Below are 102,263 nucleotides of genomic sequence, written 5' to 3'. Positions count from 1 at the left end.
TGTAGCTACTACTATTCCATATGGAACATCAAGTCTTACATGAAAATAATTGTATATGTGTATATATGGTGAGGTGAGGGCGAGAATCTGTTCTGCATTAGATTTTTCCCTACAGGGTATTTTACAAAATCTTGTATTTTCTCAATTAATAAGCAAATTATTATAAATACCATCTGCTATTTCACCTGCAGCCACTTTTAACTAACCATTAACATTCATACATTTTTAATTCTATGTGAAAAGTAATTTTAAAAAAAACAGCTCACAGGTGCAGGCTTTCTAATTGTAAGAACACTTCGCAATTAATACATTCATCTACCATATACTTGGCAACATCCTCTGTGGAACGTTATTTTAGTTTTATGGAAATAATACAGTGTAGCATAATGGCTGAGATTTTCTAGTAGGTGAAATTTATTTATTGAACCCAGTTGATCTTCAAGCAATTAGAATAAACAGTTGGGTCACAACTCTATGAGAAGAGTGGGGAACCTTTTCGAACCCAGAGTGGACATATTATATTGAGTAAGGAAAAGAAGAAAACTAATTGGCACTCTTTAAGCTATTTTTTTTTCAAAAGAAACAACTATTTACTTTCCTGTTTCTTACAAGTATTTTCTTAATGATGTGATCTGTGGTGCAGAACATAGCTTTCTGTCTACGTTATAATTCTCATCTTGTATGAGAGTACAAGGCAGCCACATGAGATATAGCAAAAGGCAGCATTTGAACCACTTGGCATTCCTTCCCTGCCATTTAATGAGGCCCCATAACTATAAAAGTAACTTGAAAGTTACAGTGGCACCACAAAAAGAGTGAAAATATTCATCACATTACTATTGTAATGCAAAACCTAGTTATACCTTTGTCGTTTCTAAGGAAATACTTGGAAACGACTATAGTCCTCCCTTCACATTTGTGGTTTTGACTTTTGATTATTTGATGTTAGGCTGGCATTTTCTTTTCATGGTATATTAATTGCTGAGTGACTGAAGGAAATAGTGGTAGACTCAAAAACTGGATGTTTTCTACAAGCAATTGTACAGTAATCTAGCCAATGAGGACATCCCGTTGTTCACTGAATCTAAGGATCCATCGAATGTAAGGTGGATCCTATTTTTGAAGTTTTGATTTTAGGAAAAAATAATTTTCTTAAGAGTATCTTTTAGCATTTTCTCTGCATGCACGATATCTCTTTTTGTTGCTGTTTCAATGTGGTTTGTATGCAATCTTTCCTGTGGAGTGAGGTTTGGAGGGAGTGTGAAGAAAACCACAAGCTATCTGTCTGCATGAGTCTAAAATCCCTTCTACGCTGCCATATAAAATCAAGATTATCTGCTATGAACTGGATTTTATGGCAGTGTAGACTCATATAATCTAGTTCAAAGCAGATAATGTGGATTATTTGCTTTGATAACCTGGATTACAGGGCAGTGTAAAAGAGGCCCAACAGTATTAAGTCTATCAGACTGTTGGGGAGACAGCAGAAACAGCAAAAATATTAGTTAACAGCTGACTGGTAGAGGACAAAATGGTGGGACTGGCAGAGCTGTTGAGCCTGGAACAGAAGTCAGACAACAGTCAAATCTAAGATGTTGTTACATCAAATGTAATGCACACCCCATTTTAAAGCCTCTTAAATGGGAAAAAGAGTATATCTTGTAATCGATGAAAGACGGTGTATCACTGCTGTTATATGACACACTTCCTTCAAATAAATGTAGCCTTTGATGCCAAAAAATATGCTTAATCCTGCCAACTTTTTAATTTGCTGTGGGTTTCTTTTATAAACCTTCTTTGGTGTATGTTCATATGGTCTGTTTTTCTTCTTCTGCCTAATTTTAATGTAATTTGTTGCAGTTGTATGTCTGTAATGCTGCATATACCATATGCAGAAAAGAATGTTATTTTTCAAAAATTTAGAATTTCTAAGGATGAATTTTAAGAAAAATTAAATGCTAAAATATATCTAACAAATATTGTAATTATAATAGAATTCAATTCACTAAAAATCATAATAAGGAAGCACATTGTACACAAGTGGAAAAGGTATGGTATTTTATTCATCTCTTGCTTCAGAATCCATATTGCAGTCTAGTGGATCTGATTCTGGTTCATCAGTCTTATTTTTTCTGAGCTGTCTTTATCTTCCTTATCCCATAGGATGCCATCCCCTGAACCAACAAGAGCATTTGTTGCAACATTTTTTTTAAAGGAGTGCTGTATCATTCTTTCTGGGATTAGTTTCTAGGCCAGGGATCCCCAAACTAAGGCTGGATGCGGCCCTCCAAAGTCATTTCCCTGCCCCTGCTCACAACTTTATACCTAGGGTCGCTCTAAGTCTGAAACGACTTGGAAGGCACACAACAACAATCCTAATTAACTTGACTATCTCATCAGCTAAAAACAGGTCTACACTTCCCATTGAAACACTGGTAAGTTTATGTTGGTTAAACTTGTTCATACTTTTATATATTGTATTGTTTCATTTTTGTATTACAAATAAGATGTGTGAAATGTGCATAGGAATTAATATTTTTTTCCAAACTATGGTCCCCCCCCCCAGACAGTCTGAGGGACAGTGAACTGGCCCTCTGCTTAAAAAGTTTGAAGACCCCTGATCTAGGCTGCTGATACCTATTCTGCCAGTTTTGATGCCAGTGCTCTCTTTATATTTCCAGAGGGTGTCGGGAAAGGTTGTCAGTTGACAGACAGGATTCATATTCCTTTTTCAAGAAACCCTTAAATGGTTTCATGACTGAAACATCAAGTGGTTCCAACTAAGTCACCACCTTTTTACCTGATTCTGTTTTTTTAACCTGGTCTGACAAATGTCCATGAAAGGCATCAAGGACTAGCATGCTAGTGAGTTACGAACACTTCTAGGACATCTATCCCACACAACACTTAGCCAGTCCTCCATAAGCTCTGCTGTCATCATCAGTGTTTCTGTGCACAGACAATGACATTGTAGGGGAAAATGTTATTCTTTGGTATGTTTTTCCCAATTTACAATTAAATACAGTGGCAACTTTTGACTATCAGCAGTGATACATAGCATCGCAGTGATACACTGCTTATCACATAAAATGGTGATGACTCCTTTAGCGCTTTTAGCATTGAGAGTGTAATTTCAAGAGCTATCAAGGACCGGAGTTTCATCAGCATTTCCAATTTGACTGAATTCATATTTCTCTTTTCTCCTTAATTTGATCACGTTTCGCTGAAAGTTAATCAGCTTCTCTTGAAAGTCTGCAGGAATTTTTTTGACAAATAAACATTTAACGCCTTTACGATAACTCCCCATGATGCATGAGCCTGTCACACCAGCCCTGACTGCCTTTAAAATTGTTTTATCTTTTCCGAGGGACTTGGTAATTTCTATGGCTTTCAACTGCATGGATTGTGTAGTCATGGGTAACGCCTTTATGCGTGCCTGCAATACAAAACTTAACACATCTTCCTTTCTATAAAGCACTTGGTTGAAACTTTGCACAAAAAAATGGAATTGTGAGCGTTTCTCCGACGACTAACATTTACAGTAGAGTCTCACTTATCCAACATAAACGGGCCGGCAGAACGTTGGATAAGCAAATATGTTGGATAATAAGGAGGAATTAAGGAAAAGACTATTAAACATCAAATTACATTATGATTTTACAAATTAATCGCCAAAACGTCATATTTTACAACAAATTTGACAGAAAAACCAGTTCAATACGTGGTAAAGCTATGTAGTAATTACGGTATTTACGAATTTAGCACCAAAATATTGCAATGTATTGAAAACATTGACTACAAAAACATTGACTACAAAAAGGCAGACTGCGTTGGATAATCCAGAATGTTGGATAAATGAATGTTGGATAAGTGAGACTCTACTGTACCTCGATGTTAAAATATCGATCCACAGCTCCATTGCCATGTTCTTCTGCACTTTACATTTGAATGTGGCTTCGTAGTGCTATATTTTTGTTATTTTGAGGTGTAATAAGGGATCATAGCGAATTAAATATAGCCCCAGTAATTCAAGGTTGTTTCAAAGATACAACAAACCTTGCTCCGCAATAGTGGCTACACACTTGCAAAGTGTGCCACTTTTGTTCAAAAATAGACAGAGTGAAGGTGGGTTTCCCACCAAAACTAAAATGTGCCATGCCATTGGCAAAGCATGGGGAAATTTTAAAAATAGTGAAGCACCCCTCCATTTTTAACCCCCTTTAACAGGAAAGAATGCCTTGGAATCAATAAAATATGGTATATTTCTACATGAGTTTAAAAGTAATTGCTTGCCCTACAATTGCATAGATTTTGGCTTCTTGTTTTCATTTTAATTTCCTCATTCCCTAGAAAAGATTTTTTTTAAGATAGTGCCTGATCTTGTACTTTCACCTCACACAGATTGCTAGACTAGTCTACCCAGTTTCATTTTTACATCTACATTTCAGAAGTGGAGAGGAATCATTCTTGGCAGTTGTTCAAAAGCTTTTTAGTATTCCTTGAGTCAGGTGTATTTCTGTACTTTTACATATAACTTGGAAAGGTATGACCTAGTTTCAATATATAAGTATGCCACTAGACTGTGGAATGACCTGCTGGAAGAGATTTGACAGCCAAATGAGCTGTCAAAATTTAAAATTCAATTAAAGACCTATCTCTTCTGGCAGGCCTACCCAGTCAATTTAAATTTACATTTCATTAGCATGAATTATTTTAGTGTATTTTAATCTTATGTCGGTCTTTTAACATTTGTTCTTCAATGTCTTATTTTTACCTATGTATTTTAACTTTGCTGTATCTTTCGAGCCTTGATTAAATAAAAATAATCAATATATTCACCCCAAGTCCCATGCCAGTTTTGTGTGAGGAATGAAGGCCCCTTTGGCCCTGAAAGTGTTTGGGACTGCAACACCCATGAAAGACAACCTGCACCCACATTGACAAACCCATTTGGACTATGCAATCAGCAGAGGGGACCCTCCTCTTGGTCCCACCCCCATCTGAAGCGGAGCTGGTGGGACGAGAGAGAGAGGGCCTTCTCCGTGGTTGCCCCTTCCCTCTGGAACTCCCTCGCTAAACAAATTAGAGCAGCCCCCCTCACTCCTCTTCTTCAAGAAAGAATTAAAAACCTATACCTGTTCGATGGCTTATGGAGTAGAGGATGATTAGTTACCACTGATTTCATTTTGGTGCACAAGGCTGACATTGACTATTTTAATTTCGAAGAGCCATATTTTTATATTGTTAGATAGTACAATTACACAGTTAAAATCTATATATGATACCGGACTGACTGGTTTATTTGATTTAGCCAAAGTTGCTTAACTTGTTTTAATTGTATATTTAAAAGTTAGTATTTTATTGCATTGAATGTTTGCCACTTTTGTTTATGGAAGCCGCCTTGAATCCCTTTGCAGAGAGAGGGCAAGTTAAAAATAGTTATTTATTTTATTATTTATTTAAAGACAGCCAAGTGCCCAGTACTGTGGGAGTTGTAGTCCTGTGTGAGTGAGTGCAAAAGTCCCTCCTCTTCTGAGGGAAAAGATTAAAGAACTTTAGGCAGAAAAAATGAAATGTAAAGGTACAGAATGGGGGACACCTGGCTCGACAGCAGTACCTGTGAAAAAGATCTTAGAGTCCTCGTGGACAACAAGTTACACGTGAGGAAACAATGTGATGCAGCAGCAAAAAAAGTGAATGGGAATGGGAAACTTTTGCCAGTTGTGGAAACTATTGTCCTTTGTGGCCGACAAGAACTAGCTTTAAGAGGGAGGAATGATTCAGGGAATATTTACCTGTGAAGAACCTTTGCACAATGGTGGTAATTTCAGGGCCTTGTTGAGGTCTCGGTGCCAGATCAGGAGACACTGACCTCAAAAGTAATCTTGGGGGAAAGGTTTCAACTCTTCCCAAATTCTGGCTATCAGTATTAAAAAAACTTTAAAACCAGGAAAGTAAATAAAGAACAACATTCAAAAACAGAAAAATTCCAGACAAGAAACAACCAGGGCCAAACAAACAAAGAACAGGAAGGAGATTTTGAAGCTGCAAGGCCATTCAATGCTAATCAAGGTGGTCAATTGAAACATTAACACCTGCCTCAAATAGACAAGAGTTCTTTCTCCCACCCTGGACTTTCAACAGATCTATAAATTTATTTATTTATTTTCCATACTTGTATCCCGCCCTTCTCACCCCGAAGGGGACTCAGGGCAGCCTCACAACTGGCAAGAATTCGATGCCCAACATACAACTCCAAAAGTAACAATTACAATTAAAGCCAAACATAAAAACATAAGTTAATTAAAACAACAATTAAAATCATGCAAGTTCCAAATCGTAGTCTAGGATAGGCCCATTAGTCTATCACTTTAAAAAGTTCTCAATTATTGCACTGCTATAGTTACTGCTCAAATGCTTGGTCCCATAACCATGTCTTAAGTTTTTTTTCTAAAAGACAGGATGGAGGGGGCTGTTCAGATTTCATTGGGGAGGGAGTTCCACAGGAAAGGAGCCACCACTGAGAAGGCCCTGTCTCTTGTCCCCACCAATCATGCTTGTGAGAGTGGTGGAATCGAGAGCAGGGCCTCACCCCTTGCCTAGCTCCCAACAGACCTCACAACCTCTAAGGAAGCCTGCCAGAATTGATGTGGACAAAATGTCAGGAGATAATTCTTCTGGAATATGGCCATACAGTCCGGAAAACTCACAGCAACCCAGTGATTCCAGCCATGAAAGACTTCGACAACACATTTATGTAATTATGATTTATAGTGGCGGTGGTCTCAGTCGGGTGTGGATGGTGGGGCGGAGAAGAAGCCCAAACAGTACTGGGAGGAGAAGGAGGCGGCACCATGTTCCCCTGCCTCTTTCTTCCTCCCTTTCTCCTTCCCTCCCTCTTTCTACTTCCTTCCTAAGGAGAAGCCTAATAAATATAGCATCCCTACCTCACGGATTTTCACTTTTCGCGGGTGGTCCTGGAACGTAACCCACGCGATAAGTGAGGGAACACTGTACATACAATATATTATATTATTAGCATAGCACAATATTAGCATTATATACAGTAGAGTCTCACTTATCCAACATAAATGGGCTGGCAGAACGTTGGATAAGCAAAAATGTTCGATAATAAGGAGGGATTAAGGAAAAGCCTATTAAACATCAAATTATATTATGATTTTACAAATTAAGCACCAAAAACATAATGTCTTACAACAAGTCTGCCACTTGTCTGGGAGTGTGGCTGCACTTGTGTTATTGTTGGGCGTGTTGGCCCGCTGCGCGTTGCTGCCTAGAGAAACAGCTGTGGATCCAGGCAGGAAGCAGACTGCGTTGGATAATACAGAATGCTGAATAAGGGAAGTTTGGATAAGTGAGACTACTGTATTACTATATTGCACGATACCACTGTACTATAATATTATTAGCAATATTACATGTAATATATATAATTAATATTATTATATTGTATTATTATTAGCATATTGTATTACATTACAGTAGTGTCTTACTTATCCAAGCTAAACGGACCGGGAGAATCTTGGATAAGCGAATATCTTGGATAATAAGGAGGGAATAACGAAAAGCCTATTAAACATCAAATTAGGTTATGATTTTACAAATTAAGCACCAAAACATGTTATACAACAAATTTGACAGAAAAAGTAGTTCAATATGCAGTAATGTTATGTTGTAATTACTGTATTTACGAATTTAGCACCAAAATATCATGATATATTGAAAACATTGACTACAAAAATGCATTGGATTTTTTTTTCATGTCAGGAGCAACTTGAGTCACTTCTGGAGTGAGAGAATTGGCCGTCTGCAAGGACATTGCCCAGGGGACGCCCAGATGTTTTTGATGTTTTTACCATCCTTGTGGGAAGCTTCTCTCATGTCCCCGCATTGAGCTGGAGCTGATAGAGGGAGCTCATCCGCACTATCCCTGGGTGGGATTCGAACCTTGCAGCTTTCAGGTCAGCAACCCAACCTTCAAGTCACGAGGCTTTAGTCCACTACGCCACAGGAGGCTCCTTGGATAATCCAGAACCTTGGATAAGCGAGTCTTGGATAAGTGAGACTCTACTGTATCAATATTATATGTATACAGTGTTCCCTCACTACTTCACGGTTCACTTTTCGCAGATTCGCTGTTTCACGGTTTTTCAATAAACTCTAAAAGAGTTTTAATAAATAATAAAAAATTACAATTTACAGCCTAAGGAAGGGAGGAAGGAGAAGCCAAAGGGAGAGAAAAGGAGCCCAAGTGGCAAGGGGAGGAGAAGGAGGTGATTTATCAAAACACGATTGGTTGATAAAGACTTAAAATAGTGTATAAATATTAAAATAAATATAGTGTCCCTACTTTGTGGATTTTCACTTATTGTGGGTGGTCCTGGAACCTAACCCCAGCGATAAGTGTGGGCACACTGTATACAATATATCAATAAATATATACAAGTATTACTTCCACTTCTTTGGTGCCCTGCTGTGTGGTCCTGGAAGTTGGAGTTTAGGTGGGCCCCAGGGCTCTTGGGGGGAGGGCGGGGAGGAGGCCTGGAGGGACCACAACTCCCAGCTGGCACCGCACGGCATGTGTGTTTTCCTTGGCGCTTTCCCGCCGGAGGGGGCAGCAGAGGGCCACGTCACGTGGGGCGAATGAGCCCGGCCTCTCCGTGGGAAGGAGCAGCAGCAGCAGAGGCCGGGCTGGAGCCTCCGTCGCTGCCGCCTCTGCCGCCGCCACGCCTAAGGAAGCCAGCAGAGCCCGAGGGAAAGGAGCAGAGGCGATGGCGGCTGCGTGAGGGAAGGCGAGAGGAGGAGGCGGCTGGCTGACTGAGTGACTGACGGAGGAGGAGCCGCCGCCTATCGCCCCCGTCCTCCTCCTCCTCGGCAACAGCGGCCCCCTTTGCTCTCTCTTTCCTGTCTCTTCTTTCCTTCTCTCTCCCTCTCAGGATGTCGCGCTCGGTGCTGCAGCCCAGTCAGCAGAAGCTGGCCGAGAAGCTCACCATCCTCAACGACCGAGGCGTCGGCATGCTCACGCGCCTCTACAACATCAAGAAGGTGCGCGCGCTGCGTCGCGAGAAGGGAGGGGGGGGGAGAGAGAGACTGGGGAAAGAGCTATATATCTACCTATCTATATTACGTATATATACTAGTGTGGAGAAACGGCGCTATATTATGTGTTACTCTTCTCCCTGTTACGTCCCCCTCTTCCGTTTCCTCGCGCCGCCATTAGCGTAACCTGCGCGGCTCGGCTCTCCTTTGGCTCGCGCCCACTCTTTCCCCCCTCCTATCCCTGTCGGCGCGCGAGCCTCGCTGTGGTCCAGCGTTTGTTTCCGAACCGTTTTATATATGTGCATGCATACACACAGATAGATATGGGGAAGGGGGCTCGCGCGGAGGGGCGGGGCTTAGCCTTGGAATCTCTAGGAGGGAAGGTTTTCTCTCCATCACCCCCCCCTTTCCTCCATTAGTCAGCGAGGCTGTGTTTGGCTCTGAGTGAGGCGGAGGCCCTGTGTTTCTTCTGCCTCTGGCATTAGCCTATCTGGAAGGGCCCTGAAATAATACAATCCAGTTCAAAACAGATAATGTGGATTATAATCCCCTTCCCCATAGCTGAATAAAATCCCACAATATCTTCTTTGGACTGGAATGTATGGCAGTCTGGACTATGGGCCCTTCCACACAGCCCTGTATCCCAGAATATCAAGGCATGAAATCCCACAATATCTGCTTTGAACTGGAATATATGGCAGTGTGGACTCAGATAACCCAGTTCAAGGCAGATATTGTGGGATTTCCTGCCTTGATATTCTGGGTTACATGGCTGTATGGAAGGGCCCTCAGATAAGACAGCTCCAAGATGATATTGTGGGATTTTCCGCCTTGATATTCTGTGTGGAAGGTGTCCCTCTTCTCCCCTCCTTCACCTCATCTTTTTCTCAGGCCTCTTTCACACAGCTGTGTAAAATCCACATTGAACTGGATTATATGTCACTGTGGACTCAAGGCCCTTCCACACAGCTATATAACACAGAATATCGAGGCAGAAAATCCCACAGTATCTGCTTTGAACTGAGTTATCGAAGGGCCCTTTCCAGACAGGCCCTATATCCCAGGATCTGATCCCGCACTGACAGATAATCTGGGATAAACAGAAAACCTAAGATCAGTTCCTGTCTGGAAGGCCCTGAGTCTACAATGCTATATATTCCAGTTCAAAGCAGAAAATATGCAATTTTAGATGCCTTTAATTAATATATGTGTACTTTACATGACTGAGATTGACTGTTGTTTTATACCTGCAGCTATTGCTGCATTTTACTGATTTTAACCAGGGAGTTAAAATCAGAGAGATATTTATGTTGACTGTTATTGTTTTATGTTAATTGTTTCTGCAGTTTTTGTATTTTGTGTGTTTGCACCTTTGTAAGCCACCCGGAGTCCCTCTGGGAGATGGTGACAGGGTATAAATAAAGTTGTTTATTATTATTATTATTATTATTTATTCAGATGTGGGAAGGGACCTCAGATAATCCAGTTCAAAGTAGATACTGTGGATTCTGTGCCTGGATATTCTGGGTTATATGGCAGTGTGGAAGGGCCTTCAGTTGTTTCTACCAATCCCCCTTTTCCCCAAGCGGATGAGGACAGGGGTGGGGGTTTGCATACATAAGGCCTGGGCCGGATGTAGCCTTTAGTTCACACCATCTGGTTGCCCCCCTGGAAAAAGGAGGCGACCAGGATGTGTTGTCAACCAGGATGTGTTGTCGTGAGGGAGAACCATTTCCTCCTTTTCCCTATTCTAAAAATCAAGACCCTGTTTCTTTTGTTTTTTTAAAGAAATGGGTTGTCGGGATGGCTGCCTCCACATCTAACATGTAATTAAAAATGTCTTCCCTGTACATGGAAATAAGGAAGATCCCCTACAGCGTATAGGAAGCCTACACTTTTCTCATTCCCATCTCACCTTGTGAGTCATGCAGCTGACTTGAGGGAGAAAATGACATGCTCTTACTATAGTTCTCCGAATAGACACGCGTCCTATTTTTCAGTTTGAAGGGAAAAAAGCTTCCTGGGAATGTTTTCAGATGTTTCACTATGTGAATATTTGCACTAAGGATTAGTTAGCGGCTGTGCTTCATCTAGCCCAGGGGAAGGAGATATTTTCATGAAGGAAAAGGAAAGATTTGTGATCAGTTAAAGTTTGAAACCTGATTGACGAATGCCATAACCCACACTGTTCATGCATTATAATAATCAGCATGCCACTTTTCCATTCTCACTAGAAATATTTCCTTCCCAATGGAATATATTTGTAAGATGTCTGTTGAGATTCAGTTGAACTGGAATACCAAAAACAACAGCCAATGAGATCAATTCTTTTCATATTTTCACCCGTTGTATTGTACTGTATGAACACATTCTATATAAAACTTTTTTGTGTCTTGGGTGCAGTTCAGTAAGTAGTGGACATTTTTATAGCTGAGTCTATCAAACTTGTATTCAAGTATTTAGCATTTTTATCTGAATGTATTCATTTTAAAAGCATTGTCCTATACATGGATATTTCCTTACACTTAGGAACCACAGTAGAGTTTTCTTGATGTTTTATTCAATTCCTGCATAGTTCTGATTTTTGTGCTTGTGACTTTTGATTGCTGCTGTACTTTCCAGCAATGCCTGATTAGGTGGCGGTAATGAAGTCATACAGGGCACATTCATGTTCATATTTACATATATACAGGCGGTCCCCGAGTTACAAACATCCGACTGATAAATGATTCAGTTGAAGACCTAGGTGAGACAACAGCAAGTGAGATTATCTTACCCCCCCCCCCCCCCAGGGAAATTCATTCCTGAAAGAGTTATAATGGGGAAAAGGGGTCATGACTGAAGCTTTATCTCCCATCCTTGTTTCCACAACAAGCCAACGTTTTCAAAATCCAATTCTCACAGTGACAGAAAGTGAGGTGAAATCTTCTGAATAGGGCCACGGACAGCAAAACAAACACCACAGGGGTGTTAACCCTTCCCTCTGCTATGCAAAACTAAACTATATATATTTCTGGCTGGTACACTTGTATCTGTTCTTAATGACAAACAAATTCAACTTAAGAACAAACTTATAGAATCTATCTTTTGCGTAACTTGGGGACTAGAACAGAAGTTCATTTGAGCTTTTTTTCTTAGAGAAATAGGCACATGTTCTGAAGCATGAAAAAATATCAAAGCTTCCTTTATATAAAATAAATTTCAATTATTAAGACACTGGGCAGACACTATTTGTAATTCAAAATATAGTTCATGGACTCTCAATAAAAGGAGAAGATATAAATTGGACATATAAGGTTGAAAGCCCATTTTTCAATCAGAAGTGTATTGAATAAATTTATTTGACTTTTACAGAGTTAAAACTGCTCTACTGAAAATGTGTCTGGCACTAAAGCTTCATTAGTATGCTATACAGTACATCTCATATACCTGCAGTTTAACTTGCAAGCATATGACAAAATATGTTCTCCCTAGGAATTTTCTTGGCCCTCCGGGTGATTCTATGGTATACTTCTGCCAGAAGTTGTCAGAAGAGTTGTATTGAAATATCTAGTAAATTCCGTAAGAGCATACCTCCCTAGTTCTATGTCTTCTATAGTGACTCTTTGATAACAGAAGGCCCTCATTTCAATAGGGTTTGCTATTATTCACGGTTTCCTGGTTCCACAGTAAGTTCAGGAACATATCGCCTGCAGTAACTGCTGGTATATACGGTAATCGTTTTCTAACTCACCTGTGGCAAGTAAGAGCTATTTCTGGGAGATCAAATATGCAAACTTGAGAAAAGCTTTTTTTAAACCAGCCATCTTGTTACAAATTGCTAACTTAATTGGATATGGTGTGGGTTAGTTAGCCTAACCAATAAGGCTGTTTCTAAATATCAACAGCAGAGATCTTTTAAAATAGCTTATTCTTGTCAAAACAGTTTTTTGTTTCATCACTTGCATTCCAAACCGATGAAAGATGTCAGGTTTTATCTGTGCTGCTTCACAATTTCAACTGGTCTGTAGATTCAAGCCTACATATTTTCTTTTCTGACCCTTCTCTCATCAACTTCACATTATATTTGGTTAGCACATTCATTATAACTTCCAGCAGACTCCCATTTTCATCTGTAAAGAAATAATACACAAAATGTTGAGTAGACATCTTAAACAGTTTGACAAAATTCATTTCTGCCAGTTGGAAATTAATTTTCCAACTAATTGTGTGAGCAGTATTATTACTAATAATGGTGCGAGCAGTATTCATCACTATGGTAACTGGGGTCTGTTATTTAAATCAGTGGCTTTTTAGTGGCTCTTGCTGCTGTGGTCTGGTAGATAGAGCAGAAAGGATGGCATTCATAGAGTTCTGAATAGTACAGTCTGCTATTTATCATGATTTTGCAAAGTCCTTCTGGAGAGTAGGGAAAAATTTGAAACCAAGAGGCGGCTTGTAGTTTTCCCAAAAATTCTCCTTCTCATATAGCAAACTTCCCGAAAAGCATTTATCTCTAGCACTATTGAGCATATGCTTGTTTTTGGTAGGGCCTTTGCATTAACATCAGATGACTACAAGGCAATATGTGGTTTTGTGGCTAGATGAATCCGCTAATGTGATTTTGTGTATGTGTGTCTTTAAAGAAAAGAGGAAGTAATAGTTTGTCAGAATTAGCAGTTCTCACATTGTTGATGAAGTTATGCACTTTGAAGTCTTTGTTATGTAAGTTTTTAACTCAGCTTCTGAAGGTAACTTTTTACCAGTTAAAACAAACTCTGGAATTAGCTATGTCCAATACTTTAGATATACAGTCAGTCCCCAAGTTAAGAACAAGCACTCAGAAGCAGATATACTGACATTCCCCCGGTTATCAACTTGACAGGTTCTGTAGGCATGCTCTTAAGTTGAATTTGTATGTAAGTCAAAACAGGTACTTTAATTCTTTTTTTAACTCTAGCCATATGTGTGTGTGTGTGTGTGTGTATGTATGTATGTATGTATGTGTGTGTATGTATGTATGTATGTGTATATATATATATATATATATATATATATATATATAAAGCTTTCGATAGCATAGGGAAGGGTTAACACCCCTGTTCGGAAGATGCTGTTTTTTGTCTGTGCCTCTGTTCAGATTTCACCTCACTTTTCGTCCCTGTGATCGTTGGATTGTGGAAAAAATTGCTTTTTGTGGAAATAAGGATTGGTGATAAAACTTCAGTTGAGATACCTTTTCCCCAAGATAACTCTTTGAGTAGTGAATTTCCCTTCTGAGAGATAGATTTCTATCACGTCCTGTTGTATCAACTCTGTTCCTAACTATGAGTTCTTTGTAAGTCATACGTTTGTAACTTGGGGAATGCCTGTACAGGGTTCTTTTTTCCCCCCCTTCCCCTATGGTACTCTCTTAGTATTTTCAGTAACAGTGTAATGCAGTGTTACTTACTCTGGTCAATGGAACAACACTGGTCCAGGAACCATTGACTCCCGGTCCACAGCAGATTTCCAGGAAAAAAACCCCCAGTTATAACTAATGGACACAAATGCAGTGCAGGTATATTGGGTGGAAGAAGCCTGTCCCCTACCAGCAGATAATTAAAGATTAATACATTATTTCATATTTTATTCTATACTTGCTTGGGTACGCGGCATTGCCTGGGTTATTTGAAAAAGTCATTTTTTATTTTACAAAATGCATAAGGTTGTGGCTGAACTACAACTCACATCATGCCAGGTTAACTCCCTAAAACTCCATCAGTAGTTAAGAGTTTGTTATGTTTGGCAAGTTTGTATTAGATGCATCATTGGTGGGGTTCAGTGTGCTCTCTGTCTGCAGGATGAACTATAGCTCCCACCATGGTGGGTCAGTCCCCCTCAGTTCCCTCCATTAAGTTCAGTTGGTCATGGGGGTTGTGTGTGCCAAGTTTCGTCCAGATCTATCACCTGTCACAGTGTCTCTGGATGTCAGTGAACTACAATTCCCATAAATGAAATTCAGTTTCCCCCAAACCCCTCCAGTATATTCAGTTGCTCATGGTGGTTCTATGTGCCAGGTTTGATCCAGGTCCATCATTGGTGATGGTCACAGTTTCTCTGGATGTAGGTGAACTACAACTCCTAGAAATTGAGGTCTATCCCTCCAGTATTCAAATTTGGGCGTATCAGGCATGTGTGCATCGTCATTTGAGTTCACGGTGCTCTCTTGATGTAGGTGAACTACAACTCCCTGAATCAAGGTGAATTCCCCCCAAAAGCCCTCCAGTATTTTTTGTTGGTTATGGGAGTTCTATGTGCAAAGTTAGGTCCAGGTCCATCTTTGGTGAGGTTCAGAGTGCTCTTTGATTGCAGGTGAATTTTAAATCCCAGTACCTACAATTCTCAAATGCCAGGGTTAATTCCCTCCAAACCCACCAGTATTTAAATTTGGGCATATCGGGTATACATCCCAAGTTTGGTCCAAATCCATTATTCTTTGGGTTCACAGTGCTATCTGGATGTGAGCTACAACTCCTATAAATCAAGGTCAATTCCCCCCAAATCCCTCCATGGGGGTTCTGTGTCCACGTCCATTGCTGGTGGGGGTCACAGTACTCTGTCTTGATGCAGGGTGAACTACATCATGTTGAGTTAGTCCCTCAAACCCTTCCAGTATGTTCAGTTGCTGATCAATTCTGCTCTGTTTGCTATGTACCATAGAAAAGAGTAGGAAAGGGCTAAGGGAGAGGCAGTGGGCGGGATCATGCAAATTCCACACCAGTGGAGAGACTAAGAAACACTGGCATGTATGTGGTAGAGGAAACATAAAATCTAGGATGAAATTGTCCCCGTATGAAAGTTTTCACTTTGGTGGTGGGCAGTCGTGTGTTTGTGGAGGACACTGGCAGGGGTTGCACATAACCTGCAATGCCATTGGTATCTCTTGCATAGTGGGAGCTATACCTATTTGTGCACGTGGACACCCCAGCCACATACACACATACATATTTTCATTTTTATTATGTGTATAGATTAATACTCTTAACATGGAGAGAAGTAGAGTAGAAGTACTTGGGCAAGCCTGTAATGAGGCAGCATTTATGGAATTTATTGCTGAAACCTTTCTCGTTTTCTAGAAGTGAAGGTTTGTAAGGTTTATATTAACCTTATTTGAAGGAGATAGATGGATGTGACTATATTTGAGTGATTATCCACAGCTTCATAAACCAAGGCTCATAAATCAAGGTTTATGAAGCAGCAGACTTATGCTTCTCCTCCCATTCCCTCAACTGCATTTTCGCTCCAACATAAAGATCTTGGCTTGCACTAAACTGCACTGTCTAAACTGAGAAGGTTTGTGTTCATGTTTGTTAACCAAGAAGATAAACCAGGATCCCATTCCTCATATCTTGTAAGTAGTTGTCCAATGAAGCAAGTATTCTATATAACTGGGAGCTTTATACATACCTCATTCTTCAACTTCATTGGTAGTGGATGAGTTTTGACGAAGTAACATAATTATATATGAAGTAGGATTTATCACATTTCAACTGAAATAAGCCTCTGTATTTGAAATGGACAGTACAGTCAGGTCTTTTATAATGAAAAATATAATTTCTTACGGGATTTTATTCTTAACAAAATTAGATTTTTTAGTGGTTATCTTTCAATCTCAGCAGTGTTTCATGTCATTCAGTGTTGGGACTTTGGCCTTGTTGAATGTGGTTGAGTTAGTGATATAATGGCATTTTAAGAGTTTAGAAAGTTACTTTTCTGGCATAATCTGTTCTGTTTCTCATAATATAGTTTAAAGAACTTCATAACTATTACTGCTAATGAAAAACATCAACCCATCACATTACATAATCCATATTGGGAGATGTGTCACACATAAATTAAATTTAAAAAATGGATGAATGAATTGTTGCATTGTTTGTCATGTTTCCATTTTGGTTACTTTTTTTGAAAGGAAGATATTTAAAAGAATTGCATAAAACATGAAAACTTCCTGTTCAAATGCCTTTTTATTATAGAATATCTTCTTGATTGATATGCTTTAAATACTCTAAGATGGGGATCTAAAGTATGACTGAGAAACCACAAGTGATGTCATCGTGGGCATCCATGACAGTTTAACCACAAGTAAATTGAATAATTTTTAAAACTCCACAAGATGCTTTCATTTTTTTTCTATATTTGTCCAGTGTTTGAGGAAATTACCATTGCCAATTTCACAACTTGTCCAAATCTGCAGCAACAGTTAAAATTGGGATATGGAGTAGCCACACCCATTCTTTTTGATAAGTAGGATTTGTTGCTGCTGTGGTAGAAGTTGAAAAATGCCCTTCTGTCACTCTGTTATAGAGGCAGGGATTTCTTCTATTGAATCCAGTAAATCTTTTGTAGTGGCCGGTGGTTTGTGAAGGGGAACTGATAAAGGCAATGTCATGGAGAATAGCTAGCTGAATCTTTCCCTTATTTGAAACAGAATAGTGTCCCAAATTAAGAAGCACTCGTAATAAATTTTGCTAATGGTATAAAGCTATTCATACAGTTTCCTGGGACACAATGTATGTAAGAAAAATAGCTGGGAGCACATATGAGGTTGTTGTGCTGTTTATTCTTGTATTAACCTGGTATGGACCAGAAAGAAAATGAAGGCATGATCCTTTGAATAAGGAAAGGACTGTTAGGTTTGTTAGAAGTAAAGAATAAAGTACAGACGGTCCCTGAGTTACAAACATCTGATTTACAAACAACTCATAATTAAGAATGGGGGTGAGACAACAGGAATTGAGATAAATCTATTCCTCAGAAGAGAAATTCACTCCTGAAAGAATTGTCATGGGGAAAGAGTGCCTCCACTGAAGCTTTATCACCAATCCTTGTTTCCACAACAAGTCATTTTTTTTTCAAATCCTATTATCACAGGGACAGAAAATGAGGTAAAATCTTCTGAACAGGGGCACAGGCAGCAAAATAAACACAGGTGTGTTAACTCTTCCCCATGCTGTCCAAAGCACTAGCGTTGCTGTGGCGTCGTCCTAAATGGGGTTTTGTTTGTGGAGGCAAGTATGAATGTTGTAATTAGTCACCTTGATTAGCATTGAATGGGCTTACAGCTTCAAAGCATAGTTGTTTCCTCCCTAGGGGAATCCTTTGTTGGGAAGTGTTAGCTGGCTCTAGTTGTTTCCTGTGTGGAATACCCTTATTTTCAGAGTATTGTTCTTTATTTACTGTCCAGATTGTAGAGTTTTTTAATACTGGCTGCCAGGTTTTGTTCATTTTCATGGTTTCCAGGAACCTAATAATAATAATAATAATAATAATAATAATAATAATAATAATGACGACTCTGAGGGGGAATCCTTGTTCTAAGGTGTTAGCTGGCTCTGGCTGTTTCCTGTCTGGAGTATGTCTAGCTGTGCTGGGCCACACATTGGTGTGGTGTAGTCTGTTGTTATGGAAAATAATGTAATGGGAAGCAGCCTTTGTTTGAAGCTGCAAAGCTGTTCAGTGCTATTCAAGGTGGGCAACGGAAGGATCCCCGAGGTAGGAAGGAGCAATGCAAGTGTGGTTTATGTAGCTGTGGAATAATGCCCAGGGTGAGAGAAAGAACTCTCTGAATGTTGCAGTTGCCCAGCGTGATTAGCATGTAAAAGCCTTATAGTTTTAAAGCCTTGCTGTTTCCTCTTTGGGGGTATCCTTTGTTGGAAGGTGTTAGCTGGCTCTGGTTGTTTCCTGTCTGGTATTCCTCTGTTTTCAGAGTGTTCTTTATTTACTGTCCTGGTTGTAGAGTTTTGTAATGCTGGGAGCCTGGTTTTGTTCATTTTCAAGGTTCACAGCAACCCAATAATAATAGTAGTAATAACAATAGTAGTAGTAATAATAATGACTCTGAGGTGGGAGGTAAGATAGTAACTAAAAGGATGAATAATCTTTCTGAGGAATGTTGGGTCTGTTTACCTGCCAAAGAGAAGTTTGAAAAGAGACATGAGAGCCATGCATAAATACTATCCCCTGCTCTCCAGGACGAGGTGAGGTCTTTGAGCCTGTGTGGCTCCCGATTAGGTTGTGGGTTGTTTGAGGAGCCTTTTGTCTCCATCCCCCCCCCCCCCCGGCTCCCTTCTCAAGTTTGGGGGGAAGCCAGTTAGGCTCCATTCTCCCCTCTGCCTCCCATCGGTGCCTTCCTGGTTGGGGAGAGGTCCTTTGAGGCGTCAAGTTGTATGTGTTGCGTCTTGGAGCCATTTGGGGCTCCATTACCCTTTTTCACCGGTTATCTGCCGCCTTCCCATGCTGGGGAGGCCTTCCGAGGCCTCTGGCTCTCTTCGTCTCACTGCGGGTGCTGTCTCCTGAGAGGGAAAGTGGGCGGGGAAAGGGAAGGGTGCCTTGCCATCGGCACGCAGTGGCAGTTGAAGAACTGCCTACCTGGCTAATGTCACCAAGTTTCCCGGGGGGCCTCTGTGCATACGTGGTTAGTAATTTTTGGTTTTGGGGAGTTTTCTGTAATTTGAACCTAATTTAATAGGGTTTTTTGATGGAAAGACATAGATTGGATGACTATGTCTTTTTGTGGCCAAATTTGGTGTGATTTGGTCCAGTGGTTTTGTTGTTTACTCCATGGGAATTACGCACATTACATTTATGTATGTATGTATGTGGCTGGAGTTACACTTTAAAAATGTACCTGTTCTTCTATCTTTTTATCTTCTTTTGGAAAATGTTTACTTAATTAAAAAAATTTTTTTAAAATGTACTTGTTCCAACTTACATACAAATTCAGCCTAAGAATAAACTGTCAGACCTATCTTGTTTGTAACTTGGGGACTGCCTGTATATCTGCTTCAGAGTGCCAGAAGATTCATAATTATTAGGAAAGACAGTTTGCCTATGTATCAAGAATTACTTTTTAAGATAATATCCTGAATTCTTTATTGACAAATGTTCTTTCACACCCATTTAACAAGATGTTTATAAAACTGCAAGTTCTACATTAAATTTTAAATGGAAGAGAATAAGGTCCTTGTTACCCTTAATTTCATATAATGTGGTCAAATAGTTTAAATTGTCAGTCTGATTCAGAATATTTTTTATCACTGACCTAAATCTGCCAAGAAATGCTTAAAGTTTGGCTGTGGGGGATAATGTGTTAGGACTCTGTTTTGAGTTATTTTTAACAGTAGCACTATTGACCCCAGCTCTATTGCTGAAATCGGTTGTTTTTTCTTTTGAATTTGTTAAGTGGCTGCCTCTTCATGTTTTGGTTACACAAGTGACTTTCAGTGGATGCACATATCTAGATATGTGGTCCTCTAGATTATGGCCATGGTACAAAGATAACTATTAAACTATATCAAAAGCAGATATTTCTTTTTTCTGTTATTTATTGAGCAACTAAAAATAATATATATATTTTTCTATGCCAGATACATTTTTCAGGCAAACATTAAATTAACAGTTACTAATGTTTCTTCCACCTAGTGAATATGGGTGAAATTGTGCAATATTTGTGCCCCTTGGATTGTTCTACGCCTTTTTTTTGGGGGGGGGGGGGCTACATAGAAGTGGAGTATTTGAAACATGTCTAGGGAAGGTCAAAAACATGACAGAATTGCTGCATCCAGTTTTGCTTCCTCAGTTCTCCTTGTACTTTTGTGGAAAAACATACGTATACCAGGACGGCAGGAGTGACAGGATTTTTTAGGTCAATGGGACTCAAAGTTAAAATACGGATATTCGAGATAACATCTCCTCACAAACAGAAGTATCTATCCAAAAAGTTTTCCTTTCACCAGTCCATGCCACACAGAGATTGTCCATATCAGTGCAGAGAAGGATGTTTTATATGTGAAACATTCTCTCCCTCTGCATAATGATGGAAGGCCAATCCATTCATGTTCACTTGGTTTTGTTCAGTAAGAACAAAAGTGGAGATACTGATGAAATGAGAGGCAAAGAACTAGTGCACACATCTACTGGCAGTTCATTGCAAAGCAGCCAGAAATATTGTTAAGAATCAAGGGAAAATAAAGAAGGTATGCTAGAGACCTTAGAGCTGCTTCTCACAGAGCATATTCTTGAGCTACTGCTGTTTGCTGCAATGTATCACAGACATTTTGAAGCCTTAAGAGGAATTGTAACCTGTGGTTTTATGCCATAGATAAGGCTTCTCCCTTTCAGGACATGTGGACTGTGTTTTTGGGCAGCTTCAGATGCAGAGTACACTACAGTTTGTTCTGTTAATATGTGTCAAGTAAACTAGGAAAAGATGGCATAATTATGCGCTGTTGCTATGATGTAGGCCAGTATACATCAAGAGCACTTGCTTGGTTACAGTTGAACAAAAAAGGACATCTTTTTCATCAGCTTACAATAGCAAAAGTTTTGCTAATCAACAACCCAAGGTATAGGACAGCATTCTACAGAATAAGCACCCCCTCTCCAAAACAGTTGACTCAGCAGTTGGGGAAGCAGGAAAAAATACTAGGTAATTTACCATACATGGATCACTAGCATCCAAATAATTTTTCAGGTCACTTGGATGCTGACTGCTTTAGAATGACATGTCAATCAAGACATCTGCCTGAGAGCTAACTGTTGTTAGTGCATAGAATCTTCACAAAACCAAGAATACTAAGTCTTCCTGTATATTAAAGCAGAGTGTATGCCTATTTTCAAATTCTGGGATTCATAAGATTTTTTTTTCATTTGTAAGTAACATAAATATTTTTTTACAACTTCATACATTATGTTGACTATTATTAGGGTCTCCTTCCTATCCTCTTTTATGAGAATCTCACAACAGATGTTGGCATTATAGAAATACTCTGTTCTACACCAAGAAACCCTTCTGGGGGCATGGGGCATTATTATTCCCTGAAAGAATTTGGAATTTGTGGATTCAAAAAATACTCCAGGAATCATTTGAGGCAAGGTTTTTTGGGTTTTTGTTGTTGTTTATGTTTTTGTTTTTAGTCCATGTGGATTAGGGTTCCACATTCCTGCCTGGTTGCAACTTATTTGTTACAGACGTCTATGAGCAGACCTTTGCTTTAGAAACTATTACCCGTTTCATTAATTTGGCATAATCTTAGAACAGTGCCACTCAGAAGTGGTGATTCCCAGAAGCCATTGTGTGCTAGTCTTCAGTGAACTTTCAGGAAACTATGTGTAATAACACAGCAGAAAGCACTAAATTTGAGAACCAAATTTAATCCATTTAATCTATTCATTTTAAAAACGGATCTGTTCTCATTTTGTGAAATTCTTTTGAATTCTTATAGCTCGGGGAAAATTGGGGAGGGGGGGGGAAGGTAATTCAGATCAATCCTATTGATCAAATGTCTGTCTGAGGGCAACTAATAGTTCCCCACAGATCAAAGTCTCCAGTCTCAGTTTGACTTAGGGAGTCATTATTGTGAGCAAAGCTGTACATGTTTTCCTTATAGGTCATAGTACATTTGTCGATTTTATCATGTCTCCAGCTTTCTTAAACTGTTGCTGATCACTTCCCTTAAATTCAGTGCTATTACTTAATCACACTCAGTTTTTAAGTAATTCATCTTTCTGGTTACTTCAAAGGATAGCTAGTATCATGCTATAAAAACATATTTAAACAGTTCAGGCAATCTCAAATGATTTCACATGAGAAAATATCTCATGGCATCCTTTATTCTTAGTAGTTTATGGGTTGGCCTTGAGTATGTCATACTCTCTCAGCCTCAGGTAAAGGTAAATCCTATCAGAACAGATTTTGCCAGGAAAATCCCATGATACAGTCACCACAAATCAAAAACAACTTGAAGGCACATAGCAACAACTAGATCCATATCATGTCACCTTATAAGATCTGATTGTTGACTTTTAATATAACTAAACTGCAAGAGGAACAACTCCAGTTTATACCATGTCTACATTATTATTATTATTATTATTATTATTATTATTATTATTATTACATATATCTAAGGAAAATTGATTTATTCTAGATTTCAATATGCAACTTTCCTCCTCTATTTATTAAACAACCTTTTCCATTTTTGTATATGGATCCTTTAAGAATGTATACACTAAGATATCAACTAAACATACCTGAGTCATGATTTCTGGATGAATAGATATCATTAGCTCTGCATATAATCCACTAATATTCCAAAGGTGCCAGATCTCACCTGATCTTGGAATATAAGCAGTCAATTCTAGTTAGTACTTGGATTATAGAGATGCCCAACAAATATCAGGTGATGTAGGCTATTGCCGGTATTGGAGAGGAAGGAACTGACTAACTCTTAAAGTATTTCTTGCCTAAGAAAACTCTATGAAATTAATGGGGCCATCATAAGTCAACAGAGTAACTTGAAAGAGCATCCACATTTTCTAGAAATGCAATAAATGCTTGTTTAAATATCACGGCTTCAATCCAGCATCCCCTTAGCATAGTGTAAGTATCAACATGTGGACATAGGTCACTGCAGAACTATATAGCCCCCATGCTGAATAGTAAAATTGTGTAACACATGCCAATGACTGTCTGCCATTACATAATACATGGTATATACTGATATACATATGAGACACAATCACAGTGTGTAACACAATGTGAAATATGTGGTACATAACCCAGATACAAGTTGCATGGTACACAACTATGTTGGCTAGGGTGCACAATTACAATGCACAGCTTGCAAAAACATGACAAAGATGAACTTGTTGTCTGTGCAGTAGTGATTTTTTGGTCCCACATGCATAATGTGACTTATGTGTGTCAATTCTGGCTAAAATATGGTCACACAATATTTCATTTCTACACATTCCTGGATCTTTCTTCTAGAAAGTTTGGGCAACCATTCAGGGCAGGATAGTCACTCCTCACACACACACACACACACACACACACACACACACACACACAAAGATAAGATTACAGGAATCACATTTTGTATGAGAAGCCACAGAAAATGTTTAGCTTACCCTCCATCGTTTTAGCAAATGCATATTCATCTCCAATCCAATAGAATTATATGGAAAATACCTGTTCTTGAAATTCATGATAATTGTGCTGAATAAAATAATTGTTTCCTCCTAATCATGTCCACATCAGTATCTAAATCCAGTGTAAAAATCATGCTCCTCCAAATGGTGCTAGACTGCAATGCCCAGCATTCCTCACCAGTAGCCATCTTGATTAAGGCTGCTGGCAGTTGTTCAACAATCTCAGGAAAGCCACCTAATTCCTATATCTGATAAATAGAGCCATGCCTCAGTTAACAAAAACCTTTGACAAAGAAGCTTCTTTTTAGAAAGTCTTTTTATACTGCCCAGGCCCCTTTCGGTCTCATCCTCTAGTAGTTTTTATGCTTCGATCAGCATTAGGAAAAGGATGGATAAGCTTTGAGTATCAGAATACAGCAGCACGTGTGCCGCAAACAGTGCAATAAAGATCAAACTGGGAAATAATTGTATTCTCCTCTCCTTGAGCTTATTTTAACTATGAGTGCCTTTCTGTAACAGACAAGCAATACAGCAGCTGCCTCTAAAATAAATCTTTGGGTGTATTTTGGAAAATGCTTTCAAGTGTTATTTAGAAGGTGTGAAATGTTTTTGCTGACTTATCCGAGGTTTGCTTGACATTTTACCTGTGCTTTAAAAAAAAATTACTGAAACACGTTGAAATATTTTATCTCTGTCTCTCCATTATATTTCTACCTCTGGTACCAAAGTTTCTGTTTGCGAAGTCATGCCTCGGAACACATCAATTTTGTTAACTGAGGTATACCTTATAGATAGTAGGGGGAAGGTGTCTAACTGAAGCTATTCCAATAAATTGTATAGCTTTGGAATTACCCTATAATTACTGTTTGTTTTTCATTCTTGGCTACCATTTCTGTTTCAGGTATGTAACATTTCACTGATAGTTGCTCTGCTGTCCTGGAAGTTGTATGTGCTCTCTGCTATTAATTCTCTTTCTTTACTAACCATCTTCTGACTCAGAATTATTGTTGTAGAATCTGATGTGATACAACATAAGTTGAACTGAAAATTCTTGTAAAGATCTTTAAAGCATCATATGTGTAATGAAGATAGTGTTTATTAGAATGTTGACTGCAGTAGAATTATACAGCTATGTTAGCATTTAGTGTTACATTTATTTATAATTATTGGTGGAATTTTAAAAAATGTTTATGTGTAATCTTCTCTTTTTTCATTACAATGCTTACCCAGCAAGGACAAGTATGGAAGGTTTGCAAAGCTTTTTCACCTTCCCTCTGCCCACTTTCAGATCAGTCTCATATTCCATTACTTCTGTCTCTATCTACAACACAACTGTAGAAAAAATAATAAGCTGCCATGTTGACTTCTCACTATGTTGTGTAGAATTACATAGCATGCTATAGTTTGCATGAGCTGCAGTTCTCTATTAGATTAGATGCTTGTGCCAAAGGAGAATCATTAGCATAGAAATAAAAATGTTCCACAGTGTTTATGTTAACTGGTGTAAAAATCAAACCACTGACATTATTTAGTTTTAAACCATTGTTCTGTTCTCTGTTCAAGCTTACCTTCACTATAGGTTTGTACCTTGTGCTTTTAAGAAAAGTCTGGCTTGCATCTTAGGCATCACAACTTTATTATGTTGTTACAGAGTCTTGTAACAGCTAATCCAGACAATTCCTGCTTAACAGATTTATTGTTTTTCATTTGAGATAATTGAAAGAGAAGATAAAATGAAGGTTTTCAAATTAGTGCTGTTTGACATTCATGCTTGGGCTAGGTGTATTTTGGAGAGTCCTTTCCTTTTGGCAAAAGCCACATTAATGTATTCTTCCACAACAAAGACAGTGGCACAGCAGCCATGTTTACAGGCCAAATTCATGCTCTAGCAACTGATTTGAGATGAACAGAGCATATAGTAGTATGGCTGTTTACTTCTAACATGGCTACTGTGTATGCCATTCAGTGCCAGATTGGGAACCAAACTCTCCTATAAAACACTTCACAGAGTTCATAAAATTGCAGAGAGATATTACTGACTTTAAATCCATTAAACTGCTTGATTTTTGTGATTCAGATAATACTCTATGAGGCTGTTATGCTTGATTTGTTGTTTATTAAATATGGCTCTGCTTAAGTAATTTTGTCTAAATAATACTGTATGTACTTGAGTATAAACTGATCTTTGCAGCCCTTGTTAAGGCCTGAAAAAGCTCCTCTCGGCTTATATTCGAGTGAAGGTCCTGACCGGCTTATATTCGGATCGGCTTATACTCTAGTACATAGGTAATCAGAGTTAGACAGTCTTATCTTCAATTACAATTTTATGTAAATATTCAAAAACATTTAGCCTACTGATACCTCAATTAATGTAATTTCATTGGTATCTATGTTTATTTTTATTTTTGAAATTTACCAGTAGCTGCTGCATTTCCCACACTTGTCTTATATTCAAGTCAGTAAGTTTTCCCAGGTTTTTTTGGTGGTAAAATTATGTGCCTTGGCTTATATTCAGGTTGGCTTATACTCAAAAATATACAGTACCTTGTGAAAAGTAGCATTTATATAATTCTATCCCTTTGGTTTTCATATCGAAGCAGACATAATGGTTTTTGTGTTTTTAGAAATAACACAGTGAAACCAGTCATAACTTCAGGTCACTTGTTTCTTTCCTTCAGAAACAATAGCTCAACAGTGTTTCTTGCTTGATTAGCTTCAGTTAAGTACAGCGGCAAATAAATATGAACCTTACACTTTTAAGACTTAAAGTATGGACTGCTTCTTTTATGATTTCTTTCACTGTTGTTTTGAACTAACTGCTTTGAAATTTACATACATTTTTCCAGTAGAAGAGCATCTCTGTACTGTTTCCCATGGCATAATTCAGCTATGACAGTCACCACTCATTTTTTCACCTCACCAAAGAGCAAAAGAAGTCTTGCAGATTTGCTAAAGCTATGTTTGGTGAAAATAATATTATGTATTTTAGCTTCTTTTTTTCTTTCATTTTCACCCATAGGCCTGTGGAGATCCAAAAGCAAAACCATCATATCTTATTGACAAAAATCTTGAATCAGCTGTCAAATTCATTGTCAGAAAGTTTCCAGCTGTTGAAACACGAAACAACAATGTAAGTAATAAAGCAATTCTCTAAATATTTAGATCTGTTCAAAGACTGCTACCTCTTGTTTGTTCTGTTAAAGCATCTTGTGTTATTTCCATATCTGGGTAGTACAGTATGGTCTACTCTTGAAAATGGTTGAATCCCAGAGATAGGCTGAAGCATCAGAATGAATAGGAGCATATAAAAGGCAGAACGTTCATACTTGCTGTCTTCTTCTTTGATGAAATGGTGGGAAAACTATCTCTTCTGAATGTTGGTATGCTTTAGAATTGTTAAAAAGGAATTAAGTATTTTGTAATGTGATCACACTAAGCATTGCATGGCAGCATTTCTGAAAGCATGGTTTTGGTTATGAGCATTTTGAAAATGTTGAGTTTGAGATGAAATATGGTTACAGTTTGAAAATTAATGTAAAATGTTCTGTTAGAGGCATGAACCAAATTGTAAACTGTATATTAGCAGATATTTTAGGATCCATAAATTTCCATGGAAACTTTTTAAGTGAGGTTTAGCAGAACACCTTATAAAATTACAGTGTTTATAAGTAGGTTGGTAGCTAGACTAGTCATGTAAAACAAATGCAAGTAGAATAGTGCATTCCCTAGCGTGAATTTTAGTAGTCCGTACTACATACTATGCAGGGATTGCAATCACTAGAAATACAGTTCATTATATTACATACCTAATTTTTAAATTAAAGCTTCAGGATCTGTGTTTTCACAGGAAGTGGACATTTCTTGTGTTTGTTATATTTATTTTGTTTTTATGATCATAAGTTTTGTGCTCAGTGAGGGCAGTTTACAGTGAAAAGCAGGTTAGAAACACTTCAAATTAAAAAAAGAAAAGGACATACTGATGGAAAACAAATGACATCCAGCCTAGATTATGCAAACTGAAAATATTCCTGAGGCGGATTGGAAACTGGGTATTTCAAAAAGTTTGGAACAAAGGGAGAATTTATTTTAAACCGATTCCTTAAGCAGTTTCTTTCCTGTCTCTAGGATATTTTAACTATTATTGCCAATTTGGAAGCCGCTCAGAGTCCACTTCGGGCAAAAATACAGCAAATAAATAAATAAATAAATAACACGCCTAGTATCTTCCTGAATAAAATTGATCCATAGTCCTGTTGTTTATAAAGTTTGGATGGAAAAACAGAAGATCTGCATTAGCTACCTTATATACTTATGTATAAGTCTAGAAATTTTAGTCAAAAATTCAATTCAAAAACGCTGGGTTGACCATCAATCCATAAGTCAGTGTCAGTGGCGTAGCTTAACTCTTATTAAAAAAAGAACCACCCACTTTTCTTAGTAGTGGTGAAAGGCAAGAGCCTAGTTGGTCCCAGAAGAACCTAAAAAAAATGAGTCCCCTCTACTTTCTCCACCATGGGCCACTTTTGGCCTTTTTAAAATGCTGGGCCAAAGAAATAGTGGTGTTTTGTCTTCCCCACAGAATCACCATTGATATATTCATGGGTCATGTCAAAATCCATACTTTTGGCGCCCAAATCTGCCTTCGACTTACACATGAGGTTGACTTATATATGAGTATATGCGGCAGTTATTTTAAACAGAAGTCATAAGGAATATGCTGTCACGTGTTTATTTTTGTTCTCAGAGGAGGAGAGGGGAGGCAGGTAATGAGTTTGCATGTTCTCTGCTTGTAGCAGTTTGCATGAATGCTTGAAATGGAATTTCTAATACAGTTATCAAGCTGTGATAATACTGAGTTGCGCTTCTATTTTTTTGCAGCCCCTTATGTGGAAACATTAACATCCCTTTTACTTTGTATACTGGCTGCTCTCTATATGTTGGAGCACAGTTAAGAGTATATGCATTGAAATTAATGGTACTTAAGTTAGTTGTGATTGATGTAAGCAGCAGTAAATGTTATTGGGTTTATTTCAAGTATATCTAAGTTTGGATCCAGTACTGTGAACAGATAGATATATAACCTCTGTAAATAATCAGTGACATTTTCCAACCCAGAAATGTACAATTTATGAGAACCTATATCTTTATGTTCACTGACTGAATGTTCTTCCTCAGAAAGCCTCATCTGCTCATTGATGTGTCTAACCTAGAAGAAACAACACTTTATTTTTAAAAATAAGTCCAATTTGAGGCAGGTTCTTCCTTTTCGTGTATACTTTTATGCAATACTTTGAGAAAGGTCTTTATGAAAATCACCTTAAACTTCACTAAAGTTTTATTCTGTGGTGAGCCATTTCCTTGTTCATGCTGGAATGCAAATCTCTAGTTACTGTGATTTTGTACTGTGAGAAGTCTGGCATAAGAGCTCACAGAATGGCAGTAATCCTTTGACTTTCTGCTTTTACACCTTTAGAAAGCTAGTATAGTTTCAGAGAAATATAGTATTTTAGAAATCTGAGTAATTTAATTTTCTGAAGTTTCAATTTTTCAAGAAATAGGCATTATTTACAATGTTGCTTTTGTCTTTACTCTTCAGTACAACTTTGTAAAAGAAGAAATGAAGCAACTGAGTGAGAAATATTACTCATCAGAGTCTAAAAAATTAAACTATTTTAACATACTTCAGAATTTATTTTCAGGTTATATTAGATAAATTGTACCTTCTTAATAGTATGAACAAGGTAAAAATATAACAGTAGCAACAATGTCATCACAAATTGTTAGTATTTTGCTGAGGCAGGTTTTTATTCGATACTTAGACCATAGGTCTTTCACATATAAGGCAAACAAATAAATAAATACATGAAAACCAGATTATTAAATACAATATAAAATATACCATTAAAATCCTTTATAAATCATTAAAATGCTACATATATAAGTGGCGAGATATGCCCTTAAAATACTACATAAGGTACTGTATGGACTAGCACCTGCATAATTAAAAACCAGGTAAAACCAAGTAAAAGCAGCATTATTGAAACTTAAAGCATCCCCAGCACGTTTGACTGCAGTATCAGAAATTAATCTTGCCCAGATTTTCTGTGCTCCCAGGGCAAAAAGAGACACCTTCTGAGTAACCACAGGGCTAGTGGTAGTGCCAGCCAAAAGGTAAAAAAAACTTTTTTGACACAGTCTTGATTTGAAGGAGATCAAGAATTGTTAGTATGCATAGATTGCAGATTGGGATATCATGTAAAACAATTTCAGAGGAAAACTGAATTGTTAAGTGTTAAAAGTTAGGATAATAGCTGATTTTCTAAGTTAATATTCATTTTGTTTTGAATATATACTGTTGTGTAAGTTTAAAACACGTTAACACACACACACACATAGAGGTACATGTCCAGATTGGGCTAACAAAATTATGTGTCAAGAATTTGGATGTGAGTGCTTTTTTCTTTGGATTATGTGGTGAAAGCTGATAATAAAAACTTATTTTATTTTCCTACGCTCTAGTATCTTACCTCCCTTTTGAAATACTGAGTGTCTTCTCCACTGGTTTGAGCTGTGGAATAAACAATTCCTGTAATGGATATCAGAATCTATAGTTCAGTTGTAATTTTGAAATACAAACATCTTTTCAAATAGCTTCAGGGCTCACAGAACTATATGCATTTCTCTTCTAAGAACAGTATTGCTCTCAGTGACCACAAGTTTTGATCTTTTCAAAATATAATGATTTCTGCTGTATTTAGAAAATGTATTGATAGAAAGGATTTGGGAGAACTGTTATTCTCTTTGACTTTACAGAAAGCAGATCCATATCTGTTAAAAAAGTTTTGCCAGAGTTTTGTTTTCGCTAATAATGGAACTAAACATTGATAGGTATCATCTACAAATGTAGTACTAGAGAGGAAGGGGTTTTCTTTGCTTCTTTCATTAGAATTTTTGTAGCTATTGTTTTTCAGCATATTGCAAAGCTTCTTGTATGGAGGATAAAATGATCCATGATTGACAGTAGTCTACTTGTTTGACCAAAATGGAGGGATGGGGGTTGTACCTTAGCCACTGAGCATAAGGAAAGCTATAACATATAGCATAGTGCCCAAACAAAAAATGTTATGATTTATACCATATATTGCTATATCTTAACATCCTCCATGCATATAATTGAACTGTGTTGGGTCACCATAAAACCCAATTATTTGGATTGGATTCTTTTTATTCACATGCTTCATTATTCTAATAACATCAGTGTGATTTAATAGTGTTTGCTCCGTTTGTCTATGTCTTAAAAATTGTTTAAGTGATTCATAGCATGGTCTCCAGAATTCAAATGTCAGGTAAAATATAGGTTGTTTCAAAGGGAAAAGATTTGAATTTATAGCCTAAAACTGCTTCACACTACATGTCCTCACCTTAGAGATTAATACCAATATTCACTAAGAATGCTGATTACATAGCTTTCTGAATGCTATCTGGTATGCAGCCCAGTTTCATAATTGACAATTGAAGATAGTGGAAGCTAAAAGATTTTTTATATGTAGTTGCTAATCCTATGTATTATATATAGGAGAGAAAGCGAGAAAGAAAATGATAATTTCAGCTTTCTTGCTTTTTGAGCATTCACAGAACTTGCTATCTATTGGGACTTGGTTACAAAATTCATGGTGCAGTAAGATGGCACCCCTTATAAAAATGGCAAAATCTTCATTTACTTTTTTGGTTGAAGATGATGTCAATTATTGGAATATTTTCAAGCCATGGTTCTTTAAATCCATGGATTTATTAAGTAAATGCAAAGGGTTGACTGTATGATATACATAGGGATACCTATTATTTCAGGGCCATCTAGTATAGCAGGGGTTCTCAAACTTTAAAAGCTAAAGAACCCTTTTTGAAAAAAAGTTTCTCGTGGAGTCCCAAGAAGCTTTTGGTCACAGGAGGCACTCTGAATTTTAAAATTTGACAGATAGGCCAGGCCAGTGGCTGGAGAATGTTTGTGTGAACTAATTGGGGGGAAAAAACATGAACAAATTCCTACAGTGGGGGAAAAAGTATTTAGTCAGATACCAATTGTATAAGTTCTTCCAATTAAAAAGGTGAGAGAGTCCTGTAATTGACATCATAGGTAGACCTCAACTATGAGAGACAACATGAGAAAACACATCCAGAAAATCCCATTGTCTGATTTTTCATGAATTTATTTGAAAATTATGGTGGAAAAATAAGTATTTGGTCACCTACAAACAAGCAAGATTTCTGGGTCTCACAGACCTGTAATTTCTTCTTTAAGAGAGTCCTCTACTCATTACCTGTAGCAATGGCACCTATTTGAACTTGTTATCAGTATAAAAGACATCTGTCCACAACTTCAAGCAGGCCTCTCTCATCTTTTTAAGTGGGATAATTTGTACAATTGATATCTGACTAAATATTTCCCCCCTGCTGTATGCACATTGCACATATCTCGTTTGCAGTGCAGAAAGAAAGAACAATATGATATTTAAAATGAAGAACTGGTTTAATCCAACATAAACTTAACAGTATTTCAGTGGAAGATCCCAGGGCCATCCAGTACAACTTCCTTCTTCTATGCAGATGGAGAAGATGGCCACCCCAGATGGCCACCCTTCCAATTTCTGTTTTTGTAGTTTTTAAAATTGTTGTTAACAGAGGTGCTGTCATACTGCAAAGTGAATTCCCAGCTTCCATAATTGTATTATCATCATGTTCAAGAATACCTGTTGAACACAGGCAAATTCTTAGAAAATAGAATTGAAAAGTGGTTTAGCCTGTAACTTTAGCCAGCCCTTCATAAAAAAAGAACTATGTAAGCTGATAGAGGATTTGTTTTCATATATGTTTCTGTATGCTGGATTAGGTGTGTGTATTTGTCTGAGTTGTTTTTTTAAAAAATGGGCGTGAAAATGTTACTCCTGGATGTGTTTGCACAGGTTTTCCTGAGCATTATATTTTGCCTTTTGTAAATTTTGGTGTCTTGTTGTTTTCAGGACATCAAATGTAATTTGGAAGAGCATGTGAGATTCAGATCCCATCTCTGCTTTTTCTTTCGTTTCTTAGCAAAGTCTGCTACTCTGAACTTCACCAATTTACCACTTGCCAAAAGGAGTGCTTAGGTAGAAAACTGGGTTCAACTGTTTTATGTCTTAGATCCCAGCTTTATCCCTGACATGTGTTTTCTGAGGTTACAAGAAAAACAACTCACCCAAAACATGTTTGTCTTCTAGAACAGTGTTTCTCAGGCTCTCCGCTGTGATACACAATCATTAATCTTTCTTCTCTAGTGTTTCGGTGACCCATTGGGAAGATTTTTTTCCTTTCCTGGAAATGTGCCAGGAGCCAGTATCCATGAATCGGATTGTCATTGGCAATCATCCAGGGGCAATCACGTTTGATTAGTGCTGTTCTAGGATACAGGACGTTTGTGACCAGCTATAATGGCAGCACTTTTAGGAATGGCCAAGCTCCTTTTTTGTCAGCACCTGCATTGTGAGAATGCCTGTGAAAAAATTCCTAAAGCATCAATAAGTACCTAAATCTTTTTTAGGACCTTATAGAATCAAAAACACTACAGATTTGTTGTTCATGTTGTGTGCCTTCAAGTTGTTTTCAACTTATGGCCCACCTGTCATGGAGTTTTCTAGGCAAGATTTGTTCAGAAGGAGTTTGCCCTTGGTTTACTTCGAGGCTAAGAGCATTCGATTTGCCCAATAGGTTTCCATGGCTGAGCATGAATTCAGATCCAGGTAATAGTACTTTGTTTTGGGGGGCGCAAGGGCATTTTTCATGCAACACAGCTAGGGACTATAAGTGACACACTAGTGTGTCCCATCACACAGTTTGGAAAGCTCTAGTCTATTGGTTGGATTCTTCCATTCTTATTTATGGGATTTGTGTCATATCCCCAAAATGATACTGCTGCTATTTTCAAGATGTGTTTGTCAATGTGATTGATATACAGTTAGCCCTCCCTATCTACAGATTCTACATCCACAGCTTAAAAACTCTGATAACTCTGATGAGCCAGGGTTCCACAAATCTTTGGTTTATTGTGTCAGATTTAAATTGCCATTATATAAGGTCTAACATTGTTGTGAAGTGTTTTAAGAGTTAGTTTTTAATTATGTAGATCAGGATTCAATTCTTCGCTTGACCAGTGCAAACATGGAAACTCACTGGGTAACTTTGGTCATGTCATGCTCTCTCAGCATCAGAGAATAGCAAAGGCAAACCCTCTCTGATCAATTCGTGCCAAGAAAACACCATGATAAATTTGTTTTAGGATTGCCATAAGACAGAAACCATATAGCAATGATAATGTTGTGAACATACATGTAATGTTCTGAGCCACAGTGTTGTACTGTAAGAATAACTTATGAAAATAGCTTATTATGAAAAGCTCAAATAGGCCATTCTAATTCTTCAGTTTTTCCTCACTTATCTGTGAATAACCTTCTATTTTCACTTTCTGTTGATTAATTTGCATTTTGCAGGAATAACATAAACACTGCTGAAAAATATTGTGTGAAAAAATATTATGTACACTGAATATTCTTCTACTCATATCCTTCTCTTCCATTTCCTCGCCAGTGTCTAACATGCTAGCCTCTTGCTTCTTTTTCATCTTTATTTCTTTTGTTGCTTGTGTTTTAATGTATATTGTGTTATATGGAACTGGTTAAAGAACCGTTACTGTATTTTATGTTTGTATCTATATTTTATTTTGCATGCTTAACGTGGCTTTTCCTGGATATTCTTTTTGGTAAGTTCTGAATTTAAAAAGCGTATTGTTTTTCTGTAGTAAAATCTGTAAACTCTGCTGTCACCTCTTTTCCCACCTCCAGAAATCTGTCCTTATTTTCATCATGCTGAATTGTGCTCATAAATGGCTTTCCTTTGGCTGAATACCTCTATAACCAACACCGTCTTTTAACATTTTCTGATTTTGTCTTTAGCACTTCTCTAATATCTACTAACTTCTTTGTAGCTAGTGCTTATTACAGGGAATGTTGTATTTGCTACGGTCTTGCTTGCAATGCACAAGGGGGATTGCACAGTCTTAGTAGTACCTCTTTTCTTTCTCCCACTCCTTGGCTTATGTAGACAGATAGATAGACATGCATACACTCATTGCAGTAACTTTCTCATTGTCTTGAATGGAAGGCTGATTTGCTTCATACTTCCTCACCTATTCCCCTCTCTCTAAATCAGATCCTGGTTTAGAGAGGGAGGTCTAGGAAGGAAAATGCACCAATCTATTATTTCCCTGATGATTCCCTGCAATGTGGTAGGCATACACAGGCATACCTCTATTAATGAAGTGTCAAAGGTGAAAGCTTTTGTTAAAAAACTAAACGGTTATGAGCACATGTGACTACTGATGAGACAGGAGATTCAACTTTTTAGATTATTTATAAAATGTCCACTGGAATTAAAACATACGTATTTACAGCATTGAAAATTAAACTCTTGCTGAGAGAGAAGGAAAAAAAGAAGAGGTCATAAATGTAGGTAATTTTCCAAGGCATTTCCCAAGTCAGTAGGATAAACCTTTGCATTGAGTGTTTTAGGGACTCCACTCAAATTCTTTAACAAAAACCTGGGAGATCTACACTCATTTAGTTTGCTACAGTGAGATACTACATAATAAAAGAATAAAAAGCAAGGCCAACAACCTTAAATTTTGGAAGAAGTCGAGAAGTACTCTGTATTAGATTCAAAATTAGTTCATTTACTTATGGAGGGCTTGCCTGACCTGGTTGTTTCATTTCACAAATTCATATTGTCAGTTTTCAAATAAAGAGTTTGTCAAAATATTTATTCTGCCCCCCTTTTTTTGGTGGCACACAAATCCTCTTTATACTATGTTTTTTCTGCCTCTGGTACCAAATTTACTGTAAAAGAAATAATTTGGCAGATGGCATCTATTTCATTAACTGAGGTACACCTGTAAATAGGAAGGATGGAAGAAGATTTAGTTAAACCTAAGGCAGAAAGGACTGTGAGTGAGAATTTTTTTTAAATAAAGCGATAACATGCAAACATGGAGACCTTGATATCAGAAAAATATAACAAATACAAAATTTGTATGTAGAATCTGCTTTTTTGCATTGCTTTGATTTATTAAAATTACCTAAAGTATCTATATCTATTGGTTCCAAGAACTGTGTATGTATGTTTTTCATTTACAGCAACAGCTTGCTCAGCTGCAGAAAGAGAAATCAGAAATTCTGAAGAATCTGGCTTTATATTACTTCACCTTTGTTGATGTTATGGAATTTAAGGTAAGGTGGTAATAATAATAATAATAATAATAATAATAATAATAATAATAATAGTACCCTGCCCTATCTCCCTGAGGGGACTCGAGGAATGGCAAACAATCAGTGCCAAAAACAAAGAATAATAAATCAAATCAAAAAAGTGGATAAAACAATCTCAAAATAAACTTGTAAAACGAAATAAAAAATAATACATAATTGAATTTAAATAAACATAATAATATCATGTACTGTAATATTAGCTGTTATCTTAAAAATGTTTTTAGTGAGTCGTAAATAATCATATTAAGCCTAACCTTGAGCTTTTTACTGTGAATTATATTCTATTTAAAATGCAGTGGTTTCTAACCTAAATTAATTGATAATATGTATAGGTTGAATCTCCCTTGTTCAGAAATCCAAATTCTGAAATGCTGCAAAAATTGGAAATTGAAAGTATGGATATTCCAAAAAGCCAAACCAAATTCTAGTCCAAACATTTTGAATAAGGGAGACTCAACCCTTATATTATTTTGTAAAATTTGTATTGATCTTGCTGTTGTATTTCAGATATAGGAAGAAGTATCTGGTATTCATACTGATTCGTTTTCCTATTTTGTTTCAAAGGATCATGTATGTGAACTGCTGAACACTATTGATGTTTGCCAAGTCTTCTTTGATATCGTAAGTCTGTGATGTTTTTGAAAAACTCTTGAGCAATCTAGCGATCAAAAATGTGGTTGAAAGTGATTATACATGGACATAATATCAATATCCTGTTTTCCAATAAGGAGTGGTGTATGAAATAAAAATAATAACAAATCAAATAGCAACATAATGAAATAAAGTCAGATTTAACAAAGAATGTTAAAAGTATGGAAGAATAAAGAATACATTCTGCTGATGTCAAAAAGTCAGTAGAATTGATGTCATGAAAGGGCACCAGGAGCAACAAAATGTGCTTGAATGCATTAAAATAAACCCTGTATGCCCATGTATTGCACTATTTCCAATATTGGTCTCTCCAAATGTTTTAGATTATAGCTTCCTGTTGTCCTGAGCTGCAGCAACCCATTTTCTTGGCTGGGAGAGGCTAATTGAAAACTTTATTAATTGACATCATTTTGCATTGTGTCTGGTAGTAACTGGTGGTTGGTATTGGTCCTAGTCTGTTCTCTATTTGCAATAAAGGTGAAAAGAGAGCAAATTATTCCTGTTGCTCATTTTTCATTTTGTGGTTGTTATTGACAGATTAGATCCATTGAGCAGTCACCATGGCCTAAAATAACAGATAGAAATATTTGAAAAGACAGGTCGGACACTACTCTATCCATTAGCTGAGTATAAGTCCATTGACTTCTGTGTGATTTTGGAATAGGCATTGAAGTGTGCCATTTTTAGACTAAAGTGCTTCATGAATAATGTTAAATGCTTCCATACATTTAAAAATGTGCCAGTAGATGTTTTTATTTACATAGGATCTTTTGAATACACTAAATGTGTGAAGGGTTGGATTTTAAAAATAGCATAAATAATTTGGTAGTATGCATTTCTTTAATCTAGTAGCTGACATTATCATAAACATGGATAAAAAGCATCCAGAGTACAGCCTTTCTATCTCTTTCTCTCTTAGACTGTAAACTTTGATTTAACAAAGAACTACCTAGATTTAATAATAACCTACACAACACTAATGATATTGCTGTCTCGAATTGAAGAACGGAAGGCCATTATTGGGTTGTACAATTATGCTCATGAGATGACACATGGAGCAAGGTAAATACATTCTCCATTGGTAGCACTTTGTGAATTGGCTTACAGATGAGTCTTGATTTACATGAAGGTTCTGTGATGTTTGTGATGTAAATTGGGGAACGGGGACATTTCTATAGGGAGATCTGGGGGGGGGGGTTACACTGCACAGTTAATAGTGTTATGATTTGACTTTTATGGTTCTATCCAACTTTTCTTGTTGTTCAAAACTCTGTGCCAAAATCCCCATAGCCTCACTTCACCTTCCTCTTTATCGAATTTCATAGGTGTGCTGGGAGAGCTGTGAATTATGAACGAGACTTTCATTTACTTAGCTATTTCTGGAGAAACATAAATCTGAAATGTTGTAAATTGGGAGAGCACAAATTGTGAATTGCTTTTATGTAGTAGAACGTGCTTTTCTTAATCTCATTTATTGCCTTTTTACAGTGATAGGGAATACCCCCGTCTTGGCCAGATGATTGTGGATTATGAGAATCCTTTGAAGAAAATGATGGAGGAATTTGTACCGCACAGTAAAGTATGTCTTAACTATCATACCGTGTAAACATTTGTAGCTTATAGTTAAATAGACCAAGTAGCTCATAGATAAAACATTCCAATTTTTTATCTTCTGTGTGGATTTTAAAGATTTAATTTGCTTATGAATTTGCTTATGAATTTTAGGAAACAAACCCATCTTGTACATAATTGGCAATATTATAAAGCAAAATGCATTGAACTGCATCTTTTAAATACCTCTTTATTTATTTATTTTGTAGACAAGTAAACTTTTCCCTTTCTTTCTTGATCAGTTAGCAGCAAGTAGTATGGCATATTTTACCATCGTTTTCATAGACTATTTAGAATCAGCGTGGCTACTCTTGGTTCTTAAAATGCATAAAGTATAAATGTTTAGGTTGATGTCTAACCTGGTTGGAAGCTGACTCCAGTCCTATCCTATGGACAGAATGTTCTTGTGAATGGCAAAAAAATTCCTTATAAAGCCCCTGATATTTTTTACACATAGTTATTGGTTCTAGCATACAGGTTGACTATCCCTTATCCAAAATGCTTGGGACTAGAAGTGTTCTGTATTTCAGATTATTATTATTTTTAGATTTTAAATACAGTAGATTTTGGAATAATATTGCATCTCATTCATTTAGTACTTACATTGTACAAGAGGCTGGAGAGAGACTGAGGATCTGTAAAACAGTGATTCTCAACCTGTGGGTCCCCAGGTGTTTTGGCTTGCAACTCCCAGAAATCCCAGCCAGTTTACCAGCTGTTGGGATTTCTGGGAGTTGAAGACCAAAACATGTCACAGATTGAGAAGCACTGCTGTAAAATGACAAGAAACTCAAATGTTTTGCCACCAGCTTCCTGCTTCTGCAGTTTGTCTCTCAGCTTCTCGTTTTCTCTTCATCCTCACATCTCATACACAACACTAAGTAGTAAATGATTTGAATCCAGCCGCCACCAGGTTTTGGAAGTTTTTTAATTTTCTGGATAAGGGATTGTTAATTTGTACTTGTTAATAGGATATTTAGTAATCTTCATAACAAATATATGAAATGGACCCTTTAGTTCTATAAATTATTTGCCATTCAAGTAGATGTACAGCCTTGTAGGCATCGTCTTCTGCTAGGCATATGTGAGATAAGAAAAACTGAAATGTGTATATAGGGGAATTGTAGCTGCATAAATACTCAATATTAATGTGTATATACAAGAAAAGTAGCTGCATAAATACATGTTTTATTTTGAATATCTGGAATGTGACCATTAGATACTTGAGAGTACTGTGATAATTGGATTAGAAAAATGTGTTTTTAATCCTTAGCAGTAAATTGTTTGAAACACTTTTTCTATATTTTCAATTTGTGTATCTTCTAGGCTCTTTCAGATGCCCTAATATCACTCCAAATGGTCTATCCTCGACGAAACCTTTCCGCTGACCAGTGGAGAAACGCACAGCTCTTGAGCCTCATCAGTGCTCCTAGCACCATGCTCAATCCTGCACAGTCAGACACTGTATGCTAGCTGTCTTTGTTTTTTATCATGTTATACTTAATATATTAGATTCAGAGATCTATCTGCATAATAATGCTAGTGGAAATTCTGTTTCTGCATCAGTAGCATCGCTCCTTTAAAAAAAAAGCATAACAGCTAGAATTTTATCTAAGACTGGACAATATAACACATAACTGCAAATCTGGCTCTCCCATTTCCATTTCTCACTTCTTTCCTGAGTGTTTTAATATCTGTTTGGCACTCTGGAGCACTACAAACAATTTTCTTTTTAGTTTTGCTAATGTTCATGATTTCTTTTGTTTTTACTGTTTTGTTTTGCCCGCTTCTTATAAGATGATCCTTGCAATTTTGCTATTAATTTGTTTGTAGCTGCTGTTGTAACAAAAATGTAAAAACCCTCTAATACGTAAATTCCATTTGTAATTATTTTCTGAATAAATGGTACATTTGCTATTCCAAACATGATAATTTTGTATCAGACTAAATTAATATATTCAGTGTTTCTTAAGGAGCAAACTACCTTTCAGTCCCTAAAAGGTAGAGGTGCTGTATCCTCCTCCCTGTTTCTAAAAATTTCAGTTTTTGAACTTCTCTATGACCCAGAATGGGGGGGGGGGTCCCTTCCCCTTCCCCTTCCCTCATGGCTCCCAGACTTCACACTAAGGATCAGCAGTATTTGATATATATTCAAAACAGATATGGGGAAATTTAGAATATATGTTCTAATCCCCCCTTTTTTGCAGCTCTATTTTAACTGCATATTGATCTCTAAAATAACTAACCATTTCACTTTTTGGTACTGCAAGCTGTAGAAACCCATTTTAGATTATTTAATCATCTGTGTGTAAGATACTGCATACATCATCACATACATTAACTATGCCAGTGTTACTAGTCCATATACTCTCAACTACTGGTTCCTCATCAGTTTTCATAAAAGAAAGAAACTATTTTAGCTGATGAGCATAAATATGATACTGGTCCCTGACAAAATGAGGGACGACTGGTCCCCACATCAAATAGCTGAAGATGCACTGAACTAGGCTGCTATGTGTCCTTTTTCTTTTGTTTAAATGAGGTGCTTTTACTTACAGATGCCATGTGAATACCTCTCTCTGGATGCAATGGAGAAATGGATAATCTGTAAGTTTAAATCTTCTGTTGAAACTCCGTTTCTCCCCAGTTGTTTCAAGTGTGAGTGGAGTCAGAGAGTGAGTTAGTGCTTAATTCAGTGGTTCTCAACCTGTGGGTCCCCAGGTGTTTTGGCCTACAACTCCCAGAAATCCCAGCCAATTTACCAGCTGTTAGGATTTCTGCGAGTTGAAGGCCAAAACGTTTGGGGGACCCACAGGTTGAGAACCACTGGCTTAATCCTTTCCTTAGCTGTTTGTTAATGAAAGAAAAAAATTCATTCTCAGCTCCCCGGGAGTAGTATTCTTGTGAAAGCTTCCCTCATGGCCTTCACCCATAATATGAGGATAAACTTCTCTGTCTTGCTTGTGTATTAATCTAAGTGAAAAAAAGCAATGCTTGTTAAGCATTAACAAAGAGAGAGTGGAGAAGCCAAAGCTGGGACATAGAATTTATTATTTCCATTGCCTAAGTACAGTTGTGTCAATTACAGATGCAGCTATTATAGAGAGGATCCAAGCTTAAACATTTCAGAATCCCATACATATCACTCAGAAATCTAAGCTCAATCTTAAGTTTCACTTGGTTTTTGTCTGTCATTAACATCAATGAAAATTTAAAATGTTTATCCTTGACTGGCTCAAGTCTAATATATTTTTTGGAATGGATGACTTATGCATGTGTTTCTTCTCTAGTAATTAAACATTCTGGAAGGAATAGAAGCTGATATGCTAGAAATGAATGTGAAGCTGTCATTTGCAATATGGTGGGACTTGGAACATAACCTTTAGAAATGTATCTGACGTCAGTGCTATGGAGGTTTATCATCAGGGTTTTCGCACTGTATTCCAGACGTATGTTAAAAGAACTATATAAAGCAGAAACTGCTTGAAGGTTCAAATGTTGCCTTCAATAAAATAAATATCTTGTTTGTTATGGGATTAATCAAACTAATTGCTGAATAGAATACAATCTAACTTTATATATTTTACATTTCTATTTATCAGCTATTTCCTCTCTTCAAATTCTTTTTTTCTCTTTTCAAAGTTGGATTTATTTTGTGCCATGGAATCCTGAATAGTGATGCAACAGCTTTGACCCTATGGAAGCTTGCCCTTCAAAGCAGCTCTTGTTTGGCTCTGTTTCGGGATGAAGTTTTCCATATTCACAAAGCTGCAGAGGACCTGTTTGTAAACATAAGAGGGTATGTTGTTGTTGGGTTTTTTTGTTTTTTGTTTTTTTTTTTTTTAACAGACTAAATTTCCTGGCACTCAACTCTTACTGGTTAAATATTATGTGACATAACAACAATCTTGGATATTTCCAGGAATAAGGATTTAAGAGATTTAGAGTTTAAGAAGATTGGGTGTGAGTTCCATTTTAGAAATTATCCTGCTTTCTTGTTAAGTCTAATGAAAATGAAACCAAGAACACCCCTAAACTCATTTCAGTTATGTAGGTTTCCATCATTGTTCTGAAGCTGGAATGTTCTTGTATCTATTTTCATCACGATTATTAACTTTTCAAAAACATTGATGAAATCCTTACATGTGGGGTTGGATAATGAATAGAAGTAATGAAGTGGGTGATTTCTTGGCCTTATACCTAAGTTCCAGATCGTTTTATATCAGTACGAGGTCTTAAAAGCTATTTTAATGGAAATGGATCTTTTATAGTGAATTTCAACCTAGAATGTATGAAACTTTCCTGAACTGATACATTGTAGTACTAATATGTAACCTAACTCCTGTACAGCTTTAGGTTACATAGTTTTACTGGGCATATCCAGGGAACTGTTAGTTAAATTGAGTCCTTGTGGGATTAATTTCCACTTTAACTGATAATCTAGAGAGCCTTCATTTGTCAGTAGATAAGTTTAGGAAGATTTGTTTTTTTATCTGTTGTCTACAGTTGTATAAAAAGGATGTTTTAAAAAAACAACATGCTTATAGTTTTTATTTACACTTGCAGCTATAACAAACGTATTAACGACATAAGGGAGTGCAAGGAAGCTGCTGTATCACATGCGTAAGTGTCCTGTAAAATGACTTCGATAAAATACTACCCATCACATTTTTCAGTCAGATGTTGTAACTGTGTCAGCTGTGTTTTAAGAGTCTGTGGTTTAAAATAAAAAAATGTGTCGTGCTTCATTTCCCTTTTGTAATTGTCACCTGTAGAATTCAAAGATACGGACAATATGAAGTATTAAAATAAAAACTTACAGTGTTTGGTTTTTGTTTGTTTGCTTGTTTAGGTTTTCATTAGCAACATAATAACAGGCGACTTTATAGTTTTATTAATAATTGGTCCTAAGGAATAACATGTGTAAACTGCATTTGTCTAGTACTTCAACTGTTTTGATATGACTGCCAGAGACCTCATGATCTTTAAAATACAATATTGCTGCACTGAAGCACTTTTTTTCTCAAAACAGTGGCTCAATGCACCGAGAAAGGCGCAAGTTTTTACGGTCTGCATTGAAAGAACTCGCCACAGTCTTGTCAGATCAGCCAGGATTGTTGGGTCCAAAGGTAAATATGTTACACTTAATTGATAATATTCATCTCCAAAACTTATTTCTTGCATGTACTGCAGTTCCATGTGCTGCATAGCTGCACATATCTTTTGTGTGTGAAGAAACATTTTAATGCTTTTCCTCTTCCCTAGGCACTTTTTGTATTTATGGCATTATCCTTTGCTCGTGATGAAATTATTTGGCTTCTTCGACATGCAGACAACATGCCTAAGAAGAGTGCAGATGATTTTATAGATAAGTACGTTAATACTTAGTGTGTTTTTTTAGTCACGCTGTTTGCCCTGTATAGTGTTATGTTACATGTCATGCAGGATACCTAAAACGAAGTAGTAATTTGATTCTGTTATGGCAGCTAGTGGACTGGAATGTCTCTATCTGTATAGGAATCCCCTTTACTGTCTAAGTGTAGACTCTATTGGCTCTTTGAAAATGTTGGTGGGCCCATGAGGTGAACAGTGCTCTCTGGGTGCAGGTGAATTACAACTCTCAGATTCCAAGGTCAGTCACCTCAAAACCCCACCAGTATTCAAAGTTGGTCATGTTGGGTATGTGTGCCAAGTTTGGTCCAGATCCGCCGTCAGTTGGGTTCAGTGCTCTCTGAATGCAAGTGAACTACAATTCCCAGAATCCAAGATCAATCACCCTAAACCCTGGCAGTATTCAAAGTTGGCCATTTTGGATCTATGTGCCATGTTTTGTCCAGATGCATGGCCAGTGCAAGCCACAGGACTCTCTGGATGTGATGGTGAACCATAACTCCTGGGACAAGGATTAAAATTGCCCTTCACCTACAGCCCACTACTTTTCCCCTTAAAATGTAAGCAACTAGAAAGTTGCTTTGAAATGGAAAAGGCATTCCTTTCATGAAGAAAGACCCTGTTTAGAGGAACCTCCCTTTTATTTCCTGGCAACATTAGTTGAGAGCATGGAGTCATGCAGGCAAGGCCTGTAGGTCATATAATGGGATTATTTGTATCATGTCAGAAGTGAGTTGAGAACATACTGCAAATCACTTCTGGTGTGAGAAAATTGACTGTCTACAGAGATGTTGACCAGGGGACGCCCAGATGTGTTACCATCCTGCTGGGAGGCTTCTTTCATTTCCGTCTTGCAAATTCCGACTAGCCACCTTTAGGTCAACAGTTCAGTCGGCACAAGTGTTTAATCAATTGTGCCACATCAGTTCTATATAATGGGATGATGGTTCTATATAGCCCATTAAGTATGTGGTGTCCACCTCTGTATTTAACTCTCTCAGGCAGCTACCAGGAGATGAAAGACCTTTATGAAAATAAAAGTCATCAAGGGTATATTTTTCATATATATTTTTCATTAATTTAAGTCATAGAGCTCGGAATAATTTTTCAGGATTCACGCAGCCATGGTTTAACTGTCTGCAATACACTTTTATATAAAGTAAAACAATGCTAGTGTAGATGTTCAGTTTTATTTGTTTAAATTATTTCTATACCACTGTTCACTGAAGTTTACAGTTAATAATAATAAAAGCAGCAATGTAGTTGAAAAACCTGATTGAAATAAGAAAACATTTAAAGTAAGTGTGGAAAGCAACACAAAGGTTGTTCTGATTCCCTAAAGGAAAAAAAAACTCCATTAATTTGGTGCTCAAATAGAGTGCAGAATTGCTTTTTTGTATCAGTTTAATACAAGAAAATACAGACCTGTTCCACAGATTTTGTTTTCGAAAATGTTTTATCGAGCCTTTAAAGCAAGCATCCTCAAACTTCAGCTTTCCGGCTCTTTGAGCTTCCAACTCTCAGAATTTCCAACCATTGAATAAGCTGGCTAGGGCTTTTGGAAGTTGGAGATCCAAAACGTCTGAAAGGCCACAATTTGAGGATGCCTGCTTTAACATACCTTCCTTGATATCTCTCACATACAAATGTGCACCTTTTACATTTTTTGTATTCTGCTTTGTTTTGTTCCTAAGGCACATAGCAGAGCTGATTTTCTACATGGAAGAACTCAGAGCGCATGTACGAAAATATGGCCCAGTTATGCAAAGATATTACGTGCAATACCTGTCAGGCTTTGATGCAGTTGTCTTAAATGAACTTGTGCAGGTGAGCAATGAGAATTTTGCATTAGGCTAACTCAAGATTAAAACAGACAATACAAAAGACACACCACAAGGGATGCATCTACACTGCAGAATTGATGCAGTTAATTCACTTTAACTGCCTAGGTTCAGTGCTAGGGAACCATGGGACTTGTAGTTTTAGAAGATCTTCAGCCTTCTTTGCCCAAGAGTTCTGGTGCCTCACCAACTACTGATTCCATGGTATTGAGCCATAACAGTTAAAGTGGTGTCAATCTACATTTATTCTGCAGTGTAGATCAATGGTTCCCAACTTTTTTTAACCAGGGATCACTCCAATATTGGTACCAAAAGTGTTACAAATCAGTTTTTGGTCAACGATTAGGTTTGGTTATTTGGGGTGCTGATTCAGAAAATTGCATTTGATAGACCACATCAGCTCTAGTTTCTGAAACAGAACATATGCCATCCAGTAGTCGCCATCTGCTTGCCCACAGAAAACCATATTTAATAAACCTCAGCACTAAAAGAGGGTTTCACGAGACTAGTTGATCTCTTTGCAATAGTGTAGTAATGGTGAGGCCATGGACCATATTTGGTTGGGAACCACTGGTGTAGATGCAACCGCAGACAAATTAAGGATTACCTGTTTTAGTTTGAGAGTAGTCAAAACTTAATTACTGAAGTACATGTCTGTATTTTCAGTAGCCACTAGATGGAGCCCAGATATTGTATTTAGTGAATCCTTACATGTTCAAAATTGAAACTTGCTATTAATCCATTTTCAGAGATTTGCAATTGATTGCATATGAAAGCATATTTATAATAACATGATGATAAAAGGTATTATGTATCCAGTAGAATGTAGGGGCAAAATATTTCAAGTAAATTCAATAGAATGTGAGCAAGAAATGTTAAGCACGTACATGTTGCTTTTTTTCTCTATTAAATTTGTTCTTAATCAGAAAAATTATTGCTATAACATGTCATTTTCTTGTTTTAATTTAGAATCTTTCAGTTTGCCCTGAAGATGAATCCATCATTATGTCTTCTTTTGTAAACACTATGACCTCCTTAAGTGTGAAACAAGGTAAATATGAATTAACCATCAGCCTGAACTATGTCTAGTGAAACTAACTTCAGAGTTATCAGCACTCAAAGACTTTGGAAAAAATGTGATTTACAAAAGTGGTTTCTATCTCTGTTCCCTGTTAGAAGCTACTTTTTGCTCACTCTTCCAGTCACAGTGACCCCAGGCTCTGAACGCTGCATACACCGTCACACATTTTAAAATTCCTTATATCTGTTATTGACCCAGAGTATGGTTACATATCGATGTATCCATAAACAATCACACTATTTGTCTCCATGAAACAAGAGTGATCCGTCAATATCTGGGAGGTGCCTCCGCTGCTGTTGCTTATGGTGGTAAAGAGATGAAGAGGGGGGAATTGAGTCAGGCCATTGAGAAGCAATTGATCTCAGTTTAATCAGGGGGGAAATGAAAGTGTTTTTTAAAAATTATATATTTATTATTTTTTCAACAGCATGGTACTATATGCCATTTTTAAATACAACAGTCCCCCCCCCATATGACATATCACTATATGCATCCATTTAAACTATTCAATCTTATTATAATCAATATGTCGTCAAAGGCTTTCATGGCTGGAATCACTGCGTTGCTGTGAGGTTTCCGGGCTGTGTGGCCATGTTCCAGAAGCATTCTCTCCTGACATTTCACCCACATCCATGGCAGGCATCCTCAGAGGTTGTGAGGTCTGTTGGAAACTAGGCAGGTGGGATTTATATATCTATGGAAGGTCCAGGATGGGAGGTTTGAGGCAGGTATGAATGTTTCAGTTGGCCACCTTGATTACTATTGAATGGCCTTTCATATTCAAAGCCTGGCTGCTTCCTGCCTAGGGAAATCCTTTGTTGGGAGGTGTTAGCTGGCCCTGATTGTTTCATGCCTGGAAGTCCTCTGTTTTCAGAGTGTTGTTCTTTATTTACTGTCCTGATTTTAGAGTATTTTTAATACAGGTAGCCAGATTTTGTTCATTTTCATGGTTTCCTCCTTTCTGTTGAAATTGTCCACATGCTCGTGGATTTCAGTGGCTTCTCTGTTTAGTCTGACTTGGTGGTTATTAGAGTGGTCCAGCATTTCTGTGTTCTCAAATAATATGCTGTTTCCAGGTTGGTTCATCCAGTGCTCTGCTATGGCTGACTTCTTCGGTTGGATTAGTCTGCAGTGCCTTTCATGTTTCTTGATTCATACCTGGGTACTGCATTTGTCGGTCCCTATGTAGACTTGTTCACAACTGCATGATATATGCTAGACTCCTGCAGAGGTGAGAGGATACCTCTCGTCCTTTGATGAATATAGCATTTGTTGGATCTGTAGATAGTTTGTAAGTTGTGTTTCTTCATCAGTTTCCCTATGCAGTCAGTGGTTCCCTTGATCTGTGGTAAGAACACTTTTCCTCTGGGTTGATCTTTGTCCTTACTTTCGTGTGTTGTTCTTAGCAAAACATTTGATGAACCAAACTGGATACAGTATATTATTTGAGAACACAAAAATGCTGGACCACTCTTAATACAGCCTGGAAAACTCACATCAACCGAATAATCAATATAGTAATAAAATATTAAAATGAACTTCCCATCTCAAAGACGCACAAGTGTGTATTAATGATGTTGTTTTTTTTATATATGTGTTGTTTAGGTTTGTCTGTCAAAAACACATAATCCTTTTCCTTCTTATGATTTTGTTGTTATATCTTTCATTACAATCACTTTCATCTTTTGGTTGTATACAAGCAAATAAAGACAATACAAGAGTGTGTTCTCCAATGCAGTATGCCTGTGTTTTCCTTCCTGTGGTAGCTCATAGCCGCCAAATTTTCATGGTCTGAATCGCCTTCCTGCCTTTCCAATAAGCAACAGCAGCAACAATCCCTCATGGGGCTTGATAACTGCTTCAAGGTGGTAAACTTTTGGACAGAGCACAAGGGCAAGAAAACAGCCTTCTTTGCCCCATCCAGCCAAGAATGTATATATAGTAGAGTCTCACTTATCCAGCACTCGCTTATCCAACGTTTTGGATAATCCAACGCATTTTTGTAGTCAATGTTTTCAATACATTGTGATATTTTGGTGCTAAATTTGTAAATACAGTAATTACTACATAGCATTACTGTGTATTGAACTACTTTTTCTGTCAAATTTGTTGTATAGCATGATGTTTTGATGCTTAATTTGTAAAATCATAACCTAATTGATGTTTAATAGTCTTTTCCTTAATTCCTCCTTATTATCCAACATATTCGCTTATCCAACGTTCTGCCGGCCCATTTATGTTGGATATGTGAGACTCTACTGTACATGTAAGTGCAGAATGCCAGACACAATGTGTTATGAACTAGCCTTCGTGTATGCTTTAAAAGCGTGCATTAATAATGTTGATGGTTTATTTTTATCTATGATGCAGTTGAAGATGGAGAGGTTTTTGATTTCAGAGGCATGAGGCTCGATTGGTTTAGATTACAGGTGAGAATTGCCTTTCAATTCTTCTATGACAAATATATCAATTTCCTTTTAAAAAGTAATGTTTATTTTTAAATTGTTTAATATTTTAATTTCATTGTGTATGGATTACAAGCAAAAAGCAAAAATCAAGTACAAATAATACAGTAACTAACAAAAAACAGTACAATTACATTATCTTATCAAGCCCTTTCCCTCCTGCCCCGCATCCCACCTATGACCCCCAACACTACTCAGTGTAAATCTTACACCTATTAAAACGTACCCTTATGAATATATCCATTTTCAACCAAGGTGATTTAAAATAATTGATTAAAAAAATCGATTCCACATATTTCTGGAGCAAGCACTCAAAACAGTAATCAAATTTGCAGTCTTTTGCGTACAAACCTCTGAACACACTATTGGTTTTTTTAATATAAAGGATGGGTTACATTAACAGAAATTAGTATAAAGTCATCTAGATCACAGCTTAAACATTTTCCACTAGGGACCTCTTTTGGCTTGAGAAATTTTTACATGGTCCCAGATAGATTGGTATATAAAATGAGTATAAAAATCAAACATTTACTGATAATAAATATGCATTTTCAAGGCTTGCTAAACAGGCTAATTTTCCTTTTTATGAAATAACAGCTGACACATTTTCCTCAGAATCCCACTGTAAAAACTGCACAACAGATTCATGTTAAATGTCTTTAACAACCACTATAGGTGGCATTCAGATTTTATTCTGGACCCCAACATTGGGCTAAAGGGGCCCCATTTCGGGTCAGGACCCACAGTTTACGAAGCAGTAATCTAGATAGTCAACCCCATCATATAGAGATGCTTTATTGTAAGTGTGAAAGTTTAGTGCAGTTCCAAACCCATCCACCTCACCCCCCAGGCTGTCGTACAGGAGGAGAGTGGAGCGTATTGTTATGATCATAGCATAGACAGGAAGAGAGTGAACTGAGCAGAACAGACTGTCTCTCCTCACTGCTGTCGTTTTCAAAAGGAAAGAGAAATGAGATTATTGTTTCTCTTCCTCACTCTCTGAAGAACAGCAGAAGGGGTGGAAGGCAATCCTGCACTATTTGGTCACCTTCCCTCTGCTTTCACGGCCAAAAACCCTCCTTGAGATGAGTTTACAGCTGTTGAGATGGGCAGATATTGAGAGGAGTGCAAGAGGCCCGTGAGTAGACCCTTGCACACCATCCAAAAACGAGACCTATGTGTGTGTAACCTTAAGCCATATTTCACTACATGATTCTTCTGTGTGGATTTCACAATTTTTAAAAAGAGTATGCACGAAATTTATATAACCCTTGAGTCCCCAGAAAACTAGTCCCAGCATATATATATTTTTTAAAATTGTGGGGCAATTTTAGGGGCACCTTTTGCCCCCAAAGGGCCAAAACTGCCTAAAAATGCAGCATTTTTCTTCCCCTAACCATACGAAGCCTCTAAACACCAAATGCCTCATCACACTAGAGCATGAATCCACTTTAAATCCAATTTCTGCCGCCTGCAGAATTCTGGGGTTTGTAGTTTGGTGAGGCCCAGGACCTGTCTGGCTGAGCTGTTTAAAGCCCCCTCTCTAAAGTGGATTTAAAGTGGATCCAAGCTCTAGTATGATGAGGTCCCAAGAAAGGCAAAATCAGCCAAGAATTGGTCAGAATGGAAGACAGGAGTGACATCACGCCACCTCAGGCATGACATTTGCTGATGTAGACTGCCAAATGGAATTAGGTAGAAAAAATTCTCAGTTCTCAATGCAGTTGGCCATTTCTGTTTTAAAACAAAAAGGAAAATGACTTTCCTTAAGAAGAAATCATATTAAAATGGTTACGGTTAAATGTTCCTTAGTAGAGTATTATTGTTATAAATATTTGTTGTATGAACAATCCAAACCCTTTACCTAAGTTTAAAGCCTATTTCAAAACAAAAAAGGTAAAACAAATTCTATCCTTGATACTAGTAGCCACTTTCATACACCTTTCCCTAAAGGCTAGCATTTTGAATAAATATAAATAGATGGGAGTTTACATACAGTGGGTAGAATCAAAACGTAATCATGGTTTAAGCACCTCTGTTGAGATAAATGTGACTTGAGATTTGATCATAGCTGAATGAAACTTCTTTGTTTTTACTTGATGTACTAGTGATAAAATCACACCACAAGTTTGGAAACATAGGGATTTCTGACAGCACATTGAGTTCTGCACTGGGGTGCCAGGTCCGAATTAGGTGATACGGTATTAAAATACAAATACAACAAATTTCTCATCTGTCCCTAATAATGACTAAGCCTATTCCCAACAGTAATACATAACCTGAAATACTTAGCAGACTTAATGTAAACTGTAAGGTTTTCCATAAAATAAACAGCACCCATTGCTTAAATGTGGCCATTGTTTAAAACAGGAGTGCAAGATAGTATCAGATCATTCTAGGAAGTGCAGAATAAAGTGATAAGGACAGAAGTCTGTAATAACAGAGCAGTGCAGCCAAATCAGAGTTGAGAAGGTTATGCCCTGTGTTTCAACATTTTACTACCCGATCTCAAAGAGAACCTTTGTAGGAGGGTCACATTGTCAGACACTAAGCCAGTCATTTTTCTTGGTAGTTGTTTTTGAGATAATATAAAAGGCCTGCTTTTCTTCAGTTGTTCAAAGAAATTGTAAAGGCAAAGCAGGGTTGGAAAAACATGTAATGCTGGCTTTAGAATTTTGTTTCCTTTCAAAAATAAGACAAAATATGCTTAAAGCTCTATTTTTACATTTGGGCCCAGGAAGTCTTTGGATACGAAATGAGATTTTATGAGCAGACTCTTTTTCAAGTAACATCTGCAACAGTAGCAAAATGTTCCATGACTTTGATCCCTGTGGGATGTCTCCCTGAAAATATTTAAACAAGAGGGAAAGCATTCTTCAGAAAGAATATAAATAGTTTTTGTAAATGCAAAGTGGACTATTAGTAATGCAGTAGACAAATAAGGATTGGTTCAAACAACCTTCAAATAATCTTGACACTGTAAATCTATTCTTTAAAATAATGTATACATTTTCAGTAGTACACACACGCTCATGCTCAAAATACTTACAGGGGATGATTAGAGAAATTTAAAATCTGTCCAAAATATTTAGTTGAAAGTAAAATGGAAGTTCAGTTGCTTCTTCATTGTCTCTGGTTTCTACATGTGAGTAGCAAGTGGGCAGGGCCCTTCACATTACCTTTTAGAGTCCAGTAGCTTTGAATAGTAATCCTGCCCAGTGATTTCATGGCCACACATACAGTCAGCTCCCCACATTCACTGGGGCTTGAGCACAGGACTCCTGCAAAGATGAAAAACCATAAATAAACAATTCCTTTTTTTACTTGAACACCTTTTTAAGGCCCCTTCCACACAACTATATAAAATCCCACATTATCTGCTTTAAACTGGGTTATATGGCAGTGTGGATTCAGATAACGCAGTTCAAAGCAGGTATTGTGGATTATCTGCCTTGATATTCTGGTTTATATGGCTGTTTGGAAGAGCCCTATTAATCTTAATCCTCCAATAGGACTCTGTGGTCAACGTCAGGTGGACATAGAAATTCCTAGATGTATTCTCTCAAAGAATTAATCGATTCTCTAGCATTACTTTGTCTGCAGAAGTTGTCTAGATTCGCACTGAAGGACTTAAGAGTTTCCTAGAGGAAACATTTTTATCAAATTGCAAAAAGTCAGCATTGAGATAACCTATTATGAGAGAAAAGTAGCACCGTCTCTTGTCTAGGAAATGGTCATAATGTTTTACACTTACTATACTTGCCGATATACTTTCTCAGTATTTATGGAAGTGGATTCTCAGGATGGTATGAGGAGCAATCCATCCTGGATGAGTTTTTCCATGAGCTTTATTACGTATAGTTTAGCTTCTCTGTCAGTCCCATCATAATTACAAGGATTCTGGCTGTGTGGCAATAAGTTGTGGTGTGTTGTTGATGGATTTATGCTGTGTTTCTGAGCCATACATCTTTATAACACATTATTGGGTCAATGCCAGAGAGACAGGAGAGGTGTTCATTTGTACAGATTGAGTTGACTTCATTTGTGACATCTTGATTCCCACCACCAGTGACTCAGTTAATCAGCCATTTGTGGAATAATAAATAAACATAATAACAAGTCAGAAAACAATAAAAATAAAAGGTTGGCTATCTGTATAGTGATCATTTGTGATCTCACACAACCCACATTTTTCCCTCTTCATGCCTCACCAGATTTTGTTCTTGTAAGGAATTTGACATTCCTAGGCATATATGTAGAAGCAGGGTTATTGCCAAAAGCTCTTCAGCTCTCAAAGGTATTAGACCGATTTTATTTAATCAGCCATTTCTACTCTTTTCGGTATCAAGAGATCTCAGCATGGCTTACATAAATAACCACCTGAAGAACTGCAGTTATTGTGAACGACTTTTTTTTACCTATCCTTTTTTATTGACCATTTTTATTAAAGTGTGTGTGAAATACAAATAGTGGTAAGAATTAAAACTCTAGTACTATGAAATGTGACTTGCTATATATTGTGAATTACCTTTTACCTACAGGCCTACACTAGTGTCTCTAAGGCGTCCCTTGGTCTTGCAGACCACAGAGAACTTGGAAAGATGATGAATACAATCATTTTTCACACAAAAATGGTAGATTCTTTGGTGGAGATGTTGGTGGAAACATCTGATCTTTCCATATTTTGGTAAGTCATTTCATTTAATGCTAAAACTTTTTTGTGTTTTGTTTTATAATGGAAAATCAGTGTAGCACTGTAGTCTAATAGTGTGGGAATTAATCATCTGCACCTACTCTGGACCTAACAGATTAGCCAGAAAATACAAAACCAGCACATTTTACAGCAAATGCTCATTTGATTCATTTTGCTGAACAATTAGGTAGATAATAGGTAGATAAAAGTAGTATGTTCCTTTTCTTCTTGCCTCAATTACTTATGCCCTGGCTACTTTCAGGCGAGATTACTGTAACATGCTGTGTGTGTGGTGCTGCCCTTAAAGATGTTTCAAAAATTTCAGCCAATATAGCACATATGTGCCTGCTTGTTTCTTTGAACTAAGCATGGTATACGATACAACATTTACATCAGCCAAATTGACTCCCTGCTTCTAGTACAGAACAAGATTGCTTAAATAATACTTCCCTGTCTGGGCATTGCTTAAGGTCAACCCCAAACCTTTAGAAATTATGGTACAGACAGTTCCCAAGTTATTAACAAGATAGGGTCTGTAGGTTTGTTCTTAAGTTGAATTTGTATGCAAGTCGGAACAGATACATTTTTAAGTGTAACACCAGCCATGTGTATGTATGTGTATGCATATGCATATGCTTTGGATAGCATAGGGAAGATTTAACATCCACGTAGTGTTTGTTTTTCTGTCTGTACCCCTGTTCAAAAGGTTCTTCACTTTCTCTTCCTGTAATAATTAGATTTTGAAAAAAATGGTTTGTTGTGGAAACAAGGATTGACAAGAAAGCTTCAGTGGAGTTGAAAGAATTGTGTTGGCTCCCTATCTGCTATCTTGCATATTCACCAATACACTGAATTAAGTTAATGAGGGTAGAAGAGCGGGAGGGTTCCTCCATGGTGCCCTTTTGATTCTGCAGATAATAGGACAGAAAATCCTTCCCTTTTTTCTGTTAGACATGTTCCCAAATAGTGCTTTAAATTTTAAACATCCTATTGTATCCAATTTGGATGGTTTAGTAGAACAACTTTTATTTTAATTGCTTCTAAATCTTTTGTTATATTATGATTATGCATTATGTTGGTCTTTTGATTTAAACATATTTTCTTTGTTTTAAGATTGAAGCATTGTTTGCTATATCATGTTGTGGAAAAATTCCTGTTGTACATTGTTTCTGGAAAACATCATTTTGAAAAGTAACATGAAATTAAATTTACTCATTTCTCTTCAGCTAGTTCACTAAAGGTGTTAGGAACTTCAAGCCTTTTGTTAATGGAATCTGTACAAGTTCATGGATTTAGTTATTATATGATCAGTATATGAAATCTGCCTTCCATGTTTATAGTATACTTGGTCACACTTGCTGTATTTCTTGATTTGTAATTATTTTGTCTCTTACATGAAAACATAATTTTTTGTTTCCGTGAACAGCTTTTATAGCCGTGCTTTTGAGAAGATGTTTCAGCAATGTTTGGAACTACCCTCTCAATCCAGATACTCAATTGCATTCCCGCTGCTTTGCACTCACTTCATGAGCTGCACCCATGAGCTGTGCCCAGAGGAGGTAATATAATTTAAATTAATACTTGCACAGTTATTAAAAGAATCAAAGTGACACTATTTTATGTATTTATGCAGTATAGAATTGTAACAGCTGATATTCAGTTTTCCAAATCTATTAGAATAAGCACTTTTCTTCATGTTTAAGGAAAGACAAACATAGTACACCTGACACCATGCTGACGTATGTTGTTTACAAATCAGTAGTTTGAAACTCAGCTGCATTACCAAATGAAATAGTCTTTAAACTATGCAAATTCTATTAATAAACTATTTATTTTCCTTCTTTCCATAGCAACTCCAAAGGCAGCACAGAATTTTTTAAAAAATCAGAATTTTAAAACGACAGCATACCAGCTGTATAATGGTGAAGCAGGCCTGTACACTTTCCCCCTTTCTCTGTGAAGATGATGAAGGAGATGAAGATTTCAGTGCTAGATTGCAGCAGTATGTCCCTTCATCATATTCACAGTGCTGGTAGTACGAAAACACTTGCAGCTAAACAAGAAAGGAGGAAGAGGAAAGGGAGGCAGGACATAATAAAAAGACTTGTAAAAAAGTGCTTCTTTGTCAGAGGCTTTGTTAACTGAAAATATCCCAGTGCTGTGATAAAGTATTTGCCTTATGATAATGTGGGATTTGACAAACAAATCACATGTTTAGCCAGTCTACAAATTGAAGAGGAACTTATATTTTAGAGAGAATTTGTTCAAGCTTACAGCTAATGAAAACCTCTTTCTTAACACTTTCTTCCTTGGGAAGCCACAATAAGAATTTCTTCTCAGACAGGTTTTTTGTATTTATAGTATGAATCCTATGAAATAGTAAAATTGTGAATGCTGTTGCTGTTCCAATGTGAGGGGTACTTTTCTTTCATGGCTTAATTGAGTAAAAGCTGAGATTTTCCAGCTAAGAACATAGGCTCAGACAAGTTTCAGTGACTTAGGCTCCTTCCACACAACTGAATAAAATCCCACTTTATCTGCTTTGAACTGGAATATATGGCAGTGTGGACTCAAATAACCCAGTTCAAAGCAGATATTGTGGAATTTTCTGCCTTGACATTCTGAGATATATGGCTGTGTGGAAAGGCCCTAAGATTTTATCCCACTTGGTCATTATGAAGTGACATGATTGCTCTTTGTTTAAATGGACTTTGTGCAGGTATGTTTGAAATATTATATAGTTGTTCGTTATCAATGGAAACAATTTCTGAAGAAGATGTTTGCGCCTTTATCTTCACAGAGGCATCACATTGGTGACCGTAGCCTCTCCCTCTGTAACATGTTTTTGGATGAAATGGCAAAGCAGGCTCGGAATCTCATCACAGACATTTGCACAGAGCAGTGTACTCTAAGTGACCAGGTAGGAATTTCATCACTAAGCCAAAGCCTGAGGACATATCCTTACTTGTTTTTCAGTTTTGAATGCTTGAGATGGAAATCGTGCTCTCGCCATTTAAAAGTTTGCATTCTGTGAATAGTATTCCTTTATTCACTAATGGCATTATTATCAATTCACATTATAAAAACACACATTATAACAGAACTTATTGCCTTGTTGACTTTCCATAAAGCATTTCCTGTTCTGCACTTTACCTAAATAGCCACAGAATTGAAATTAGACATTAATTTCTGGCCAGATAATATTGTCAGTACTGATTGTGTAGTATATTGAAAACAAAAAGAGATTTTAGGTAATGGATATGTTAGTATCTCTTAATTAGATTTGGATTGTTTATATAGAAATACATAAACTTTATGTAATGTGTAAAAAGGGAAGACAGTATGATCGTGAAATATAGTAAAGAGTTTCCTACACAATACTAATTTATCAACAGATTAAATTAAATGGTTGGATTTGCTAGATAATAACCAAAATTAGATAAAAGATTTAAAACAAACAATCTATTAAGAATAATAAAGATGTACTTTTAATGGTGAAGAGCTATGGGAGAAGATAAAAGGAACACAGGATAATACAAGAAGATACGAAGACCAGACTTATAGTTGGGACAACATTTCTCCGCACTTTGCTATAGAGGATATATAAATTTTAATACTTTAGGTAATATGTGTGTAATTGTTACTGATATGAAGAAATAGATGTACCCATTTTAATTTTGTATAATGTTTCCTCCCCTCTCCTCTCTCTCCCTCCCTCTGCGCTACACTAGATATTAGTAACAACTTAACTCACTATCAATAAAAAACAAAAAAAATAGAAAAGGTTTTCAAATAATAAAATGGAATTTTAGGCTTACAGGACATGAAATGATCAAGTTTTTGTGTGTTTAAACTCTGTTTTGAAACTGAAGGTTGGTTATATCTTTTTTAAAGTTACTGCCAAAGCATTGTGCCAAAACCATCAGCCAAGCAGTCAACAAAAAGTCGAAAAAGCAGACGGGTAAGAAAGGAGAGCCAGAAAGAGAAAAGCCGGGTGTTGAAAGCATGAGAAAAAACAGGCTGGTGGTGACCAAGTGAGTATCTTTTAAATAGATAAATCCTTACCAGTACTTATCCTTAGCGTCTCTTTGTTTTTTATATAAGTATTGAATTTCACCTCATTGACATTCTACAATCCAGAGTTAGTTTAAGGCAGTGGCATATTTTTTTTTTAAAAAGAAACTCCTTCTCTTGGGTTAGGGACACAGGATGACCATGAAAGTGATACACCACAAATAAAGTAATTAGTTCTTTTTTAACTTGAGAGAACATTTATTTAGGAATTTCTCAGTCTTCCAGCATGACTCTGTGGTTACCTTCCACTGGAAGCTGATCATAGAATTGCACCGGAGGATATAGAGATACAGAAATCTCTAGGTCCTCAAGCATGACCGGAATTGATTCATCAGGCTCAAACTGTATGACCTATAGATTAACAGAGAGAACATTTTAATCAAATTTGCAAAAGTCAAAACTACAAAAGTAGATGGACAATTGTATTATCATTCCAGTTCTACATAGCAAACTTATCTTCAATGCTTTTCCATTCAACAATTTAACAAGACAAAAACATCCATCATATTTTCTATATGAGCAATGCTCTTCTTATTTGGGGCCAGGATACTATATGACTTTATTAAGCTAAGCTGTCCATTTTCATCTGATCTCTTTTTAAGAAATGGATGTATCTGTAACATTTTTTATCTTGTTTATGAGATTTATGCAATTTTCTGAATATGTTTGTTTTCCCTTTCCTTCCCCTGTCAAGTCTGGACAAACTGCACACAGCACTTTCCGAACTCTGCTTCTCAATTAATTACGTTCCAAATATGATTGTTTGGGAACATACCTTTACCCCAAGGGAGTACTTAACGTCTCATCTGGAAATCCGCTTTACCAAGTAAGAGTGATAAGCAGATTTATATCTTTATCTCTACTCATGGCACTCTCAATGCTTTTTTTTACCTTAAATATTCATAAAATGTCTTTTAAAGGAATGTGAAGCATGTTTTTTAAAGCACTTAGTATATTTCAGCAAGAAATTGGTCTGTAAAACAATTTTTTTCACTTAATTCACATCTTTCCAAGAATATATTACCCTTGATTTTGGCTAATTTCAGGCTTTCTTTGTTTTAACCGCAAACTTGTATCAGGTGTCTAAAATCAGTTTCTGAGAGATGTTAAAATACATAAAAATACTGTATTTCTTCCATTCACACTTTCCCCCTATAGCAACATCTCTAAAATGTGGTACTTAGAATTGCAGGTTTATCCTAGGTATTTTTGTTGGTGGTAGTGGTAGGGTATCTTACAATTGATGACTCTTACAGTTAAAAATACGATATGTGAAAAAGAAACTTCCATATTTGTCAGTTGCTTAAAGGCTGTGTTTATCACCAATCTTTACTTATGGCAACTCTCAATGGATTTACAGCTGGATTGAAGTATTGTTTATTATTTATTTACTTTATTTCTACCCTGATGTTCTCACTCCAAGGGGGACTCGGAGCAGCTTCAAATTTTGGCAAATATTCAATGCCACAATTATACAAAAATCAAACAATAATTAACACAATGACCATTAAAATCAATATAAGCTACAATTAAAACCAATTAAAACATGTAAAGCATAGCACCACTTTGAAAGTAAATCAGATTGTTAGGTCAATTATCCAGTGCCCAAGAGATGTGGATGTTTTAACAGTCATACCAGTAAGGTGGCTTAGGAGATCTGCATTACAACAGGACTGTGAAACCTATGGTTCTTTGGCATTCACTATGCCTGTGCAAGGAATTGGGATTTGTAGTTCATGAACATCAAGAGACCCATAAATGGCCTGTTCCATGTGCAAAACCACCCATATGTCAGATAATGTGAAGAATTAGATGTAGCAGGGACCTGCCGTGGCTCCAGATCCTTGGGGTGTCCCTTAAGCTGGAGTCCTGGCATTGTTCCTGACTAAAGGAGAGTATCTGGGCACATTACCACTGATGCCTATGTTTTCTGATGCATAGCCATGTGGTTGGGGTAGGGGGTTTGTCCACCCTACAAGGCAGGTTGGTGGGCATTTGGCCATTGTGTGGCCAGAAGAGAATTTTGATCTTTGTAACAGCCAACAAAATGAGCTGCCATGATGCACGTTGGACATATATCATTGTAAATCACTAAGGATCCCAGCCCTATGCTTTTTATGTGTTGGGGGAGCATAGAAGGCAGGTAGTCCCTCCTTCTTTCTTTTTGGTATTCATGCATCTTAATTTGGGAGTCAGGAAGCCGCTACTGTTTACTTTGCTTGTTGTCACCAGGCACAGCTAGAATAAAATCCTGTTCTCCACCAGCTCAAGCTCTACTTGCTGCAGACCCTCCAGTTCAAGACCAACACTCTTTTATGGTCTAAGAATCCATCCTTATTCTTTCTGTACCTTTTTTCTCCTGGTATCATTTTTTTTTGTTAAAGAAGCAATCCCCAGGACTGCATCAGCATTGTTAATTTAGGTATGCCAGTCTCCAGAAAGTTTTTTCCAAGTTTTTAAAAAACAATTATTAACCAGAGAGTAAAGATATTTGACTACCAAGGAACAGTTCATTCTATTATTAAAAATATGGTTGGCTTCATGATCCCTGTGAACATATTCTGCTATTTATATCATAAATATTTCTCACCGTGGGTGTTATGATTGAGCCTCATGGCTCTGTTACTGACAGACGTGGGCGTAAGACTCCTCGAGAGTCAGATACTCTCGAGGAGCGAGAGAGAAAAAGACTGCGAGACATATTTGCAGCACCTTCTGACGAGGAGTCTTTCGAAGGGTTTACGGAGAGAATGGAGGAGGGGCTGGTTAGCTCAGAGGAGGATGAGATGGATTGGACTCGGGTAAGGGAGGAAGTGGGTGCCACTGGCCATGATGGGACAGAAGATGAATGGGGACCTTCAGGATTAGACCCATGGTTTAGCTGGAGGGATGGGACGGGATCCACAGCTGGAGATGCTGTTGGGCGTAGTCAGAGGTGTTCCAGCTCTGACGAGGAAAGTGATGAGGAAACGCCCGGGTTAAGGAGGACAGCTGACAGTGATGAAGATTTGTAACTGGCATAAAATGGGGCTTGGGAGCAATTGCAAATTGCGTTGGGCAAGGTAATCTGGGCAAACGCTTGGGATCCGTGTGTGTGTGGGACGCTTCCCTGAAGACTTGTGTGCTTTCCTGTGCTGTGACGTAAGTTGATTGGAATCCAGGGTCAGACGGCGGGAGGGATTGTGTGGGCATTTGTTTGTGCAAACCTGTGCTTACTCTTATTAGCTTGACCCTCCGTCGTCTTCTTGACGGACGCCATCTCCTGCTTTGAGAACTCGGACTGACCTGACCACGGCTTGTCTTTCCCCCTTCTTGGACTTGGAAAAACTACAAACGTCTGCTTCTGGCTTTGATCTACGGAACGGAACTGGTCTACTCAACTGCTACAATCCTTGGCTGTTTTACTCGTGTTGGAGATCCTGTCTGCTGTGTGTGTGGGGGAGCGACGCAAGTTACTCTAAGCACAGTGTTGGCAGCAGAGAGGAATCTGCTGCCAATTAGTTGCATTCTTTGTATCTTTTGTTCCTTGGCTTTCGTTTCGTTTATACCCAGGCTGACGCAAGCAGTTTGTTTTTACCCGGATTAAACTCCGGTTTAATCCGGTTTATCTTTTGAACATTTACTTTTGCCCCTTTTTGCTCCTAAAGGCAAAAACTGCCTGGCCCTTGTGTTTTACGGGCATTTTTGAGTTCTGTAATCTAATAAACTCTGTTACTTTGAATCTTGTGGCGTTCTGTCCTTGACAGATTGCCCAACGCCCATAAAAAGTTTATTGCAGCAATAAACCCGTCAGGAAGACGATGGATGAGTTACGGGCCAAAGTAGACCAATTGCAAACGGCTTTTACCGTTAGCCAAACAGCTCAGGCTGTGAAAGGACATGTTTTGACTCCTGAACGCTTTGACGGAACCAGGTGCAAGTTGCCAACCTTTTTGGCACAAGTGGAGCTTTATTTTTCTCAGCTCAGTGCTCATGCTTTTCCTACAGACACTAGCAAGGTGGCCTTTATTTTGAGTTTGTTGACCGGTCCCGCAGGACAATGGGCCACTAATTTAATTTTGGGAAATGACCCAGTCAAGGACAATTTGAATAATTTCAAAAAGTTGTTAACTGATACTTTTGGGGATCCTCTCCGCACGGAGAACGCTGGGTGGGCTCTGTATCGGTTGAAACAGGGAAAGGGGACTGTTTTGGATTACTTAAATAAGTTTAACCTGTATCGCCACCAGCTGGATTGGGGGGAAAATGCATTCATGCTTTTATTTACTGCCGGGTTAAGTGATATGCTCCAGGATGAATTAGCACGCTTGGAGCCGGCTGAAAGCTGGGACGCCTTAGTAGCTAAGGTGCTGCGTTTAGACGCAAGGTTCGAGGCTCGTAAACACTCAAAAGCAATGTGTGCGCCACCCATGCATGTAACCAGGGCACCTGTGGTGATGGGGGAAGAGCCCATGGAGCTTGGGGTCTTTAAAAAGCTGTCTACAGAGGAAAAGAGCCGTAGGAGGCAGCTGGGCTTGTGTTTGTACTGTGGGAATGCTGGGCATTTTGCCAAAAATTGTAATGTGAAACCTTCCCAGCTTTCGGGAAAAGGCCAGCCCTAGTGCGACGTGAGTCCAACGCACTAGGGCTCCTCAAGCAGTCAACTGAGGGGAGGAAGCATGTTTTCGTACCCATTACATTATCTGTTGGGGGAAGGGAACTTGTTTCTACTTTGGCACTGCTGGACTCAGGAGCTACGGTCTCCTATGTAGATATTGAGTTTGCTAAGAAGCATGGCATTCCTAGAGTGCGCAAGGCATGCGACGTGTGGGTGGAAGGAGCAGATGGGAGACTGCTGGAGACTGGGGTGGTTAACCATGAAACCTCAGCAGTAACGTGGGAGGTGCAGGGAGTAACGGGAACGTTTGTGTGGGATATTACGAGCTTGCCTAGATATGACGTGATCCTGGGGATGGATTGGCTAGCTGTAGTAAACCCACAAGTAGATTGGGCAACACGTAAAGTGATCTTAAAGAGGCAGGATTGTTGCACTCTAAATGTTACTCATTCTGATATGGAGGGAGTGCCTGCTGAGTATGGGGAGTTCTCGGATGTATTTTGTAAAAGAGAAGCGGACAAATTACCACCGCACAGGCCATATGATTGCGCCATCAAGTTGGCAGAAGGTGCGAAACTGCCAGCAGGGAGGCTGTATGCCTTGACTGTACCGGAAAGGCAAGCTTTGCGGGAGTTTCTAGATGAAAATTTAGCCAAGGGGTTTATTCGCCCATCTAGTTCTCCAACTGCGGCACCAGTATTCTTTGTAGCCAAAAAGACTGGGGAACTTAGGCTGGTCTGTGACTATCGGATCCTAAACAAATACACCATTCGGGATAGGTACCCGCTCCCTTTAATCTCGGAACTGTTATCAAGGGTGCAAGGGGCTAAGGTCTTTACCAAGCTTGACCTGCGGGGGGCCTATAACTTAATCCGTATACGGGAAGGGGATGAATGGAAGACGGCATTTAACACGTGTTTCGGATGCCACGAGTTCCGAGTCATGCCTTTTGGGCTTTGTAATGCTCCTGCGGTATTCCAGAGGTTCATGAACGATGTGTTCAGGGACCTAATTGACCAATTTTTAGTGATTTATTTGGATGATATCTTGATTTTTTCTAAGGACGAGAAAGAACATCGTCAACATGTCAAGCAGGTTCTGCACCGACTGCGGGCTAATGGGCTTTTCGCCAAGGCTTCCAAGTGCGTCTTTCATGTGCCTGAAGTGGAGTTCCTAGGTCATGTAGTGTCAGGTAGGGAACTTAAAATGGACCCACATAAGGTTGACGCCGTCAACTCATGGCAGGAGCTGAAGACTAAGAAGGATGTACAAAGGTTCTTGGGTTTCGCTAATTACTACCGGGAGTTTATTCCGAATTTTGCAAAGCTCACGGTACCTTTGACGCAGCTTCTGCGCAAGAAACAGCCATTTGTGTGGGGGCGGGAAGCTCACGAGGCGTTTCTACAACTAAAGTCTAGTTTTCAATCGGACAACATACTAACCCATCCTGATGTTGACAGACCGTTCGTGGTAGAAGCGGACGCTTCTAGCTACGCGTTGGGGGCTGTATTGTCTCAGAAGGATTCCTCAGGGACCTTGCGTCCCTGTGGATTTTACTCGCGGCAACTAACACCCTTCGAGCAGAACTATACCATATGGGAGAAGGAGTTGTTGGCGATTAAGGTGGCGTTTGAGGTGTGGCGGCACTGGCTTGAAGGGGCACGGCACCAGATCGTGGTCAGATCTGATCACAAGAACTTAGAGCACTTGCAAACAGCAAAGAAGTTAAACCAGCGTCAAATCCGCTGGGCTTTGTTTTTCTCCAGGTTTAACTTCAAGGTGCAGTTCGTGGAGGGGAAGGCAAACTTGCGGGCCGATGCTTTATCCCGCAAGCCGGAATTTAAGACCAATGAGCAGGTAGTATGTCAGACCATCTTGCCTACTGCCTCTCTGTGTGTTGTAGATAATGAGCTTGGGTTACATGACCAGATCCTTGAGGCTCAGAAGGATGATGTGTGGACTCAGGAGCAACTGATGCTGCTCTCTGCAGGTAACCGTACCATACTGCCGCATCTCCAGGATCAAGACGGGGTATTGGTGCGTAGGGGGCAGGTTTACGTACCAGTAGGGACCCTCAGGTTGGAGGTGATTAGAGCCCACCATGACGAACCCATGGCTGGGCACTTTGGCAGGTTCAAGACCGTACAGCTTATCACCAGGAGCTACTGGTGGCCAAAGATGCGGCAAGACATTCTGCGCTTTTGTGACAGCTGCGCCGTTTGTCAGCAGAGTAAGACGCCTGTTGGGCGCCCTAGAGGGTTGTTATCGTCTTTACCTGTTCCGGAGAGGCCATGGCAAATCATTTCCATGGATTTTATTTCAGATTTGCCTAAGTCTGGGGGTTATACTTGTATTTGGGTGGTGGTGGATTTATTTAGTAAACTGGCTCATTTTATTCCTTGTTCAACCATTCCGGCGGCCCCTACGTTGGCCTTACTATTTACAAAGCACATCTATCGTTTGCACGGAGCACCCGAGGTGATTATTTCAGATAGGGCTCCGCAATTTGTGTCACGCTTTTGGAAACATTTCCATGAGTGTTTGGGGACTAAGTTAAACGTGTCTTCAGCTTTCCATCCGCAAACGGATGGACAGTCGGAACGGGTTAATGGGCTCTTAGAGCAGTATCTGCGTTGTTTTTGTTTAGATCAACCCACGGCTTGGGTAAAGTGGTTACCGGTGGCGGAATTTGCTTACAACAATGCGGTGCACACGTCTAGTCAGCATACGCCATTTGAGCTAACTTATGGTTTTCACCCACGGGGAGGTGTGGCGCCGTCGACCAATGTGGTCTCTTCGGACCCTGTGTACCGCTCTTCGGAAATGGCTGCATTGCATGATGTTGCTCGTCGCTTACTGTTGGAAGCTAAGGCAACGCAGAAGACTCAGGCTGACCGCCACAGGCAGGCAGGGGAGGAGTTGGAAGAAGGGGATTTGGTGTGGTTATCTTCCAAACATATTAAACAGGCTGGGGGAAAGTTTGCGCCTCGGTATTTGGGTCCCTTTCCTATCGTTAAAAAGATTTCTTCTGTTGCGTTTCGTTTGCGTTTACCGTCTAGTTTAAAGGTCCATCCAGTCTTTCATCGTTCGCTGTTGAAACTTGATACCTCTAGTCGTCGTGGTGCTATAGCGGAGGGTATCACTGCCACTTCTCCGCCATCGGGGGAGGAGGCCTTTGTGAGAGGGGATAGTGTTATGATTGAGCCTCATGGCTCTGTTACTGACAGACGTGGGCGTAAGACTCCTCGAGAGTCAGATACTCTCGAGGAGCGAGAGAGAAAAAGACTGCGAGACATATTTGCAGCACCTTCTGACGAGGAGTCTTTCGAAGGGTTTACGGAGAGAATGGAGGAGGGGCTGGTTAGCTCAGAGGAGGATGAGATGGATTGGACTCGGGTAAGGGAGGAAGTGGGTGCCACTGGCCATGATGGGACAGAAGATGAATGGGGACCTTCAGGATTAGACCCATGGTTTAGCTGGAGGGATGGGACGGGATCCACAGCTGGAGATGCTGTTGGGCGTAGTCAGAGGTGTTCCAGCTCTGACGAGGAAAGTGATGAGGAAACGCCCGGGTTAAGGAGGACAGCTGACAGTGATGAAGATTTGTAACTGGCATAAAATGGGGCTTGGGAGCAATTGCAAATTGCGTTGGGCAAGGTAATCTGGGCAAACGCTTGGGATCCGTGTGTGTGTGGGACGCTTCCCTGAAGACTTGTGTGCTTTCCTGTGCTGTGACGTAAGTTGATTGGAATCCAGGGTCAGACGGCGGGAGGGATTGTGTGGGCATTTGTTTGTGCAAACCTGTGCTTACTCTTATTAGCTTGACCCTCCGTCGTCTTCTTGACGGACGCCATCTCCTGCTTTGAGAACTCGGACTGAACTGACCACGGCTTGTCTTTCCCCCTTCTTGGACTTGGAAAAACTACAAACGTCTGCTTCTGGCTTTGATCTACGGAACGGAACTGGTCTACTCAACTGCTACAATCCTTGGCTGTTTTACTCGTGTTGGAGATCCTGTCTGCTGTGTGTGTGGGGGAGCGACGCAAGTTACTCTAAGCACAGTGTTGGCAGCAGAGAGGAATCTGCTGCCAATTAGTTGCATTCTTTGTATCTTTTGTTCCTTGGCTTTCGTTTCGTTTATACCCAGGCTGACGCAAGCAGTTTGTTTTTACCCGGATTAAACTCCGGTTTAATCCGGTTTATCTTTTGAACATTTACTTTTGCCCCTTTTTGCTCCTAAAGGCAAAAACTGCCTGGCCCTTGTGTTTTACGGGCATTTTTGAGTTCTGTAATCTAATAAACTCTGTTACTTTGAATCTTGTGGCGTTCTGTCCTTGACAGTGGGTGGGTTGTTACTGTGCCATTTGTTATGTGCCAGTTTCTGATACAAACCTCTGAAAGCATGCCTGTGGACAAGGTAAACTTGTAAAAAAATAACCAACAAAGCTCTTTCAGTTCTGGGTCTTGTTTGCTAGAACTTAATAAAGGAGCCAGTTTTTAAATTGCATTCTCATCCAGTATAAACAAATAATTAATCTTGAACTGACATTTCCCATTTCGGATTGTGAGATGTTTTCTGCCACCTTCCAACAAGCTTAACAGTTCATTATGCATCTTACTTTTACATGTTAATTTAAAAATAACTGAGATTTGATTATAAGAGCCAGTTCTGTTCACACATAGTAAAAAATATGTACAGTAAATGTAAAGTTTCTGAGATGGTAGATGTGAGATAGAAGATGTGCAGTGCTGTTGCTTTAATATCTGGGAGCTTGTAGAATCAGTTTGAATTAGTCTTATGATAGTAGCCCCCGGTGGCACAGTGGATTAAACCCTTGTGCCAGCAGGACTGCTGACCGACAGGTCAGAGATTCGAATCCTAGGAAAGCAGGGTGAGCTCCCTGACAGCCCCAACTCCCCATGTGGAAACATGAGAGAATTCTCCAACAAGGATGGTAAAACATCAAACAACTGGGCGTCCCCTGGGCAACATCCTTGCAGACGGCCAATTCTCTCACACCAGAAACGACCTGCAGTTTCTCAAGTCATTCCTGACACAAAAAGGTCTTATGATTATCTTGTCTAATAAGTATACAGTAGAATCCTACCTTTAAAGGAACATGAAGAAAAGTTATTAAGACAAGAATTAAGAACACATTTATTTTGCCAATGTTTCATGACTTTTACTAATATGTTCTTAAATCACATTCATATTTCAAAATATGTTTTTAAGTCACTTTTTAATACTGGCAAATATATTTTTAAGTCACTTTTGAATGTACTCATAAATACTTTCTCTTACACTGAAATAAAGGGCCCTGAGACCCCTTTGGAGTGAGAAAGGCGGGGTACAAGTGTGGTAAATAAATGAAAATAAATGGCCAGCTACAATTCATTTTTAGATCTTCTAGAGTTTTAATGCATCTTTCTCAACTTGACAGTGGGAAAATTATTTTCTTTTATTCCTATTTTAAGCTGTTGAAAATCTGGACACATTGCTATTGCATTAGCATTCTATGTGCTCTCATCGCTGATGTCAGCAACTTTTAGGATAATAATAAGCTGTAGATGCCTGATTTCTTAATAGACATGATCCAAGTATAAGAGACAAGGCCTTAAATTTGGCACAGACTTTCCATTCACATAATTCTGTATTAGAATTATCCAAGAAATAGAATTATTGACTCTCTTTATGACAATGAAAATAACTTTTTCTCTCTCAAAGGTCGATTGTTGGCATGACAATGTATAATCAAGCAACACAAGAGATTGCAAAACCTTCTGAATTGTTAACAAGTGTAAGAGCTTACATGACAGTGCTCCAGTCAATAGAAAACTATGTACAGATTGACATCACAAGAGTGTTTAATAATGTTCTCCTTCAACAAACACAGCATTTAGACAGTCACGGGGAGCCAACCATCACCAGTCTATACACAAATTGGTAAGAATTTGACTTACATCTTCGTCAATAACCTTTTTTTTGGGGGGGGGGGGAAATGATGGGTTTTTATATGAAAAAAATCTGGGAGGGAAAGTACTGTAAGATGAAAAAGACATCAACAGATCACAGCTAGTAATTGTAAATGTTAAGCTAATTAAAACAGTTTAAAGTTAATTTGCAGTATGAAGGCTTTGCTTCTCTGCACAACTTGAAACTAAGTCCTGTTTATTTAGAATTATTGAATTATTTACTGTTTGAATAACAGATTTCAGCCAATATAACCTTGCTGTCACCTACCCATGTTTCCTGAGTGAATAATAATTTATTAAAATTAAAATAATTAGCTATTCACAGAATATAGTTAGGACTTTTAGAATATTTTGCCATACTAAATATATGTGAGTTGGTGTAGCTTAATAATGGTTTTCAAAAGCAAAATTTGCATTTGTGTAATTACTGTCGAACTTCAATTTGGATTTTCTTTAAGGTATCTGGAAACCTTGCTAAGGCAAGTCAGTAATGGACATATAGCATATTTCCCAGCAATGAAAGCATTTGTGAACTTGCCTACTGAAAATGAACTGACATTTAATGCAGAGGAATATTCAGACATTTCAGGTAAGTTTTCAATAGTTTGAACTAGCAATTTATTTGGAAAACATTATTGCTTAACATTCTTTTTGTTTTAAATTAAGTTTTTTTCCGTACTGAAAGATTCTGAATATTATCAGAAAGAGATTGATAGGCAGATGTTTGTTTGTACAATGGAGTTTTCTTGGCTCTTCCCTTCAACTGTATCATATTCTCCACATGTCTTTGTGAAGATTGAAGGAAAGAGCTATGATGAAACAGGGAGGACTGAGAAAACCACTGAATCTGAGGCTGCCTTGCTCAAGTGGAAGTGTTTTTCCATTCATGGGAAGGGGAAAGCAGTCTAGTGAACAAATCTTTGGAGGTGTGGCTCAAGTGGGAGTGAGTTGTGTACCCATATACCCATGTATAAGTTTAGAATTTTTAGTCAAAAAATTAACCAAAAAACTTGGATTGGCTTATCTACTGGTCAGTTTAAGTACTGCCCCTTAACTCTTACAAAAAAGGAGCTGTTCCTTCTCTAGAGTGGTGAAAGGCAAGAGTTTAGTCCATCCCAGGAGAACCTAAAAGAAGGACCAAATTCCTTTTCACTTTACAGTGGCACTGCCTCTGAGCTTTTTTGAATGCCTGAACAGGGAAATGGTAGTAGCGTCCAGGGTTGGCTAGCTAGTCAGTAGGTCATATCAAAATCCATAATTTTGGCTCATAAACTTCTACATAAGGTTCCTTTATATGTGTGTATAAACAGTACTAATTGTGCATTGTCATCAGCTTTTGAGGTAGTGCATGCTGCAAACTAAAATAGCCTTGATAGAGTGAGGTAACTAAGTTAAAGATGGTATAATCAGTGTGTCTTCCCTAGAAATGAGGGCCCTGTCAGAACTCCTTGGTCCATATGGCATGAAGTTTTTGAGTGAAAGTCTTATGTGGCACATTTCCTCGCAAGTTGCTGAACTCAAGGTAATGTCCTTTGGTGTCTTATGATGATTACTTTTATAATTGAAAGTAGAATGCAAAAATCTATGACCTGGATCCAGATAACTATTTTAGAGTTCCACTTTTGCTTTGAACTGAAAACTCTTCAAAAGCAAATTTTATATTACTTGTCCTGGTATTGGTCAGGGCAACTGTTAAGGCTGAACATGTCCAGAACTCTCGTAGTATTAATTGGGCAGGTCTTTGGATCTTCTCACATCCAAGATCAATGTGAGCTTCTATGGAACGGCATTTGCCTTATTTCTGTTTGTTATGATTCTGATAGTTATTTGGTTATTACTTGCGCTTGTAACTATCTTGCAACAGTATTCACCCACTTTCGCTTTTTCCACATTTTGTTGTGTTACGACTTGGAGCTAACTTGGACTTTAATTGGCATTGTTGCTGCTTGATTTATATAAGATACTCAGTATTGTGAAGGTGCAAATATTTTTATGTGATGCAGAAATTCAGAAAATAAACACAACCTGGCATTATTTGGGTTCATAAATATTTACCCTTCTCTGTCAGTACTTGATATAAACTCGTTTGACCACAAGCCTTTGTGGATAAATCTTCATTAGTTGTGTACATCTATATCGTGCAGTTTTGGCCCATTCTTCTTGGCAAAATTACCCCAGCAATGTCAGATTGGAATTTAAAGGAGTGGTTGGGGGGGGGGGGGGGTTAAAATCTATTTTCAGATCATGCCACAGCTTCTTAATTGCTATACATTGGAGTCTAGGCTTTGAGTGAACCATTCTAAGATAAATCAGGTTCTTGTTTTTAATCCACTTAGCATTACTTTAGCAGTGTACAGTGGAACCTCAACTTAAGAGTATCCCAATTTAAGAGTGTTTTGAGTTAGGAGCAGTTGCTCGGCCTGGGTTTCACTTTGACATATTAGCAGTGTTTTGAGTTAAGAGCTAGCACCAGAGGGAGTGCTAGCTCCAGAGTACAGGGCTTTAGGGCTTCAAGGGAGCAGCCTCCGTGCCTCGTGCTCTTGTTCGCTTTGGGAGATTGCTGTCTGCTTTGCACTTGTCCGCTTTGAGTAACTTTGGGTTAGTTGATTTTGTATGGTTTCTATTCCTGGTATGTTTGGCTTCATGAAGACAAAGCAAGAGAGGGAGGGTGGCTGGAATGAGTACAGTATGAAGAAAATGATGCACAATTTTGTGCTTCTTCCATTTTAAATTGCATCTTTCTTTTTTATTGTTTTATGTGGCTGTGTATTTATACATTAGCTTTTTATTTATAAAGTCTATTTTCTTATTTAAAAACATGTAACAAGAATGGGGGGGTTGGGAGATGGAACAAATTAATAGCATTTCAGTGGAAAATTCACCTTTAGATAAGAGTTCAGTCACAGAACAAATTAAACTCTTAACTAAGGTATCACTGTATTTAGAGTCATTGCTAGAAGGTAAACCTCAGTCCTACACTTAGATACCTTGCAGTGTGAAACAGACTTTCCTCTAGAAGTGCCTTTTATTTGGCCCACCCATCTTGCCCTTAATCACGATGAGTTTCTCAGTCTTTACTGACAAAAAGCATCTCTGCAACATGATGCTGTCATCACAAATAATGTTTTTCAGCAAGGCCAAACATTTCAAATTTAGTCTCATCACACAAGAAAATACTTGTCAATCTGTTTGCTGTAACTAGCTAATGATTTATTGCAAATTTGAAGTGATCTTTGTCAGTGGTTTGTTTCAGTGATGGCTTTCTTGTCACTTTCTGAAGCATCTGAATGATGATTGTATCTTGGAAGTTTCTCCTTTCTCGTGATCAAATCCTTCAAGTTCCTTCAGAGTAAACCTTGGCCCTGCGGCTTCCTTCTTGATTGAGGCTCTACTTACCTAGACATTGAGTTTCGATAGATTGGTCTTTCTAGACAGAATTATAAATGAGCCATTGTCTTTCCATTTTACTAAATGCATTTAATGGTTGTTGTCATTCCTGTGAACTGTTTCTGACTTGTGTTTCTCTTAAGGTGACTCTGTTATGGGGGTTTTCTTAGCAAAATTTGTTCTGAGGGAGTTGCCACTGCTTTCCTGTAAGGCTGTGAGAGTGTGACTTGCCCAAGACCTCTCATTGGGTTTCCAAGGGCTGGCCCTGTCCAGCATTCAAACCATTACACTACGCTGGATCTCAGGATTTAGCAATGTCCCACATGATGTTAATAGACCAACCCTGAAGATCCAACCTTAGCTGTCTCTTCTGTGTAACTTTATTCTAAACATAGCTTTCATAATATGTATCTTCACAGTATTGAGTATCCTGTGTACAGGCAGTCCCCCGGTTATCATCAAGACAGGTACTGTAGGTTTGTTCTGAAGTTGAATTTGTATGTAATTTGGAACAGGTACATATAGACGGCTTAATACCCCTATGAAATTTGGTCTCTGCGCTCCTGTTCAGAAGATTTCACCTCACTTTCTATCCCTGTGATTATCAGATTTTGAAAATGTTGGGTTCTTGTAGAAACAAGGATTGATTTATTTTTATTTATCGTGTTAGAACCAAGGGTACAGTTGTAATGTATTTAATAACACAAAGTTAAAAACTTGGCATTATATTAAATGTCCTTTGACCAGTAGTTGGCCGCTTGGAGTGCTTCTGGTGTTGCTATAAGAAGGTCCTCCATTGTGCATGTGGCAGGGCTCAAACTGCATTGCAGTAGGTGGTCTATGGTTTTCTCTTTTCCACACTTGCATGTAGTGGACTCCACTTGTAGCCCCATTTCTTAAGGTTGGCTCTGCATCTTGTGGTGCCAGAGCGCAATCTGTTCAGTGCCTTCCAAGTCGCACAGTCTTCAGTGTGCCCAAGAGGAAGTCTCTTATTCAGTATCAGCCATGGCTGAGGTTATGGGTTTTAGCCTGCCACTTTTGGACCCTCGCTTGCTGAAGTGCTCCTGAGAATATCTCTGTAGATCATAGACAACTATTTCTAGGATTGATGATATAGCTTCAGTGAGATACCTTTTTCCTATGAAAACTCTTACAGGAGTGAATTTTCTTTCTTAGGGGTAGATTTGTTTTCGCATCATGTTGTCTCACCACCGTTTGTAACTAGGAGACATATGTAAGTCAGATGTTTATAACTGCCTGTACTTCATGAGATAACCCTTTTAAGTTCCAAAATGTGAAAAAAATACTTCTGCAAGGAACCATATTCTTTCCCTCTCTAAAAAGATAGGCTTGGTTTGAGGACTGTGAATTTTAGCATTTTGGGGCACATTTCAGACAATCAGCCTCTCTTGTTCTGGTCAGCAATTAAATCTTTTTAAGGAACCAAAAGAAGCAAGAGCTAAATTGAACGTTGGTTCTTCCCCCAGAGATGGCAGAGGCTTTAATGCCCTTAAGCCCACTACAGACAGCAAAACATCCTGCTGCTCTATGTGCTTGATCTGCTAACCTTCATGGACAACATAATCAATTATTGGGGGTATTTTAAAACAATAAACAAGAAGGCCCATGTCTCTGTTTCTTTTCACACTGAAGAAACTAGGGGCTCAGTGAAATGTGACAGGCTGCGGGTTGGGGCAAAGCAGTGAGATATCCTTAATGCTGTATTGTAGGCCATATAGAAAATTCCTAAACACTGCATTAGACTGCTAGGTGTTTAGTAACCTTTTAGACTTAGTGGAGAATTAGCGTCCGTATTATTACAAAGAGGCCAGGACAGTGGTTTGGATGTTATTTTGTTATTTTTTTTTATTAAATCATGCTACAGTGTGTGTGAAGAGGGAATACTAAAGTAGACTTCTTGTTCTGTACCTTCAAGTTGTTTTTGACTTATGGCAAACCTATCATGTCATTTTCTTGGCAGGCTTTTTAAAGAGGGGGTTTGCCTTTACCTTCCTTTGAGGCTGTGAGACTTAGGAGTTCACTCAGTAGACTTCCATGGCTGAGCAGGGATTTGAACCCTTGTCCACTTTACAAGAAAGGGGGGGGGGGAGGAATTCCATGGAAAATGGCCTATTGTTTTAAGGAGATTGAGGTTGCAATCCACTTTCCGTTAGAGCAGTCTAATGCAAATTGATGGAGAAACTGGGGAAATGCATCCTTTGTGAAACAGAGAGCCTTTATTGCTGCACTGCAAGTTTTCTGTTTAGGGCCTTACCTAATATAATCACATAGTTCTTCTGGACAGATAGTGGGAACATCTGGATTTCATGAGCTCTGCTTCCTGCTTGCCCCACTGAAATGTCCTAAAGCATGCACTTATTACTATACTCAGATCTATGCCTGACCTGAGATCTTGCTTCGTCTTAGAAACTTGTGGTAGAGAATGTGGAAGTGCTAACACAAATGAGGACCAGTTTTGATAAACCAGATCAGATGGCCGCTCTCTTCAAAAGATTATCTTGTAAGTATTTCTCACAAGTTGCTCTGTAACAAAAAAAATCCAGAAGCACTAAATAAAACGGTTAAAGCACAAATATAAAAATACAATAATACTTTAGAATAATGTTTAATAAAGAATTAAATTTGTGGCTGCCAGTAAAACAAGCATGGTAGCTTTTTTATGAGCGTGCAGGCACAAAATAATGCATTTTTAAAAATACTACAGAAACATTAACATTAGTAAAATATTATAAATTTTCAAACCATAAAAACTTGAAGCAAGGAAGATTTTTAAAGTCTGGGATGACTTCTTAGAGCAGAGGTGTCAAACTCATGTTCATCAAGGGCCACATCGGCCGTATGGTTGCCTTCAAAAGGCCATTGAATCCATGGACAGAGAATCTGTGGATACAGAGGGCCAACTATAACTTTTTTACATAGTGGTCAGTGCATTTAGTTTTTACCCAATTTAGATCCCCAGGTGTTATTGAACAACAACTCTCATCACTTTTGTCTGCCATGTGGACTGGAGATAATGGGAATTGCAGCCCAACAGCACTTGTGGCTCTGAGGTTGAGGCAACTTCCCTGAGCCTCTTTGATAAGAGAGGGCAGGTTATACATAAAGTTTTTATTAATTTTATTAAAGGTTAAAGGACATTTTAAAGTCAGACATCATATCTACAAGTCTTATACATTCAAACCCCATTATTCTGACGAAATGGAGCAAACTGCAGCCTTCCAGATGCTAGTGTATCACAACCTCCATTATCTCTACACATGATATCTGATGATGAGGAATACAGAAGTTGAAGTCACATAAAAAGGACATGGCAAGCTAGATTCAGCCTGGAGGCCTTGGCTTTGAAATGTGTGGCTTAGAGAGAGAACACCATGGCTGCAAGTGGAGAGCAGGGGTTAAAGTGTTCTGTGTTTCAAACTCACTTCAAAATTATCACATTTAGGGTGGCACGCACCTGGCAATAACTAATGCTTTTTTGACAAGGAAATGTAACTAGATGCAGAGTTAATTAGCTGTGTGGTGTCAGTTTTGTCACTTTATTTCTATGTAAATTTAACCTTGCATCAGAAATGCTTGTGTGTTTAGCTCTTTTCTGAGCATCTGTCTTACCATGTTACACTTGCCAAATAAAAGATTTTTGGAATAGTGACACTAAACGTCATTGTCTGCCAAAAGAAAGTCTCATTCTCTGGCTTCTTCAATTATTTTTCTTTCAGCTGTTGATAGTGTTTTGAAGAGAATGACAATTATTGGCGTTATCTTGTCTTTCCGATCATTGGCACAAGAAGCCCTTAGAGATGTAAGTACTGGATTTAGCTTTGTGTTAAAGTTCCCTTTTTCACAGAGAAAGGCAGAGTGTAAATCTAATAAAGGTAATAGAATCAGTACTATTAGTACTAATACGTGGTCTGTTAAACATTAACAATAAACTATCATTGAAGCTAATTCAAAACCATAAATATCTTTACTGAGAGGATCAAACCTTCAGTTCATTAATGTGGTGTATCATAAAATATGTTGGGTTTTTTTGTAGCTTTTAAACTATAAATTACATTTCAGCCATCAGTTCCTTTTTCTATTGTAAAGCTTGTCTGGGCTCTTAAATTACTTATCATGCTCACTGAGGGTAGTTCAATAAATCAATCAAGGTCATAATATGCTGGCTACAGAAATACAACTGAAGGACATTTCAGTGATGCGTGTCTTGTTGTCTTAGGTCTTATCCTATCACATTCCTTTCCTTGTGAGTTCAATTGAAGACTTTAAGGATCACATTCCAAGAGAGACAGATATGAAGGTAATAATTTGCTTCTGAGAGTGATGGTTGCTTTAGTGTCAATTATAAATGTATATTGGACTAAATGTTAGATCCATTTAAACTTGATAATGGTAGTGATATGTTTCTGTAAATTTTGTTAAAATAATAATTAAATTATTACAGTATTGTGCTTTTGTGGGGTATAAATGTCAATATCCATGTTATTTTGAAAGTGTTGAGAACACTGGTTTATAGTAGGAGTAAAATATGTACTAAATAAGATATAGCATTTCAGATGGAGGAATACAGAAGGCTTATTGTAACTCTTCAATTTTCTGGATAATTGGTAGCCACTGTCTAACGCTATGACTTTCTAATTTCTGTAAAGATTACTCAGAACGTAGTCTGTGTAGATGTAACATGACAACATTAATGTGTGGTTTGGCTTAACTGAATTTTCTATTTCTTAACTGGGTTTATTATTTGTCCTGTTTGAGAGCTTGTAGAAACTTCCAAATAATGTTGGTGAATATACTTTCAGAGAATTTAAAAAGTGTGGTGCAGAAGAGTGTGAAATCATCCAGCAGAAATAGTGCCAGTTGCCTTTTTCAGTGTGAACTAAACTTTTTAGTATATATCCCCACCATCTTATGTCCCTGTTATGTTTCTTGAATGTATTTTTAAAAGATTTTGTAAACTGCCTTTTCTGAAAAATACTGCCCACAACACCATTGACATTTTTCAATCTGTTGTCTGTTTTATCAGGTTGCAATGAATGTATATGAGCTCTCATCAGCCGCAGGATTGCCATGTGAGATAGATCCTGCCCTAGTTGTAGCTCTTTCTTCTCAAAAATCAGGTAAGCATACTGTGAATACACTTACTTTTCTACATTCTGCTGCTTATGTGATGAATTAGAAAAGCAAATTTTATTACTTTGTTTTCAAAACAATGTAAGAATTGTGACTTCTTTGTTATCATGTACAGGGAACTACGTAATTTTTTCATTTCTCCTAATATTCTTTTCCAGCTAGGATAAAATTAGAAATTAAAATTACTACTTTGTGGAACATACAGTTACATTGATAATGCTGTTTGTATGTGAAAATATAATTTCTTCCCACCATTTCAATCGGGAGTAATGTACAGAAATAGAAATAGTACAAAAGATGTGCTGGAGGAATTCATCTTTCTTTTTGTGTGCGTTGATGTAAGTGTGGGCTGGCTGTAGCTCATTGGTAGTTAGTTGTTTACATTATGATTGAGTGGATTAAGTTTGTTTATTTTGCCAACTTCCTGTAACAAAACCTTTCACTTGAAGCAGCAGCACACCATTTAACTAGAATGTAAGAATTAGGAGGCTTTAGCCTAACATATGACAGAATTTTACATTTGAATTTGGGTGGCAATACTACCTCGATCTTTTTAATTCCCCAATTATTGGGGATTACAGTTACATTATTAGAAGGAAATAGCTAGAAATCTTTTCCTGTTTTAATTAGGTATTCTAAGTGGCCCTTATATAAGCTTTGATACAGAAACTACCCAATAGGGTCAACAAAATTAATCAGTTATTAAATACTATGTCTGCCTATAGAGGCATTTCTGCAGAAATGTTTTGAGCTGCTCTCAAGAGGTTTGGCCTTCTATTGGGGTAAAAGTAGCAACTCCTATTGAAGTATTACATGTGTTTTGATAGAGTTGTAAAATGCTTAAACAATTGTTACCTTCATCTATATATATAAAAGAGTGATGGCATCACGGCAATTCACAAAACAACAAAAGTACAGGCCCCCCAACCTCAAAATTTGACAACACAACCCATCATCCACGCCTCAAGGTTGATACAACAAAAAGAAAAGAAAAATAAAGTCCTAATTAGAGGGAGAGCAATAATTGTTTTTATCCAATTGCTGCCAGTTTAGAGGGCTAATCTCTGCCCACTTCGTTGCCTAGCAACCAAGGGACAGCCAGGTTTCAGTTAGGGGACAGGCAAATTTAGGCCTCACTTAGGCTTCTTCCACAGATTATCTAATTTGCACTGGATTATATGGCAGTGTAGACTCAAGGCCCTTCCACACAGCTATATAACCCATTTATAATCTTATATTATCTGCTTTGCACTGGATTATCTTGACTCCACACTTCCATATAATCCACTTCAGTGTGCATTTTATACAACTGTGAAGAAGGGGCCTCATATAATCCAGTTCTAAGCAGATAATATAAGATGATCAATATACAGTAGACTCTCACTTATCCAACATAAACAGGCCGGCAGGATAAGTAAATATATTGGATAATAAGAAGGGATTCAGGAAAAGCTGATTAAACATCAAATTAGGTAATCGTTATACAAATTAAGCATCAAAACATCATATTATACAACAAATTTGACAGAAAAGGTAGTCCAATGCGCAGTAATGCTATGTAGTAATTACAGTAGAGTCTCACTTATCCAACACTCGCTTATCCAACGTTCTGGATTATCCAACGCATTTTTGTAGTCAATGTTTTCAATATATCATGATATATTGCTAAATTCATAAATACAGTAATTACTACATAGCATTACTGCGTATTGAACTACTTTTTCTACCAAATTTGTTGTCTAACATGATGTTTTGGTGTTTCATTTGTAAAATCATAACCTAATTTGATATTTAATAGGCTTTTCCTTAATGCCTCCTTATTATCCAACATATTTGGTTATCCAACATTTTGCCAGCCCACTTATGTTGGATAAGTGAGACTCTACTGTACTGTATTTACAAATTTACCAGTAAAATATCACAATGAATTTGAAACACTGACTACAAAAACATTGATTATGAAAAGGCAGACTGCGTTGGATAATCCAGAACATTGTATAAGTAAATGTTGGATAAGTGAGATTCTACTTTGATATGAAATAATTTCTAGGATAGAATAATGCAGAACAATATAATCTCTAAAACCAGGATAGTAATAAAGAAATAAAGAAAGTAAATAAAGCAAGGAAATTGGAAATTCCACAAAGGAAACAATCAGGGCCAGCTAACACCTCCCAAGAAAGGATTCTTCCAGAAAGGAAGCTGAGAAGGCAGTGAAGCACTATGTATTACCAAAGTCATTATTATTACTATCATTACTATCCTTACTATTATTATTATTATTATTATTATTATTATTATTATTATTATTATTGTGTTGCGGTCAACCGTGAAAATGAATACGATCTGGCTCCAAGTATTCAAAAACACTAAAATCAGAATATATAAAAATTAATGTGGTATAATAAAACAGAACAATACAATCTCTAAAATCAGAACTAAATAAAGAACAATACTCTGAAAATAGGGGAATTCCACACAGAAAACAATCAGGGCCAGCTAAAACCTCCCAACAAAGGATTCCCATCATCAAAGTCTGGCCAATCCTCTGTTTTCTCAGGGCCACAGACAGTAGAAGCATATAAAATATCGCAAACAACACCACTCTGAAAACAAGGGAATTCCAGACAGGAAACAATCAGGGCCAGCTAACACCTCCCAACAAAAAAATCACTCAGGGAGGAAACAGCTAGGCTTTAAATCTGCAAGGCCATTACATCCTAATCATTTTTCCTAATTGCAGCATTCATACTTGCCTCTAACAAACAAAAAAAAACAATCAGAAATATTGTATATTCACAACCTTTAGGAAATAATGTCCCCTGATGGCACAGCATGTTAAAGCGCTGAGCTGCTGAACTTCTGGACTGAAAGGCCGCAGGTTTGAATTGGGGGAGCGGAGAGAGCCCCCACTGTTAGCCCCAGCTTCTGCCAACCCAGAAGTTCGAAAACATGCAAATGTGAGTGCATCAATAGGTACTGCTCCGGCGGGAAGGTAACGCCGCTCCATGTAGTCATCCCACATGACCTTGGAGGAGTCTACGGACAACGACGGCTCTTCGGCTTAGAAATGGAGATGAGCACCAACCCCCAGAATCATACATGACTGGGCTTAATGTCAGAGGAAAACGTTTACCCTTTACCTTAACTACCACCAATTCCTCAATACTTTATTTCCCATACCACCATTCTTCGCCACAGCAACGCGTGGCCGGGCACAGCTAGTTATATTATAAATGAGGGCGGGGGCCAGGTAAATGACCTTCGAGGGCCGCATCTGGCCCCCAGGCCTTAGTTTGGGGACCCCTGATCTATAGCATCGCTCCACCGGGCAAAACAACAAAACTAAAGGCCCCCTAACCTCAAAATTTGACAGCAGAACCCATCATCCACGTCTTTAGGTTCATACAACAAAACTAGACATCCCCAACCTCCATGGGGCCTAAAAAAACCCCAAAAACTGGAACGCTCCATCTGCTTCAATTACTTTCACTTTCTCCTTCTCTTTCCCTCAATTTACCCCTCAATCATAATAAAAACCAAAACAGCAATAAAAATAAACAGCTTCACAGGCAAGAAGCAGCCAGGCACTGAACCTGCGAGGCCATTCAGTGCTAATCAAGCTCACCAATGCCAACATTGGCACTTGCCCTCCAAACAGACAATACAATACAGTCTCATCCAAGCTTCACTTATCACATGTTTATTAATACATAACATTACTCTATCTCATATGTAATAATTAAGTCTGGTCAAATAAGAAAACAGAACAATAGCATCTCTAAAATCAGGACACTAAATACAAAACCACACTCAGAAGACAGACAGGGCAATTCCAGACAGGAAACAATCACACCCAGATAACACCTCCCAAAAAAGGATTGCCTCAACCAGGAAACACCCAGGCCTCGAACCTGCAAGGCCATTCAATGCTAATCAAGGTAACTAATTGCAACATTCATACTTGCTACACTCAGACTATTTATTACTGTTCGACCTCCCAACCAACAATTCCACAAAGTAGAAAGCGACCAGGCTTTCAAGCAGCAAGACTATTCACTCCTCTTCAACCTGCCCAACCAAGATTTCCCCTACATCAAAAACCCTCACTTTTGGAAGCCATCAGGGCACTCCCTCCCATTCAACCAGTCCAACCAAGGAGGCCCATATAGAGAAAGCACCCAGGCTTACAAGCAGCGAGTCTACTCACTGCAATTCCAATTGGCCACAGCAACGCGTGGCAGGGCACAGCTAGTGTTTTAATAATTTGCATACTTTTCCCTCTTGTGTTGGATTTCATAGCATTGAGCTATAGCAGTTATAGTGATATGAAAAGTGCAGTCATTCTATAAATATAGATTTACCCTATGTTTAGGCCTAATCAATCATGATATATTTTGGCAGCTTTCATAGGAAATGTTTATATAGTTTAAATTCATAATGTGTGATTATGTTTGTTAGGGTGGTCTAATTTTATTCTTTGGATAACTGCTATTTGGTATTAAGTTCTAGTAATGGTTGGTTTTTTTGTGACTTGATTTTTGTTTTGATGTAATTTGTTCATATGTTTTTTGGTTGACATTGAATGTTTGCCATGTGTGTTGGAAACCGCCCTGAATCTCTCCGGAGAGATAGGACAGTCTACAAATAAAATTGGTTTATTTATTTAACTCAGGGGTCCCCAAACTACGGCCCACGGGCCAGATGCGGCCCACCGTGGCCATTTATCCGGCCCCCGCGGCGGTGGCTCCTTCCTCCTCCGTCAAGGAAGGTGCATGTGGTGTGAAGGAGAAGGAGGAAAAGGCGATGCCTTTCTCGTCTCCCTCGCCCCACGGCACCTTTTCCCAAGCCGCCAAGGAAGGGCCGTACAGGGCGAGTAAAAGGCATGTGGCTTTGCTCTCTCGCCCCGCTTTCCCCCGCCGCCACAGAGGAAGGGCCGCACGAGGCGAGGAAAAGGTCTGTGCCTTTCCTCCCTCACCCCGCAGGTAGCTTTCCTGCCGCCATCGCTGAGGGAGGCAGTGGGAAAGATGCATGCGGGGTGAGGGAGGAAAGAAAGGTGCACAACTTTTTCTCATCCTGTGCGCACCTTTCCCGCTGCTGCCACTGAGGAAGAGCCACACGGGGCGAGGGAAAGGCGTGCGCCTTTCTTCCCTCGCCCCACAGCAGCTTTCCTACCGCCGCCGCTGAGGGAGGCAGTGCGAAAGTGAGGTGAGGGAGGAAAGAAAGATGCACGGCTTTCCTCGTCCTGCGCACACCTTTCCCGCTGCTGCTGCCGAGGAAGGGCTGCATGGGGCGAGGGAAAGGCGTGCGCCTTTCCTCCCTTGCCTCGCAGACAGCTTTCCCGCCGCTGCTACCAAGGAAGGCAGCAGGAAAGGTGCGCGCAGAGTGAGAGAAAGGCTCACGCCTTTTCCTTGTCCCACATGCGCCTTTCCCGCTGCCACCGCCGAGGAAGGGCTGAACGGGGCGAGGAAAAGGCACGCACTTTTCCTTCCTCGCCCCCCGCCGGCAGCTTTCCTGTTGCTGCCGCCGAGAAAGGCCAGCATGGGGCGAGGGAGGAGGGAAAGGTTCATGCCTTTCCTGCCTCCTCGCTCACCTCGCACGCTCCTTTTCCGCCTCCTCCCTCACCTGGTGTGTGCCTTCCTCAGCAGTGGAGGGGGCAAAACAACAATGGAAGCATGTCTGTGGCAAAAGGTAGAGGCCTCCCATTTTATCTTCCCATACAGACTCCCTTCTTTGCAGCCCTGTCGTGGATTCATTTTTCTTGAAGGCTAGCAATTTCTTCCAACCCTGATTATTACAATATTATTGGTGTTGGTGTTGGTGTTGGTCAGGGGTGCTTTATGTTTTGGTTCACAAAGGGAGAATGGGGTTGGACTATATGGCCCAAGGGGTCTTTTCCAACCATGTTTATTATGGTGGTATTATTATTATTATTATTATTATTATTATTATTATTATTATTATTATTATCAGGTGGCTATCTGTCAGGGGTGCTTTGATTATGGTGTGGTGCACAAAAGCAGAAGGGGGTTGGAGTAGATGTCCCAAGGGGTCTCTTCCAACCTTCTTTATTATTTTGATGATGATTGACATTGAGGTTGTATTTGTTCCCTTTTTGTTTTTGTTTTTTTGGTTTTTTTTTACTTCAAAATAAGATATGTGCAGTGTGCATAGGAATTTGTTCTTAGGTTTTTTTTTAAACTATAATCCGGCCCTCCAACGGTCTGAAGGACCGTGAACTGGCCCCCTGTTTAAAAAGTTTGGGGACCCCTGATTTAACTGTTGGTAATGTCACAATGTGCAGCAAATGTGAAACCAGAATCACACCTTTATAGCTCCAGTCAAAATACCAGTGGATCTAGGCACCACATTCAGTATCTCAAACAGTAATAGTTAAATGAATTGCTGCCTTTATTTTATTAGTCTTCCCAGATTGTACAGTGAGCTCAATTGAATCCTGTCAGTCATCTTAAGTTTTATTTTCATGGAACCTGACAATTTAATGTATGTTTTGATGTTTTGACTTGAGAATTTTCCATTCTGTCTCCCACTGTGTTACAAATGATCTTCTTAAGTCTATATTTATTTTTTAGAAAACATTAGTCCAGAGGAAGAATATAAAATTGCCTGCCTTCTGATGGTCTTTGTGGCCGTCTCCTTACCAACTTTGGCCAGTAATGTGATGTCTCAGTACAGTCCTGCTATTGAAGGTAATACTCAGAGAAATTAAACTGGTGTGAAGATTTGTTCTGGGAAAAACGCTATTAAATGTTCATCTAGAATATTTATTTATTTGCTTTCATTTTATGGCATTGGTGTTTGGTCCATTTTGGTGTTGAATACTAAGTCAATTTTATATCTCACAATGGTTGCCTTGAAAGTTGAAATGAAAATCTCTCACCTCTGCCATTTTTGGGTTCTAGGGATCGTTCCCAAGAATGTATTCTGCCCTTCCACATAAATGTCCTATTGATTGGCAAATGTTAAACTTGAGTAGAGTCATTTATAAGAGGTTTGGGAAACAATGCTGAGTACTATCTGGAAGCAATATTGAAATTAGTTCTTCTAGGTATTTGTATTAGATGTATTCAGAATTCTTCTGTAGATTGGTGTTAGTTTATGTATCATATCACCCACTCCTTCTCAAAACTTCTTAAATGCTAGCAGTATTTTCTTTACACTCAATGGAATAGAGCTGCTCAAAACTTTGGAGCTGATAAATTTAGAAAATAATAATAATTCTGGCTATGGGGGAAAAAAGTGTTCCGGCGTACTACATGCTTAAGTCTTTTCATACTACTTTTTAAACTGAGAATATCAAAAAATTCCTATAGCATATTTGAAAATTAAACCTTAGCTAAGCATTATACTGTGTTGTACAAATGATAACTCAGCGAAAATGTTTGAAGTGTGAAGGAAGCGAGAGTAATAACACAAAATGTGTTTTTGTTTAGGTCACTGCAACAATATCCACTGCTTGGCCAAAGCAATCAACCAGATTGCTGCAGCTTTATTTACCATTCACAAGGGAAGCATTGAAGACCGTCTCAAAGAATTTTTGGCTGTATGTACAAGTTTTACGTCGGATTAACATTCTCCAGAAGTCAGTTAGTGAGGCTTTCAGCTGTGCTGTGATTCAGATGTACAGCTTTTGTTTTTGTTTTCAAGCCAGATAACGTCACTGTGGTTTTCTTTCTTTCGTAATGACTTCAACTGTGATTTGAAAGGATTTGAGCAGTATCGTAAGCACACCTGAATTTCAGTTTCAATATTTTTGCTGCCTGTTTTGCAGTGTGGCCCGATCCAGGGATTCCATTATTCAGATGAAGTGCTCTGCAATTCATCTGTCCCATGCACTTTATAATTACAGCATGCCGCAAATTATCACTTACATAGGTGACATTTTATATCAGATTTGTATGTATCATGAAATGAGAATGAAGTTTAAAATGATAGCTTTAAAGCAGTAACAAACTTACTTACTTGTTGTATGTATTTGTATCTCATCTAGCTCGCATCCTCCAGTCTACTGAAAATTGGCCAGGAGACAGACAAAACCACTACAAGGAACAGAGAATCTGTTTACCTACTTCTAGACATGGTAAGAGCTTGCCTCAGTTATTGTTTCTAAAAGATTTTTCACAGGTGAAGAATACCTTGGGTATTCTGTCAAGGGTATCTAAGTTGTAGCATGAAGAGACAGATCAGAGAAATTACACAGCCCAACAGGTTTCTAGGCCTGTTCCTGGGTTATTTGAGGGCACAGATTCAGAAAATTGCATTGGATAGACCACATCAGCTCTAGTTTCTTAGATATGGTTATCATGATTTATGAGAAAGTAGATGGTGACCGGTGTGTGTCATATGTTTTGCATCTAGAGCAAACTAGAGCTGGTAGGGGGAAAAACTGGTGCCATTTTTAGTGACAGCAGGTCAAATACACTCAGAAACAGCTATGATTTGAGGCACCAAAACGTGTTGGCCAGTGTTGTGTATCTGTGGTATCTTCCTAGCAGCATGGGGTTGAAGGGTGCATTTCAGAGAGTTGACAGTATTTAATGTTTACATTGCATTCCTTTGTATGTGTGTGTTTATGGAGCTGCATCTTACCTAAATAACAATAATATGGCAGCCTGAGAAAATACAGAATTGCTACAGATGCTAGTTTTTGAGATAATAATAGGCAAAGGTGGAATAGATCGACCCATCTGTGAAATGGGGTGAGCATTGGCAAGAGCAAGGAAATAAATGTGTAGCATTACATTACAGTCATTAAATTACAAGAATGGAAATCATAATGCATGAGTAACTCTTAATGCTTTCCTTTATTAAATAGTTGTCACTATTCTGCTGTCTGTTCTTTTCTAACGCTTGCCTCAATAGACCGCTATTGTTGGAATATTGGTATTTTTAAATTTTATTAAAAATGTGCTTTGGGAAGAAAATGGTGCCATGATTTTATCCCCTCTTGGTGCTGCTTTCTCTTGAGAAATGAGTGCGCAGCAGAAAGATAAATGAATTTCATTGACTGTTGTGAGTTCCCTTCTGTGGGTTCTGATTTGATCTCTTCTGCCACCTTAGATTGTGCAGGAGTCTCCATTCCTGACCATGGACCTTCTGGAGTCTTGCTTCCCTTACGTCTTGCTACGAAACGCCTACCATGCTGTGTACAAACAAAGTGTCACTTCCTCTGCCTGAATATCTACTTAGCTGGAAATAAATTAAGCACGCATCTATGTTGCCTCAGTTTTACTTGTAAACTGTGGAGCTGTTTTACTTTATGGCCTGGCAAAAGAGTTTTGTGGATTATAAACTTTTTCCAATGCAGTTGTATTTCTGACCAGTGGTTTCTTAATATGGTTGTACTACTACTATAAGCTTGGCTGACTTTAGGTTGCACATTTGCTGAAATTTTTCCCTTTTATTTTAGAATCTTGATTATGTTTTAAAAAGAAAAGAGAAACACTACAACTATTTTTTCATATCCAATCATGCAGGTATCATAATGGCTTGTTTATCTACATGGAGAACTCTATTTAGTGATTATTTTAGTGTTCCTAGTTCTCATCTGTGTGTAAATTATTTCATATAGGGAGAGTTACAATCTGTACCTATCGTTCTTATCGGAAACAAACTTGGATGTGCATTTCTGTGAACTACAGCATTTTTACTTTCTTTTTCGAATACTTGCCAATATTAATTACTCTAATGCTAACTATTATTAAAAATGAAACAGGGCTGCTTGTCTTTAAACAATCTTATCCATACAGTTTTGAATAGCAGAGAGTGGTTTTGTTTGTATAAAACCTACATAGTGAAATTTTTTAAAGACTAATTTCCATGGTGCCCCATTGGCATTAACACTACATTCTACCCCTGTTGTATAATAAACATTCTTATCCATTATTCAAATGTTGATAAAATGTTAGCCCTTTAGCCACTTTTTATATGTTTTAAATTTTTGAAATTCAAGTGTACCTTCCATTACATATAATAAACACTACACTGTATTACTTGCTGATGACTTTTCTATTTTGTGTTATTCATTGTCTAGTTAACGTGGCAGCATCAAGGCACTTACCAGTTTAGAGCAGGAGTGGGGAAAATGTGTTCTCCAAAGGCTGGTTTCAAAGCCCGGGGGGCTTTACAGTATGCCCCAATTTCATTTCTTTTCCTTAGTATGTTTCTCTGCACCCATTCCACCATGTTTTAACCTTTATTCTTAGGATTTTTTTTTACCCAAAAGAGGCTCGCTCTCTCTCTCTCTCTCGCTCTCTCTCTCTCTCTCTCTCTCTCTCTCTCTCTCTCTCTCTTCCCCCCCCCCCCCCCCCCCGAAATGGGAAGGTAAAGTAACATTCTGTTTTGGTTTCATTCCTAGTTAGAGAAAGGCACTCTTTTATATCATAAACCCATGTTTCCTTTTCTTTACTTCACAATATTTTATCATTTTATTATTTTGCTCTTAGTTATGCAAGTGCCTATTATGATAGTCCACTAGAAAGATACTCCAGTGGGCATCAAGACTGATTAGTTAACTCTCTTCTACTAATATCTGCTATGTTAACGTGTGAGTCAATTTTTGTTAGTCACATTGAGTTGTAAGATCAAGTTGCCTCAGTCTGAAACCAGACACAAATAGATCATTGCTACAGTAACATATTTGATGTATCCTTAATTTTTGGTGAAGCATGTCCTATACAGGACCACTTTGTAAATGACTTCAGTTTGTTAAGAAGCAGAAGATAAGGTCTGGTTCATGACTAGATTACTAAATGTGCTTGTCTGGCTTCAGATTAGAATTCCTATGGTATTTGTTTAACCACCTAAATATTTATCTTGCATAATGACTGTGACCACCATCCCATAGTGTTAGGTGTACTTAAGATTATTTGATTTTCAGTGAACTCAAACACACTTAGCTGTTGGTTTGTGGCCTTTGTTTTCCTCATTTAGTTAAAGCAAAGTTTCTTTATTTGGTGACATACTTTGCAGTGCGTTTTCTACAGTAGGAACAGTAATCATTCATCATTTAAGCCACTCTTGCTATTAACCCACCACAGTAGTAACAGTGCAACATTGTGTTTTAGAGGCTTGTGCAGTCGGATACAAAAATAGAAGCTTGGTTCCTGTCCGAGTGCCTAAATACCCTGAAGGTACCAGATCATCTCTAATCTCAGAAACTAAGCAGGGTTATCCCAGGTTTGTACATGGATGGGAGACCAGCAATGGTTGCCAGGTTCTGTAGGCTATATTTCAGAAGAAAGTACTGCCAAAACCACCTTTGAGTATTCCATGTCTCAAAAACTCCTATGGTATTCATGAGGTCAGCATACGTTGACAGATAACTTGAAGGTACATACAGAGAAGTCTTTATTATACCTTGGTTCTCTAGCATAATTTGGTTTGAGCTTTTCCTGTATCTGGTCGTCTAAAACTTTCATTGCTTATAGTCAAATATATTCAAAATATATGATGCAAAATTATATTTACATTTACTAAAAGTAAAAAGATACAGTAAAGAAAAAGAGGATTTAAAAACTAGATTCATAAACAGTGGCAAAATAGAGAAATCCCAGACTATTTTACAAATGTTATGTTGCAAGAAAGAGGTTAACTACACCACTAGGGTGAAAATTAACATCTGCAAAACATTGCATCTTTTCTGTAATGGGTAAATGCCTACTTAGGCCAAAACATGGTAGAAATAGAAGAATTTATTGTTCACATATTCCATATTTCCTTCTATTACTCCCAGAACTGCCTGGTCAAAATGATCTTCTCGTTTTCTGCAATGTCATAGTTTGAAATTAATAGTGAAGTGGCAGGATATGAGAAGAGAATTTGGAACAGCTCATGAAGAATAAGCTGCAGTAATGAAATATTCCTTGTACTTCCTAGCAAAGTGCACTGTTCACTTTGTGCTGTGATTTTTGAGGAGATGTGTAAGCTGCTCATTTCACCCACTGCTTTGATTGACGCTGTGTTTGTATTTTGGTTGTTGGCAAATATTTATGGGTTTTGTAAACTACCTTGGGGACAGAGGCAAAGAGTAATAATTTATTTTCAGAAAAGAATAAAATGACGTCCTTCCAGCTCACTATATGGATTATCTTTTCAAACACAAAAGCAGTGTAACATTAACTTTTAACTGCTGGAAAAGCATCCTTTTGTGCATTCGATATGCTCAGAAATCCGTTGCACTATAGTTCCAAACATTCCAGGTGTTTGATTAGCCCATAAAGCCATTACATGCATTTTTCAGCCGCCTTACTCTGACATACAGAGTTTAAGAAGCAAAACTTCCTTCTTCTGGTAGTTTTCATCACTTCCATCAAGAATTTGGTTGACACATTCCCTGGCATTTGAAAGACCGTCTTCAGTGGAGCTTGGGGCCAATTTCAGGTTCTTGCACCATCTGGGCCTGGAAGAAATTTTTTAACTGCTCGACTTTTTAACAGATTGTCTTCAATCACAGTTCATAATCACTCAAATAGCAAGAGACAGTTTGTGCTGGACTGAGATAGACAAAATCCTGCAAGTTTAGAAAATTTTCACTGAATACCCCACCTGAATGGAAGATGGCAGATCTTGATTATGGTGGCTGGCTACTGTGTTGATTGAAGAGTCATCCTCTCATAATACATTGCCTTCTTTCTCCCTCAATTAACTAGAGTCTCTAAATAGTCCACACAATCGAGAATTAGCTGGATTGAATTATTTTCTCACTTCTAGATCTCATGGTTTTACCTTCAAGTAAAACCACCACTTTGATGTTAACTTGCATACCTGGACACTGAATAGAATGGAAAACCAACTTTGTTTTTTGTTTTTATTTTTTAATATTTTATTTTTGATACATCACAACAATTAACTATTTTTGCCATACATAACTTATTTCAGTATACATTGTTCCAAAGGTAACTATTCCTTAAATGACATTTTAAACAGTCCTTAGAAATGTATCACCCTCCACCCCCGCCCTCCCCCCATACCCCCCACCCCCCTGGAACAGCCATTCAAAATATTGTCAATACATCAGTTTAATCGTGTGGAACACCTGGTTCAGGGTGCTGTATCGTTCATCTCCATCTATTTTGTCGATTAGCACAGTCCATTTCCTTAACCAGTCTTGATTCTTTTCGGCTATTTGTATATATTTTTTTCTTTTGAATGATGAAGTCGTTAATTATATATTCTGATATATAAGCCCACCAGGTTTCTACATCCCATTTTGTATCGTCCCTTCATCCTCGGGCTATCGTGGCTTGTATTGTGGCTGTCATATATTTTAGAATCTCTGTCCAATTATTGTTATCTTCCTTTACCTTTACTGTGAGAGACATGTATCTAGCTTTGTCCCATATTAATTCTTTCCCTATTATTTCTTCCATTATTTTTCTATAAAAGTTCCGAATTTTTCTACAGTCCCACCACATGTAGGAAAATGTACCCATTTCCCCACAGTTGTGCCAACACTTATTTGAAGTGTTTCCCATTATGTGTGCTACTTGGAGTGGGGTTCTGTACCATTTGGATATTATTTTCCTTTGGGTTTCTTTAATCCTTATATGTTTAATTTTATGAATATTGTCAATCCAAGACCCAATTAATTTCTCAGTAAAGTTTTTTTTTCCTGAAAAACCCCCATTGTTTTTTGTTGAGCTACTACTAACAAATGCAACCAGTGATTGTCCAGTACTGTCTGCTCCAACAATCCCCATTCGTCTTAATAAACAACCATACAGCCTCATGTCTTGTCACCTGACCTGTGACATTTGTGAGTTTGTGCATAAAATTTAGCTTTTCAGGTGATAGCAAGTAGCAACCCCTTCCTTTCATTTGACATGGCAACCCATTTGTGACTTTTGCATGGGTTTTAAAACAAAGAGATGTGTGTGTTTGATGGCAGGGCTTACTTCCAAAATAAGTGAGGGGGGGGGGGGTTGATGCTTTGATATTCCTTTGGGAAGGCAGAAGCCAAAATGAGAAGCAGGCAAAACCACAACAGGTAAAGAAATAATAAAAAAACAAAACCTGAAGAACTAAGATGTATAGCTCTGGGGGGAAAGCCACAAACCTATATATTTATTAACTCTAGTATAATTAATTGACAGCTGAACCACAAGATTCTTCTGCTTTTGTATGTTAATATTTAATTATATAGACTGAATTTATAAGGAGTAAGCATAAAAAACCCTATTTCCATGAGGCAAATACTTTTAGTTCTGGGTTTGTTTTTGTGATGTGTATTTGGCTCTACTGCTTTAAAAAGTAGAGTTTCCTAATTTAGCTAAGTAAATTGTGGTTTTATTTTTATTTTTTTTAAACTTATATACACAGATGAATACTGTGAAAAACTGCAATGAAAAACATTCATTAGAAAAATAAAAGTCTTATAAAAAGAGCTCTAGGGAAACACTTGAAGATAAGTGATTGAGACTAAAATTAATGACCTAATTTAAAATGCATTTGTAGAATAGACTGTTATAGAGAGTTACATGCTGCGTCCACCCCCAACCCCCAGCTCCCCCTTCAATATCAGCCAAGCAAGAGTTGGGATTTTTCTCCAACTTATTTGTACATGGAATTAAGTTGATGAGTAGTTAATCACTTCTTTCTGCATTGATAAATACATTTTGCACATAGACAAATATAAACTTTATGGATTTTTTCTTTGATGCGTGAACACGAAATACTACTAAAATTGACACTTACTGTAGTAGAATCATACAAAATGAAAAATGACCAGAAAAGGGAAAGTGTAGAAAAGATAATTAACAATTAACATAATAGAAAAACAAATATAAAATTAGAGTTTGAAAGCACTTTTTATTGTCGAAATCACTGCTTCTTAAACTGTGGGTCCCAGCCACAAATGGGGTCCACTTAGTTCAATGTTAGTGTACCAGAAAAATTGGCAACAATAAAACAAATCTGAACATCAGCTAGTGGCTGTTTTAGACATTGATATGAATCTGTTGTGCAGTGTTTACAGTGAACTCTGCAGAAGATGCCTTAGCTTTACTTCATAAAAAGCAAAATTAGCCTGTTCAGTATGTCTTGCAAATGCAGATTTATTATCAATAAATCTTTGATTTTATACCTATTTTAGATGCCAGGGGTCATGTAAAAATTTCTCAGGCTAAAAGAAGTTGCAAGTGAAAAAGCTTAAGAAGCCCTGGTCTAAATGATGCTCTTATGAATTGTGGCGCTTTGCAGATTACATCCTCATCTACATCCTTAAAAGGGATACTAATTTTAAAACATTTCGGTTTGACCTTAAACTAAAAATTCCTTTCGATATGTCATGTTTTCCATCATTACAACAATTAAATGGGAAGAATCTGGGATTTGTTAAAGGTTTCTAGTTGTTGGGAAAAAAATATTTCCATTCATCAGCAAATGGTCTTCCCGCTGTAATTGGTAACAATGGATGCATGTAAAGCCTTTCTGCACTTTCGCTTGCCAAAGGCAGGAAACAGCAGATAATGGGAGTTTCTTTCGACGTTTATATCCAATCAAACTGACAGCAGGATAGTGCATGCAGGATATTGTAAACCAGTGGTTCTCAACCTGGGGTCCTCAGATGTTTTGGCCTTCAACACCCAGAAATCCTAATAGCTGATAAACTCGCTGGGATTTCTGGGAGTTGTAGGCAAAAAAACCAGGCCTACACCAACAGGCATAGATCAAAAGTGGCATTATAGATTTATCTGCTTAATTGGAGCATGAAATATGGTACAGTATAGCATATAAAGTGGGATGCGCAGGGCGGGAGGAACAACATGCAATCTGAAACTTGGTTTGATTTGATATGTACTGATAACAGGTTTAAGCTTTATTTTATGTGGAACAACACAGAAACATGGAGAGCTGGCAGTTTCAGACAAAATGTGTCACAAGGTCAAGCAGGGCTTGCAAGCCATGCGTAGTACACTAGACAAACTTTTGCAACACAGTATGATCCCCATATCGATTTGGTTGTCAGGAGTGACTTGAATAACTGCAAGTCACTTCTAGTGTGAGAGAATTGGCCATCTGCAAGTACGTTGCCCAGAGGACACCCAGATGTTAGATGTTTTACCATCCTGTGAGAGGCTTCTCTCATGTCCCTGCATGGGAAGCTGGAGCTGACAGATGGGAGCTCACCCCACTCCCAGATTCAATCCGCTGACCTTTCAGTCAGCAGTCCTGCCAACACAAGGGTCACTGGGTAATATATTCCAAAATTTGTCGTAGGAACAAGAAACTGGATAACAGTGAACCCTATTGAACTAGACCGACCCACAGGGTCACACTGGAGAACCTAAAACTGGAGAACCTTAAGAGACATGTCCTCTAGGCATTTCCTAGGTCTTCCAGCACAACTTTGTGATAACATCTGGCAGGAACATATCATAGAATCACTTGGAGGACCTAGAAAACTCCTGGAGATGGCATATATTGCTGAATGCAGGTAAGTGAAACCCCAGTTACTGGTCCCACGGGTATGGGTGTTGTACTGTATAATGTAATTAGCTACACTAACTTCAGGCTGGTAACCGAGACTAAATCTGGAATTAGGTATGAGGGCAAGTGGCCAATGCTATATAAATCCAGGGTTTCAAATGGCTCTCAACTTTACAGTTGATTCTCTTCCCAACCATAGTTCCTATTTCTGCTGACCCTCATTAAAATCACTTTTCAAGACCCCGAAGCCAAGGCTTTCCCAGAGAGACTTGTCAATCTTTCTCCCTTTAACAGACAGCTGTGGTCGCCTAAAACTCATGTGTACTAAAGCAGAGACCTGGAACGTAGCATTAGAAGCCTCTTCTCCATTCCCAGAGCAGGTGCACAAGTTCTTCCCTAATGGAGGAAAGAATTTGGTCTTGTTTTCCTCAAGTTAAGTACTGACATTGCATCTGGAGGTGTCAAGAAAGCATTCCCAGGGTTTAAAGTTTCAAACTCTACAAATGTTAGTTCTACCTAAAAAATAAAATAGGGACAAAATGTATTTTACCAGTAATACAATCAAAATATTTAAGAGTAATCAGACATATGTATCGCATTTCTTCCATTCCCAAACATCATATATTGTAAGACACATCCTAATTTCAATACTGCCACCACCAACAAAAATCCGTAAGATACAACTGCGATTCCAAGACACACCCCATTTTTAGAGTTTTTTATATAGGAAAAAAGTGTGTCTCAGAATTGAAGAAATCCAGTACATAGCAAGTGTCTTGTTTATAGTGTCGCCATAAGTAGAAGTCAGTTAATAACAGAAGATGACGATAGCACAAATTCATTAAATCATTTAAAATCATTGGCAACATTTGTTCTTTCCTAGAGAATGAAACAGTTTCAGATTTTATTTCATTAATGGGCCTTCTCACCTACATTTTCTCTATTTTCCAAGTAACAAATGACACACATTTCCATTCCATACCCTTTCCTTGTATGGTTTGCTAGATGGCCAATATATTTTTATCATGTATTATTGAATATATAGACGAATTGGGGTGGAGAGAAAAACACTGAATTTTTCATAAAACTAAACCATTCTGATACTAAAGTTAGGGCACAGAGCATATTATATCTTGTCTCCGACCATAGATAACAAACACCTTGCTAAAAACACTATGATAACATAAAACAGACTTTTCACATGATGCAAGTTGGAATTGATTTCAGAAACACATAGATGTAACTCAAGATATAAATATCTGAGTAGAAAAAGTCTTTTTAGCTAGTCTGTTATGTATATGTATGTTAATATACTGATTTGTGAGCATCTGTATACACATTTAAAAAAAAAGATAAATAATTTAAAATTCAACTGAAACTGAACTCACTTCCTGGCAGAAATGATTACATGATTATCTCCCACCATCCAATATGGGCTACTTCCAACTCCAATGCAAAGTCACCTGTTGGGAATGGCCATGGGAGGAAAAAAAAAAACTGTAATTCATGGGTATGTTTGACCAGAATGTGTGATAAAAAGCACTTTGTGCTCTCTGTGAATGCACACCTGTGCAGTGCAATTCAGAATCCTCTCGAACAGTGGTTCTCAACCTGGGATCCCCAGATGTTTTTGGTCCACAACTCCTAGAAGTCCCAGCCAGTTTACCAGCTGTTAGAGTTTCTGGGAGTTGAAGGCCAAAGACATCCAATATGTATTGGGTGGGCGAAAGAGCCAGTTGGGATACGAATAATCTCAAATGCTGTATGTCAGGATAGCAGCTAATACAAGGTGACTGAGTACAATTTTTTTGCTTATGTAAAAGGCCTTTACAGCACAACTGTCAGCATTCCTGCCCACTGACCATTGTGCCTTGAGCAAATATTGAAGTACAAAGCATCTGAAGTACTTGGGTTTGGAAATGCTATTCAGAAGGATGCCAGTAGAAATCTGGGAAAGATAGTGTCTGTGATAGGCAATATTTTGGACTTTTGGGTGTGATTCAATCTTCACATTGACGAAAATGGAGAGCAACTAAGCATGTTCACAAACATGTTTCATATTGCAGAAATCTGTGTCATTTAGCTTCCATTTGAACTCTGAATCAGCTTTGTTGACCCACTATTTAGAAGAAGGGTTTTGCTGGAGTGGCAAGGACAGATCAGTATGTGGTTGAAGTTGAATTCATTATTCTTCTATACTAAGCTAGAGATAATTAAGGTGAGCTGAAGTTTGTTTAGAAACTGCCAAGGTGTTAGCCAGAGTACAAATTGACACTGTCCCTTTGCTGTGTTGACTCTGCATTACTAGTAGAAAGCACTTACTGTGGAACTAATGTAAACAGATGAGTTAAGTATACACTAGGAGTTGATATACATGGTGAAAAGGGCCATTTAACCACAATTTAGAGGCCAGCATGATTATTTTTAAAAAGGCTGAAGGGATTCAGCTGGTAGAGATGACTTCCAGAGTAGGATATATCAATATGGTAAGATCATCTATTTATTATTTGTCTATATATCTATTTAGGGGGCCCTGGTGGCACAGTGTGTTAAAGCACTGAGCTGCTGAACTTGCGGACTGAAAGGTCCCAGGTTCAAATCCTGGGAGCAGAATGAGCGCCTGCTGTTAGCCCCAGCTCCTGCCAATCTAGCAGTTTGAAAACATGCAAATGCGAGTAGATCAATAGGTGGGCCTGATGGATAATCAAATGGGGAAGAAGTATGGAAAAAATGTTATGAGACATGATCACTGCAGCAAGATGACAGTATATACAGAAGTGGGAAAGTACAGCAACACCAACGATTGAGAACTGGTTGCTGAAATTGACAGACCTGGACAAATCAATAACGTTGATCAGGTAATTCATTTTTCAAAGAAAGAATAATAATATGGTAAATTAAAATTCAAATTTAAATGTTGATTTTGATCATTAGATTTGGTAAAGCAGTAGAAGTATATGAATGGTAGTCATAATCAGAGACATTATTTTATATAATTATGCATATATTCATTGCTAGGAAAGTTGGAAGTCAAATATACATTCTTTTTTTTTTACTATTTATCATTGTTCTTTGACTTAAAATTGCTGGAAGAAATATTAACAATCAGATATGCAGATGATACCATTTTGATGGCTGAAAGTGAGAAGGATCTGAGGAGTTTTATAACCAAGGTGAAAGAAGAAAGTGCAAAAACTGGTTGCAATTAAACATCAAGAAAACTAAGATTATGGCAAGCAGACTGATTGGTAACTGGCAAACAGAGGGAGAAAATATGGGGGCAGTGACAGACTTTGTATTTCTAGGCACAAAGATCACTGCAGATGCAGACTGCAGCCAGGAAATCAGAAGATGTTTACTCTTTGGGAGGAGAGCAATGGCCAACCTTGATAAAATAGTGAAGAGCAGAGACATCACACTGGCAACGAAGGTCCACATAGTTAAAGCAATTGTATTCCCCATAGTAACCTATGGATGCGAGAGCTGGACCATAAAGAAGGCTGAGCGAAGGAGGATCGACGCTTTTGAACTGTGGTGTTGGAGGAAAATCCTGAGAGTGCCTTGGACCACAAGAAGATCCAACCAGTCCATCCTCCAAGAAATAATGCCCGACTGCTCACTGGAGGAAAGGATATTAGAGGCAAAGATGAAGTACTTTGGCCACATCATGAGAAGATAGGAAAGCATGGAGAAGATAGTGATGCTGGGAAAAATGGAAGGAAAAAGGAAGAGGGGTTGACCAAGGGCAAGATGGATGGATAGTGTCCTTGAAGTGACTGGCTTGACCTTGAAGGAACTGGAGGCTGTGACAGCCAACAGGGAGCTCTGCCGTGGGCTGGTCCATGAGGTCATGAAGAGTCAGAAGATATAAAACGAATAAACAACAACAAATTTTTCTTTCTTTGTTATCTTTTCTGTTTTGTTTATCCATATCTGTATATCTGATTTTTTTATTGTATTGGAAAACGCTTAATAAAAAATATTCCTCGGTGAACTTTACTTGGCCAGATGAGGTAAGGAGAGTTTCTGCGAGATGTGGATGAAGTTTGGGAAGCAGCTCTTACTTGTGAAAGGAAAAGAAGATAATCATAACAAGTGGGTGGGCTTTGTTCTCTCATAAGTACTTGATATTTGCACAAGTTAACACTTCAGGAGCAGAGTTACTTTTTTATGACAGGTCTCAGACTCTTCTGAGGATTCTGGAACTTATCATCAAAAATGTAACTTGTCCAAACTCTGTCGAAGAACCATCAAGCCTGCGGCTGCTTCCATATTACCAGGATCAGATGTCAAACCCAATGGAGAAGCATCTTGATTCTCGTCTTTAGAAGAAGTTTGACCTGGCCACAGTGGTCCATGCCTTAGTTACCTCTAGATTGGACTATTGCAATGCTCTCTAGATGGAGCTGCCCTTGAAGACGGCCTGGAAACTACAACGGTCCAACGATCGGCAGCCAGACTGCTAACTGGAGCAAATTACAGGGAGCGGTCAACCGCCCGGTTTAAGGAGCTCCATTGGCTGCCGATCATTTTCTGGTCCCAATTCAATTTGCATGTTATCACCTACAAAGCCCTGAATGGTTTGGGACCCGCCTACCTTCACAGCCGTGTTTCCCCCTATGAACCTGCACGATCTCCGATCATCTGGGGAGGCCCTTTTCTCATTTCCACCTACAACACATGTGCGGCTTGTTGGGATGAGGGAGAGGGCCTTTTCTGTAGTGGCCCCCCCAACTTTGGAATCTCCTTCCCAGGAAGATTGGGCAAGCACTCACCCTGTCAGCCTCTAGGAAAGAGTTAAAAATCTGGCTCTTCTAGTGCGCCTTTGAATAATCAGTTACCACGCCAAACCTCACCTAAACGAAATTCTGCTCCTTTTTGGACATAACCCCACTCCAAGGAGCCCCGGTGGCGAAGTGTGTTAAAGCACTGAGCTGCTGAACTTGCAGACTGAAAGGTCCCAGGTTCAAATCCCAGGAGCGGAGTGAGCGCCCGCTGTTAGCTCCAGCTTCTGCCAACCTAGCAGTTCGAAAACATGCCAGATGTGAGTAGATCAATAGGTTTTGCTCCGGCGGGAAGGTAACGGCGCTCCATGCAGTCATGCCGGCCACATGACCTTGGAGGTGTCTACGGACAACTCCGGCTCTTTGGCTTAGAAATGGAGATGAGCACCAACCCCCAGAGTCGGTCACGACTGGACCTAACGTCAAGGGAAACCTTTACCTTTACCTACCCCACTCCAGATCTCTTAGAGAATATTTCAGCACTTTGTTCATTTACGCTCCCTAATGATATAATAATATATATCTTTGCACCTTTGTCTAGACCGCCCTCCCGTTTTATTCACTTTGCCATTAAATGGTGGTCTTTGCATTTCATCATTTTATTATGTTATTGTTTTATTATTGTACTATATTGCATTATTATGGTTTTAGTGTATTTATCTTTTCTGTTTGAAAATGTTGTCTATATATGTACTTTATTTTGTTTATTGTTTGTTCTTTGGGCTTGGCCTCCTGTTAGCCGCCCCGAGTCCCTGCGGGGAGGCCGGATAGAAAAATAAAGTATTATTATTCCAATCTTTGCCATTAATAAATATCAGGGAATTGGATTCAACATTGTTTTTGCAAAACAGGGCTTGCCATCATAAAATAGTGTAGAGTAAGGTAAAGGTAAAGATTTTCTCCTGATGTTACGTCTAGTCGTGTCTGACTCTGGGGGTTGGTGCTCATTTCCATTTCTAAGCCAAAGAGCCAGCATTGTCCATAGACTCCTCCAAAGTAATGTTGTCGGCATGACTTCATGGAGCACCGTTACCTTTCTGCCAGAGCAAAACCTATTAATCTACTCACATTGCCATATTTTCGAACTGCTAGGTTGGCAGAAGCTGGAGTGAACAGCAGGAGCTCACCCCGCTCCCTGGATTTGAACTGTCAACCTTTCGGTCAGCAAGATCGGCAGATCAGCGGTTTAACCCGCTGCACCACCCAGGGCTCATAAAAACTTGTAAAATCACAACTGCCATGATTCTACAGCACTGAGCCATGGCAGTTAAATAACAGCTTTCATCCCACCCCAAGAAGAGGCAATGGGTGCTGCCTGCACTTAGGAGAAAGGCGCCAGGCAGATAATCCCAAGACGCCTTCTACACTGCCATATAATCCACATTATCTGCTTTGAAATGGATTATATGAGTCTATACTGACGTATAATCCAGTTCAAAGCAGATAACTTGGATTTTGTATGGCAGTGTAGAAGGGGCCCTGGTTTTCTCTCAGCTGAGACACAAGAAGCGAGAGAAAACAAAGGCAAAGTCTTGCCGGAGGCAGAGAGCAAGGGTGATTTCCTGTCAGCGCTCCTTTTCTTGGAGGAAAGCCTCAACATCTCTTCTTCACAACTTGAAAAAGTTCGTTTTTCCTTTTACTACAATCCCTTGAACCTCAATACACCAATGGCCTTGACTGCCTGGGTTATAGGTGTGTTTGGGGAGTTGTATTTGTTTACAGACACATGTACACACATTTCCAAGAGGACAGAATTCAAAGCCACAGCTGATCCTGTGGTAGCATTCCTAGTGGCATAAACCTTATTATTTCTAGTGGCGTAAACCTTTCTAGACTTAAGGCTGCATTTGAAGAGGTAGACTTCAATCAAAGAAAACTGATGCTACGAAAGGGTGAAGAGGAGGTAGAAAAATATGTGTGAGAAAGAATGAGAGGGGGCCTGCTTTCTATTTTCTCCCGTCAATTAAAGGCATCTGGAGTGCCCTTTCGCCACTCTGAAGCGAGTTATCTTGACTCAGTTTCTTTCCCTCTTGCACATTCACACGGGAGAGAAAAGATGTAGTTTATTTTCTTGCCGAAAGCTGTATAATTTCAGACAGAAAAGAGTTTGGAACAAAAGCTATAGACAAATGAAGCGGAAACAGAAAAAGATGGTGGCGATTACAGAGAGAAGGTTGCTTCATCCTATGGAAGACCCCAAAGTGAGTGGAACAAGTCTTGGGCAGGTTTGTCAATTTCTTGCCTTTCGGATCTATTTGTTCACCTTCCTGCCTTTCAGATATATTTCTTGACCTTCCAGCCTTTCAGATATATTTCTTCTCCTTTCTCCCTTTCAGATACAGTAGAGTCTCACTTATCCAAGGCCGGAAGAATCTTGGATAAATGAATATCTTGGATAATAAAAAGGGATTAAGGAAAAGCCTATTAAACATCAAATTAGGTTATGATTTTACAAATTAAGTACCAAAACATCATGTTATAAAACCAATTTGACAGAAAAAGTAGTTCAATACGCAGTAATGTTATGTTGTAATTACTGTATTTACGAATTTAGCACCTAAATATCATGATATATTGAAAACATTGACTACAAAAATGCCTTGGATAACCCAGAACCTTGGATAAGCGAGTCTTGGATAAGTGAGACTCTACTGTATATATTTTTTCGCATTCCTGCCTTTCGAAAACAAGCTGGCCCAAAAGTCCCAAAGCCGTCGTTTATATATAAAATTACAGCCTGCGTATGTTTGTGCACACAGAACTCGAAAACTAGTCAGTCGATCAGCATGAAATTTTGACACAACATGACATACCAACACGTGCGTATTTTAATAATGGATTAGGGGAGAGAAAACCACGGATGTTGGGATATGCAGTACTTTCATTCACTTCCCACAGACCACTGCGATTTGCAGTACCTTCACCCGAATCAGACCACTGCAACCACCACAAATGACAGACCTGGACCATATTTGGCAGACAAACACCCCATTACCCACTTCACGTCTTGGTACCGATAGGAGGAGGAGGGACCACGAACGATGGGATTTGCAGCACCTTCACCCGATTCAGCTCCATCTTCAACAGACCACTGAGACCCACACAAATGACAGACCTGGACAAAACTTAGCATACAGACTCCTCATGACCAACAGAAAATACTGAAGAAGTTTGGGGAATATTGACCTTGATTGACAGGAGTTATAGTTCACTTGCATCAAGATAAACTGACTTTCACCGACAATGGACCAGGACCAAACTTGGCACAGAGAACCCCCATGACCTACTGAACATAATGCTGTAGTTCGTGGGCATTGACCTTGATTCACCCTTATCCAGAGTGCACTAAACCCAGCCGACAACAGATCTGTACCAAACCTGGCACACAGACCCAACATGGCAACCTCTACATACACGCAGAAGTTGGGGGTGATTGACCTGGGAATCCCACTCATTCCAACCGACATGGCGTTTTGAGTTCCAAAACACCTTCCAAAACACCTTGCAATGACTACCAATAAAGCTCAGGGGCAACTTTTGCAAGTGTTCGGTTTTAAATTAGAAAACAATTGCTTCTCTTATGGGCAATTATTTGTCACATCCTCCAGAGTCGGTAAACGTCTGAAAATTGCTGTTTCACGCTTAATATCACTTTCCCCCCTAGATATAATGCATATGACACTATATTGTATTTTTTAAAAAAATGGAATGATTAAACACTGAAACCCCCTGGTGACTTTTGGTCCACCCTGT

At 38.4% G+C, this 102,263-nt stretch overlaps 1 protein-coding gene across 4 annotated transcripts; it reads left to right on the top strand.

Annotated features, from left to right (window-relative positions):
* Positions 1 to 8,657: 8,657 nt before the first annotated feature.
* Positions 8,658 to 87,287, top strand: nckap1 (NCK associated protein 1). Of its 4 annotated transcripts, none has more exons than XM_008115484.3 (32): positions 8,658 to 9,066; positions 25,243 to 25,260; positions 27,032 to 27,142; positions 36,237 to 36,323; positions 36,927 to 36,983; positions 37,933 to 38,075; positions 38,502 to 38,592; positions 39,951 to 40,088; positions 41,183 to 41,231; positions 42,267 to 42,423; positions 43,191 to 43,247; positions 43,657 to 43,753; positions 43,890 to 43,996; positions 45,710 to 45,842; positions 46,826 to 46,907; positions 49,308 to 49,366; positions 53,944 to 54,089; positions 55,522 to 55,654; positions 56,896 to 57,015; positions 57,990 to 58,129; positions 58,864 to 58,995; positions 68,492 to 68,710; positions 69,198 to 69,328; positions 70,164 to 70,261; positions 74,554 to 74,647; positions 75,864 to 75,946; positions 76,364 to 76,444; positions 77,171 to 77,264; positions 83,871 to 83,987; positions 84,732 to 84,841; positions 85,289 to 85,378; positions 86,359 to 87,287. In XM_008115484.3, exons 1-32 carry the CDS (start codon positions 8,959 to 8,961, stop codon positions 86,473 to 86,475), a joined length of 3,399 nt encoding a protein of 1,132 aa, XP_008113691.1. In that variant the 5' UTR covers positions 8,658 to 8,958; the 3' UTR covers positions 86,476 to 87,287. The 4 variants fall into 4 exon arrangements, with proteins under 4 accessions (XP_008113691.1, XP_003223959.1, XP_008113692.1 ...); XM_003223911.4 differs by having other exon boundaries at positions 36,231 to 36,323; XM_008115485.3 differs by lacking the exon at positions 25,243 to 25,260.
* Positions 87,288 to 102,263: the final 14,976 nt, after the last annotated feature.

Source organism: Anolis carolinensis, chromosome 1 (genome assembly GCF_035594765.1).
Source record: "Anolis carolinensis isolate JA03-04 chromosome 1, rAnoCar3.1.pri, whole genome shotgun sequence".
NCBI classification, from domain to species: domain Eukaryota; kingdom Metazoa; phylum Chordata; class Lepidosauria; order Squamata; family Dactyloidae; genus Anolis; species Anolis carolinensis.
This window is presented reverse-complemented; position numbering and strand designations above follow the sequence as displayed.

Coding starts and splice junctions, on each gene's coding strand:
- nckap1 (XM_003223911.4), top strand. CDS start 8,959: ATGTCGCGCTCGGTGCTGCAGCCCAGTCAGCAGAAGCTGGCCGAGAAG. Junction 74,648..75,863: donor TCTCTTCAAAAGATTATCTT/GTAAGTATTTCT, acceptor TTTTTCTTTCAG/CTGTTGATAGTGTTTTGAAG. Junction 77,265..83,870: donor TCTTTCTTCTCAAAAATCAG/GTAAGCATACTG, acceptor TTTATTTTTTAG/AAAACATTAGTCCAGAGGAA.